The sequence below is a fragment of the Rattus norvegicus genome, chromosome 2 (genome assembly GCF_021556685.1).
Source record: "Rattus norvegicus strain SHRSP/BbbUtx chromosome 2, alternate assembly SHRSP_T2T, whole genome shotgun sequence".
Lineage (NCBI taxonomy): Eukaryota > Metazoa > Chordata > Mammalia > Rodentia > Muridae > Rattus > Rattus norvegicus.
The window spans coordinates 34,486,570-34,610,141 of NC_141535.1; the positions used below are offsets into that span (position 1 = coordinate 34,486,570).

Consider the following 123,572-nt stretch of genomic DNA (forward strand, 5'->3'; position numbering starts at 1 on the left):
TTCAAAAAAAATGGTATTGTTATACAAGGTCTCACCCTGAGCTGTTAAGAGTTAGGAATCCAATATGTGAAGTTGGGAGGCACACAGTTCAATCCGTAACACTAGCTACTCATGGTTCTATTTGGTTTCTGAAGTGTTTGGCCCCCTCTGCTCTGAAGGCTGAGGGCCCCTCTCTCTCCTGAACAACATAACCATATTTGTACATTCACTTGGAAAATCGACAAACTAAACTGGGATGGTATTTCTTTGAGCAATAACATGTACGTGTCACATAAGCATGTGTCTTTCCCAAATAGAACCAAAGCTTTGGAGGTAGCTATGTGACTATCTCACGCCATGCATGCTGCCTGGGATATATATCTTCGATATCTATTAATGATTTAATTTCAGGAAATTTGAGAGTTTAGTTTGGAGAAGTGAGCAGTGACCACGGAGATCATAGAAAATTATCTGCTCTTTATAGCTTTGGATGAAGGCTACCTTCTTTGCTTTTATTTGGAGGAGGAGTGCGTGCTTTACGAGATAGGTTCTTGTGTGTCATCTGTGCTAGCCTCAAACTTACAAGGATCCTTCAGCCTCAGCCTCCCGAGGGCTAGGATTATATCCTGGACTTCCGTGTCAAGGTTTCTGTGATGCCTTTGTTGGAGAGACTGTAAGAGAATATTTTCAAGTGGCCGTCATGAAACACTGGGAGCAAACCAAAGCAAAGGGGGAGAGAGAGCAAGAGGTAAAGCAGATCCCTGGATACTCAAATGAGTTAGTCCAGAAACGGAGTGAGGCTTGGCTGATGGCATTTCGACATCCCCACCTTTGCCACCGCCAGCCCTGTATACATCAGGGAGAGCCTGCTGCTTGAAGGGCTTATCAAGCTGACCCAGCCATCCTGAGTCAGAAACTGCCAACATCTTCCTGGGTGGCTTTGCATCGGCCTCTTCTTGCTTTCCCTTAGTCGTCGGCTGCCAAGCTCAGAGTCTCCAGTTACTTCCGCTCTGACAGTACACAGGTACATGATTAGACATAAAGGACTATTTGTGGGGTGGGTGTGTGTGTGTGTGTGTGTGTGTGTGTGTGTGTGTGTGTGTGTAGGGAAGCATTGCCTTCATAACACTGAAGGAGGGTCTTCGCGTACATTACAGGTTCTAGAACACCCAGTATCATCCCTCTGAGGAGGAATGCATCCAAGCCTTTCAGATGAGAGACTCGAACCAGATGCTATTCAAAACAAGCAAATACCCTCCTTTACACTAGAACAGTCTGAAACTTTCAGCACCAGTACTTCTGTCTACTTCATGTAGATCGATCACTGCTTAGTCCTTACTGCTCCCCGCACAAGTCTCTCCGGTGGCTATGAGACTTTACCACTTGTATGGGACATTCCTAGTCTCCAGTTCCGGTTTCTTTTGTTTCAACTTCATTTCTATCCCTCAGGCCTGGGCCGCACCAGCTGTCTCTTCCTGGTGCCGAGGCTGGGAGACACAGGAGGCTGCTCTAGCTTCGCCCCACCTTTTCCATAGGCGGGGCATTCCATGGCTCTTTTAGCTCAGTGACCCCCGCCATTTTCACACCCTCCCTCACGGATCCTAGGACCCAGGAATGGCTACCTCCTCTGTTGCCATTCTTGAATGCCTACCAAGTATTATGTTAATCTGCTGCTTTCGAACTGCAGCTGCTGCGTCCAGAGAAGGAAGAAAACCCTGGGGCCTCAGATGCTTCTGTGAGTGGGTTGCTCTCCCCTCTCAGAACTCAAGAGTGTGGGGTCAGGCTCACAGCCTTTCTGGAGCAGCTGGGGGTTATTTTCGAAGTAGGGGCATTAAAGAAACAACAAGTGCAGTTGTCCAGGACTTTCCTCCATACGGGACTGTACAGGAGGTCAGAGGTTAAGGAGGAGCTCGGTTAGCTGAGTCGGCTTCCTGGGAAAAGAGCGAGGTTGTCACGAGTCCGGCCCGCAGACTCTCTCAAAGTCCCTTTCTTTTCTCCTTCTCTCTCACCCTCTATGCTAATTCCCAAGAGGCTAATGGGTATGGATCGCCTCACTGTCAATCACAAAGCTGTTCAAAGAATACTTTCCGTTTGATTTTCAAGAATTCATTTGAGGGGCCGGAGAGATGATTTGGTAGTTACGAGTGCTTACTGCTTCCAGAGGACCCGGGTCCAGTTCCCAGAACACACATTGGGTGGGTAGCACTGACAGCTCCTGCTCCAGGAGGATCCAAACCCCTAGCTCACTCGAGCACCTACACTCAAGTGCACATGGTCACATGCATACGAATACATACGTGCACGTAATTAAAAATTACAAAAATAAATCTTAAAGAGAATGTATTTGAGATGATGACCTTCCTCCAATCTTATCTTATGTAGTGGACATAGTTCCGCTCCGTGTTCTAAATGAGGCCTCTAACCTTAATATGCAGCTACCGTTGCTCATTGGTAGATATGATACCTCTTTTGGGTTTCGTTAAGTTTGATCTGATTGGTTGGTTGATTTTTTTTTTTTTTTTTTTTTTTTTTTTTTTTTTTTTTGGTGGCTGTCCCGAAACTCACTTTTTAGACTAGGCTGGTCTCGAACTCACAAACATACACCTGGCTCTGCCTCCAGACTGCTGGGATTAAAATGCACCACCACCATGATCCCATTCTTTTGTATACTTGAATACCGTTGTGTGATCATTGGTATCAATACTATTAGATGGTAATTGCAATCTAAGCTGTATCTTATATTTGCATTGCAAGAAACAGAAAGAACTACAATTTGAAAAACTTAAAAGCTTTTAAGGAAAGGAAATTTTCCTATGAACCAGTACAGGAAAAGCTGCTTTAAAGTACTTTTAATGTTTGTATTCCTTCTTTGAGAATTTCGTCTAATATATTTTGATCATTTTCTTTCTCCTCCCCCAACACCTCCCAGATCCCCCTGGCTCCCTGCTAACCAACTTGATGTTCTTCTCTCTCTTAATTTGAAAAGCTAAAACAAAGCCATCATAGAGGCATAGCAACAAGCAAACATGGACTCCCATTTTGTTGGCCAACCACTCATGAGCGTAGTCGGGCTTGCCTTCAAATGCTCTGATCTATCCAGTGCCTCTCCATTGCAGAAGAGTGATTTTCATTCTTCCAGTGGCTGTTAATTTCAAACAGCTTCTAGGCTGGGGTGTGACTTTGCACTCTCTTCCCTTCCGTTGTGCTGGGATTTTGTCTAGCTTGAACTTAGGTGGGTCTCCTGTGTGCAGTCACAGTCCCATGAGTTCCTGTGTGCTTCAAGTCTCTTGTATCTAGAAAATGCTACCTTAAAATCATACTTGCTGCCAAAGGGCCAGAACCTGGTCCTGGCTTATCATTCTAAGCTACAAGGAAGGTTAGGTAGCAGTAATATGACCTTCCTTCGAGCTCTGTGAACCCATTTCAAGGCATGTTTCTAGAAAAGAAGGCGGAGATGGATAACAGAGGACCCGTCAACACAAAAAAAATTTTTTATGGGAGTAGATTTGGGAAAGCACTGATAGAACAAAGAATGGATGTTCCAGATGTGCAAACTAAAAGCTATTCCAAAAGCACAAAACATTCTTCAGATATAGAAGCAGAGAAAAATTTACACGTGTCACTAGTAAATGATATGTCTTTATATGTTAAGTCAACTGTGCAGAAGAAGGAATGTGTTGGGAAACTTTTAGAGCTGTTTCTGTAAATAGTGTGACTTGCTTTGGAATGCCTCACTCAGGATTGCTGTAATCCTCGGAGCTGTTAATTTGGTCAGTGACCTTGAGCAGATCAACCAGAAACTCAGATGTTGAAACCACTGCAGTCCCTAGAGCACCCGTTGCCAGCACTATGTCATTGCAGTGCTAGGAAATAGAGCCCCATGGGCTACCGAGCCTCTGGATCCCTTTACAGCAAAGTAAGCTACATAGTTGGACACTGAAGTCACAGCAGGCTGCGAGCTTGGTGTGTGTTTAGGAGCACAGAGGCATGGACAGGTGCAGGATGGAGATCTATCCCTAGACATAAGAAATCATCAAATGAAGTAAGAGGCATGGAGAAGAATTCAGGGTGCCCTCATAGGCCATCTGTCTCTTGACGGATTTCTGTGTCCACATAGCAGAAAGCAGAGTCTGCCTTTGGATGTTTGGGTTAACATTTAAAGTGAGATATAACACATTATGAATTTCGTTCTTTTTCGATATGTACAAAATAAATAATCTTGAAGAAAATAGTGCCGTTTGTTTCTCCTGGAGGTACTGAAGTATCACCATGTATAGCTTCTAGTTTGATCAGCGATACATGGACAAGAACGTAGTGTACTAATGGGGGTTTGCAGATATGTTAATGTATAAAAGTTATTATTTCAAAAGTTAATACATTTAAAACATTTTTAAGTTGGGGACTGAGGAGATGACTCGGTGGTTAAGAGGATTTGCTGCTCTTCCAGGGATTCTGGGTTCCCAGCATCCACAGGATGGCTCACAAACTGCTTGTAACTACATTCCAAGGACCCAACTTCCTTCTCTGTCCTCCTTGCACATCAGACATGCACATGGTGCACAGACTTCCATGCAGACAGCACCCAAACAAACAAAATAAAGTAAAATTTAAATTTAAGAATTCTAATTGTATTATCTAAAGCATAAAATGAAATATCAATCAAAAAGACCATTTTGCCAAAATCCCTTTATCTTGAATTATTCATGATCCCCCTTTTCAGTCCTGTCTTCCCTGGTCTGCTTGTTAAAGTAAGTTTTCTGTATTGCACTTTTAAATACTTTAATGTTATTTTTCATGAACAATTCTTAGACAGGGCAACTATTAAGAAGGCCAAATAATCTCAGGCAAAAGATGTAGGAAGATGTTGTATAAACACAGATATCTTCTCCAAGATACAGAATTTGTTTTCACACACAACTTAGAAGCCATTAAACTAGCTATTAAATAAATGTCTAGGAATTGAAGAGCCACTCAGTTTCCTTGTCTAATTTCACATTTTTTATACATTTAGCACTACCGAAGAACAAAATCTACTATAGCAAATGTAAAGGCAACATCTGTAGTTCAATTGGGAGATGTGTAGAAGAAAGCAGGTGGCAGCCTATGCTTACCTAGCTCAAAAGACCCTGACCATGGCACTAGACACCAAGCAAGAATGGTATTGGGGACCATGTACCTGGGGCAGTTCATAAAGAGGTACAAGAAATCATAATTTTGAATTCTGAAAATACAACAATTTGTTTTCCAATAATTGCACTTTGCTTACAAAGTTTTAAGTGGCCCCAAAATCCAATAAAGTAGTTAGTAAAACTGAGCTATTAAAACAAACTGGGAGCTGGAGAGATGGCTCAGCAGTTCAGAGTTCTGATTGCTTTTCCAGAGGTCCTGAGTCCAATTCCCAGCAACCGCATGGTGGCTGACAATTTTCTGTAATGGAATCTGATGCCCTCTTCTGGTGTGTCTGAAGACAGCGACAGTGAAGTCACAGACATACAGTAAATAAACTGAAGGGGAGGAAGAGAAAAACAAAACTATGGGCTGGAGAGATGGCTCAGCTGTGAATGGTTAGGTTTGCAACCAAAAATATAAGAAAAAGAAAACTACAACGGTTTCAATAATACCTTATCAGAAGCCAAAGAACAGAGTTTGTATAATCATATAAGTACATTTTTCTTTCGCTGAATACAATATTTAGTTTTAGGTTAAACAAAATAGTTTTATCAAATTATTCTTAAAGATTCGTACTAATATATTTCATGAAGTTTTTCCTTTATCTTGTTTTTGTTGTTTACAGATTAATAAGTATTTCTCTTGATGACTAAAGCTACCAGGCTGCTTGGTAATATTTGAAGCATGGTGGCTTTCTTCACTGGTCTGTAGTCTTCTGTGATGACCCGCAGTTACACGTATGTAGCCACTGTCAAGCCACCATGATCACATTTATGTATCCGTCATGATTGGAATTGTCGACAACCTGGACATGCTTTCATCAAGCGACCTTGCTTCCTTGTGTCACAAGGCCCAGCCTGCCCACCTTTACTTCAGTTTCTGTCCATTTTACAATTGCACTCAGAGCTGTGTATAGCAGGGGCAGATTCTGTTTCGTGCTGCGTTTCATCAGGCAGACGTGGCTCTCAGCTCAGGACATATTGCATGGTTGTTGTTGAAATGTCAGCCTAATACCTTTAATGTAGGTGGTTTTCTTCTAAAAGCGTTCTCTTCCATGCCTTATTTTTCTCTCTCCTGTTTGAATAATCTCTCATATTTCTGCTTTTCTCTGGGCATGGACTTTGGGAGAAGGACTTTCCAGTTTCCTACCTCGACTTACTGTTTTGGCTTAATCATGTTGGAAAGTGCTTTTGCTCTGAACTATCTTTCTCCATCCAGCAGATAGACCGGTACTGATTTCTCTGGAGTCCTCCCATCATTGTTTGGTGTCTTTCCATGCACCTTGGTGGCCCCATTCGCTTGCATGGTACCGTTTATGGCAACACTTAATGTTAAGGCACATCTTTGTGTTTTCTATACTTTCTCTCAATGTTCATGAACCCCTCTGGTGTTTTCTTTTTCTCACAGTTGACCAAACAATAACCATAGTGTTTATGATGCAACTGAATATGCCCGTGGCATAGTAACAGCCATAGAGGTCCATGGTGTAGCCTCTTATATTTGAAGATGTTCTCAAGTTTTGGGTCTTAGTTTCATGAATGATTTTCTATAGCCCCAAACACTAAAGACTTTTTACCTTTAATCATTCTTCACCTTGGCATACAAAATACTAGGTTCCATTGTGGCATTTTCATATGTCTATGTCATTATACTTTGTTAATGACACCCTCCACCCACAGCGAACTCTCCCAGACCTTTGCCCACTCTGGCTCATTCTGCTCCTACCCCCCATTAATATACTCTGATTCTTATCACATGTTCCTGATTACCCTACTTCCTACTTCCATAATTCCTGTTACAGTTTCATGACACCCACTTCCATACATAATTTTAAATCTAGGCTCTACACATAAGAGAAAGCATACAGTATTTGTCTTCCAGACTCTGGCAAATTTCACTTAATACAACTATCTCCAGTTCCACTCATCTGCCTGCAAATTAGTGATTTCATTTTTCTTCATGGCTGCAAAAAAATCCCATTATGATCAAGCATGGTGGTACTTACCATTCATTCTGCCACTTAGGATGCAAAGGCAGACATATCTCTGGGAGTTCAAACTAGCCTGATCTACATAGTGGGTTCCAGGCCAGGCAGTCCCATACAACAAGACCCTGTTTCAAATTTTTCCTTTATGCATGCATCTGTTGATAGCATCTACTATGGTTCTATTTCCTGCATATGGTGTATGATGTAACTATAAACAAAACCCTGCAAGTGTCTCTGCAATATGCTTACTTAGAGTCCTCAGGTATAACCCAAGCAATGGTTTCCATGGTGACTGCATAAGCTTACACTCACACCCAAGTGAGTCCCTCTTTCTCCACGTCTTCAGCAACATCTCCTGGCATTTGTTTTCTTGACTATAACCTTCTGACTGGGGTAAGAAAGAATCTCAAAGCAATTTTAATTTATATTTTCATAATGGCTAAAGATGCTAAATTTATCAGCCACTTGTGTTTCTTCTTTAGAGGACTGACTATTCAGTTTGTTGGCCTGTTTGTTGATTAGATGACATGGAGGGTTGATACTTAACTTTTGCAGCTCTCAATTTATTCTAGATACTCACCTCCTGTCTGACGTGTAGTTGACAGAGACTTTTCCCATCTAACTTTTTTATAACTTTTGCATTTCTTTGAAATTTATAGATCTATGGCAAGTGCATGCATGTGCTTAAGATTTGTACTGGCTTAAGTAAAATAACAAAGTATTTTTCAACACTGAAAATTGTGAAATTTTTTTCTTTAAAAGGGAAGTAGGCAACACATTTGCAAAACACAGAGTCTCATTTTTAGTGTACATGTTCACACTTTAGTGTCATTTTTTTTACCTGAATTTTCAGTTCCCATTGTCCCCTTTCCAGTTTCTGGAGCTCTTTCGTTGACTCCAACCAACCTGAACCTCATTTAATTCAGCCAGTCTTCCTTCTGGGGATACAAACTCTTACCCAAACGTTACTAAAATATCAGTGTGCTGGTTAGTTTAATTGTCATATTGACACAACCTAGAATCACATGGAAGGATATTTTAGTGAGAATCTCTCTAGATTGGGTTGGGATATTGCCATATCTGTGGGAAATGTAGGGATACCCAGTTTACTATGGGCAGCACCATTCTCTAGTCAGGGGCCTCAGAACAAGTGTAAGAGAAGGGGAAGCTAGCGGGCAACAAAAATGGGATGTGTTTATTCTCTCTCTACTCTTAACTATGGATGTAATAGGGGCTTCCTGCCTTGACTTCCCTGAAAAGATGGACTGTAATTGGGAATCACAAAACAAACTAACAAACACTTTCTCCCTTAAGTTGCTTTTAGTTGGGGTGTCTTATCGTAGTGACAGAAATCAAGCTAGGACAGTAAGTTATGTTTTAAATATGCACTTATACTCAGCATCAGAAAGCAAGGACCAAGATGGAAAAAACCAGTTCTACAAAGCTATTCACTAATAGACTGAGTTGGAATTATTATTGGAGCAATTGAGGTATAAGAATTCCTTTGAAAACTAATAATATGGCCCAAATTTAATATGGCCCAATGAATCTAAATCTCTCAAATTCAATTGAATAACCATTTATGTGTGTATGTGTGAGTGTGCGTGTGTGAGAGTGTGTAAGTGTGTGTGAGGGTGTGTGAGTGTGTAAGTGTGTGAGTGTGTGTGAGCGTGTGAGCGTGTGTGTGTGTGTGTGTGTGTGTGTGTGTGTGTGTCTACTTGCTACCAACTACTTAGTCTCCCTTTACATTCTCTGGATACATCTATCCCTATTATACTATCCTCAAGGGCATTTCCCCTACATGTATATACTTATGCACAGAGTTCTTCAGGAAGTAAGTCATTTATAAATGGAATAAAATGCTCAATAAGAACAAGAAACAAAGCAAACCTCAAGGAATAACTGAGAATAATTATTCTCTGTAGAATGAAATAAAATCCTTTTTAAAGCGACTGGGTTGTGGTTATGAATCTGTTCCTCCCAGCACACAGGTGGCTGATGATCAGCTTTTCTTCTTCCTCATTGTGTTACATCTTTATGGAACTTAGCCTTTTGCTCACCATGGGAATGAAACGCCTGAGCTGTCCCTTCTTCTGGAGAGGAACCTGTAACTTTCACATCATGGGCTGTAGAGCCAACATGAAAAGGCACTGATACCCCCAAGACCTTGTCTGTTGGGAAATTATTACAGTTTGACCCTGGGAAGGAAGGTTCATGTCAGGCCATTTGGGAGAGATGCTTAGTTGACAAAAGGCCAGTGGAATAAATGATGTACAGCCCATGACTTAGCACTGCCTGAGTTTTGTAGTGAGGAAAACAGAATGTTCAACTGTGTACCTTCAAAGACATTCTCAAGACATCATCAAATAAATCTGCAAGTGAACAATGTGTGTTTCCAAAGGCCATGCGAGGAAGGATCAACTGAATGGCCTTCTGGGATGTTAAGACAACCAAGCGCAGGCTGGATTCTTCAAAGGTTACATAGCTCGCTGGACTCAGGACAGGGGCTTCCCTCTCCTTCATAATCTGCCTCAGCTACGTAAGTTCACTTCCTTCTTTGATCTTAAGTTTCTTTCTTTATTTGGTCTTAGGTTACATTTTAAATAAAAATATAAATCCAAGCATAATAGCTTGTGTCTGTAATCCTCACGTTTGGGAGGCTGAAGTAGGAGGATGACTGTGAGGTGAAGGACGATGTGAAGTTAAGTGACTATCCCTGCCAATCTCTGCCACAGAAGTAGAACCCGGTGGCTGTTGTGTTCCGTTGGCATCATGGTTGGGTACGACTCTTAGTTACCTTCCTCAGTTGGAAGCTCGTATGGTGCCTTCTGGTACCATGAAAGCTAGTCCTGAAAACACATATACAAGTAACAAACATACAGACTAAGCAGGCTGTATTTAAGAATACATAGGTACATACATATATGTATAAAATAACACTTCATGAGAAAGGAGGCTATGAATTTGAAAGAGAACAAGGAAGGGTATATGGGAGGGTTTGGCAGGGGAAGGAAATTATTTCTTTGGCTAATTTAGGCTGGGCTCAGCTGAGTACTTTTGACTTTTGTTGGGCTCCCCCAGAACCTGCAGTCAGGAGCAAGTAGTCTGTCTCTGTGATGGCTCCTGTGTTTCTCGTCCACCAAACAGCTGTATGGTTTTGATCACTTGGTAGTTTTGAGAGTAAAAAAGTAAGGGGGGATGTAGAGAGACAGAGAGACAGAAAAACAAAATCAGAGAGAAGAGAGGATGGAGATGGGGAGGAAGGAAGGAAGGAAGGAAGAAAGAGAGAGAGAGAGAGAGAGAGAGAAAGAAAGAAAGAAAGAAAGAAAGAAAGAAAGAAAGAAAGAAAGAAAGAAAGAAAGCCAGCCTTTGAGGCCTAGACTCAGAACTGGCATAGTTGTTTTCTGTCCACAGGATGTCACAAAGGCCCACTCAGATATGTAGGAGAAGAGTTGAGAAGCCCCATGACAAAGGCCATATGTATGAGGAGCAAAGAATTAGTATCTGTGTTAGAAATTGACTACAACTAAGTATTAATTGTGTCATTTATTTCTTTATATTTGGTTTCATGGGACAATAACTTTAAGGTGATTTATAGCAAACCCAAGCACACTGATAACAGAAAAATATGCATAAACTTTTATGACTTGAGGTAAAAGTAACATAAATTTGGCAAATCAGGTTTCATATAATCAAGGTAGTAACAGTAAAATCTTTGTGGAGCTTTGAAAACTTTAAGGCATCAGGCTTAAGCCCAAATCCTGTTAAACAGCATGGTGATACCCAGAAAAGCAAAAGAACTTCTAAAACATCACCAAGACAGCATGTATTGGGTTCAGTAAAGAGGTAGAATCAATAATAGAACCACTTGGGTCCAGTCTTTCCATTGAGCTTTTACTGCTGTAACCACTTCATCTGATGTTCTGATGGTGCAGAGAAATGGGCTCTTGTAGACCATCCTAAGTGAGATACTGGAGTCTGAATTGAGCCTGTGCAGACTTTCTCCTCCAAATGGAGCTGATTATGCTTTTTATATGCAATGTAAGTCAGGGCTAAGTTGGTTTTTCTTTTTTTTTCGGAGCTGGGGACCAAACCCAGGGCCTTGCGCTTGCTAAGCAAGCGCTCTACCACTGAGCTAAATCCCCAACCCTACTAAGTTGGTTTTGATCATTAACATCACCTCCTTCCTTCTGATACTTCATCCTAATATGAATAACTAGCTCACCTTTAGAGAGGCACTGCTTCCTAGATATATTTCTTGATCTCTCCTACATGGATGGCCAATATAGCACAACCTACTCATGGAGTTAATGAATATTATGAATCAGGGTCCTATGTAAAGTTTCCAGGAAGAGTTTCCAAATCTAATTTAATGTGGCTTCCCAGTGCATGGAAGAAACCTTCCAGTCAGTCTTTTATCTTCTTGGCTCTCCAGGTAATTTTAGCACTTATGGATACTAGGAGTATGTTAAAGTGTAGCAGCTCCCTTAGAAATATCGGAGAGATGTCCCTTTGCTAAACCAAACCAGAGGCCTATGGAAATTACATTACCCTCTGTTATGGTGAAAACATAGAAGGCGACAAAGGCAGAAGGCAGGTAATTGAGTCATTCCTCTGTTCTTAGCTACATTCTAGGGACTGGGCATGTGAAAAAAGTTCTGACTTTTATGGAAATGACCCATGATTTTCATCATCCAGATCACCATTTCCATCTCTGCATACACAGGAGAATAACTAATATGCAATTAGGTACACAAAGATACCTTCAGACAATGATATATGGTGGTTTTTTTTTTAACCAGCAGGGGTTGTACTAGAGTGACTGAGGGACATGAGGCATCCACTACTTTAATGGGGAACCACAAGAGACGTCACTGGTAATGGGGACTTACTTGAACTGAGACCTAAATCAACTAGAGGACATAACCGGTACAGGTAGAAGTACAGATGAAGCAAGACCCTGAGGTTAGGCCATGCCGAAGACATACAAGAAACTAGAAAGACTGCGAATGGAATGGCCACCCCGGGGGAAAGAGGGAAAGGATGAAGCGGATGGGAGTTTTTGGGAAAAGATTAAAGAATTGGAAGATTTAAACAAGAGAATAAAATAATCAGTTTTATACAGATAAGCATAATTGTGGGGGACCTTCTTGGAGCACATTTAATAATCTTTTATTTCATCAAGGGAACTCAGTGTTTTCCTGTGTTCTGATGGGGAGATAATGATGATAAGTATGCCCCAATTCCAGCCAGAACGTAGGATGGCAAGACTTCCAAGATACACTGTGGTGATTATTTTTATGACATCAGAGAACACTGATGTTGTTTTGTTTTAGGAACATCTTAAAGAGAGTTATTGATATAAGGAAGACATTTTTAGAAAACCCAAAGATAAGAGCTTGGTGTGGAAGAGGAAAATCTTATGCAAATGCACACACGTCACCCTGAGTTTTGATGGTAGCATTTGAGGATAGCTGTTTGAATGTAACTTCTTTTTTTTTTTTTCTTTTTTCTTTTTTTCGGAGCTGGGGACCGAACCCAGGGCCTTGCGCTTGCTAGGCAAGCGCTCTACCACTGAGCTAAATCCCCAACCCCTTGAATGTAACTTCTATTGGTAACTGGCTCCTTGGTTCAAATACACAGGGGCTGTAAGTACTTTCTGTAATTGAATCCAATCTTGAATATGCTCAGCTCACTCATAGGTGATGGAAACATCTTAAATGAAACATTCTTTAAAATATGCTGGAGAGAAGACAACAGTGCCTAAGTGACAACAGACTCTACTTTGTCATGGAGTAAGTCCAGCCTTGTGTTGCTACACAAGGATCTATCGATAATTATATTTGATGAGACACAGTGGAAAGAGTCCCTGAGGTCTCAGCCTGCTCTGCCTTCCATTATTGATTAAGAAATCGGAGAGTGATCTGTTAGACATTGACTTGTAGACCTATAGAGTATTTATGATGTATTTGTGCTATTTCTGTGTTGCTAAATAAGCTGTCCTGCTGCAAAATGGGTCAGCTATGAAAATATGAATATTCATCAGAAATTATTGTGGTGGAATTTCCAGGGACCAAACCACAGACAGCACTAAGCATTATCCAAATGTGGAGAAACAAGAATATCTGTTGAGAGGAACTCAAAATGGTGGTCCCTTCAGAAGGTAGTTTGACAGTTTCTTTAAACCCAGATGATATAAAGGTTATACTTCTTAATTATTCATAGCCACACAAAAATCTACACAGGAGTATTTATAGCAGCTTTACTTGTAATTGCCAAAACCTGGAAGAACCAGAATGCTCTTTGATAAAAGGTGAAAGGATAAACTGTGCTTCACGCAGACAATGAAGAGTTTTCAGGACTACCTATATAGATGTGTTTCATCACCCGTGGAAATAAGAACCATGGAGTTATCTTAATGCATATTTCTTTTTTTTATTATATTTTTTTAATAACTTGAGTATTTCTTATTTACATTTCCAGTGTTATTCCCTTTCCCGGTTTCCGGGCAAACATCCCCCTAATCCCTCCCCCTCCCCTTCTTTATGAGTGTTCCCCTCCCCATCCTTCCCCCATTGCTGACCTCCCCGCAACAATCACGTTCACTGGGGGTTCAGTCTTAGCAGGCCCAAGGGCTTCCCCTTCCACTGGTGCTCTTACTAGGATATTCTTCGCTTCCTATGAGGTCAGAGTCCAGGGTCAGTCCATGTATAGTCTTTAGGTAGTGGCTTAGTCCCTGGAAGCTCTGGTTGCTTGGCATTGTTGTTCATAAGGGGTCTCGAGCCCCTTCAAGCTCTTCCAGTTCTTTCTCTGATTCCTTCAACGGGGGTCCCATTCTCAGTTCAGTGGTTTGCTGCTGGCATTCGCCTCTGTATTTGCTGTATTCTGGCTGTGTTTCTCAGGAGAGATCTACATCCAGCTCCTGTCGGCCTGCACTTCTTTGCTTCATCCATCTTGTCTAATTGGGTGGCTGTATATGTATGGGCCACATGTGGAGCAGGCTCTGAATGGGTGTTCCTTCAGTCTCTGTTTTAATCTTTGCCTCTCTATTCCCTGCCAAGGGTATTCTTGTTCCCCCTTTTAAAGAAGGAGTGAAGCATTCACATTTTGATCATCCGTCTTGAGTTTCATGTGTTCTATGCATCTAGGGTAATTCAAGCATTTGGGCTAATAGGCACTTATCAATGAGTGCATACCATGTGTGTTTTTCTGTGATTGGGTTACCTCACTCAGGATGATATTTTCCAGTTCCAACCATTTGTCTATGAATTTCATAAAGTCATTGTTTTTGATAGCTGAGTAATATTCCATTGTGTAGATGTGCCACATTTTCTGTATCCATTCCTCTGTTGAAGGGCATCTGGGTTCTTTTCAGCTTCTGGCTATTATAAATAAGGCTGCGATGAACATAGTGGAGCACGTGTCTTTGTTATATGTTGGGGCATCTTTTGGGTATATGCCCAAGAGAGGTATAGCTGGATCCTCAGGTAGTTTAATGTCCAATTTTCTGAGGAACCTCCAGACTGATTTCCAGAATGGTTGTACCAGTCTGCAATCCCACCAACAATGGAGGAGTGTTCCTCTTTTTCCACATCCTCTCCAGCATTTGTTGTCACCTGAGTTTTTGATCTTAGCCATTCTCCCTGGTATGAGGTGAAATCTCAGGGTTGTTTTGATTTGCATTTCCCTTATGACTAAAGATGTTGAACATTTCTTTAGGTGTTTCTCAGCCATTCGGCATTCCTCAGCTGTGAATTCTTTGTTTAGTTCTGAACCCCATTTTTTAATAGGGTTATTTGTCTCCCTGCGGTCTAACTTCTTGAGTTCTTTGTATATTTTGGATATAAGGCCTCTATCTGTTGTAGGATTGGTGAAGATTTTTTCCCAATCTGTTGGTTGCCGTTTTGTCCTAACCACAGTGTCCTTTGCCTTACAGAAACTTTGCAGTTTTATGAGATCCCATTTGTCGATTCTTGATCTTAGAGCATAAGCCATTGGTGTTTTGTTCAGGAAATTTTTTCCAGTGCCCATGTGTTCGAGATGCTGCCCTAGTTTTTCTTCTATTAGTTTGAGTGTATCTGGTTTGATGTGGAGGTCCTTGATCCACTTGGACTTAAGCTTTGTACAGCATGATAAGCATGGATCGATTTGTTAAGGCATATTTCTAAGTGAAATAAGCCAATCTGAAAAGTCTACAAACCGTGTGAGTGAGTCCTGCTCTACGACATTCTGGACACAGCAAAACTATAGAGACGATTTAAAAGATCAATGGTTGTCAGGGGTTGAGAGAGTAAAGGATGCATAGTTAAAATTCGTTGATAATTAGGAAGGAGTTCCCAAATGAGAGGTTAGCGTGAGAGGTTCATGTTTTGAAAACTTTGGTATGAAACAGTGGGGATCTGTGTTTGGATTCTAGCATACATGTAAACAACTGGATATAATCTCATGTATGCCTATAACCTGGGTAGTGTGTGGTGAGAAGACAAGAGGATGCCTAGGGCTTGCTGGCCACCAGCCTTACTGGAAAAAAACACTCCCAGGTTGAGGAGAAACACTGACTCAAGAGAATAAGCCAGAGAGTGATACAGGACATTCAATGTCTTCCTCTGGTCTTCATGTGTGCTTGCAGGCATGTGTATCTACATACACTTGTACCTCCTACAGCACAAAAAAGTTCCAAAATGTCATATAACTAGAGATCTGTGACTAAAAAGAGTTTGTTGGTGGGTGTGGCGAGGTAACAGGGGTGTAGAGACATTGTGAGAAAGAGAAGTCAAAGGAGAAGAGAGAGAGACAGAAACAACATCAAATGCCAGCAGACCATAAGGAACTGATAGTAGCTCAGGTGCAGAAAAAGTTAACCAAAATAGGAATAATTTCTAGTCATTTTGGAAGCTCGTATCTGTGTATCTGTGTGGCGTGTCTGTAGGATTTGTCTGTGCCCCACATGCATCCATAATTGGAAGTTTGGTCCCCAGAAGGTTGATGCTAAGTAGTGGTGGGTCCTTTAAGAGGTGGCACTTGTCACGTGTAACGAAGTAAATAGGGATGCTGCCCTTAAAAGGAGTTAACACCTACTTGGACTCCAGAAGTGAGTCAGTTCCTGTGGGACTGGGTTTTTATAAAAGAACTTGATCTCTGGACCGTTTTGGCTTCCTATATCACCATGGACTCCTCTCTGTTTTGTCTACAGTGGTGACTGAGGCTGCAGTGACACAAGCTAAGATCAGACCCAAATTAAGATGACTGGACAGAGGTGGGTGATCCTGAGCCAGATGGAGGACACTGATATAAGGCAGGACCACATATCCGTCATTCGTGTCTGGCCACATAAAATAAGCCAGTTCTGGGTGTATTTTACAATTCACCTCCATTCTACCGGTAACAGAAAGAGGCTCCCTGAGGCCTTGTTCCTTCAGACATAGGCAGCTACGTGATGACAAATTGACTGTGAATGTTGATAATTGAAATGATACCCAAGTCACAGCCTCCTAAGGAAGTGTAAGAAGTTAAGTTAAAAACATTTGGATTTCCCATAGAGCTATGGGACCGCCTTGTGAAGTCATAAAACAAAGGGTTAATCCCTATAGCATATGATACTTAGATTCTACTATAGTTAACTTGGAGGGCCAAAATGTAAGCCCACTGAAGGTGGCTCTTTAAGCTTTTTCAACCCTCATTTGGTAAGACGAGGAGTTCATATCACAGCCAAGACTAGCAATATCATTTGCAGAGCTCAGTTCAAGATAAACATGTAGCATCCATATTCAGAAGGCAAGAGAAGAGCACTACTTCAGGGATACCTTATTACTTTCAAAATGTAAACAGTATTAATAGTGATGAATGGGGACTAACATTCTTACATTGAGCAAACAGGTCCTTACAGTTTTAGTCAATTGACATAAAGAGCAAGTTATTATCTTTTGATTGCTAGCAAGATATATTTCGCCTCAATTTCTTACAAATTCATTAAGTCACTAAATTTATACTTTTAGCAACTTCATTCTTAAATATATGCAAAATAATATTAGTTATGACACATTCCAGATTGAAAATAATTTTGAGAGAAATCTGCTAATACAGCTATTACTACACTATTAGCTATAAGAGTATTTTACACTCTATGATTGCATTAGGATACATTTTTGATAATTTCAAAATATAACTTCCCATCACATCTAGAACTAAAGATATTTTTCTGAAAGATTTAACTTCTTATTCAAGTCGGCTTTGTGTAAATCTGAGTTCAGTTACATATGCATATTTATACAATGAACTCTTAATATTTCTTTGCTATTCCGCGTAATATTATACAAGCCAGACAAGAAAATCAAAGTGACATCGGAGCATTTGTATGAGTCCAAACACGCATTTATGCATCCTGTTCTCATGGCTCTAGTTATAAGGAAAAGTGAAAGTTAGGATTATGTTCTTCATTAATAATTGGTCATTGAGAACTCCCATGAAAATCCTAGAAGATGCCTGTTTTTCATTCACTGTCACAGTATCTCTGTCATATTTCTAACCCTGTATATATTGGAAACACTACGGAAAATTGCAAAAGTGGAGATTCTGCTGCGTGGCATGGTGCAGCCCAGTGATACAAGCAATCAGGAAGCACAGTTGGAGGACTATAAGCTGGAGGCCAGGCTTGGCTTCCTGAAACCCTGACTCAGAAAACGGACGGCTTCAGATGGAGCTTAGTAATGGCGGCTTATCTGGCATATAGAAGACCATGAGTTTGGCTTTTGGTGCTGGAAAACAAAACTACTACAGATACCAAAAGCTAATGCTTCATCTTGGGTCCCACTACTACTTTGTCTCCTGACAATTTACTACTGCAAAGCCTGAGCCTGAGCTTCTGGCAGTTCCTGCTTCAGAGCTGTAGTGGAGAGTTCCTTTGTGCAGACACCACCAAGCCAGACTCTGGGGACAGAAGGCAAGGTGGCCTCTCACTGCTGGTCTTAGCCTTGCCCCCATATAGAATACCTCCTTTTCCAGGTGGCCACTGCTGCTGTTGTCCGCATGCATCTGAGCCCAGTTTGTCCCCAGCCAAGTCCTCGGGGTAGTGGTTCCCTGCACTCCTCACCATGAGGAAGCTGCTCACATGTGCTAGGTGACAGGCCAGCTGCTAGAGGAGCAGTTTTCTGTGACCAGAACTACTGCTTCTGGGTCACAGTGCTGTGGGCTTCTACAGGTCAGTCAGTCTTTTCTGGTCACATGACTTCTCTAAGAGAATGCTATCAGATTAACAATAGACCTTCGGACCATATGTGGCTCTCCTGAGTGCCAAGCCTTGAGCAAATGCCCTGATAAGTTCAACGTGTCTCAGATGTAGAAAGATGCCCCTTTTTAGAAATAGCCAAATATTTTTATCACAACCATAGTTAGAAGTTTATCAGTATGATGTACCCTGCATCCTAGAATACACACACACACACACACACACACACACACACACACACACACCCCTTCCTAAAATATCACCAATAATTACTTAGGGCATAATCAAAGAAGCTGTCTGATACTTTCTATTCATTTTTTTATTCCTTTTCTTCAAAATTTATTTTCTTATTCACTTTACATCTTGATCACAGCCCCCCTCCCTCCTTTCCTCTAACTCCCTCTCTTACAATTCCCTCTCCCCATTGCGCCCCTTGGGTACCACATTTTTTTAGGCTATACACAATCCCTGCAATCTGTGTCACAACCTGTTAATCAGTTGTGACCCCGCAGTTCAGTGCTTGTCGGTAGCTCAATGACGCCAATGGTCTGCAATTTTACACTTTCAGATTCTGAAATCTTAGTCCATTATCTGACTGGACAATCTTCCTCAAAGGCAGCTGATGAAAAGGAGAGTTGTTAAATAGGAGGGAAGTGTTTTCTGAGGTGCCACAGGGTGTAATGCGTCTCTCTGCCTGGCTGAACATTTTTATCAGTGACTTGAATAAAACCGTGTTCTGTTCCCATTCATCACATCTGAGAGCTCAGCTCCGAGCTGAGTCCTACACGCTAACTGGGGCTGCTTAAAAATCAGGTGAACTGCAGTAAGTGAATTGGTTTGATGAGATCCTAAGCAGTGGCAGAATTCGGCATCCAGAGCTACAGAAATGCCCTAGATGGGGTACATTGGTGACGCAGCCAAGTAAGGCACTGTGCCGGGAGCTGTGAAGTCCGGGTCCTGTGTGTGAATTATGAATACGGTCAAGAAGGAAACAGACTGTGCCTGCGTTTGCTTATTGCTAACACAGACATCGTACAGGGCTGACTGGGACAATGAATGACAAAAGTTTCACTAGACAATTGAGTTAAGAGACTCAGAAAGACAGATCTACAGAGAATCCTCTTTATTTTTTTTTAAGTTTTCCATCTTTTCCCAACTCTACCTTAGAGCCCTTTCTTTCTTTCTTTCATTCTGGTGGTTCATTTTACATAACAACTAAGTCGCTAGTGCCTGGGCACGTGGTTAAACATGTAACCCCCAAGTAAGGGAGAATCCTCTAGCCTGATTTCTTCAGGCTCCCACTTTTCCTGTAGCCTTTCTATGGGAATTCCGCCCATTTACCCTCCGTGTTCACTGAGCCCACTTCTCATAGTCTCCCACTGCCTCTAAGTATGCATAACTACACATCCTATGGTCCTGTCTGTCTACAGGATTTCACTGATGCACAATTATTATAAAGGAGTTTCCACTATAGTTGTTTTATTATATTTTTATATTGCCCTTTCATTTAAAAAGCTATGTAACTTTTGGGGCTGTGTAGAAAATAATGATGGGCAAACAGGAAAGGGAGGGAGGGAGGCGGTATGACGGTATGAAAGAAGGCAAAGGAAAAAAAAGGAAGAAAATAACCAAATTAATAATCCTACCAACTGTAGTTAACTCCCTTAAGAACCTTGGAGTGGTGCCTCCTCAAGCTCTGTCTGTGGGAATGTGTTTGTGTATGTATGTACTATTGTGTAATGAAACTCAATGGATTCATACTTGAAAATAGTTTTTTTTCAGTTATTTTCAACCTTTATCAGTATCAGTGACTCTGTGTAGCCTACATCTTTTATAACTAATATTCTGTAATTTATTATCCAATTTTGTTGATACTTAAATTGTCTTCAGTATTTCGGATGTACCAGTAATTTGATACATAGCCCTTACTTACATCATAGAAATCCCTCATGGATTTTGCCGAACTTGAGAAATACATGTTTTTCTGTGTGTTGTGCCTTCTGCATTTCCTTCTAGAATAAATGTCCTAGTTTACACTTCTGTTATTATGGTGTGGTGATCTGTCTGAGAAATGTTCCCTGTCATCTTAGACATACAAACACTTGGGTTCCCAGTTGGTGGTGGTGTTGGGGGAGGTTTGGGTGGTACGGCCTTTAAGGAGGAAAGGCATCTCTGAGTGCAGGTCAGGGATTTGAGAGGAAAAAGCGTTGTCTGCTTCTAGTTCACTCTCTCTGCTTCATGCTTGCAGGGAAGAATGTGAGTTCTTGGCATGCCTGCCCCATGCAGCCATGCTTCCTGACCAAGCAACATTCTTATTCCCCTGGAAGCCGTAAACACAAACACTTTCTTCTATAGGATGCCGTGGTCCTAATGCCCTGTCCCAACAACAGAAAAGTAACCAATGCATACAGTATGACTGTTTAGCATGTCTTATAAATGTGAAACATCTATAGGAAACGAAAACAAAGAAAAGATAGGACAGGACAAAAATTCCACCGAATTCCATCAACTTCATCTTAAAACTGCTTGCATGGTAATGAACAGAAATATGGATCATCCTTGACCTAAGTGATTTGACTTCCAATTTCACAATGGTGTGAAAGTGACGTCGATTCAGCAGGCACCAAGTCAGAATTGTGAATGTTGACCTTTTCCCTGGCCCATGATATAGGGCATGATAGGCTCTCTCGTGTTGCTAGATGATAGCAAGATTCAGAGTTCCCAGTCAGTCTCCTCTCACTGTCATAAGACAGACAGTACAACCTCTCCTGCGTACTCTGTTCAGTTGATTAGGTGTGGTCAAATGTACTTTTGAATCGCTGTATTTTCCAATGTACGATGAATTTGTAAGACATAACTCTATCATAAATGACTTTAGTTACTTTCCTCATTAATGTCACAAAATGCCTGACAATTTAAGAGAGAAAGGGTTTGTCTTGGCTCATGTTAGGAGGACGTAATCCATTGTGGCAGGCAAGGCTGGGTAGCAGGGGTGCTTGCTGGTTACGGTACATCTACTTGGAGGCAAAGAGATTGAGATAGAGATGAGAGAGAAAGAGAGAGAGAGAGAGAGAGAGAGAGAGAAAGAGAGAGAGAGATGCTTTACTTACACTCTTCCTTTTCATTCAGTCTAGAACCTTAGCCCATGAGAAAGTGCGGCTCAAGTTCAGGGTGTATCTTCTTACCTCAGTTAAATGCCCCTGGAATTACCCTCCTAGGCAAGCCTGGGAGGGTGTTCCCTTGGTGATTCTGAATCCTGTTCCATTAATGATCAAGATAAACCTACACACAAGCCAAAGAACATCATTAAACAAAAGACCTTGCTTTCAAAATTATGAACCCCCCGATGTTTTCAGTATTATTGCATAACAATGTAACTCAAAACGTAGAGATAGAAGAACACATTTATTTTGTTCATAAACCTGCAGTTTGAGCAGGACTTGGTGATGAAAGACTGTCTTTGCTCACTCAGGACACAGGGCAAGCCGAGACAGCAGGAGTTGAATCCCCTTCAGGCTCACGTGCCCTGGGTTAGAGGCTGATGTTGGCCATTAAACAGCTTCAGCTGGAGCTGTCAGATAACAACAGAATGTGACTCCCCTGTGTGCTTGCCAGAGGATCAGACAGTGTCCCGGGCAGTTCTGTCACCTTTAAGATTCAGCCTTACAAGTTCTGCTGTAATCCCAGTCCTACCTGATTCAAAGAAAGGAATACTAAATTCCTCACACTGCTCCTTTTTATGCCAACTCAACACAGATAAGAGTCATTTGGGAATAGAAGACCTCAACTGAGCAAATGCCCCTACAACACTAGCTTGTGGACAAGCTTGTAGGGAATTGTCTCAATTAATGAATGATGTGGGGGGGCCAATCCCATTGTTGGTAATGCTATCCCTTGCGACATGGCCCTGGGATGATAAAAGAAAGCAGACTGAGCAAGCCATGGAGAGCAAGCCAACAAGCAGTTCTCCTCCACGTCCTCCGTATCAGCTCCTGCCTCCAGGTTCTTACCTTGGGTTTCTCCTCTGTTGCCCCCGGATGATGGACAAACCAGAAAATGAAACAGTCTCCTCCCCAAGTTGCTTTTGGTCATGGTGTTTTGTCACAACAGTAAAAATCCTAAAAAATACAATACTACATGAGTCTGTTTTCTGTCGCTGATAACAAAACCAGTATAGATTTGTGCATTTAAAGACAAAGCGTCTATTTTGACTTACAATTCTTATCCAAGGTCGGGTGTTGCATCTGATGATGAACCTCTCATTGGCAGAATTCCAGGCTGACATAGGAAGGTATATGACAAAAGATAGAAAAGAAAAAAAATTATATATATATATATATATATATATATCTTCCTACATATATATATATATATATCTTCCTACAAAGCCAGCAGGTTTAATCATGGGAACTCTACCTTCCTGATACTATCTAATGATAATCATCTCCCAAAGTCCCCTTCTAAACATCATAGTTAAATTAAGTTTCAATTTTCATAATAGCACATGGTGAGGATTAAGTTTCAATGGATGGAACTTTAGCGGACTTGCCTAAACAATAGCCACCGCCCATTTCCAGAGAAGATACGTCAGCACGCTATCTTCAGAGGAACAGGTGAGGCAGATTATTTCTGTGCTTGGCAATACAATCTGCATGTGTTCCACGGAGAAAATGCTCAGCTCCAAGAACAGTGTGAGTCCATTACATATTTTTTTTACATCAAATTCAGTCAAAATTTTCTGTGGAGTGGACAACTGGATATAAAAAAGTGTTTTCCCTAAAGTTACTTCTCCCAAAAAGGAAGAGTAGTTGTGTATGTGAGTCTTTTCCTGCTGGGAAGCATTTTCTTACCATTTGTGTAATACGTGCTCGCCTGAGTCAGATTCACTGGCTGCTTAAGGGCGAGTGAAGAGGTCATCTGAAAAAAAAAAAACTGTGAAAAATGGAGTAGACAGCTTAAAAAGCTGTAGCCATTTATCCTTGGGATGTAACTGTATAATGAGGAATGTTCTAGGCCACTGCAAGTAGGTGGGGGTGCGTCGTACTCCTGTAACCATAGGGAAACAAGTCCTGTACTCAAACAGAATTGAGCAAGGAGCATCGTCCGAAACCTGCGTGATTCAGATGGACTCCAGAAGGACACCCGGAGTGACGTGTAAAGCCAGTTTCAAAGAACATGAATATGTAAGGTGAAGGTGATTATAAATTCAAAGGTTATTTTTATTTATATTATATAGAAGTAGAGATATGCTACAAATTAATGTATACTTATTTGCTTCGTGTTTCAATGTATACCTCAGATATTTTTAAGACTACCAAAAGAATTTCTGAAATAGTCTGATATTTGGTTTAATGTGCTATTTTTTTAGCCTTGTGTTTGATAATTGAATAATGTAAACTATTATTTCATCGGATATTGTCGTCTTTTTATCTCATGTAGCTGAAGTGTCCTTTAGCACTCTAGCACAGATTTGGACAAATGAATGGACTTGCTATATCTTCAGTGTGAAATTGATCTGTGGGGACAGAGGAAAGCGGGAATTAGAGGTGACAGTTTCCTTTGAATTCTTACTTCAGAGGGTTCCTGCAGTATTACACACACACACACACACACACACACACACACACACACACACACACACACACACTGCAGGGAAAGGAAGGATGCAGGAGAGTGTCACACTAACCTTTTGGATATTAACTGCTGTAGAGGGAAAGGGATATAAAACATAAATATTATGAAAACCTCTGGGGTTCAGGTCACACTCTCTTCCAGGTCACTGCTGCCTGGTGGGAATATTCTGAGGAACTCAGTCACACAGGCTAATCCAAGAGACACATGAGCACAACTCGTGAGTTGGTCTGCTTTGAGTGACGTCCTCTCAGAGCAGCGGGCCGATGGTACACTTGCCACGACTGCCATGCTGCTGCTTGAATTTCTTAAATTAGAAAAATCTCATGCCCTAGGCTTTCAGAGCTGCCTTAAGTTGCTGCAGCGCCCCCCCCCCCAGTTGCCTGATCCATTTTGCTAACACAGAGGAAACTGGTGCCAAATGATCACTGGTGAGAAGCTTGAGCCAGGTACACATCGCCTACCTGATAATATTGATCCAGTGCTAAGTATGAAAGACACTAAGTCTGAGATAGTCTCAGCACTCCAGGATTTTTTCATCTTAATCAAAGCACGAGAGACTTGTATACGTTTAGAACATTAAACTTTAATTTCTTTGAAAATCTCATACATGTCTATTATATAGTTTGATTGTATTTATCCCTCTCATTTCCTCCTTCCAACTTTCCCTGAATCCTCTCGAACGTGTCTTAGTTTGGGTTTCTATTGCAATGAAGAAGCAACGACGACAACTCTTATAAAGGAAGACATTTAATTGGGGCTGGCTTATAGTTTCAGAGATTCAGTTCATTATTATTGTGCAGGAAGCATGGTGGCCTGGAACAGACATGGTGCTGGAAAGGTAGCTGAGAGTTCTACATCTGGATGCACAGGCAGCAGATAGAAACTGGAAGCCACTGCCCTTGCTTGAACATCTGAGACCTCCAAGACCACTCCAGTGACACACTTCCTCCCGCAAGGCCACACATACTCCAGCAAGGCCACACAGAGCCACAGCTACTGTGAGTTCACGAATGTATAAGCTGTGCCACATCCAGAAGGCAGCAGTACACGGCGCTTCTGCTGCCCCCAGCTTTCATGCATTTCCCAGACTCTCTACTGTGATGTTTCTCAAGCCACGGTGAGAAGGGATCCCTGTAGGTATCCCACTTAGTGTTTATTCTCAACATTTAACCAGTTACAGGTCTCTGCAATGACCACTGCCTACTGAGAAAAGAAGCTTCTTTGACAAAGGTTGAAAGCAGTGGAAACCTAGGGATATTAAATATTTAGAAGGCAATTGATAAGATCACCGTTTAGCAAAATTCCAGTAGTAGGCTCCCCATAGGATCTGTGATCCAGTCATGAATCTCCATTCAGTATTCATTTCATAGTGACTCTATCTCCGTAGTCTTGTCCCTGTAAATTCAAGCTTTTAGTGTAAATGTTTTATCTGTGTTTGGGGGTGGGGAGAAGGAGGAGGAGGAGGAGGCGAACAAGAAGAACAAGAAGAAGAAGGAGGGAAGAAGGAAGAAAGAAGAAGAAGGAAGAAGCAGCAGAAGAAGAGGAAGAAGAGGAAGCAGCAAGAAGCAGCAGAAGCAGCAGAAGCAGAGGAAGAAGAGGAAGAAGAAGAAGAAAAAGAAGAAGAAGAAGAAGAAGAAGAAGAAGAAGAAGAAGAAGAAGAAGAAGAAGAAGAAGAAGAAGAAGAAGAAGAAGAAGAAGAAGAAGAAGAAGAAGAGAGCTACAACGTGCAATTAGCGTCAGAGAACAGATTTTTCAACTCAGGTCATCAGACTTATGTGGCAAACACTTTTACTGCTGAGCCATCTGCATTCAAACTTTCTAACAATCCTTTATTACCTGGGTATTGGACAGAGTTAGGAAAGTGTGAAATTGAGAGAGGGAAGAATGTTTTTCTGAATGGCAAAAATAGTCATGAGTTCCTATTGTAGTTTGAAGGCAGAGTATGCTCGGAAGGCAGAGTGCTTTAGCATGTACGGTAAGCATTGCCTTATAGCACATACAGTGACACGTTCCCTCTAATTAGGAAAAAATGCCTGGTAAAAGGAAAGTGAATCCCATATAAGGTTATCACTGAGCAAGAGGTCCTTTGTGGGGTGGCCGATGCTGTAGTAACAGTGTAACTACAGGTGCAGGTCCTACAGTATTGACTAGCACCTTATTTATGACCCAGGTGTATGTATATCTATAATATGTGTACGCAAAACCACATGATATAGGTAACTCTATGTGCTGGTTTTCTTTTTTCTATCCTACTCCATGGAGCTGAGGGGCCATACCCATGGCCCTGCACTTGCTAGGCAAAGCTCTCTGTCACTGACTTAAAGCCCCAACCCTGTTTTTTTTTTTAAGATACTAACAATGAAAAAGTGTTCCCTTCGTTCCACATCCTCTCCAGCATGTGCTCTCTCTTTGAGTTTTTTATCTTCGTCAGTCTGATGGGCATAAGATGAAACCTTAGAGTTGGTTTGCATTTCACTGATGGGTAAGAACTTTGAACATTTCTTCAAGTGCTTCTTGGGAACATTTCTGAAAGTGCTTCTTGGGCATTCAAGATTCCTCTGTTGAGAATTCTCTGCTTAGTTTTGTACCTCGTTTTTTAAATTGGGTTATTTCGGTAGTTGACATCTAATTTATTGAGTTCTTTGTTAATTTTGGATACTAGCCCTTGGTCAGATGTAGAGTTGGTGAAGATCCTTTCCCAATCTGTAAGCTGCCAATTTGTCCTCTTGACAGTGTCCTTTGCCTTACAGAAGCTTTGCAGTTTAGCTGTGACTCACTACATTGGGAATACGGAACCTGAGGAGACCACCTCCTGTAGCCAGGCAGGAACTCCAGTGGAGTGATGGAGACACCAACCCATCCACAAAACTTTAAGCCCAAATTTATCCTGTCTACATGAAATGAAGAAATGCAGGGGTGGGGTTGGAGCAGAGACTGAGGGAATGGCCAACCAATCACTGGCCCAACTTGAGACCCATCCCACAGGCAAGCACCAATCCCTAACACTATCAGTTTTAACACTATCAGATCTTGTTTTGCTTTCAGCCAGGAGTATGTTGTCCTCTGAGAGGCTCCACCCAGCAGCTAGCTCGGACAGATGTAGACACCCACAACTAGACAGTGGATGGAGCTTGGGGACTCTCATAGGGGAATAGAAGGAAGGATTGTAGGCTCAGAAGGGGATGGGAACTCCATAGGAAGTCCAAAAAAATCAACTAACATGGACCCTTGGGGCTCTCAGAGACTGAACTGCAACCACAGAACATATACAGCCTGTACCTAGGCCTCCCTGCATATATGTAGCAGATGTGCAGCTTGGTCTTCATATGAGTTCTGAACAACTGGAGTGAAGGCTATCCCAAGAGTTGTTGTCTGTACATAGTATATGTTCTTCTAGCTGGGCTGCCTTATCTGACCTCAATGGGAGAGGAACTACCTAGCCTCACTGAGACTTGAAGTACCAGGGTAGGGGGATAACCTGGGGGACCTCCACCTGCTCAGAGGAGAAGGGGAGGAAGATAGGGGAAGGATTGGGAGGTAACCTAGAGGGGGCAGTGAGTGGGATGTAAAGTGAATAAGTAAAAAAATTAAAATTTTAAAAAGATACTAACTAAATAATACATAGCAAAATGTATATAAGGGTAAAGCCAACAATGCTTTCCAACAATTTTACACTATTTCCCAGAGTAACTATTATTAGCCACTTGAGACCTGTAACTCCTTATATGTATATATATTCATTGACATAAACAAGAGTTTTCAGAAAAGAAGTCCTTGCCTGGCTTTTCTCACTGAGCGCTTTACTGTAAACAGTCAAAGTGTCAAAGTCAAAAGATCTAGAGCCTGTCCTGTGGGCTCTACCTCTGCCTTTTAAATTCTACATAAAGTCTCAGTTTTGGGGAAACAGAGGCAGAAGCCATGAGTTCACGGTGAGCCAGGAACACTGGCACAGGACGGATACAGTCCCAGCTATGCAAGAGGAGTGCATGTCCAGAAGTTCTGGGATACAATGTGCTATGCCAACTGGGTGTCCATACTAAGTTTGGTATCAGTAGGGTAACCCCCCACCAAGATTGAGATCTACGGGGTGACCTAAGGAAAGGTGAACTGGTCCAGCAAAAAAATGAATCAGGTCAAGAATTCAGGTTCATCCTTAGCTACATGGCAAGTTTGAGGCCAGAGTAGATTACCTGAGAACTTGTCTCCAACTAATGAATAAGTAGATGATAGATGATAGATAGATAGATAGATAGATAGATAGATAGATAGATAGATAGATAGATAGATGATAGGTAGACGATACATACATAGATGAGAAAATGAATGGTATGTATATTATTTGAAATTGCTTAGGTCAGTTTTCACTTTTTATGTATTAAATTTAGCAATCTTTTAATACTGTCATATTTTTAAGCATGTCAATGTTTAACAAATACTGTAATAGTTATCTTCAATTGTCAACTTGATACACCTCAGAAAAAGGAGGTTGAAGAATTGACCTGTGGATATGTCTATGGGGCTTTTAAAAAATTCTTTCAATTGCTATAGGAGAACACAGCCCACTACGGCTAGTACCACCCTTAGGCAGGGCCTGGGTAGAGAAGTAGCTGATTGTGAGTTTAGAGCAAGCCAGTGAACAGTGCTTCTTCACAGCCTTTGCCTCACTTTCTGCCTCCAAGTTCTTGTCTCAAGTTCTTGTGTCAGCTTCCCTCAATGATGGGCTGGAATCTATACGATAAAATAAGCTCTTTCCTGCCCAAATTGACTTTGGTCAGTGTTTTAGCATAGCAGCAGAGATGCAGACCGTGGCAGAAATCTTTGTAGCATGAGCCTTCAAGATATATTTCTGAATAAAAGGTATACTTGTTTTAAATTTCACTAGACAACATCTTCCTGCAAATATCTCAGCAGTTCTCTTGCTTTCTCTCTCCCTCCCCCTCCCCCTCCCCCTCCTTTTCCTCTTTCCCCTTCCTCTTCTTTTACTTCCCTCTCCCCCTCCTCTTCCCTTTTGCCTCCCTTTTCTTTTTTTTTCTCCATCTTTATTAACTTGGTTATTTCTTATTTACATTTCGATTGTTATTGTTATTCCCCTTCCTGGTTTCCAGGCCAACATCCCCCTAACTCCTACCCCTCCCCTTCTTTATGGGTGTTCACCTCTCTATCCTCCCCCCATTACTGCCCTCCCCCCAACAATCACATTCACTGGGGGTTCAGTCTTGGCAGGACCAGGGGCTTCCCCTTCCACTGGTGCTCTTACTAGGCTATTCATTGCTACCTATGAGGTTGGAGCCCAGGGTCAGTCCATGTATAGTCTTCGGGTAGTTTGCCTCCCTCTTCTTTTCCCTCTCCCTTTCCCTCTGAAATAGTAGAAACTGTATTCGTTGGCTTTTTATAAGTATGATATAATATGTTGAAGAAACATGTCAAGGGAGGGAGGAATTCGCTCAGGAGTCCGGAGGGGTCAATCAATCATGGTGGAGAAACCATGGCAGAATAGCTCTCTCCATCACAGCCTGGAAACAGTAAGAGTGGTGAAAAGGGGGCAGGCAGGATATAGCCACAAAGGACACACTCCGGATAACCTATATCCTCAACCATCCTCTCTGCCTTGCACAGCTCCTCTACCACCCAATAGCCTGTTCAAGTTTTTGTAAGTATGGATACTCTGCTAATTCCACATGGATTCAATGTATTTAGATCTCCATTTGAGTTTTGAACCTAACAGTGAATTAAGCCTTTCATTATGTCAGATCCTTGATGATCCATTTGTCTTTGAAAAATGCCCTCAAAGACACATCAAATGCTTCCGTAATCTCTTTCATTTTCTTCCATTCAGGGAAGAGGGCGATCGATACTAACAATGACAAGATAGAACCTAGATCCCTTTGCATATTAGGCAAGTGTTCTGCAAATGAGTCATGTCCCCAGAAAAATCACATCATTTTAAAGTAACTTTTTCCCTATCCCCATTTTTAGATGTTTTAAACAATTATTTTTCCATTTCATGGTGATAAAATATGGGTGGCTACTGGGACTTTGAAATGTATGAATGGAGATATGCTATAACTGTAAAAGGTATGTCATTTCAGACTAAGGATGAAGAAAATGTAAAATATCTTGATAACATTTATATCAATTAAGTATTGTTGTTTTGGAAATATTGGGTTGAAGTTTTTGAGTACCAAAATTAGTTTCTCTATTTTCCTTTTTGGAAGCATTCGAGATTTTAAAGTATTTATGACTCATTCGTGCCTACATTGTGTTTGGGTTGAACAGCAGTGTTACGAACATTTAATAGTTTTCATTGGCTGGGCCATCAAATGACCATAACCTAGTGGCTCAAAGAAATATACACTTATTCTTTTGGTTCTAGAGGAGAGAAATCCAAATTTAGAAAGACTGTTTCTTGCAGTGGGTCTAAGAAGGAATTAATTTTCCATGTTTTCCATAATTGAGACATAGCTGCCTATCTTGACGTGCCCCCCCCAACCATAAAGCCATAAGTCACAGTGTTACAAAAATTTTGCTTGGGAAGTCTGATTCACAGGATTCTTGATTCACCATCATATTATTCCTAGCTTAGACAACCATAAATCTTCTATGTCTATGCATTGGCCTATATGAATATGATATAAAAATGGAGCCATGCAATGTGTTATTCTTCATGACTTGTTTCTTTCACTTAGCACACTGCTTTGGATTTGTGTTGTAGCATGCTTCTGGATTCTTCTTCCTTGCCTGAGAATGTTCTACACTGTGTCCCTTCTTATTTGAGAGACCCTGGTGATTGGACCTGCCACAATTCAAGAAAATCTTCCTGGCTTAAGGCTGATGAGCAGCCTTGACTCTACCTGTAATCCATGTGGCCTACAACACTCACAAGTTCCAGGGATTATGATGAAGATGTCTTTGCAAAGAGGAGGTGTATTTCTTTTTCTGCCCATGATACTTCCCAGCAGCTCCAGGGACTACAATTCAGAGCAGAACACAAATACTCCTCTCCCCAGAGACAACACTTCTACTAGTGTCTTTTGTGAGTTTATGAGATATTCTGTCCATGCGCGCGCGCGCGCGCACACACACACACACACACACACACACACACACACACACACACACACACACACTTTTGTTTTTAATGTCCACATAGCATTAATTGGTTTATTTCAACTTTTTCCCAGCTTTCCTAATCTTCAATGTATTTTGGAGATTGTGTTATTGCTTAGGGATACTGTAACAAACGACTGAAGTGGGATGTTTCAAATCTCAGCTAGATATTCATTTACAGGTCTGAAGGACAAAGGCACAAAATCAGGTGTCAAGGACTGGCCTTCTTCTTGGAGTTCAAGGGAAGTGTATACACCAGGCCTCTTCCAGCCTCTGTTGGCTCCAGGCATGCCCTGGCTGTCAGTCCATCACCTCACTCTCAATGTCTGCTTTTGCATGGCCTCAATGAGCCCAGGATGCCTTCTCTCTGCTTCTTACAGTGACATTTGTTATTGAGTTTAACACGTACTCTGATAAGCATGCCTATGTTACGGTTTAAGTGTATGATGCCTTCGAATATAAGCCAGTCTCATCACAGAGACCTTTTAAGGTCACATTCCCAAGTTCCGTATTAGGACAGGGGCCTGTCATTTTGGAGACCTCTATCCAACCACTGAAGAATCATTCCATATCAAGAGGGAATAACCTTACTCTTTGAAAAAACTGTGTAGTATTTTATAGTAAGAATATATTATACTTAAATATCTTACCATTAGGCCATGCAAAAACAGACATCGGGACTAGAATGACATATTTGTCATATTTGTAGCTTTTCTCTGGGACTGCTTGTCAAAATACTCTTCAGCAGATACAAGGTTCTGTGAAATTATAAGCTTTAAAAGGAATGGGGTTGTAGTTCATCCAACATACAGATGAGAATACATAAGGATGCCCAAGGGAAGCTTTCAGTGCGTCTGCTCTTGCAGAGCATGAAATATCTCCAGAAGAGAAGTGCTATGCCTGAACATATCTTGCCTCATCAGGATTCTGCCTGGATTTGAGAAGAAACTCACGGTATCTCTGACCAGACTGTAGGCTGGATCCCTTGTTAACTCTCTCTCGTCATTCTTTACCCTTGTCAGGGGATATGATCTTGCTTAGGTACATAAAGATTGCTGTGGACTTCTTGAAGAAAAACTCACAGGCAAGCAGATATGCTCATATTTAAGGGCAGCCTCTTCTTTCTGGGAAGGACAAATGTCCCCAAACCTGTTTTCTACTGAAGCTTGTGCTTGCCCAGAATGGTAAGTGTCCTGCCTTATCTCCACCCTATCTGTAACTGTGAGGAACACTACTCCATGACAAGCAGCATTTGGCTACATCTCTGTCCACGTGGGGCTTCCCAGGCTGTCTTATGCCCACTTAGTATACAGCTGCACCAATTGACCTACTGAGAATTTTGGAATGGAAGCTTGGCTGATTTCCTCTTCCTTTTCCCTGCAAGACACACACCCCTTTAAGAGAAATCACGTCAGGTAGAGAGGACTATTGTGTTGCTCAGGTGAGGCTTTTTAGATAAAACCTTGAGGTGAAACACAGCCTGCTTACAGTGGCTTCTAGCCCAGAGGCAGTTAGAACAGGTTCTATTACACAAAGGCATAATTCAGGTAGGGCTCCTGAACAAGGGCATATTGTCTCATTGTCACTGTGTCAGGAGACCTGTTAATGGTTTACATGTACCACGTCCTCCAATTTAAAGCTATGTGTTCCATTTGGCAGGCGAAACAAGAGATCTCCTGACCATCTGTGCAGACTGGCCAATTTCAAGGAACTCTTAAAATTTGGATACACAAGTTGCCTCTCTCCTTCCCCCAACTGCTCTGTGCATGGGGCAGCAATTAGACTCTTATGTCCGTCTAAGCCTTCAGGAATCAGAGCTAAGTGAGTAACTAGGGCCTAAGAAGTGGGGTCTCAACAGCTCAGACCTAATGAGAGGGTAGCTCTGTCTCCCACATCCAAGAGCTACTTGCTTAAGTTACTAGTAACATACCACTTTCTGGCTTTTGGAAAGATGGGGTGGACTGTGCTGTGTTCTCTGCAATTTGTCCAATGAGGTACTTGGGTAACACCCCAATGTTGGATTCTACCATCTACTTTTCAGGAGACACTCAGGGATCTTTCCCAGAGCCAGATCCTTCATGGGCATTTTCCCAAGTCATCCTCACAGGAATCTGGCAAGGTTGACTGACATAATTGGCGCAGGAGAAGAAACTAAAAAATAAAGAGATTGAAAAGAATGTCCAAGGTCACTTCCTAACAAGGGGGAGTTCTGGGGTCAGTGCCCATTTGAAGGTGTTGGACGGAGCTGGCATCCTCACACTTGTCCTGGGTGTCCCCATTGTCCTCCTCTTTATTCCAAGGTAATGAGTTAAGGGTGAAAGGTCATGATGGACACAATGTATCCATGAAGCTCTTCTGCTTTGCAGACTCTATTCACAGGGAGCTGGGCCCCTGGTAACGTCCACAAAAGATAGGAATGACCAAGAATCTTCCCTTGCAAACAGACCGCTGATTTTGAGTATGTTTTTTTCTTTCCGTGATGTTCTTTGGGCTTCTATTAAAATACAATAAAAATCAGTTCCAAGATCCTCTTTTTTTATGGAGTTGCAGTCCTGTTCAATCAGAGGTCAGCTGTATCAAAAGCACCTTTTCTAGTCTTTCACAGCAAGAAAGATTATACTTTAAAAGGTTGGCCCATTATTGATGGGAGCAGCCCCCATGCCTTTCCAATAATTAGTCACCTCCTTAGAATGTATCTACTCTTTGTGGCAACAGCTCACACCATTAATGGCCAGTGAAGTGTTTTTCTAATGAGCCCCTTGGTTCAGAACTAGGACATTTATGTGTCCAGAAGAGCCTACCGCGTGTGAACTAAGAAGTGGCCAAGTCCTCCTTTTTAAATACCTCATCAGTCCTTAAGACTCCTAAAGCTCCTAGAATTTTGAAAATACATGCAATTCTGGGTTAAGCCTGCCCAAGTCTTTTATCAGTTAAGAATGAGTTAGTTTGTATGCAACAGAAATCCAACTTTTTAATAGTGAAATGGTAAATTCAAAAGTCATTTCTTTACTCATTCATGGCAAGAAGCCTAGTTATAACCAGTGCAGAATGATGCACTCCCCCCCTCAAACCACCACTCATCCAGCTTCTTACCCAAGCCCCTTTTGTGTGTGGCTTTGCTGCTGCTGTCCATCACAGCTGTATTCTGGGTAAGAAGAGAGGAAGGGGCAAAAGCAACACAGCCCAGTAGCAGCCAAGCTTGTCTGTTTATATCAGGCAGGAATTTCCATTCCTAACCCCCGCCCCCCCGTTTCATCTCCTATTCATTTCTATCTGAGAAAAATGTTTTAAAGGGTCAGCATGTATAACTGGGGATTCTGCTCCCCTAGCCAATATAGGGATTCTGTTTCCAGGCAGAGAGAGGAGAGTGGCTCAGAAGTGGGGAAGCCATACCATCTGAGACAGCATCTCCCGAACAAGAGAAACGTGTTTGGGAAGTTAGCCTACTATGTCATTAATACTGCAACGTAAGTTGGAGTGCAGCAGGCAGATACTGTTTTCTTTCAACTCAAGGCAGCATTGGAGCACTGGACTCTTTGTCAGGAAAAGGAAATAAGTTAGAAATAGAGGACAACAGTGTTCCTCTCCTCACAGATTTGCTTAGGGTGTGGGCCCTCTTCTAGGATGTGGTTAAGCTTCCTCTGGTCTAAGCTTCTAACCTCCACCACCACTAACAATCTGGACAGGACAGCTCTTGGATGTGAAGTTTCCCTGTGTTCTGTAGGTTGCCACAAAGATGCCGATAACCTTGCCTCTCTCCCCTTACAATTGAAATCAAAGCAGCCCCCAGGCATTACCAAGGTTCCCCCAGCTAAAAATCAGTAATTGGATCTCTTCTGCCCCACTGAACACTGCTAATGGAACACATATCTTTTTCTAGTTTTAAAAATGAGGAGGGTAGGAGCCACCTACTTACCAGTTGGAATTTCTAACCAGTGAGCCAGTAACTGGCTCCCAGAAAAGTTTGTGTATTGTATCTGGCCTGGCCTCCTACCAACCCAGCCGCCATGGCATCTGTAATACAGTCCTCGTATTCAAAATCACCATCTCATGGACAGAATTTACAGGAGCAAGAACAAGCTAGCAGCAAAACCACTTGGCAAATAGAAGCACAGGATGAATAGTTTAATTCAAATTTCAGATCGCTGTTTGGAATGGAAGTCCGTAGCAACCCTAAATGGGAGCAGCATGCATGTTTACATGCATGTCAGTGTAGACTATTCCTGGCATTAGATTTTTCTTGCCACACTTCATGGGTGTTCACATAGTCCAGCAAGTGCTTTCTGTGCCTGTCAGCAGGTATCCTGGTGCCCAAAAGCTGTGGTCAGGCATCATCGTATGTAGAGGCTATGCCCTTACCCTGACGTTGAATCTCAGGCAATGGCAAAGGCATCGGGCCCTCAGACTATAGCACTCATGATGCATTTTCAGATCATGATGCAAAGGGGCTCTTTCCTTTTTGCTCCATAGATAACAGTGACAGTGGCTTACTCCTGCAGCTTCTGCTGGTCCTTGTTTTCTATGTCTAGGTGGCATAGGAACCATGAAACCTGGGCAATGAGGTGCCAGAGAAAACCCATGTCAGCACCTGATTCTCAATAGCCTGAGTATCAGCAATCAAAAGGTGGGGCCCTCTTTCTTCTTCTTCATGTGCAGCCATGGAAGTCACTATCCCGTGATGGTTTGGCTGGCTGTGTAGAGAAACTGCTTAATGATCTGCATCCCACAGAACTGACCCAGGAAGTTGTGTTGGATATCAGCATTGTGGAACTTGGAACAAACTAGCTTTAAAGAGGTGTACACCAAGGTTTCCCAAAATTCTCTGAGGAGGATGCCTGGACGTGATCAGTAACTACTTAGCGTTCACTTAGACATTCACTGCCCATGCCGATGAGCCATGCAGTGATAGACATTAGACAAACATTTATTATGTATATACACTGTGCTGACCCATATGTTGAAGATAGGAGCATTTGTTGCTTTTTAAATTCTTAAATCAACTATACATATTTAATCATCCATAATTATGTTCTCAGCATCTGATTCTCCTTGCCAAAGCTCTGAGAGGACAGAGCAATGTTCCTCTTAGTCCCTATTCTGTAACTGGCTCCCAATTGTTCTGTATCTTTTGTGAATGCTCTAGATAGATGGGTTGAGTGAAGGGTAGCAGTGTTTAGTCTACACTTTGAGAACTTCCCAGTTGGTGCAATAACTTCTATGGGGCTGCAGAACAGACTCATGGGAGGATGTGCTTGAGGGCCGAGGATCACTGGCACTGGAAGTTATGCAAAAAGACAAGGAGATATCACTCAACACATGAAGCTTAGGATTGAGGCAATAGCCTGACTATGGAACATACACACACACACACACACACACACACACACACACACACACACACACACATCATGCTTTGATTAGATTCCCTTCTTGAATTCTCTGTTTTACTTACCCAGATTTCCTGCCTGGGTTTAGATTGTTCCCTAAGAGACCTCATGTAAAATGCCACTTGGTCTGGCTGCTTAGAAGCTTACTGAAAGACAGTGGGACAAAGACAGAGCTTCTTTAAAACTAAAACTAAAATATAGCTTACCAAAGCGTGCTGGTGTGGTAGCGATGGAACTGGTGGATCACAGTCCTAAGAAGGCGTTTCACTCGTCCACTTGAGCCCAGCCTGTGCTTCAGTGGTAAAATATGGCTGTGCACTCCCTCTGTCCATGTCATTATACAGGAATCCACATGGCTCTGTACTAAAATGTGAAGAATTATTCCCTTAGTGCTGCTTCTGAGCCCCCGCATCCTCAGTAGCTCATTTCTTGAGTAGGGCTAATCCTTTTTTCTGTGGTTACTGTTACCTATTATTTTCTTATACAATGCTTTGAAAGAAAGAAAAAAGAAAGAAAGAAAAGTAAATTGGTTTCTAGTGGTTACTGAACAGCATTCACACAATTCGTAGGTACAGACTCTAGCAACAACATAAAACACCACTTAAGAATTTCCAACATATTCCTGGTTGCTGCCACTGCAGAGAGCCCTTGGGCAGCACCCCGCGAGCAAACTTGAGCCTCGGGACCACAGGTAAGACCAACTTGTCTGCTGCAAGAGAGCTGCCTGGTGAGATCGGGACACACAGAGGCAGAGTTCATCTAGGACCAGACATGTCCTGTGTTTGCCGGAGGTCCCACGCCCGCGGATCCCGGGCCCGCAGCAGCTCTCTGCTCCCAGACCCTGTGGGAAAGATACCTCACCGCCTGATCAGGTGGGCACTCCTGAGGCTGCAGAGAGGAAGAGACCACCAACACTGCCCACCCCTGCCCACATCCCTGTCCCAAGAGGAAACTGTATAAGGCCTCTGGGCTCCCGTGGGGGAGGGCCCAGGAGCGGCAGGACCCCTGCCTGAGACACCGCCGGAACCTGAGGGAAACAGACCGGATAAACAGTTCTCTGCACCCAAATCCCGTGGGAGGGAGAGCTGAACCTTCAGAGAGGCAGACAAGCCTGGGAAACCAGAAGAGACTGCTCTCTGTACATACATCTCAGACGCCAGAGGAAAACACCAAAGGCCATCTGGAACCCTGGTGCACTGAAGCTCCCGGAAGGGGCAGCACAGGTCTTCCTGGTTGCTGCCGCCACAGAGAGCCCTTGGGCAGCACCCTGCGAGCAAACTTGAGCCTCGGGACCACAGGTAAGACAAACTTGTCTGCTGCAAGAAAGCTGCCTGGTGAACTCAAGACACAGGCCCACAGGAACAGCTGAAGACCTGTAGAGAGGAAAAACTACACGCCCGAAAGCAGAACACTCTGTCCCCATAACTGACTGAAAGAGAGGAAAACAGGTCTACAGCACTCCTGACACACAGGCTTATAGGACAGTCTAGCCACTGTCAGAAATAGCAGAACAAAGTAACACTAGAGATAATCTGATGGCGAGAGGCAAGCGCAGGAACCCAAGCAACAGAAACCAAGACTACATGCCATCATCGGAGCCCAATTCTCCCACCAAAACAAACATGGAATATCCAAACCCACCAGAAAAGCAAGATCTAGTTTCAAAATCATATTTGATCATGATGCTGGAGGACTTCAAGAAAGACATGAACACACTTAGGGAAACACAGGAAAACATTAATAAACAAGTAGAAGCCTACAGAGAGGAATCGCAAAAATCCCTGAAAGAATTCCAGGAAAACACAATCAAACAGTTGAAGGAATTAAAAATGGAAATAGAAGCAATCAAGAAAGAACACATGGAAACAACCCTGGATATAGAAAACCAAAAGAAGAGACAAGGAGCTGTAGATACAAGCCTCACCAACAGAATTCAAGAGATGGAAGAGAGAATCTCAGGAGCAGAAGATTCCATAGAAATCATTGACTCAACTGTCAAAGATAATGTAAAGCGGAAAAAGCTACTGGTCCAAAACATACAGGAAATCCAGGACTCAATGAGAAGATCAAACCTATAGAAGAGAGTGAAGACTCCCAGCTCAAAGGACCAGTAAATATCTTCAACAAAATCATAGAAGAAAACTTCCCTAACCTAAAAAAAGAGATACCCATAGGCATACAAGATGCCTACAGAACTCCAAATAGATTGGACCAGAAAAGAAACACCTCCCGTCACATAATAGTCAAAACACCAAATGCACAAAATAAAGAAAGAATATTAAAAGCAGTAAGGGAAAAAGGTCAAGTAACATATAAAGGCAGACCTATCAGAATCACACCAGACTTCTCGCCAGAAACTATGAAGGCCAGAAGATCCTGGACTGATGTCATACAGACCCTAAGAGAACACAAATGCCAGCCCAGGTTACTGTACCCTGCAAAACTCTCAATTAACATAGATGGAGAAAACAAGATATTCCATGACAAAACCAAATTTACACAATATCTTTCTACAAATCCAGCACTACAAAGGATAATAAATGGTAAAGCCCAACATAAGGAGGCAAGCTATACCCTAGAAGAAGCAAGAAACTAATCGTCTTGGCAACAAAACAAAGAGAATGAAAGCACACAAACATAACCTCACATCCAAATATGAATATAACGGGAAGCAATAACCACTATTCCTTAATATCTCTCAACATCAATGGCCTCAACTCCCCAATAAAAAGAAATAGACTAACAAACTGGATACGCAACGAGGACCCTGCATTCTGCTGCCTACAGGAAACACACCTCAGAGACAAAGACAGACACTACCTCAGAGTGAAAGGCTGGAAAACAATTTTCCAAGCAAATGGTCAGAAGAAGCAAGCTGGAGTAGCCATTCTAATATCAAATAAAATCAATTTTCAACTAAAAGTCATCAAAAAAGATAAGGAAGGACACTACATATTCATCAAAGGAAAAATCCACCAAGATGAACTCTCAATCCTAAATATCTATGCCCCAAATACAAGGGCACCTACATATGTAAAAGAAACCTTACTAAAGCTCAAAACACACATTGGACCTCACACAATAATAGTGGGAGATTTCAACACCCCACTCTCATCAATGGACAGATCATGGAAACAGAAATTAAACAGAGATGTAGACAGACTAAGAGAAGTCATGAGCCAAATGGACCTAACGGATATTTATAGAACATTCTATCCTAAAGCAAAAGGATATACCTTCTTCTCAGCTCCTCATGGTACTTTCTCCAAAATTGACCATATAATTGGTCAAAAAACGGGCCTCAACAGGTACAGAAAGATAGAAATAATCCCATGCGTGCTATCGGACCACCACGGCCTAAAACTGGTCTTCAATAACAATCAAGGAAGAATGTCCACATATACTTGGAAATTGAACAATGCTCTACTCAATGATAACCTGGTCAAGGAGGAAATAAAGAAAGAAATTAAAAACTTTTTAGAATTTAATGAAAATGAAGGTACAACATACTCAAACTTATGGGACACAATGAAAGCTGTGCTAAGAGGAAAACTCATAGCACTGAGTGCCTGCAGAAAGAAACAGGAGAGAGCATATGTCAGCAGCTTGACAGCACACCTAAAAGCTCTAGAACAAAAAGAAGCAAATACACCCAGGAGGAGTAGAAGGCAGGAAATAATCAAACTCAGAGCTGAAATCAACCAAGTAGAAACAAAAAGGACCATAGAAAGAATCAACAGAACCAAAAGTTGGTTCTTTCAGAAAATCAACAAGATAGATAAACCCTTAGCCAGACTAACGAGAGGACACAGAGAGTGCGTCCAAATTAACAAAATCAGAAATGAAAAGGGAGACATAACAACAGATTCAGTGGAAATTCAAAAAATCATCAGATCTTACTACAAAAACCTATATTCAACAAAACTTGAAAATCTTCAGGAAATGGACAATTTCCTAGACAGATACCAGGTACCGAAGTTAAATCAGGAACAGATAAACCAGTTAAACAACCCCATAACTCCTAAGGAAATAGAAGCAGTCATTAAAGGTCTCCCAACCAAAAAGAGCCCAGGTCCAGATGGGTTTAGTGCAGAATTCTATCAAACCTTCATAGAAGACCTCATACCAATATTATCCAAACTATTCCACAAAATTGAAACAGATGGATCACTACCGAATACCTTCTACGAAGCCACAATTACTCTTATACCTAAACCACAGAAAGACACAACAAAGAAAGAGAACTTCAGACCAATTTCCCTTATGAATATCGACGCAAAAATACTCAACAAAATTCTGGCAAACCGAATCCAAGAGCACATCAAAACAATCATCCACCATGATCAAGTAGGCTTCATCCCAGGCATGCAGGGATGGTTTAATATACGGAAAACCATCAACGTGATCCATTATATAAACAAACTGAAAGAACAAAACCACATGATCATTTCATTAGATGCTGAGAATGCATTTGACAAAATTCAACACCCCTTCATGATAAAAGTCCTGGAAAGAATAGGAATTCAAGGCCCATACCTGAACATGGTAAAAGCCATATACAGCAAACCAGTTGCTAACATTAAACTAAATGGAGAGAAACTTGAAGCAATCCCACTAAAATCAGGGACTAGACAAGGCTGCCCACTCTCTCCCTACTTATTCAATATAGTTCTTGAAGTTCTAGCCAGAGCAATCAGACAACAAAAGGATGTCAAGGGGATACAGATCGGAAAAGAAGAAGTCAAAATATCACTATTTGCAGATGATATGATAGTATATTTAAGTGATCCCAAAAGTTCCACCAGAGAACTACTAAAGCTGATAAACAACTTCAGCAAAGTGGCTGGGTATAAAATTAACTCAAATAAATCAGTTGCCTTCCTCTATACAAAAGAGAAACAAGCCGAGAAAGAAATTAGGGAAACGACACCCTTCATAGTAGACCCAAATAATATAAAGTACCTCAGAGTGACTTTAACAAAGCAAGTAAAAGATCTGTACAATAAGAACTTCAAGACACTGAAGAAGGAAATTGAAGAAGACCTCAGAAGATGGAAAGATCTCCCATGCTCATGGATTGGCAGGATTAATATAGTAAAAATGGCCATTTTACCAAAAGCAATCTACAGATTCAATGCAATCCCCATCAAAATACCAATCCAATTCTTCAAAGAGTTAGACAGAACAATTTGCAAATTCATCTGGAATAACAAAAAACCCAGGATAGCTAAAGCTATCCTCAACAATGAAAGGACTTCAGGGGGAATCACTATCCCTGAACTCAAGCAGTATTACAGAGCAATAGTGATAAAAACTGCATGGTATTGGTACAGAGACAGACAGATAGACCAATGGAATAGAATTGAAGACCCAGAAATGAACCCACACACATATGGTCACTTGATTTTTGACAAAGGAGCCAAAACCATCCAATGGAAAAAAGATAGCATTTTCAGCAAATGGTGCTGGTTCAACTGGAGGTCAACATGTAGAAGAATGCAGATCGATCCATGCTTATCACCCTGTACAAAGCTTAAGTCCAAGTGGATCAAGGACCTCCACATCAAAGCAGACACACTCAAACTAATAGAAGAAAAACTAGGGAAGCATCTGGAACACATGGGCACTGGAAAAAATTTCCTGAACAAAACACCAATGGCTTACGCTCTAAGATTAAGAATTGACAAATGGGATCTCATAAAACTGCAAAGCTTCTGTAAGGCAAAGGACACTGTGGTTAGGACAAAACGGCAACCAACAGATTGGGAAAAGATCTTTAGCAATCCTACAACAGATAGAGGCCTTATATCCAAAATATACAAAGAACTCAAGAAGTTAGACCACAGGGAAACAAATAACCCTATTAAAAAATGGGGCTCAGAGCTAAACAAAGAATTCACAGCTGAGGAATGCCAAATGGCCGAGAAACACCTAAAGAAATGTTCAACATCTTTAGTCATAAGGGAAATGCAAATCAAAACAACCCTGAGATTTCACCTCACACCAGTGAGAATGGCTAAGATCAAAAACTCAGGGGACAACAGATGCTGGCGAGGATGTGGAGAAAGAGGAACATGCCTCCATTGTTGGTGGGATTGCAAACTGGTACAACCATTCTGGAAATCAGTCTGGAGGATCCTCAGAAAATTGGACATTGAACTACCTGAGGATCCAGCTATACCTCTCTTGGGCATATACCCAAAAGATGCCCCAAGATATAAAAAAGACACGTGCTCCACTATGTTCATTGCAGCCTTATTTATAATGGCCAGAAGCTGGAAAGAACCCAGATGCCCTTCAACAGAGGAATGGATACAGAAAATGTGGTACATCTACACAATGGAATATTACTCAGCTATCAAAAACAACGACTTTATGAAATTCGTAGGCAAATGGCTGGAACTGGAAAATGTCATCCTGAGTGACCTAACCCAAACACAGAAAGACATACATGGTATGCACTCACTGATAAGTGGCTATTAGCCCAAAAGCTTGAATTACCCTAAATGCCTAGAACAAATGAAACTCAAGACAGATGATCAAAATGTGAATGGTTCACTCCTTCTTTAAAAGGGGAACAAGAATACCCTTGGCAGGGAAGAGAGAGGCAAAGATTAAAACAGAGACTGAAGGAACACCCATTCAGAGTCTGCCCCACATGTGGCCCATGCATATACAGCCATCCAATTAGACAAGATGGATGAAGCAAAGAAGTGCAGACCGACAGGAGCCGGATGTAGATCGCTCCTGAGAGACACAGCCAGAATACAGCAAATACAGAGGCGAATGCCAGCAGCAAACCACTGAACTGAGAATAGGACCCCCGTTGAAGGAATCAGAGAAAGAACTGGAAGAGCTTGAAGGGGCTCGAGACCCCATATGTACAACAATGCCAAGCAACCAGAGCTTCCAGGGACTAAGCCACTACCTAAAGACTATACATGGACTGACCCTGGACTCTGACCCCATAGGTAGCAATGAATATCCTAGTAAGAGCACCAGTGGAAGGGGAAGCCCTGGGTCCTGCTAAGACTGAACCCCCAGTGAACTAGTCTATGGGGGGAGGGCGGCAATGGGGGGAGGGTGGGGAGGGGAACACCGATAAGAAAGGGGAGGGGGGAGGGGGATGTTTGCCCGGAAACTGGGAAAGGGAATAACACTCGAAATATATATAAGAAATACTCAAGTTAATAATAAAAAAAAAAAGAATTTCCAACATATATTTGATGTAAACCAAAATATTTTCAGTTGAGTACTCTTTATTCTAGTTCATTTCCCTTATTATATTAAACATGGAAATGGAACCGGTTTCTTTATGTGGCTCCTCCTTCTTCCCGTGTTTATAATTTTTCAAACTTTAGGACCTAGTAGGCATTGTCCCTGGCAAGGGCACCCTGTACATTGGTCACCTAAGAGATGGAATGAGGGCCTGATACAGGGCAGTGTGAGTGTGTTGGTATCTGTCTCTTGAGGCAGACTCAGGATATTTTGTTTGTGATTGCTGAGGAGACCTTGTACTGCTAGCTCCCTTCCTGGTGGCCACAAAACACACCTGCCAACCCCATTGGTTTCCAAATACTCCTTTCTTAGCTTGATCCTGGGAGAGATATGATCTCCTGAGAATCTGCTAGTCTTTCTAAGGGTATAGTAGCCTGGAATCTGTTAAGGTATTCCGCAGTGATCAATAGCACATAGCAAACATAAATATGTAGAAAGCAATTTGTACCATTTTTCTTCATTAACTTCTTGTCTGTTGTTTCTTACCACCCTCTTACTTGGGGCTCAATGTGCACTTCAATTTCTGGCTTCTTAAGTATAAGTTTAACTATCGATCAACTCTACGAATTAGTGCTGCATGTTTCTACGTGTTGACTTAACTGTATTCACAAAGGTTGATGTGTGTGTTTTTACTTCAAGGGTTGAAAAATATTTTCATTTCCCTTGAGCATTCCTCTTTGAAGTTATTTGAGGTTATTTAGAAGTACACTGCTTAATTTTAAATACTTGTGGGTATTCCAAACTTTCTCTCTGGTCACGGCTTCTGCCATTCTTCTGTCATACTTGGAGAAAGTACTCTGTGCCAGAGTTTCTCATCTTTTAAATGCATTACGTTCACATAATGTCCCAGAATATAGCTTGCCTTGGTGACAGTCCGTGTACACTTGAAAATGATGTGGCTAGATCATGTTCCTCAGATCTTTGTTCTTAACAAGTTTGGCAACTCTTTTGCATCATTTCATGAGAGAGGAGTTCCTCTTCAACACTGCAGGTTAGTTTCTGTTTCTCCTTCAAGCTTCTGAGGCTCTGGCATTCGAAACATTCAAGCCTAACTCTTGTCTGACCATTTCTTCACTGTGGAATATTCCTCTTCATCACCCAAGCAGAGGTTTCAGTGGGTTCCTCTGAGCTCATGGCCTGTCCCCCAGCACTGCGTATCTTTCATGTCGTAACCTAAGAATCTGAGCAAACCCTCGAGCCTCGTTCACAGTGCCCACTCTCCTGGCCACAAGTCCAGGGGTGATTTCCCAAGATTTCTACCAGTCTTCTCTGTGAATGATCCCCGAGTCAGTGGAGGAGTGCATGTGAATTTTTCTTATGCCTGTGATCTTCACAGTTCTATGCTGCCTTGTAGTCCTGTATTTTGTAGATCAGTTATCTTTCTATTTCTATAACTAAATAGCTGAGATAATCCACTCAAACCAAGAAAATTTTATTTTAATGTGTTTTTAATTATTCTTTAATTAATTTCATATTTATTTATTTATTTTCATATTTATTTATTTCACATTTAATTACAACATAATTACATCACTTTTCCTTCTCTTTCCTTTTTCTAGCTACTCCCCATAGCTCCCTAACTTTCTATATGTCCCCCTCACTCAATACCCTCCTCTTCCCTGATTATTGTTACATAAATATATATTTTTAAAATATGTATCTATATAAGCATGTTTACATAAACATATAAATATAACTTTCTGAGTCCACTTTTGTTGCTTGTGTGAATATATGGTTTCAGGATTAACCACTTTGTACTGGACAAACAATTAAGGGAATAAACCCTGGGAGAGGCACACTTTGAAGATATTAGCTGCCTCATTACTTTGAGGACTGTGACAAGGCTATAGATAATGATGGAAATGTTAGACTGTAGCAGGCCCTACCTTGTGGTCAGAAATTTAAGCAAGAAAGAGGAATAGGCTGAATCATAATAATCCTTTCAAAGTTATACTCCCAAAGACAAGAAGACTTCCCACTCAACCCCATGTTATAGCATTTCCACAACTCTCAGTAGTGTTGAGAACCAAGAGTTCTACATATGAGCTTTTAAGGAACTCTTATCCAACAGCCGGCAGTTGAACATCACCAATGTATTTATTATTTATGATTTTAGCAAAATCATTCTCCACTGACATTGACTCTTTCTAGTAAAGACATTTTACCTCTCCTTGTAGCCATAATCTTCCTTAGATATTCCACAATATGGCTGTCCCATGAACTCAATATACTAATGAATTTATAAAAACATGAGAATGTACAATTGTCTGGCTTTTGCTGCTGCTGCTGCTGCTGTTGTTGTTGTAGCTGTTGTTGTTTTGAGAGTGGGACTGAAGAACATTTTAGTCTTATATCCTATATGTTAACTGATATATAGATTAATTTTTATTGGTTATTTCACTCCTTTCTGAAGAGGAATTTGAAATGACAATCTGCAGACCATCAAAATGCAGCCCAGCACGGAATCTATTTCTTTGCTCCTAACTTTGGAGCTAGACACTCTGGACAGAAGATAGAAGAAAAGATACAATAGCCAGTAATACAACTTTCTGCTTAGTTTTCTTCCTTTCTTTCAGAGATCTTGAACGGAATAGAGTCAATCTTTAAATCTCTTGGGCTCCAGGAACAACTGGGTTGAGCTAGGAAAGCCAAACTATTTAGAGGCCAGAGAGAAATTGAGAAAATTCTTACTACATCTAGATGAACGAAGTGAAAACTCTGTCAAAATGTCTTTAAGGGATTCAAAGTGTAGGAGAATGATTACTAGTGTATAGTCACTTTGCCTTCCCTCCTTTGATCCATTCCCATCCCCACCTAGTACACATAGGATCTAAATGTGCTTCCCTGTGGGAAAAGGTCTGATGTCAGGTCAGAGTGGGAGATGAAACACTGCTCCCTTCTGCCACTCACATCTGTTACAGGGTAGCTTCCGGCCATTGTATCACAACACACACCATTGGCTTGCCTTGACCCTGACACCATTTTTATAGGCTTAATAATAATAAATCTATGTCCTGAAATAGTTTTGCAGATTACAGCAATCAATCAAAATTCAGGGAGCCCAAGACCATTAATGTCATCAGCAGTGATGCAAACCCCGGGAATCCATCTACATCAGCCATTACGACGGAAAATACACCGGGAGAGCCTGAAGTTGGGGGGGTGTAGATGGGAGGGTAAATTGCTATTCTATTTTTATCAGCCATCAAGAGATGATTTTCTTGGGGTGGTTTTGTCTCTTCATGGTAGGAACTTGCTAATTCCTGTTGCAAATTATCAACTATGAGGCTTTTGCTCGCTCTGGGGCTGTGCACTTAAATGCCGTCTATTAACAGTCTACAAGCCAAAGCACTAGGGAGGTTTTCCCACAACTCCCCAGTGAGCTATGTCAAGGAATTATTCTCCACCTCCCTTGAAGATGATCCAAACTATCGACACATTGCCTTGTCCAGACAAGTCTAAGGGGACGCTCAGCTGGAAGGACGTATAGCCACATGGAAGCCCCAGGCCTCCCAACCAATGAATGCACCTGATTACCAAAACTCTGAGGAATGGGGACCATGGAGAATGAAAGGATTGTTCATTAGGGCACGAGTTCAGAATTTTCTATAACATCTAAGGCTTATTTTCTCCTGAATATGGCACAGTGAAGCGAAAGCAACTGAGACTTACAAGACAGGAAAAGTGAGTTACTTGCTTGGCTCTTCTGCTAACTAGGTGTATGATGTCAGCCAAGTCATCTAAACTTAGTGGGCATTATTTCTGTCTCTGTTATGGACAATTTTCACTAGTTCAGATATTCTAAGCATTGGCCCAGGTGGTCGTTTGGGTTGGTGTATGTGTATGTGTGTGTATGTGAGTGTGTATACATGTCTGAAAATGTGTCCGTGTGTGTGTGTGTGTGTGTATGTGAGTGTGTATACATGTCTGAAAATGTGTCCGTGTGTGTGTGTGTGTGTGTGTGTATGTGTGTGTGTGTGTGTGTATGTGTGTGTGTGTGTGTGTGTGTGTGTGTGTGTGTAGGGAGTGATTTAACATGAAAAATGTCCATTAAAATTGCATTTTCATTTTCAGGAAGCTCAGAGGCACCATTAATATCAGATTGACTCTTTAAGTAGTAACGATGGCACCCATAGGTAGGCACTCCTGTCCACGGACGTTGTGTTCTCCCAGCCCCTATTCCCCCACATGCTTTCCCCAACTCTAGAATGTATTCATACTAACAGCTAATTGCTGGTGGCACGGGTTTTGGTAACACCTGAATAAGATCTACAGACACAGTTATATCTAACATTAGTCTAACAAAACAAAGCTTATATTTTTAAAGCAATTAAGTAGTGTAGTTTAAGAATAAAAGAAATAGGATCCCAAATAGCCGGGTGTGGTCTTCATCTCACCTTTTTATCCTACTATGTGAGTACCAACATAGGCTGCCATTTACCAACTTCTGGCTTCTCAATTTCCAATCAGAAAATAAGAACTATTTTGTATGCATGGCTTCTTCAGTTTAAACCATTCCCACACATAGCAAAACACCTCATCATAGGCCCAAGGACATGAAAGTTGGATCTTCTCACCAAAGAACAAGGTCTTAAGTCAGCAACAGGACTGTGCTCTACAAAGACCATACTTGTCTCAGACATCTTCTGCTGGTAGCACTTGCTTACTAAAGAATGCTCTGGGATATGTCCTCAGCCTCTGGGTGGCTGCCTCTGCTGGATCATATATTTCTGCTCTTCAGATAAGCTGGTTAGGTGACACCAGATATAATGCTTTTACAGCTCTTTCTCTTCCTAGTTTGGTGCCAAGCATAGTCTAAAACCATCCTTGAGTGGCCAGTACACATATACAATGAGGAGTTGACCTGCCTTTCTAGTACTGACTACAGTGAGACTATCCCTCACAATTAACCAGCCAAATCTAAAGCCAGGGCTCTTAGTTATCTGTGCATCCAAAACTCCACCTGTAAGTGCATGGTTATGGACATATTCTGAAAATCCACATCCATATTTAAAATCATGTGGGGACTATGGGTTTAGTGATAAATGTCCTTGGACTTGGTGAATATTTTACTGTCCTCTGTAGCTAAGCTGTCTTTACCGGGTAAACGCCATTCCCTTCTCCTACCTCAAAGCCTTCCCTTCCTCTGTCTTCCCTGTGGATTTATAGTAGCAAGGTGTGTAGAAATTTCCATCTAAGAAATGCACATAAAAATAAATCATCTGTCTTCCCACTCCTTTACCCCTGTAACTGGTGTCTCAAGAGAGCTTGCAAGCCTTTATGCTTTTTCTGATTGAGGGAAAGATTGATTCCATGGCAAAGAGTGGTGACCTTGACAATGTCAAATAATTTAATATGCCATTAGGCTCCAGGCCTGACTTTTGGGTTCATTCGCAGTCATTGAGGGCTCTGTTTTCTCTGAACAATATGGCTGTTGAGAAGGACTTGGGAGGTGGTCGTTCATGCAGTCACCTGCTAAAGGGGTCTTTCAATTTCACTTTTAATAGGAAAATAAAATCAGTTACTGTATCAGCAAAAGCTTTTCAGAAAAATCAGGTCATTCTATGGTCCATGGCTCTTTTATTATGATTGGAATCATGTCAGTAGATCCACACATAATAAAATGCTGCCTCGTAGGTCTGCAGAAACAGGCAAGAAAATTGGGTTTTCAAAAGTTTCACCCAATGTTACTTTCTTAGGACAACAAACCATGGGAGTTTTAAGAAGCGAACAGCCATGAAGTTGAAGTTCCGTTGATCTTTCTGTGGTGGGGGAAAAAAGACTATGAAAGTGCATAGCCTGCTTTCCCTGGGTGGGGAAACTAGGAGCTGCCACTTGGTCAAACCTCTGTCTCCCTAAATCCCACTGGCCACCAGCCCTTCCCTTGGGTTTGCAATCAGCCACATTTGACTCTGCTTCTGCGCTCTTTCACTTACTGGGTGACCTTGTGCAAATTACTTAATCCTTCTGGATCCTCTATAGGAATTAAATGAGATCATGCTTGGAAGACTGTTCTCACAGTATCTGGCTCAGAGCCAGTGGTCAATAAATGGAGCTGTGATTAGCATCATTATTATTATTGGGCTTCATCTTTGGTGCCTTAATTATCTGTGGGCCCCACCCTATCAGTGTCTTTCTGCCTCCCAGAACAGCCTTCCTTCTGTGCTCAGGTTTCACTGTTGGCCTACTGCCAGCTTCTCCCTTCTAAGCAGTAAGGGAATGGTGTCTTCTATGCTTCTCTGGGATGTAGGGAACTCCCAGGTACTTTTAAATTCCTCGAAATTGAGCTGTAATCTAACAACAGTTGCTCCCTGGGCTGTGGACACTCAAAGTCTGAAGGTATATGGCGGAGCCTAAACTGTCTGAGATCTTTGACCACCCAGGTAAAATTACAGGTCTTCGAGTCCTTTCAGGAGCCCCGAGTCTCTACAAGGAAAATAGTACCACAGTATTTCTTTGTTCCCACCCATAAATGCACTTCCAAGGTGCACATAGGCTTTCTGCAATAGCTACAAGCACCTGTCAACATGCTTTGGACACACAGCTCCCTGTGACCTACTTACATAGTGATCTTCTGGTGGCCAGCTGTGGCTTCCCATAGCCTGATGATGGAAGATACTTTGTGTATCCATAAGTCCTGTTGCATGGAATTTGAGATCCCAACATTAAAAGAAAGCCAAAGATGTCTACATTTACGTTTGGAGTTTTCCAGGAGATCTAGCAAGCCTGAGCAAAGGCAGCTCTTCCTAAACTTGGACTCCTGCTGCTTCTGCATGGCAGCTTAAGCGCTCAAACAACAATCATTTCACTCCCACTCCTCACCAAAATGTTACAAAAACAAAAATCAAAACCAAAAGAAACTTGTAGTAGAAGAGTGGGTTCTTGGGCTCACCCCTTTCTGAGACATCATATTGTCTATATAGCTAGAGATAAATAAGGTGGGAATGAAGTTGCCTGTGAGATCCAGGTCAAGCAGGCAAAGAGCAAAAGCTGCCTTCTTCAATGTCCTTTTCAGAGGCTGCCACCAGCAAGTGTAGCCCAGGGTAAAGGTGGATCTTCCCACCTCAAAAAAAACAGATTGGGGGGGGGGCGGTCTTTCCACTTCAAATGATTTAATTAAGTAAAACAAATACAAGAAACCTCACAGGTGTAGCCAGCCACTTGGGTTCTAGTTAATTCCACATGTAGCCCAGTTGACACCCAAGAATCGCCACCACAGTTTTCAAAAAAACCTCCCACACTTGGAATCTAGGTGAGGTTGCCAGTCATGACTGTAATGTGCATCTCAGGGCAGAGTTACTTCTGACACATAGAAGAAGTTTTCAGTATTCAAAAGTAGTCACAAGAAAATGACAAGCAGCAAGTAAATAGTAATTTCAAGACAAGAGAATTCTGGGTAGATTTGCTGTTCTGAAGGATGATGCAAATGATTGTCAGAATCAAAACTGCCCAGAAAACTCTCTGTGTGAACAGAACAAAGGCATGTCTATTTTTCACTGTCTATCACTGTTTGTGTGCATGCATGTGTGTGTGCGTGTGCAGGTGTGGGTGCGTGTGTGTGTGTGTGTGTGTGTGTGTGTGTGTGTGTGTGCAAGGAGCACAACAGAGATGAGAGGAAAGAGAAAAGATACACGTTCAATTACCATACCTTTAGACAAAGGAGTTCTCACAAGTGACCTATATTGCTTGCTGAGTGCTAGGTGGAAACGGTCTGTCTGTAGAGGCTTTTGCCTTGGCTTTAGTCTTACAGGCTGTGTGTTGTCATCTGCTTTGCTATTGATAGTAGATCACATCTACATTCTTTTCCCAATAATAAATTCTTCAAAGGTGGATTCAGTATTCGCCTATGCTGGCCACTTAGGGCTTAACTCTCAACATAGTTTATCAATTCCACTCCATCTACTCAAAGTGTAACTCACTCATCTGCTTCCTAACACACCATGCTCTAACTCCTAGACAATTGTCTCTGCCTCGTGAACATTGTTCCTTGTTCAAGGTCTCAGTCAACCTACTGTAAATCCAACTTCCCAGTTCGGCATCATGCATTTCAGATGTCTCCACAGTCTCTCTTAGAAACCTGCATCCCTCTAGTGCTGCATAAATCTATGAGAGTCTTAGACACTTTATACATCTCTAAATTCCTTTAAATAATTTTTTAAAGTGCTATGTATTTCCTGTACCCTGGGCAGCCTTCATTCACATCCATGCTGTCTGTTTCCACTGTCATGAACACAGAGTTGTTTATAATTGTTTCATCAGTAGAAACCTTTCACACACCTTGAAGCACTGTTGTGACAGTCACCATTGTCTCTTGTCATTTATGAGAACCATGACTAAGTCAAAGACTTTTGCAAGAAAAAGCATCTACTATAACCCAGAGTCAATTTAGAGATGTGGGAACCAAAAGATATGTTGTGATTCTTGTTTTTAGGAACCTTTATGTTTTGCTCTGGCAAAGATCTATAAATATACTTAGATCAAGGACTGGCCACTAAGTACCCCTTTATCCTAACCTAGATGCAGAAGACACCCAGAAGCCTTACCGTGTGGCCTCTGGTGGTGAAGGTGTTGTTTCTGACAAACACTGGAAGGTGGGCTGTGAGGGAGTTCCAGGAACTGTGTTAAATTTATGATCTGGGCTCTTGTGCTTTAATTATACAACACAACGGACACAACTTTGGCACCTCCACTCCCATGGACATGCCGGGGTGGGGAGGGCACATGTCTGTTGGATTCTCTGTGCCTACAATGTTGGCACATCAAAAGTGTCATGGCTGGACATCAGAGGAGGAACTGGAAATGAGGAAGCTTAGATGTTTTACTCCATGAGACTCTTAATAGTTTGCTACAGTTTCTTTTCTTTTCTTTGACAAATTAATACCCTACTCCATGCAAAACCCCAAAATCTAAACACTTTGTTTCCTCGTATAATTTGATAAAGGGAAACCAATCAAAGCAGCAGCTCCATTTCCCTTGATGGACATTGCCTGCTATTACTCTTTTCCTGTTTTCCTTTTGGAAGTATTTTGTCTTCACATTAAGGTATTTTGCCCACTTCTGTGATTACTTACCTAGGGGGAGCAACTTTAATGTGCAACCCCAAATGCTCTTTTGAAATTTTGGTGAAAATAAGCTTAGGCTTTCTCTTCTCTAAAAACAGAGGGAGAGGGGGGGGGGGGGGAAAGGCAGGGAGGGAGGGGGAGGGAAAGGCAGGGAGGGAGAGAGAGAGGGAGGGAGAGGAGAGGGAGGAGGAGAGGGAAGGGAGAGAGGGGAGGGAGAGGGAAGGGAGAGAGGGAGAGGAGGGGAGGAGGGGAGGAGGGGAGAGAGGAGGAGAGGAGGAGAGGAGGAGAGGAGGAGAGGAGGAGAGGAGGAGAGGAGGAGAGGAGAGAGGAGAGGAGAGATGAGTTCTCTCTAGTTAGGCCTGTCCTCAGAAATCTACCCTGACTGTGTCTTATCAGGCTGCATTTCCTCAGAGTCTTTTGCAATATCACAATCCTAACGACTGCTAGTGTTTTCTTAGCCAATCTGATATACATGCTCTTCTAATTCCAACCGTTCACTAATAAAATGTGTTAGGCTCAGCATTCCCTCCTAGCTAATTCTTGGCCTTTCTAGCCCTCTATATAATTGGCTGTGAGGCTGATTGTCTGGAACCCAGCCCTGGGGTATGAAGCCACAGGCAAGATCTCTCCCTTGAACAGTGATGAGCTTTGCCAGAATGGCCAAGTTTTGCTCCATTCCTGAGGAGAAGAATTGGGAAGCAGTTTGAGTGAGTACCTGGATATGCTGAGGTGACTTGACCTGGAATTTGGGGTGTATCACTGTCTTTCCTCCCATCCCCTCCACTCTCAATCTCCTCTCTCCTCACCCCACCCATCCACATTTCCAGAGCCTAGAGTAATAGTTTTCATCCTTGTGAGAACCGAGGAGTGTTTTAGAGCCAAGAAGGTCTAGTTTTGAACACATCATTTCACCTACGGTTTGGTTTCCTCACCAAATAGGGGTGATAATACTTTCTGGAAAGGACTATGAAGAAGGCATGGGATAGTGACTATTGACGGCTAGACATATTGGCAATATTAAATGAAGAATAGCGTTACATCATTGCATACTGCTCCTCTATTCAAGTTGAAGTTCTCCATGAACAACGGCAGCACATACTTAGAAAGCCATTACTATGTGGGACCTGCTCAGTATATTCTGAGTCCAAACTGCTGGTGTGTAGTGATCTTTCTCTACTTCTTTGCCCAACTCTTCTTGGATATGCCTTTTCTCCGCTATTTTCTCCTGAAAAACAAAATTCTTCCTTCATGTTTAAAAAACATAACAAAACAGAAAGGGGAACTTAACTTTAGGTTAAGCCCATTTGCCCAGTGCTCCCTTTGATCCAGGGTATGCTCTCACCTGCACTGTGGACCAGCATTCTTCAGCCACAGCTGCACTTGACCATCATGCCTCTCATTGCCTCTAGGCTAGGCCGAAGGAACTGACACCTTTGGGAGCAGAAGCAGGAAAAGCCTGGAGAATCACTGGAGAGTCTTGTTTAAATGTAGGTTCTGTTCCTCCCAAGTCACCATCAGAAGTGGTGGCTGCAGAGAGAAGCGATACTGTGAGCAGCAAACCCAGGCTGGTCTGACCCCCTTTGCTAATCATTAGCTTCCTACTGACTCCGTTGTGGACCCTCTCAATGACATTTCCACTCTTGTTAACAGCCTGTGAACTCTAGGTCCCAGGGGAAGGATACATATGACTCTGAAAAGAAAAGATGGCAGCTCCAGTGTCACTGAGCCAAAGATTTTGGTTAGGAAATTTATACAGAACCTAGGGCTAGTCGATCAAGGACAACTATCACCAAATGCTTGGAGACGTCTTAAAATAGGAACATTTCTCATCCTAGCTTTGTCCCTAAGTTATGGACCATTCTTTATGAGGCCCTTAAAAATAGCCCACGAGGGAGTAGTGAATTCTAATTTTGTAGCTGTCACTTTCCTGCAGCAATCGATGCCAAAAGATTGCCCTTTGTGTGACCCCTAAACGGAATTCAGCATTAACCACCTACCTCACTCTCTCTGGAGCTCTGTTCAGTACAGTCTCAGCAATGTTCATGGGGGTCCAATATAGGCATATCTGTTTGCAGACTTCTTGAGTCATTCCAATCCTGTTGTAAGAGACAAAACTAAATCCACCTCCCCACCCCGTCCCAGGAAAATGCTGGAAAAAAAAAAACGTGATGTTCCCCAAAACAACCTCTTCATTTATAATATGAGATGCTAGAGTCAGTTTTCCTCTGAGGGCCTCTACCAAATGCATCTTTGTGTATTTTGAGCAGAGATCAGGCATCAATCATTATATAGAGGCTTCAACAAACACAACTCTGAGGGTTTTCATAATTTCCCAAATGTACACGGCTTGGTTCTCTCTTCTCTCTCAAATCACTCCTTTCCTTAAGGGTGACAGATAGAGCTTGTAGGTACAATAGGAATATACATCACAGTTGGATGAACTAGTGAATCTTAGTGAACACATGATTCTGGCAGAAGAAAGCTTGATTCTAGTCCTGATCATGCCTTAGCTATGTCCAAGAAGGAATAAAATTAGGTTTTTAGTAAGTAAAATTATTTCCTTTTAGCAGTTAGAGTCCCTTCCCAAATAAGCAATAGATGCAATCAGGTAAGGCTAAAATAAAAACAAACATATATCTTAAAAAAATAGATCTGGCTCATCCACCTACTCAATCAATCAACATTTTTAAAAATTCATATTACATGTCAATTCTTCTAACACTTGACCCTTTAGTTTGAGACAGTTTATATTCTTCTTTCTTTCTTTCTTTCTTTCTTTCTTTCTTTCTTTCTTTCTTTCTTTCTTTCTTCTTACTGGAACAGCAGTGATGCAAGGAACATTTCCTGTGGGATGAATCTGGACTGTCCAGTGAACTAAGACTTAGTTGATCTCTTTCAACATTTCCATAGTACCCAGTTAGATTCAGCTCTGCGCATGTCTAATATTATTCAAAGTCAAACTCCCGGAATGAACCTGGTAGAGACGGGAAATACTAGGAAACAAAACTCATATTTATTTTGGAAGCTACAGGCCAATATGTTCCAATTTTCATCGTAGGGAGGCAAATCTGGATAAAATTGTAATACTGGATCTGTGAGTGTTGAAAAGAGGGAACGGGTCTATTGGCCAACCCAGCTCCTGGACTGAATCCTGGACAGGCCTCGAGCTGTTTTCCAGGGTAAGTTTTGTGATAACAGCAGCAGCATCAAGTAATTTTTAAAGACACACAATAGGGACATAGCCATAACCTGATTCTGAAGCCTTGATTATATGAGTGCAGCCTCTCTAAAGTGGATAGAGGGACTTTATATTACTTTTACTTGATAGTGTTGTAGAAATTTTTAATCCCGTCCCAGAGTTTCTACCCTGCCTTTGACCATTTAGTTCCTGGATAAAAGACATACACACCCTTTATATTTACAGTATCCCTTAAACAGGACAAGAACTGGGTAGATATCAGCCTTCTGTGGTATTATAATCTACTCTCCTATGGATAACCCCAAGTTATTACTTACTATGTTTCATCTCGGCTGCTCTTAACTCCAATTGGCCAGTCCGCAGAGCCACATTTTTATGGCTCACCTAACCTATGATGGCTTCTCCTTCCTATTATACCTTCTTCTCCTCATGGCTCTCCTCCAACCCCAAGCCTGGGTAACCTAAACCCCTCCTTTGTCTCTCCTGCCCAGCGATTAGCTGTTGGCATCTTTATTTACCAATCAGAAATAACTTGGGGGAAGTCTCCATGCAGACTCCAGATCTTGGGGACCTGCACTTAGCATTACAATAGACAGCAAGACCAAACCTTAAGAGAATCCAACAGTTCTCTGAGCATTGCCATGTTTTAGCAGCCTTTCCCTATCTTAGTCTTTCCTTCTTCACCCTCCCTCCTTCCATAATCAGCACTAAAATGGACAATATCAATTTTTTGACTCTTAGATTTTGCCATCTGTCTTCGTGAAGAGGAAATTTTATCTGTGAAATTGTCTTGGGTATTAATCCTTCTTAGTACAAGTGAATAATTCAAAGTTGACATAGATCACTGTAACTAAGAAAGACTTGTGGATAGCTACTCCATACTTTAAGCTGTATTTTAGGTTTCATGTCTGCCTTAACAGGGCAAGTTCAGAGTAAATGATAGGCAGAGTCCTGCCTCCAGAATGCCACCCCCAAAATAGATTTTATTTTGTTTCTAGGTTATGAAATCTCAAGCTTTTGAGCTTACAGGTTTTTCATTGTCCCCAAATAGAGACAGGAAAATATTCTAGCACTCTGTGTTGGTAAAAAACATCTTCAGGTCCCTTGTGTGATGTACATTCACCTTAGTATAGAACTCATGCTCTGGCTGAAATGTTGAAAGGGCTATGATGAAATTCTAGGTCATTCCATATATCTAGTTTGAGTTACAGTATGACAAAAATGGAGAGAAAATTCCATGTAAAATATGTAGGAATTGTCTGGGAAAGAGTCAGAGTCAGTCCTTCCCAATCATCATGTCTCGGTATCTCTGAACTCCTACCAATGAGTTCTTTCCTAAGGGCTGGTTACCTAGAAGGGGCTGGGCATGAGCATGCACGTTACCATCTCTGGTCTGTATGCCGGCCTTCTTCACAGAAGCCTTTCTTTTCTCTGTGCAGCTGTAAACCATTCCTTATTCCTTCCAGGTATGGCTCCTTTCCAAACTCTTTCCTCACCTTTGCCGACTCCATCTCTGGCTCATCCAACTGGCTCTGTCCCACCTTCTCTGTGGGTCTCAGACATGGAAGCCAGGAAGGAAATAGCATTTCTATGGACTGGGACGAGCAATGAGAAGTCCCTTCCTCGTGATACTTTGAAGGGGCTGCTGGGGAAGAGTATCGGATGAAAACTTGTATCTTGCTGCTTCTCAATGGAACAAAGGAGAGAGACATGCCTTGTGAAATTCACACCCTTCTCTGAAATGCTCATGAATATTCATACGCACAAACATGCACACGCATGTACTAATAGTGTGAAGGGCACGGGAACAGTTGACCTGTCTAAAAGACAAAAAGGAAAAACCACATGGATCAACCTGCAACCCTCCCAGTTTCAGATCCCTAGCTCTCTTCTGCCACCCCGCAGTGAGGTGAATGCTGGATTCATTTGAATGCGAATCAACCATGCTGTTCTTTTCCTTCTGAGGGTCTATGCCAAAGACCCTGTGACCCATGTGTGAGCCATGAGGTGTGATTGGGATTAGAGGAGCACAGATAAAAGCCAGCCTAGCAGTAAGGTTAACTGCCTCTATGATCATCCCCAAACACCCAGAGAGAGGCAGGTACCTTCCAACAGCTGTACAGGCCATAAATAAAGCTTTTCTGACTTTTATGCCTGTGTGGCCTCAATTATAAATGTCTCATTAGCATCCTTTTTGCATAACCCACGAGAGAGATGAGTTACTTCTCTGACGACTTTGTCCTTTTGTGGATTATACCTAAGTCACATGGAAACAGATTTTGACTTAAAGTTTTGAATGCCCTTTGAATTGAGCAATTTCTTGGAATACTGGGGTAACTTCGAAAGAAAGGGGGGGTGGGTGGAGAGCCTGGTGGTTAGGCAAAGAGCCAAGAAAGAAGGTTCCCAGAGACTGTTGTATCTACACTCCACCCTCCTGGAAATGCTGTCTCTTTGCTGAATGTGTCCATGTGATGAACTATTGTCTTTCCCAAGTCTTAAAAGCTTTCAGACTTTATGTGTCTTACAGTGCTTTAGAGCTGAGATGCACATGGTCTGTTCTTATAATACACAAATTAAAACAGGAATGACTACATAGGGAAGGTAAGGCTGGCTCTTGGACCAGACTCTAGCTCCCATAGTCATAAAGATGCAGACAGGTAGATCTATCACTTTAATTTAAAAATGAAAATCCCTTCAGAAAACTGGCAGTCATTCAGCCCTGACCAAATGGATTTGAAAACATTGTGATTTCTCCTGCTGTCAGCTGGCTCTGGGAGGGTGGCAGGGCTGGCAGGCCCACTCATGGGATGATTTGCAGCAGTCACCAGTGGACCAGCGCTCCTGACTCTGAGAGTGGAAGGATGCGGGGCTGTAACAATGGGTGTTTGCTGATTATCTCGCAGTCTATGCTGCTTACATTACCTTGTTACTTTTCATTAAAAAAAAAACCCACTATTATTTTAATAATGATCTTAAACAGGTGCTTCTATTGCTCTTCTATTGCTGTTGTCACAAATCACTACAAGGTGATTTGCAGCAGCATAAAGATCTTACACTTCTGTGGAAGTCGGTCTCTAGTTTCAATAGGCAAACCTGAAGGCATGAGAAGTATTCTGGTCCTCTCTAGAAGCAGTCAGAAGTATATTTTGTTTCCTTGTCCAGTGACCCTTCCCTCCCCTCATCTTCTGGACCAACAGAGCTTGGTTGATCATTTATCCTGTCACAGGGTGACCTCTTCTCTAGTCCTGTTTCATGACATGGACCTGACCCGCATGGGTAATTCCGGCAATCTCCCCATCTCCATGACAACTGACTCGAACCCTAAGCATCTGCAATATCAGTTCCATTTTACCATGTAATGCCCGACTTAAGTTTCTAGGGGTTACTATGTGGATATGTTTGGGAAAAGAACATTATTCTGTAATCACAGACAAAATCAGGGACCTGAGAGTTTGGGGCCATTCAGCAAATTAGTGGCAGAGCAAAGACTAGCTCTGAGAGTTGAGTCTAATCTGAAAATAAGACATGCAAAGAAAAAAATGAGAGAAAGATAAAACTGAGGGTGCCTTTCTATATGAAGAAAAGAGACATTTATAATAAATGCTTTGTTGGTTATGATTCACTGAGAAAAGAAGGAAATGGGTATTTACAAATGCCCTTAGCTAGTTCTTGTATTCCCCTGTCTGACCTATAAATAGTTTGAATAATTTGTAGTGCACCAAAGTGCATTGGCTGCACTCAGGATGTTGGTCCTTCTGGTGCCATAAAAACACACCAGGGCATGGAATTGACCCCACAACAGACCACACACAGCTATGGAGACCAGTATGAAGGTGTCTGTATGTATACACCAGAGCACTTACCACAATGCAAGCTAAGCAAGTCAGGTGGTTCGATATAGCCCTGGAGCAGAGGGTTTGAGTTAATAAATGTAAGGTACAGAGAGGCACGGTTAATGTCAAATCGACAATTTTTACCAAGCAAACATAAAAAACATAAAATAAAATAATATAAAATGAGCCCCCATGCCTCAGGAATTATCAAATGAATGTTGTGGGACCTGGTGACCCCAACATTTTAAAGCTACTTTAGGTGTATTTTCACTTGGGTTTTAGCATATGCTAAAAGAGGATAAAAAAGAGAAGTATGTAGCCTTCCAGTAGCTCCCCTCTACCAGATACAGTTCCCAGCTCATTCTCCTCAAGCTAAATCAGAAAGTTTTAGGGAGTTGAGATCCTGCCATAGACCACCTCCCTAACATACACACACAATAAAAATATTGAGTTTCAGAATGTCTGAGAGACATCAAGCCATACCACTGATCTCAGCAGATTTGGTGGGACAAAAGTCCTAACGTCCAGTCTGCAAGAGAGGAGAAAGCCACATGAAATATGTGCCGACATCCCCTTAGGAGGCCGCCAGCTGGAATCTAGTGGGAGCTTTCTTGGAAACTCCAGCCCAGTAGCTTTTCCCACAGTGCCCAAATATATGACTGTCTTTGATACATTTTAGGGGCTAAGTATGTGTAAATGAAAATTGCCTGTCTTTAAACATCTTCAAATGTGAAAACTACACTTCATATAGGAAAATCCTGCTCTATCAGACACTTTCAGGAGCTCATCCTGAAGACTGGTAGATATGAATCCCCAGTATAAAACTTCTCACTAACCCTTGGACTATCCCAGACAAGCTCATTCTGTATAGTTTCCAGTCATCAGAAGACATAGCGGACAGAGGCTGAGGACCATGGAAAATATAGGTTGTCCTTTTAAAATTTTCTGTTAAAGATATTTAAGACAAAATGTACAGGATGTAATAGTTTCTCACATAGGATAGGGACTGTGACTCAACAACAAGTATTTTGGAATACGTGGTGGTATTAACAGGGCAGTGCACTAACCCTGGAAGCAGTGTTTTTGGACATGCTTGCTACAAGATTTTCTGTAAACTATGCTGAACATCAAAGCCTGCACCTTCCTCTTGTCTTTACCAGATTATGTTGGAAAATATTTGGTTTCTAAAAGGTTCCAAGCTCTGGACTGTGCTGGAAAGCCTTGTGTGCAAATGAATATATTAGTCTGATTAAACATTTACATTCAGTTCCTTATTTTGTCCCATTTAAAAAAGATGTTTTCTCACGATGAATATTTCAGGAGGCTGGTGCTGGTTGCATAAAGATTGTGCCCCTAAGTTCAGATTCACTTTCCTCCAGGTAAGAGCCTCACTCACCCTGATAGTGGAGCTAACTACACCCACAGGATTCTAGTCTGCTCTTCAAGTCAAAGGGGAACTTCCCTCTTGGCACGCCAAGGGCATGACATGAGCCTTTCAGCCATGAGGACATAGGGATTATCCATGGAGAATCTTCAAAAAGGGTCTCCAAAAGGAACCTAACAGATTTCTCCCAGGAATCAGGGGTCATGCTAAAGTTACCACACTGGCCAAAATGGATTCCAAATGGAGCAAAGTGCCCAGGTATATGGACAGACTTTCCAACATGACCCCAGATTGGCTGGCAGTTCAGTCCAGCAGGTGAGATGCTGTTGTGTGGGTGAGTAAATTGTAAATTGTGTGCCTGGGCCTCATTTTGTGATGTACTTGCTCTAACGAGTTTCTATTCACCTGCTGTGGTATAAGCATATGAGGATGGTGATCTCCTCTCCCCAAGGTGGAAGGATGGGCTCTTAATCTGGTCAGAAGGTAGATGTGAGGAGACTTTCAAAGCTTCATAAGTCTACTCTGCTCTGTTGGCATCAGAAATTATAGACTTCTCTCTTAAAAGGATGGGAGACCAAAATGGAAAGGGGAAAACACTGTCTGAGTCCCATAAAATGACCTCTTACTTCTACTTCTGGGTACATATCCCAGGTAATTGCAAGTGGAGTCTTAAGAACATAGCCGCCTTCCCCTGATCCTAACAGTGTTAGTCATAACAGTCAAGAGGTAGAAGCAATTGGTTTCCATCAATGGGTAAACGAGATGTGAAATACACATTCAGTAGAATATTCAGAGGAAATTTGATCATGGGCTACTAAATAAACGAACTTTGAAAACCTGTTAAGTAGAAAAAAAATCACAAAAAGATAAGTCTTGTATATTCCCACTTGGTGAAGGTTGAAGTGTCAACCTCATAGAAATCATCAGTAGAATAGCAACTGCCAGGCTTAGAGGAGGGAAGAAGGGCAGAATGTTGCTTCATGGGTATAGAGTTTCAGTCTTAGAACATAAAAAGTTCTGAGGGTTGGTTGCACAAGTCTCTGGGTGTGTGTGTGTGTGTGTGTGTGCACGCGCGCGCGCCCCGTGTGCACGGGCACAATGGATAAATACTGCTGTAGAGCCTAAGGGGTCTCAAACTTGCTACCCCAGGCTACATCCATCCTGCTTCTAACTCCCAAGTGCTAAGATTGTAGGCATGCTCCATTTATTGTCATTGAATCATACACTAAAAATGAATAATGGTAAGGTTTTTGCTTTGTGGGTTATTCTAAACTGAAATTTAAACTAACGTTACAAAAATTAAAATTTAAAATGGGAAGCAGAGCAGGAATTGGGAAACATGAACAAAAACAACCCCATCATCTTTTTAAGTTGAGAGAAGTTTGAGAGGTTGAGAAGTGATTGAAGTTTTTCTTGGCCCCTTTCCATGCTAAAGCCTGAGGAAGTGGACTAAGGAACACAGAGAGCCTCGCTCCACACCTATGTGCTTCTCCATCTCTGCTGGGCTCTGTCTAGGAAGCCTGGGAAATGTGGCGTGTGAATGGACAGAGATGGCTACTTCAATCTATCATTCTAAATGTACAGTTTCAACTTCACTTACCTGCCCTTCTCAGGCTCAAGCAGACCCTGCTATATGCATGTATACTGTCCTACACATACTCTTGTCTCCACACTTCTCACACCATTCCATAATTACTTGCTAAGTCTCTGGTTCTCCAGTCTTTGAGTTCAACAGTGGAGTTTTTTGATGTCCAAGATAATGTTCGGCATATGGTTGGCACTCAATCAGTAAATAGCATCTCATAATTTCTTGGTGATTATTTTTATGCGCACGGGCTAAGTATGGCTTATGGACTAATTGACATTCTGTTTGGCTCCAGTGCTATGTCTGTGCTCAGATGTCTTTGAGCACTACCTTCAACTTCTGAGACTTGCCTCATTTCAACAGTCCCTTGTCCTTTCCCTAAATATGTATGTGTGCTTTCTTCTTGATTTGTTTGGGCTCTACATGTCCTTATTAGTTATTTGTGGGTATCTTACACCTTGCTCATCTTCTGAACTTCTCAAATATGGTCTCCAACATACTCTCTGGATCGTCTCAAAGCATCCCACACTGACACCATGTCCATAAGCTATTGCTGTCCAAGGTGTGGCAGCATGTCGAAGTGTAGGTTGACACTCTACCCTTGTGCTCTGCCAGAACCTCAGTCACCTGCTATATTTTCTCCATGAACCAACTCATCCCTCCAAATTCCTTAAGTGGTAGTTATTTGTTAAATGTTATACTTTGAAAAATGGTGCTATTCCTAATGATACTAATGGTCAAGAACCCTTTGCTTACAAAGGATTCACTGACTTGTGGATAAAAACCGCACCAAGCTATTACAGGACAGCATTGAACATAGCGGGATGTAAACAAGTGCACCATAGAGATTGTGCCCAGTAGGAGAGGAGTGGGACAGTTTTCTAAGAGAGAATAGACTTGGAAAAATGCCGTCAGAAAAGCAAAACTAGAAATACTCTCCAATTACCTTAGACTGAAAGCCTCATTGTGACCCTGTTGCTTCATATTTGATCAATCTTGCTCCCACCAAAATTTGGTCTTGACTTCTAACAAATATTTTCCCATAATATTTCAGTTATGACCTTCTTGTTTAGCACATTATTTCCCTCCAGTGACTGACTGCCAGACTTGGGGCTTTGTGTGACAACTACCATCCCTGGGATGAACACGTATAGGAAGAGGGATTTTGAAGATTCTAACAACTTGTTGGGAATCAACAGAAGATTTTTTTAGTCCATTAGTGATGGCTATTGTGGCTATAAGAGGATGGAGCTGTGGTCCTGATGCTGAATTTTTGCTATTCCAGACCAATATAAATGCTTCAGTCTTAGGGGTTATTTGTTTCATCCCTTTCTCATTTGATGTATCCTACCCACTGAGCCAATGCAGACAGTGTAGCAAGCGGACCTCTGAGTGGAGCTCCATTTTGCAGCTTACAGTGGGAACCTGTACTTCCTTCCATCTCCAGGCTCATTCCTGTTTAGGAGCTGAGATGAAGCTGGGAAGTCTATCAGCCACTCCAGTCCCTGCAGAGGTGGGGCCTGGTGTTTATCTTAGCAACCCAGAAACTTGCCATCTGCTCGGCTCCAAGTAAGCCTTGGGTGTCAGCTGGGTTCCCAGGTTACATCACTTCTTATCTCTTGCCTGCTTCTTCTCCCCACTTGCTCACATACACAATGGCCCATGGATGGTCTGAGCCACTGCCTTGGGTCACCTGTCTGTGCCTACATTTGTGCTTTGAACAGAATTTTCTTATTCCTACTCCCAGGGATGTAAGGCTGACCAGGTACCTGACTTCTGCTTCAGAATGGTTCTGTCCTTGATGAACAGATTGCCCAGAAGGGCCCTGAAGATCATGGTATTCCTCTATTAGTGGTCCAGACACCAAAATAACTTCTTTCCTAGTGTTAGAATGTTCTAGTCTCTGCATGAAACAGTCACATTGTCTGGATTCATATGTGTAGAACCATTTATCTCAGCCTAGAGAAGCCAACCAGTTCCCTACCCCCTTCCCCATTCTGATTCTTTCCCACAATGACTCACGATGTCCTGTGCTTGAGCTGGGTAATGCCCAGAGACCGTTTGTGGAACAATTGCTAGATGTCAGAACCCTGGAGCAAGCGCTTTAATGAGCTACCCTTCCTTATTCTCCCAGGGTCTGTGGAAGCATGCAACATCATCATGCTCACGTTACAATGGAGGAAATCCAGGCTAAACTATTTTGCTTTCAAGTAACCTACATACTACAAGATGTGCGAATTCAAACTAATGTTTGCTGAGTCTAGTCTATTACTCTCCAGGAGGTTGCCATCAATACTCTAGAGATTGCAAAGTTACAAAGCATGGTAAAAAGCTGAGCATGGTTCTATTTGGGAACTGGGGATTTTTCTTATTTGGGGCTTTTGTTTGTTTGTTTTTGCGAATTATTTTAATGAGCCCCAAGGCTTATTAGTAATTATATAAAATTGGAGCATCTGACAACATGGCTTCGATGCCTTTCAGGAGCGAAATCAGATGAGCTTAGAGATATCTGCCCTTCCTGTGGGTGTGAACACCCCCGGCTGCCCGTTGCCCATTGGTTGCATCAGGTCTCAGATGTTACCATTGATCAGAACCATGTGGAGGGGGCTGGGCTCTGGCCAGAGTATTGGATTCAGTAGGTCTGAGGATGGCCCAAGGGCCTGCCTCATTGCAGTTCCAGGGTCACTTGCTATTTCTTATAATATTAATGCTGTCACCACTGTGACATTCGACTCATCTGTCCGCAGTGTCGACGGCGGGTGTGACTATGTTATAGCAATGCCAAGGAATTCTTGGCCCTTCCATGTTTGCTGAAATGAACCTAAAAGTTAACTTGGATTGGTTATCATTCTCTCTTCCTCTTCCAATGTAACAGATTTATTCCGTTTTGAGAGGGAAGAAGAAAACAGAAAAGGGCACCAAAGTAGAAATGCTCCAGTTGTTTCTTCCCCTGAGCTGGAGAGACCAACAGAAAGAAGGCCTTTCTAACACATGATAGGTAAAACCTTCTGGTAACAGCGATCCTGTAGTAGATTTCCAGTCATGGAACTGGGCTGAGGATGTAGCTGAGTGGTAGATTGTTTACCTAGAGCCCCATAATTTACCTTGCAACTACCTTGCGATTCTGTTCTGTGGGGAACATCTGCTACAGAATCTTAACAAGCAGTCTTCTCTGGTTATGGAAAAGTCAACCTATTTCAGTAGAAACCTACTTATCCGGTTATTCAGGAAACAATGCACCAGGACAAAAAAAAAAGTGTGCACCAAGTCTCTGCTCCACCCAGAGTGCCTTGCTATAATCCTTAAGGCCCATCTCAAATGCCCTGTATTTGAAATGCCCTTCAGGACTAACCAAGGTAGAAATAATTCTTTCCTTTCTCAGAACTTACCTTATGGTTCCTTCCACAGCAATCGTCTCATATGCCTTGGGAATAAAAATGGCCATGCTTCTCCCACATCTTCTATAAGAGATTGTTAGCATAAGGTGAGACCTATATAATTTGACAGTCTACATGGTGCCCACTAAACTACTATGCTTTTACAACAGACTTGGTGCTGGGTGAATGGCAGGGGTGGAGAGCGAAGTCATAGAAAAGGCCAAGAGCAGAGAAAACATTTAGAGGCTTGAGATAACTTGAATCCTCCATGGCTATTTTGTGCCCAGGTGCTTCTGAAAAAGGTTGTATAAAATAATGATCCGCCATGAGAAAGCTTGCAAGAAACATGAACAGGACAAGGGACTGAGAGCCACTTAAAACATGAGAGCTAAGCTACATGGTGATAATTACAAGAGAAGTAAATACAAGTTTAAAAGGGGCCGCACATAATCAGAGTGGGGTTGCATAAATGGATAGAAGAGCTGAGAGCAGAGTAACTGGTCACATGATAGACGACTGCGTCAGGTGTTTGACTAGGGTTGATGTTCCAGAGTTTCCCTTCCAAGGTCAGAAAGATTTTCTCCCTTCCTCTTCTGTGTGTCGTTTCAATTGTTTGAAATGTGCTGATATCTCCATAAACCAACATGTAGTCATGTTTAGGCACTATCATAGATTTACTTGATAGGATCCTTCATTCGGCCATTGTGAGGTACATCAGCTCTTCAGCAGGAGTGTGAATGTGTTCTTAGAATCCTTCTATGTCATTACTTATCTTTTAATCCACTCTTCCTGTGTTTTACTATCAGAGTTGAGTCTATTTCAACTTTTAGATCTACCAGATTCCTGTGTGTGTGTGTGTGTGTGTGTATGTGTGTGTACATATATATATATATATATATATATATATATATATATATATATGGCATTAGCTCATATGAAATTATGTTTTATCAGTAATGTTTTTTCCTATAAAGTATACTGAATTTGATGTGACTGACTATTTATTTGGTTTCTATTGGATATTTTGCTTTTCATTCATTTCTTTCAATCTTTTTTCTGTCCTTATGAATAAAGTGTGTCTTTTGTGAACAGAATTAATTACATCCTAGCTATATTCATTGTCAGTTAATTGGGGTATCGAGTCATATAACTTAATGTGATTATTAATATAATTTTATTAAAAATTTCCCCATGCTGCCCTAAAAATATCTGTCTGTGTATCTATGTATCTGCCTCTCCCTGCCCATATTTCTGTTTTTCTATTTGTCTTGTTTAATCTGTATCTTCTTGTACTTTTAGAATTATTTTGAGTTTTCTACTTTGTTCTTTCTTATCGTCTAGCTCCTTGTTATTTTAGTCTTTCTGCTGTTTTTTCATTTTGAAATCGTTACACTAGGGATTACAAGAAAGCTTCTTGAACTATTTAAGAATAACAGCAATTAGCACCTTTACCGCTTCCTGGACAATATAAAGACTTTCCAACACAAGGTCCCTGTTTATCTCATTTATTTTTGGTATTAATTTTTTCATTAATATTAAATATACCACTTAGATCGCCCAAGACTCTAGGATCGTTTGGTTTTTGTCCACATTCACTTCGATTGATTTATGTATTGCTATTGCCTTTCAGAGTTATCTGCATCCTTCTCGTATTACCATCTGTCGCCTGGAATTGGTTTCCCTGCCTGGAGAAATCCCTTTCATACATCTTTTGGTGTGTATGTATGTACTAGTGATCAAGTTTCTTGGTTGTTTTCCTAAAGATCTTAATATCATCATAACTTTTAAAAAGTTGTTTCTTTTAATATATTAAAAATGTATCATTAAGACTCTATCTTATGTTATTTCTACACCAAGAAGATTATTTTAACTTTTTTTTTTTTGAAGATAAGGCATCATGTGCCTTTTCCTTTTTGCTGTTTCAAAGCTTCTGCTTGTATGTCTGTGTGGCAGTTTCTCTTTCCTGGGTTCCTTCCCACCTTTCACTTGTAGTTTTATTACAATGTATTTGCCAGTGATTTCCTTTTTCTAAAAAGATTTGTGGGTTTGTGTGTGTGTGTGTGTGTGTGTGTATGTGTGTGCGCATGTACATGTATGTGTCATGTGTGTGCCCATGCCTTAGAGGCTAGAAGAGCACATAGATCCCGCTGGATCTGGACACAGACAGTTGTGAGCCTTAGGACATGGGTCCTGGGCACAAACTCCCGTCCTCTGGAAGGGCAGAGAGCTTCCTGAATGGTCGCTCCATTTCTCCAGCCTTTCTACAGTCTTTGGTTTGGGGTGATTGACTTTTTAATTTTATGATTTGATCTCTTTCAAGAACATTGGAGAATTGCTAGCAAATATTTTCTCAGATATTTCTTTTGCCCCGTTTTATTATTTCTTTCAATTTCTTGATTACACCTCCATTATATCTTTTTATGGTGCTCTTCTCTGTGTATCTCCTTTGCTTTTTGTTTTGTTTTGTTTTCATTCTTACTATTCTAAAATCCTTCTGCATATCAACTGATAGGTTTTTCTACTGTGTTTTCTTCTGGCTCACCGGCATTGCCTTCTGCTGTGTCTTCTTCTGTGATGGAACTCGTGTTAAATCTTCATTTTGATTATCATCTTTTGGAATTGGATAACTTTATAGGTTTGAGTTCCCCAGCAACACTCTCCATCCTTTCACCCATGATTTTAAATGTTTTTAAATGCATATTTTAGCAACTGTGCTTGATAATTTCAAGAGCTGAGTCATGCTGAATCATGATTCAGTTCATATCTACTCTCTGTTTTTCCTGTAAGCCTTTTTCTCCCTTTTTGTAACTTATCCAATGTGTTTTTCCTGGTAGGTCTATTTTATAGCATTATGGAAATTATAAATGAAAGTTTGGATGATATAGATCACATTAGAACTCTCCATGGAGAATTCTTTCTCCTCCAATAGCCAGAGAGAGTCTGTGTGACTCATGGGTTTAACCCACTAAGGATCTCTACTGATTGAGACCATTCCTGATGGTGGCCCCAATCAACAGTGCTCACTTCAGGCTTGGTGGTTTAGGTGTTCCCAATCAGCCAACCATTGTGTGGGAGAGGGAGCAAAGAAGACTTTCACCTCTCTGGGTCTTTATGTGAGATCTCTTGGTTACTCTGAAGTGCAATTTTTTTTTCTCTTTCTATTCTGGAGATACTGATGTAATCATTATACCATGGCATTTGCTCTTCAACAAAACACCCGAAGAGGAAAGGTTAAAAGGTGCGGGGAGGCTTGTCAGTGCTCCTACCCTTGCTTTCCTTCTTCAATGACTGTGGTCTTTGGAGGTCAAGCCGCCTTGTTCACTCTGATTCCTCTGACATTCTGTACTTTGCCTCCCTAAGTTTGATATACTTATTATACACTGTAGCGGCCAGAGTAATCTCATGCATAGTGTTTTACTATAGCTAGATATAACATTTTTCTACTTTAAAATATTTCAATATCATTTAATGAGGATTTAAGAAATTAAGAAAAAATAGAACTTGTTCTTATACAAGGCAAATATAACAAAATATCTCAAGCTTGTGACCCCTTTGGGAAAGGACCCTTTCACAGGGGTCACCTAAGACCATTAGAAAACACAGTCATAACTGTAGCAAAATTACAATTATGAAGTAGCAACTAAAATAATCTTATGGTTGGGGTCACCACGACACAAGAAACTGTTTTTACGGGTCTCAGCCTTAGGAAGGTTGAGAACTGCTGGTAAATGTAAAAGTTGGCCTGGGGTAGTAGTGAGAAAACGATGACTTTTAAATGTGATTTCCGTCAAACACCATTGACACTATTGGCCCACGGGCACTCAAAGTGATCTTCTTACCTTGAATGGAGCAAAAGCCCAGCTGAGGCCTTTTCTGATAATAAGATTCTGTAGTGCTGTTGCTTTGTAGAGTTTTGATCTGTTCCATCTAACCCTATAAAATGTGTCAAATCCCAGCTCCCTTGAGGTGGACGCTTGGCAGTAGATAACAAAAGCAGGGGATAAGCGCAGGGTTATTTGTTTATTTTACCAAAAGACACCCTAGCAAAACTCAACAAGAGTTTCATTTATACCTCAAATGGTTGGCATTAGGGCCATTGATTTTCAACTAACTATTTGTATATCCTTATGATATTTTAAATTCTCTGGCTATATATTTCCTGATAAATAGTCACTGAAGGAAAACATTAAAACTCCCCTTTCCAGAGTGACTGAACTATTAAAGTATTACCCACGGGATTGAATGATGTGCCAACATGGAGAACCATTGTTCTAAAAGAGTATTTAAAACAATAACTTGTTAAATAGATGTCATTCCTGTTAGAAACCTGCCCAGCATTTGAACTGCTGAGCCAGTAAGAGGGAAGGCTCTTTTGAGGGAAGACTTCCTTATTGGGTTAGGGAAAAAAATGCCATTCCAGCTTTGTTTCCCTTTGATTGCTGTGGCCTTTTCTCCTAGGCTTCACGGAAAACATTGAGACAAGGAAGAGTCCTACCTCACCGCTTTAAAAAGCAGTGGAATTTGGGAGTGGTCTTGGCAGCTCCTTGGTAGGAGTAGGAGGGGATTGGATGAACACGAGACGAGCAGAGGGAGTTTGTGTGGGTGGTGTAGCAGGCCACAAGGAACAGGTGGGGCTGGGGAAAGAAGTTGGCCAGTGTAAATTTTCCTGGGGTAGGAGTGGCCAAGAAACGTTAGGACACAAATGTCTAATATTAAATTTTGTGTTGTTTTCTGTGCTGGAATGAGAACCATATGCAGTACATTAGAACTGTTAGCTTAAGTACCGCCAACATGCTACAAATAAAACAACAGTTCTGATGTTAACTCTACTCTCTCTACCAATTGATTAGTGAAAACCCAGGCAAGCTGTGGCCTGAAAAGGGTCTCAGCCCCAGCCTGGCCTGCTTCCGGTTCTTTCCTCCTTGTCTTTGTGTAACCCTCTTCTGCCCTCTCCCATTTGTATTCTTTATAGCCAAGTGCAAGGTCCCTACTCAAAGATTGTTTTTAATGTCAGTTATAGAGAATGCCAATGTTCTGTCAACGTCCAAACTCTACGACATGTAGTATTGTGATGTATGTTTATTCAATCTCACTTGTGTTTATGCTTTTCCCCAAAAGATGGATTATATCCTGGAATTCTGGGAGACAGTTTCCCACTTCTGACCATTCCCCACAAAACTCTCCTTTAGGAATTAATGGCTGCAGTAGAGCAGAATCAAGTCCTACCATTGCTGTAATCTTTGGTGCAAATCCTGTGATCACATTTTAATCCAAAGTAATTCTTTAATTAGCTACTACAACCTAGACTCCTTTCCTTTCCTGTCTGGCCCTTTCTATTCCTGGCTATGTTTATTCCATCATCACTACAGATGTGGTTGCTGGTGAGCTTTCACATGTCTGTTGTTTGAAAGCTTTCAGCTGCTGCCAGGATCCCAGAAAGGATGCTGGGAAGTGTCAGGGATGAAAAGGAAGAACATGCAGAAAAGAAAAGACGCTACCTCTTTTTCTTTTTTTCTGTTTTCCTTTCTCATAAATCAACATTATCACACACCATCACCGCCATAGCCTTGTTCGAAAACAGATTGCTTTGTTCAACCTACTACTGATCCTTGGGTGAAAGACGATGTTTAATACATTGATTACATCATCTCACTGTCCAAACCCACCTGATTCTGTGCTTTCGGATTCCTCTTTTGGTCGTTTTGATTTTACTCTTAGCTGGATTCTGCTTTATTTCTTTCTAGCGATTTTATCATCAGCGTCCTGATTACAGTTCAGCACACTGTCCCGATTTTTCAGCTCTCTCTCTCTCTCTCTCTCTCTCTCTCTCTCTCTCTCTCTCTCTCTCTCTCTCTCTCTCTAAATATAGTTCATTTACATCCCCAGGCCCCCAAACTATAAACTGGAGTAAATATTCTGTAACTAGTAGTGCTCTCCAGAAAAATCAATTGTTATATACAGGGCAGTTTCCCCTGAGAGCCTCATTTGAATGAGATCTGAATATTATTTTTCACAGGGTGAAATGGTAGCAGCCTCAATAACACTAGCACATTGCTTTGGCAGGAGGAGTCTCTATCCGACACTTTTGACCTGTTATTCCTGGGAGATTTTTTCAACAGTAGAAGCTGTCACTATGAGGCAAGAGGAGAGTTTGTAAACCATTCTGGTTTGGAGGGAGAGGGAAGGGGAGGGGTATGTATCACCCAGAGCAGTGGCTCTCAACCTGTGGGTCACGACCTTTTACAGGGGTCACCTAAGACCACGGGAAAACACCAGATATTTACATTATGATTATTATAGTAGCAAAATTACAGTTACGAAGTAGCAACTAAAATAATCTTATGGTTAGGGGTCACTGCAACATGAGGAACTGTATTAAAGGGTCACAGCATTGGGAAGGCTGAGAACTACGCTCTAGAGGGAGGAGCAGAGGCATCAAATTCACTTTCTAACTTTTAAGTGTAAGTTTTAGACTTAGTGTTGCCTTTGTGCTAAGAATACATCAAAAATGCTGCTAACGTGGGATCGAGGAATTTGTTCTATATTATTGATAAACATTATTCCTCTAACAATAGGTGACCATCTACTCACTCTACAGAAAACACTGAGTAAGGAACTGGGACCAGAACCAGCTACACCACCTCCATGACTGAGTGCAAAGTAAGAATTCAGGTCTCTTTTATAAATAAATTAAGAATATCAAGCCAGGGACGGTAGAGCATTAAAGAAAGTTATTCCATATACAGGGCATCACAGGCTCCATGCCAGTCTAAATTTTGTTTGTAAAGCCCCTGGCCTTGAGAGGTAGAGTAAGAGCTAGATATGTCCCTGGCTTAGTTATAGACTCTTCTAGGATCCATTTATGCAAAGTCATTATGAGGCCCCATGACTGGAATTATAATTAAATAAATCTAAATGCTGGTAGACCTTTTCTGAGTTATGTAATCTTTCTATCTGTTTAAATTCTTCAGACAAAACAAAAGCTACAGGTACAAAACTGCCCCCTATCTTACAAGTCAAAGTAGAGTGTTTTACTTTTGGCGATTCTCGACACACACAGTGGATTCCACCAGAAAGTCTTGCTTGCGAGCCTCCAGGGCATCTTTATCTCTTTTCCTCAATTACCTGGCCTAGGAAAGCTAGGTGGTCTCTAGAACTCAGATCGGGCCAGATCTATTAGGCTTCCAGTTGAAGCATGTTTGCGGCTTGATCCCTTAGGTTTATTGAGGGCAAAGAACCTCCCTCATTGTATACCAGCACTACCCAAACCATTGTGGGACAAGACACATAAACTTAAAGGGTCTCTCCCTTCTCCACTTGGGCTTTAGTTCTCAGATGGGGCTGGTACTCTGGGCTTTCTGGTTCTGCGGTTCCCAGATTTACACAGAGCTGTTCTATTGGATTCCCTGCTTCTCCAGTTCAGAGATGCTTATTGTGGGGCTTCGAAGCCTCCATGATTCTGTTGTAAACCTACTCACTTAATGGAGTCCCCCATCTTATGGCAAATTGGTCTGTTTCCCTGGGCATCCTTAATTGATACAATTGGTGACACCTTACAGAATGGTAGATGAGTGACCCGGTTGGCACTCTGTAGTAGTGTTTAGCCCAGAATTTACTCAAGGGAAAGCAGTTATTGGTAAGTGAAAGATGTGAGACTCTCTGAAGGTCACTGGAGCTGGCTTCAAAAGACACCAAAGCTCTATGTGTCACATGCTTACTCTGAACCCCGCTGTGCCACTCTCCATGCCTGACGGTACTCTTTACAAATATTCCAAATATTCCCATCATACCCATTTTCATGAGGAACATCGAGAGTCTGTAAGATGAAGCCACCAGCCAGGATGTAAAGCAGGTGTTTAGGCCTCTAATTCCTGGGCGCCTCCCCTCCACACTCTGCTTTCATTGGAGTTGAATCAAAGTTGGCAGGGTCTATGCTTTCAAACTGTGATGAAGCCTTAGTTTAGATCCCAGCAGAACCCATTCTGCTTCGTTTCTCCAATGCAGAACATATTCCAGTTTCTCTGTCTTTCAGCATCAGAGGAGATAAGGCCCTGATGGCAAAGCCTGCTGAAGGATTACTAAAGGGCCTTCCCTCAGAGCTGGAGAGATGACATGGATAGTCATGGCAGAGGCTGTGAGGAGGAATTGCTTAGATGCCCTCCAGGCAGTGTAGGCTGTGCTAGTGACACAGATGGCAGGCCAGAGGTAAACTGTTCTGAATACAACTTTGAGGAACTCATCCCAACCCTTGGAAGTTGTAAACCTAAAATGAATTTAGTTCAATTCAGCATAGCTAGGGTTGGGTTTTTGGTTGGTTGGTTGGTTGGTTTAATAGATTTTATTACTTTTTTGTTCTAGAAAAGACCCAAGCAGGTCTTGACCTTATGATACTATTTCCTCTAGCTCCCAAGTACTAGAATTGTTTGCATATATCGCCATACTTGATAACCGCTTGTTTCATAGCCTTATATATGGCTAATTACAAAAGAGATGGTACAGAGGATATCAAGATCTTATTCGTTCTTAAAATCCCTGACAGCCTTGTCCTGAGCAGAACAGGCAGTGGCTCTTTGAGCTGTTTCATCATCTGGCTCACCTGACATCCTCCCGTGGACAACCATTATGTGAACGATGGACAGCCGAGATGCCTTTTTGGAACAGTGAGTATTTTGGTAATTCCTCTATGGTGATTATATTGAGATCAGCGATCAGAAGCCACAGGAACTTGGAATGGCAAAGCGAAGCCCTAAACTACAGCAGGAAATAACACATACCTACTCCATGCCTCACAGCTGGTGCTGTGGGCATTTCCACTCCATTCAGTCCTCCCATTTTTCTTAATTCCTAGACTTCACCTGAGCTTTCTTTCTTTGCTGCAGGCCCCAATGAAAGCAGATAAATTCTACACTGGCCTGCATTTCCTCCCACGCACCGTATCCCTTCCATACGGACCACTGCACATACTGAAGGCTGCTTAATGGAGGACACAGCAAAGCTCCTCTGTATGACAAAGGCATGCTGGTGATAATAACATGATCTGTACTCGTGCATTCATTAAGTAAAACTTATTCTTATACCCAGATTTACCAATAAGGAAGCCCATGAAAATAAAGGTTTAAAAGATCTGCCAGAATTGTGCTGTAAATGGTGATGTTAGATTCCCAGTCTGAGCTCCCATAGGAGTTCCCTCTGTCTCTGTGCCCTGACGATGCTGTGATCTTAAAACCATGTTCTCATCCTTGTTATCTTATCAATTATTTTTATAACCCCATGGTGGATGAATTATTAATCCCATTGTACAGATAAGAACAGTGAGTTTCAGAGGTTGAAAGCTCAGACTTTTTTTTTTTATTTTTTGTAAGGTACATTTTAATGAATGTTCTGCCACAGAACATCTTGAGGAGAAATGGGAAAAGGTTGGCTCATGAATATGGAAGAAGCAATGCGAGAAACCAGTTCAGAGGAATGACTCCTCCTTCCTCACCTCCACCCCCAGCAGCAAGGGGAAATAAAACTTAATCATCTGTTGGGAAGTGCTGTTTTCAACTGAAGTGAGAAAGGCTAGACCCCTGGGAGCAGAGAAGTCTCTCCTGGATTTTACAGAATTAATGAAGAGGTATTTAAATGGGAGGAAATGGGAGGGGGAGAGAGAAAGAGGCCCTCATTCCTGCGACCTTCTGCACTGTGCCTTGCCTCACAGGAAAACCACATACACATTCTTTTAATTGAATTGAATCCAGCTCTTTGGTACGCACTTTCCTCTTGAGCGAACGAATGCTAATTCAGGAGTAAAAACAGCCTGATTTCTAACACATCCGGGCTTCTTCAAGACTTAAGGTCCTTCCAGCTCCTGTAATTACCCTCATATTATTGCTACATACCAATCTAGTGTCCGATTGAAAAATGTAACAAATGATTACCAGAAACCCACGTGTCAACCTCAAGAATGAGTCTGCAATGAGAGACTATAGTCTCTGAGTTGAGGGATATAATTTTACCACCTGGTGTTGTCGGTTCTTTATCAATTGAAAATCAATCAACTTCAACCAGTGCCTTAGAACCTATTGCCTTAACCTTTAGATGACAAAAGGGACCCTTTCTCTCCCTGGCAGCTGCAGGTCTAGTCCAGCTTTGCCTTTTCTGTACAAGAAACCAAACTCAAACTGCTTCCTGATGGGAGAAAATAGTTCTGCAGCCTCTGGCAAATGATTGGAAATTGTTTTCCAGTGTCTAACAATGGTCACAGGAAGCGAATTCAACTGGAGGGGTCAGGTTCTCGTCATCTCTGCAGACTTTGCTGGTCTTTTCTTCTTGCTCATGATTTATCCCCCCCTCCCCGTGTTTACAAGGTTATGTAGACCACCATCTCCTCCTCCCAGGGAGAGGATATCTCAAATAGAAACCAGATTCAACAAAGACTTCAGCTGATAGGCACCAAAATCTCCACTACCCCAACCCCTAATGCACTAGACACATCATGATCCTGGTCAATCTGCTCAAGTTGAAGTGGGGCTCTCCCTGTACTAGCTTACTCTACTGCTTTTGGGATAGTCAGTTCTTCTACGTGTCTGTTCCTATTGAAGATGACCACAGTAGGCTCCCATGTCAGTTAGTGAAAGCCAAAGGATCAGGATCAGGAGATAAGCATGAAGAAAGATTAGTCATCACTGTAGCTGGTAAGGTAGACAGCACTGGTATTATTTGCAACTCAACACCTTCCCAGAACAAAGGGAACATGGGAAATTTTTGTTAAGGGAACCTATATGTATTCACAGGGAAACACTTTAGGATGGACACATTGACACACACTGAGCATGCAGAGTTTAACGAATACATTCCTAAACACGATCAGTCTAAGTGGAATAAAAGGTGACAGCAGACACAATATTTGACAGGATCGCCTAAAAGTTAGGGAGCACGTGTTCAAAATGTTAAAATGACGCACATGCCCCTGGATGTGCTTAGCTTGACCCCACCACCACCCAGAATGCCTTTAGCTGAAATGAAAGGAAAGACACTGAAGGTGGGTCAATATAGAAGTGTGCACCTAAAGATGGATGCCTCACTTTGTGGGTCACGATATGTTTATTCTTTTCAGCTAAATTCTCCTAGGTATTCTCCAATGAACAGAATGCTTTACCATTTTTTTTTTCAGAATGACTCTTCATCGTATTCACGTGCTTTGTGTCGTTTCAATAGGAACTTGGAGGAAAAGGAACAGCTAATGTGCAGGCTCAAATCTCCAATGTCGAGCGGAAGTCTTGACGTCCGCTTCAAAAACAATTACTAATACAATTTATAGCCCTGTTTATGGTGTAAAAGTAAGAAGCCCATGAACATGGTCAGCACTGTAGGAAGTGAACAGTTTATTAAACTGTTGGCTGTGCTCTAATCCTGGCTTCAGAACGATTAACTAACAAATCCATCATCTAGAGGAAAGCTGGCTTGGCAGAGATTAATTCTTAAACTATTCTTATTAGGTGCATTGTTTGGCTTGAATTTGAGAAAACTGCAAGAATTGTTGAAGGGCATTGTATGCGTGTATATTTTTAAGTTAAAATAGAAATAAATTGTAGTACATGGCCGTAGAAGCAGCCTTTCCTTTTGACCTTCTGGTCATTTAAATAGTTGAAAAGCACAGAACTTTCAACAAGGATTTCTCAGAGCCCTTCATCTGGGCTGAAAGGGTAAATAGGTGAGTGGTGAAAGGTAGCAGAAACCCCATGGTAACTTAAGTGCAGCGATGCAACTTCTTATAAGGCTACTGGGGACGCGTAGAATTCACAAAGACAAATGACAATATTGGAGACCAGTGATAATCTACTCATCTGCCAAACGCAGAAAGCTTTGCATAAGGAGCCTCTACTTCACGAAATTAAATTAAAGGTCAGAGGTCGGGGGAGGGCTCGCGTATCATTTTGGTGCCTTTAAGTGACTTAATTTTCACAGAAAGACTTCAGGCTTGCATTGCTCTTGGTCCTGAGATGTAGCAATGATTCAGGAGACGATCTCCTCCTGTCTGTCTTAGCTCTCAGAGTATAAAGCAAACCCTCATATAAAACCTTATCAGAGGCTGCAATGTGATTTGGAATTGCAAAGGGGGATAGAACGAGGGGCTGAGTGGATATGTCGGTTGGTAACGCACTGTCTGGTGAGTTTGAGGACCTGGATTCGACCCCTAGCATCGATGGAACAGATGAGCTGGTATGCATCTGTCATACCAATGGTGAGGAAGGAGAGACAGGCAGATCTCTGGAACTTGGTGGGTAGCCAACCTAGGCAAGTCAGTGAGCCACAGGACCCAGACAGGTACCCAGGCAGAACAAGGTAGCCCCTGTCTCAAAAACATCTGGGAACATGTGTGGGAAGATAGAGAGAGAGACAGAGAGAGAGAGAGAGAGAGAGAGAGAGAGAGAGAGAGAGAGAGAGAGAGAGAGATTAGAATGAGGTAGAGAGGGGTTGGAAGAAAGGAAATAGAACAGAGCGACTTCAGAAAGGTTGTGTGAGACACTGTGTTGGGAATACCTGGGAGAGCACAGCAGTACAGGAAAGTTTATCTACCAAAACTTCCTATGCCTATAATTTATCATAGTCATTCCCATGAGATCTAAAATCCCCCAGTTTCTGACTATATCCCCAGAGTTCTCTACCTAGGTACCAGAGCCATAGCCTGCACAGGAGCACATAGGTTCTGTCTTGGTTAGGGTTACTACTGCTGTAATAAAACACCATGACCAAAGAAATGTGGGGAGGAAAGGGTTTCTTTGCTGCACACATCCAGGTTGTAGTCCATCACTGAAGGAAGGCAGGATAAGAATTCAAACAGGACAGGAACCTGGAGGCAGAAGCTGATACAGAGGCCATGAAGAGTGCTGTTTATTGGCTTGCTCCCAGGAACGCTAGGTCATAGGTGGCACCACCCACAGTGGACTAGGCCCTTTCCATAAATCACCAATTAAGAAAAGGCACTGTAGGCTTGCTTACGCATAGCTCCATTTTGTGGAAGCATCTTAAAATCCACATGCCCTCCTCTCAGGGAACTGTAGCTTGTGTCAGGCTGACAGAAAACTAGGGAAAATGGGTACAATGATATCTTTGCTGGGTTCTCTGACTTTGGGAACAGCAATGGTAGCAGCAAACCAGATCTTTCATTTTGGGAACTGTGTAGCTGTTGCTGAACTCTTGTTGCTCTATAAACAAAGAATGTCATAGATTGGTGACAGCACAGAAACTGAGTCCAGTTCACCATCCTTATCTGGGATGATGCTTCTTCCAGAAACTTCTCCTAAAGAGAAGGAAAGACTTCTTCTTTTAATCCTCACATATCTGCTTTTGCCCTGCTCAGTACCCTAATCTATCTCTGAACCAACGTATGCATCCAGGAAGTAGGAGTATTAAATTTATACCCTAATTATCTATGCATTCTCAAGGCCTTTTGGGGTAGCCGTAGATCTCAGAGTGACGACTGGAGCAGTGTTAAAGAAGAAAGAAATATTATGTGGTAAATTTTTGGTTTGGTTTGGGTTTTTGAGACAGGATTCAGGACACAGTCTTGGTTGTCCTGAAACTGGTTCTGTAGACCAAGCTGGCCTCAAACTCAGAGATACAGATGTTCTTTCACACCCAACATATAAACTATGGTCTGGAACCACTTATAGATTTAATTTAATTGTTAGATATCTGGCCATACTTGGTGAGACCAAATCTTTCCTTTTAAGCATACTTACTCAATTCAATCAGTGGCTCCTCCTAGATCAATCCAATTGCAGCCCAAATGTGCACACCCATAGAATGCTCGGTGGAAGATTGCTCCCACAAAGAAGCCATGTGGATGGGAAGAGGGTGATTATAAACTAAAAGAATACAACATACCTGAAAGGGCCATTTTTATAAATTTTAAGGTTCAATAAATTTAACCACGCCTTGACTTGGACACTGCCTTAACATGTCTGACTCTGTTTAACCTTCCCTGGTACTGACCCCATGTGATCAGAGCTGTTGGCTTGCAGCTTAGAAATGATGGTTTGCTATTACAGCTTCGATTTTCATTTTATGGATAATGACATAACACCCACCTATACCTGAAGGTATTTACTTCATACTTGGGTTGTGCCTGCCTCACTATTTCTTGAAACATGATAAAAGCTACTCTTAGCCTGGGCGGTCAATATATTATGAAAATCTAAACATGATACCTTAGAAATGCAGTCTAAGGGTTGGGGATTTAGCTCAGTGGTAGAGCGCTTGCCTAGCAAGCACAAGGCCCTGGGTTTGGTTCCTAGCTCCGGGAAAAAAAAAAAAGAAAGAAAGGAAAAGAAAGAAATACAGTCTATTTGCTTTCAAGGCCAGGATAAGAGGTGAGTTAATTAGCATCGATGTTGACCACATTCTGAACTCTATCATTTCCATGTTGAATGTGCTACCATAAAAAAGACAGCAGTTTTGGCTGCCCTATAAAGGTGCTAAGTAGAAGTCACAAAAGTACTGAGGACAAATCTAAGAACAGTGTCCTCTCATCTGCTTAGCTGACAGTATTGTAGTCTGTTTGTTCCACTGGACCAGAGTACCACAGACTGGGAACTGTGTAAAGAATTTTGTTTATCTGGAAATAGAAAGTTCAAGGACCTTCTTGTTTTTATGATTTCATGATATAAAGCAGGAGGGTCAAGATGGCAAGAGGTAGGGTCAGGGAAGAAGCACGCCACACTTCTCTCTTTATAAGGCTCCCCCTTCCACGATGAGATTAATCCACTCACTAGGACTGTTTCCATGATTTAATCACAGCTTAGAGTTTCTAACCCCCCCAGGGCTGCTGTCTAGGCAATCCAGGGTCCAACCCGAGAACTTTGGAGGATTAATTTAGACAAGGACAGGTAAATATACTGCACCTCTAGCCACGCAACAGAATAGTATTTGGCAATAAAAAGAAGTGAGCTGTAAAGCCATATAAAACGGAAGAAATATAATTGCATTTTGCTAACTATAAGACACTTAGCTGAAAATATCACATGCTTACACCCCCATCTTTACCATTCTAGAAACGTCCACAGTTCGTAGGGATTGTTTTGGAAGAGAGAAATGAATGAACAGAATACAACAATGTTTGAGATGGAATTATTCAGTTTCCTGTGATGATGGAGACACGAGATTATGTGTCTGCCAGGACCTACAGATCCATACAACACAAAAGGCAGACCCTAATGTAAATGTGAACATTAATGACCAGATTTTCTATACTGACACATCAATTATGGCAAGCACATCACATACTAATATAAGGGGTGAATAATAAGAAATGTCATATGGGGATTTTCTATTTTCTGCTTTAAATTTGTTCTTTAAGGATTAAATTTTCAGAAATTGAAGCCTACTACAAGGAAGGAAGAAAGACAGAAGGAGAAAAAGAAAGAAAAAAGAGAAAAAGGAAGGAAGGAAGGAAGGAAGGAAGGAAGGAAGGAAGGAAGGAAGGGCAGACAGGAGGATGGACGACTGGGGCAGCCTTTCTCTGACAGTCATTATTCTCTGTCATATTTGTTTTTGTCTCAGGCCCAAAACCAGGTACCAAAATCTCCCCTGAAACCATGATCCAAAATAAGTATATGAGTCTTTTCTCTTTTAATTTGCCCCCCCCCCCCAGGTATTTTATCACAGTCAGGAAGACATTGACCAACAGCTGTATTCCCTGTTCTCTCATGTTTTCCCGTCTCCCATGGGCTGTGAGACTTGGCTTCTGACAGTACACCCTGCAGGACCTCGATTCCCACTGCTGCTGTTAGATTGGTGGCAGAGAGGACTTGTGGTACAAAGCCAATTAGATTCTGGGTTTTCATCTCTCGATTATAGGTGAACTCAATTCTCATAAACAAAAATCTGGTCTAATGGTAGCCAAGAAGTCCATCTTTCATTATGATAAAGGAGGAGTCTATTCAGACATTTTTTTTAACCAGTCCAGCCACTTATAGAAGAATTTTTCTCATCTTCGTCTTTTCATAGATGTCAAAGGGATGAAACTGAACATTTATCCCCAACCCTGCCACCCCACCACCACCCACCACACACACCCTATACTACTACTCAAATTTAAGCTGGAACTAGAGGTTAGAAGTCAAAGTTCACCTTTTTTCAGTATCAATATCTGCCCAGCCTTGGGTCACTGCTGCTGGCAATGGGCAGACCACTAAGATGAGCAGCACACAAAACCAATGGATTTACTATTTCCCTGTCCTTCAAAAGACTGAGGCGTCTGCCTAGCACATAGTGTCTCCTCTCAGTCTTCCAGCAAGACAGGGAGCCAAAATTTGGAACTCTTCACTCATCCGAAAAATGGCAAGGTCTCCTTTTCACTGTTCCCTCAAGAGAACTTGAAAGCATCAGTAGTCAGCTCTGTGCCCTCCCCCACACAATGCCAGCTGAGCTTCTAGGCGTGAACGAGAAGGCGTCTCATAAACAGAATGTGGATTGGGAAGACAATTGAGAAAATGGGAGTAATGGCCTACAAATGAGAGACAATTGAAATGGGAAAGGGAATGAAATCTGCACTTTTTAGAAAGGAGACGCAACCATCCGTGGCTACATCCCTTTCTGGCTCCCACGCTACATCCCTCTACCCCCCTCCCCCTTTCTCGCACCCTCCTTCATGTTTTCTGATCAGAGTTGGTTCCGCTTTAAACCCCTATGTGGCTTCTGTAAGTGCGTCATTTAAATAAAGACGTGGCTTCTAGGCATCTGTAATGATTCCATAAGCGAGTCTGAACTTGATCCTGCGTGTTCTTGCAGAGAGCCTGCGGGGTGTCCAGGGCACCTGGAAGGAAGCCGGACGTATAATGTCGTGTGAGGCAAGTGGCATGGCGTTAAATGATTTGTCTGATGCCAAAATATTTTGAATGTGCAAGGGGAAGAGTTGCTGTAGGAGTGCCTTTTTTTCCCTTTGCCCCAGGAGAGTCAGGGCATAGTGTCAGCACTCTGGTTACTCCAGATTGGGGAGCTTAGATCGCTCCTTCAGGAACTGTTTGATTAGGTTTTCACAAATCTAGGTGGTAGCTTAGCTTGGTGATTACTTGGCTTCACAGATCATAAGCATCCCGGGTCTTGTTGAAGTGTAAAGTCGAGCTCAGTAGGTCACGTGAGACGGAGGATCCTGTATTTCTAATAGATAACTTCCACTCTATGTTTGCTCCACACTTTGAATCATAAGAGTGCGTTTTGTGCTTGCCTCTAGCACAAAAAGAGAATCGAAAGGCACGAACCCCAATAAGAACCAAACAAAATGAAACTCTCATGGATACACCCTCTGTGACGCTCAGGAGTGAGGCCTTCTTGCCAGCCTTCAGTCCAAGTACCTGCTGGTGAGGATCTTAGCAATACCACTAAGAACAGGATCAGGTAGAAGGTGTGAGCCCTCCCCTTTCTAACGCCATGGGTTAGTGTCACTGAGATAATTTGACAGGCCCAAGGTATACCAACGCTGGGAAGAGCAGACTAAGCTCAAGCCACATGACAGGAAACCCTGACACCAAGCGCGACCTGCTGAAAATAGAGGTGTGCTGATGTAAATCAGTGGCCACTGCCTTCATAGGGGAGGAGGAACCAACTGGAACCTGCTCTGGTGACTCATCTGTCGCCACAGTTGCCAAGAGCTCTCTCCAGGAAGTGCCTGGTACAGAAAATAAAAGACAAAAAGCAAAAACTCCCTATAAGATTTTTTTTTTTTGCAAAGAAAAATTTCAGGAAAAATTCAGGAAAAAGACCTAGCTGAGACCTGTTGACCAAGGCGAAGTGACACAAAGAATTGTGCTGCCCTCCTTGAACAAGAAATCCAGCCCTGGTTGTCATAGTTCCTTAGTCATCCCAGTGCAGTACTAGAATTAAAGATTTCCAATAGCCAGCTAAAGACCCCTCCCTATGATTCCCTATTTATCCAAGTAAGTGAGAACTGACACTCTGAAATCTATACACTCCAGACACATCAGCCAGCCCTGTGTGCTGCGGTAAGGCACGTGTTCTCTGTTGGAAGCAAAGTCCTTAAAAAATTTCTCAGTTGAAAGCCCCTGTCTGCCTCTCTCTCTCTCTCTCTCTCTCTCTCTCTCTCTCTCTCTCTCTCTCTCTCTCTCTCTCTCCCTCCTTCCCTCCCTCCCTCCCTCTCTCTCCCTCCTTCTCTGTATGTGTGTATTTGTGTGTGTGTGTGTGTGTGTGTGTGTGTGCGCGTGAGTCCGAGCATGTGCCTGTCTGCCTGCCTGCCTGCCTGCCTGCCTGCCTGCCTGTCTGTCTGTTTATCTGTCTGTCTTTGTCTCCCAGGATTCCTTCTCTCTGTCCTCTCTCTTGCTCTCCCATCTGTGACTGTTCATTCTAGCTCACACAGTTATGTCTTCCAAGGTTCAACTGCAGAATGTTGCAAGGTTTGACTGTAGAAACATCAACAAGAGTACAACAGCTACAAGAGTAGTTGAATAAGGACTTTTTTTCGTGTTGTTTAAAATATTCGCTCTATAGGAAAAGTTATTTCCAAATACCAAGAATCTTGGATAAAACTTAGCAGAAACATTTCTTTGGGAAGTTGAAGGGTGTAGCATATGAGAAAATTATCAGTGTTGACTGGCACCAGTCTTGGAACCTTTCCTATGGGCGTGACATTGTGTTAGGAGTTAATAAGAAAAAAAAAACCACTATGCCTCAAATCTTAATCATCTGTTGTGGAATAAGACCTGTGCCTTTGGCATATTAGATAATGGACTTTTCCATAATAGCAACTGTATGGATGGAGTTTCCGTCAATCACTTGAAGGCTCTTTAACTGTCTATGGAACTACACCAACAGCAAGCATAGTAACAGAATAGAAGGCATGCTAATATAGTATATGTATAGGGTTGTCCTAGAAAAGAGAAGTGAAGACCTCTGAGTCCAGTGAGATCTGGAACTCAAATACCATCTTAATAGGGGAGAAAGCAAGAAGGATGCAGACAAACTAGAAATGAATAAATGATCTTAAATGGACCACAAGACAAGTGAGTGATGTTATAGTCTGCCCATGCATGGTATTAACCTCCAGAGCCGTCGCTTATTCTCTGAGTTCATCTTCTGATGAGATTCCCAGGATGGGTTTATGTCCATTCTACTCCATTCAGATCTGTCTCGTCCAAGTAGATAAGGGGAGTTCTTCTCTTTATTGGCCTTGCTTCCCATGACCTTTGTGCAAGTCTCCACCAGACACTCAAAACAAGCAAGCCAATGAATGCCATACACAAACCCCACACACCCCTCATCATCGAGTGCTTTGTTTTTAAGATTTATTTTCATTTTCGGGGGGGGGGGAGACTGGGTATGTACATGTAATAATAGGTGTCCTCAGAGACCAAATGCATTGAGTCTCCCTGGAGCTGGGGTTACTGGCACTTGTGGATTGCTCAAAGTGGAGGCTGGGAAGGTAAGTCTGTGCTCTGGGAGAGCAGGAAATGCATACATGCCTTGAGTCATCTCTCTAGCCCTTTGGGACTTCATTTAGCCATCCTCATTTGTCAGGTTTAACAGTAAATAATGAGATTCTTGGTGTGCCTGGGGTGAACCATACAAGGATCATGATATCCTTTGCCTCGAATCACTTGCCAGTCACAATTTTGTCAAAATCTATGTCCTCCTAAGACAATTTAATAAAGATCACTCTGTCTTGCTCACCAATTATCTACCCATAAGTAATCTGAATTTTAGACCATGTCTTCTCTTTCTTTGTGTTTCCATGAAGTCAGTCTTAGGGCAAAGCTTTAGACTACCATTCATCATGCAAATAAGAATAATACAGAAACATTAAAGGAAAGCTTGAAAAACTACTTTGTGTCAGGAAATGTCACCAGGATTCTCCTGGAGGAGAATTACGCTTCTATAACATGGATTATACACTGCTCATAAGACCTTAGTTGCAGGGTCTAGTCCCTGGGTGGTGGATGAGGCTCCCAGAGGAATGCTCAGACAGACAGGTCAGTTTAATTGAGTGTCATTCCCTTTGTAATCACATTTATCACTGGACCTTAAGAGGATCAAAGATAAGGGATTGGCCTCTGTCTCCTTCTGCAGACTGAAATCAGGTCTACATATTTTAAAGGTGCCCAAGGTGGATATAACTGGTTTATCTCCCAAACTGTCACTTGAGGCAAGAGTGTTTGGAAAGATCACATGACGGGTGGTGAGAACATTTCTGGGGGGATGCCTGAATCTGAGTCATGCCCAGTATGGTCACATTGTAACAAGGAATCAAGAAAAATATTTCTAGGTGACCCTGGGACAGTTCTGTGTGGAGTATAAGGTTTTGAGTCCATCTTCGAGTCATGGTAGTTGGCTTGGGACACTTCAGGAATGTTCTGGTTAAAGGTGTAAATGTAACACCTCCTTTTCCACCTCACCTCTCCATCTTCTAATAGCAACATTTAGTACATGCTCTATTTGTCAGCCACTGTATTGAGTCTTTCACATGAACCAGATAATGTTCTTAATAACTCTAATAACTAATGGAGATAATGAGGTCAGAGAAGTTAAGTAATTCATTTGGATATAGAATGAATGTGGCTGAGTAGGGATATATGCCCACCCAGCCCTGTCCCAGCAACCAGTCATCCTCTTCCCAAGACACCATGTTCTCTCTCTTATTTAAACCCACAGGTCTACATTTGAGGTGACTCAGTGATACTTCTTACCCAGAGACAGTCAGACCCTCACCAACACTGTTTCTGTCTTGTGTCCAGCTGGTGTCCTTGCCTTATTGAACATTTGTTTAAAGAACTATAATAAGGGCTTAACAGGAAGTCTGGTGGGATGGGGTGAGGCGGGGAGTTTATTAATGGAGTCAAATGTGCCCCTTTCTGCTGCAAAATCTGCCCTTTGCTCTGCACTCTCCCCTGACCTCTGTGGAGGATAGGTAGCCTTGTGTCAGAGCTGAATAGGACAAGGGTCAGTGGAAACACAAGCTTAGACTACTTTGTGGATATGTTGATTATGGCAGGATCTGATAATGTCATTCTGTATGTGACATTGATCTCTTTATTCATATCCTTTGGGGGTTGGGAGGACAGAGCAGAAATAAAGACAGCATTTCATACAAGAATAATTAAGGCGCAAAATTTGGAGGACAGGCCCGGGAGTAGTTACTTTTTCTATAGTCATCAGTTAGTTTACACACAGATTAATGTAGCTATAGCATTTTATTTAGCATCTTGTTCCTATCAGATTCAGGGCTCTGAACAGAGCTTGAATTTGATATCCTGGCTTCTCGTCTTCTTTCTGTTATCCTCTTGAGCAAGATACTTAACATCTTTGCCTCAGTTTCTCAAGATTCATTTGTGCGGAATGGTATGTGCTTAAAAGAGAGAGATGTGAGGATTAGAAACACTGCATGTGGAGGAGGTGTTTAATGTATGGTGGCTGGTGTAAAAACTCTGGAACTCGTTTCCAAGACTAGTGAGTCTCTGAAGATGAACTGAATTATGTGGAAGGCCTAGACTTCCGGCCTCTATGAGTCCAGGATGGATATGTAAGATGCACATAGGTCTACGCTTATTCCCGTGCTGTGAGCACACAAATGACAAGGGAACAGTAATTCTGCATCTGTTGCCCCACTCGATCCTTATAACATTCCCAAGGCATAAAACAGACATTCTTTTCTTCACTCAAAAATCATAGTGTCAAAGATTTTCAAATTCAGATGGTTTTCTTTTATAATTTACAGACAACTCAGCCTTCTGAAACTCAACTCAGAGCTCAAATCACCCAACTGCATTAGAATTTTCCACTCATTTTTGTATTGCCCTATGAGGATACATATTGAGGGTATAAAGATACAGGATGGTAGCACAGCACCCCACTTGCCCACCTTGAACAAGGCTCTAGGTTCAATCCCCAGCATAAGAAAAGAAAACGAAAGTACATATTCAACTTTTAGAACCAAATCTGGTCTTTCACTATATTTAGATGCATAGGAACTATGTATCAGAGAAAGAAAGATGAGTTTATTTAAATGATAAAGAAAATCAGCAAATTGAGTGGGACCTTTGGAGAAGGATACTTTAGTATATAGCAAATCTAGTGAGCAAAGATATCATGAAAATGCCCAGATTCTGCTAGTTAGTAGCTGGACAACTGGACAAGTTAACCTCACCAGATGATGTTGCTTCGGTTCCTGGGTTTAGAATTAAGAATAACAGTATAAACCTCATAATGTTACTGTGGGAACTAAGCCAGATAACAGAGGCATACCAGTTACAGATTTTTAAATGTTCCATAGATGGCAGCCTCCTTTACTTCATTCAGTAACTTGACAAATGAGCCGTCCACAGGTCTGGTAACTAATGCCTGGGTGTCCGGAAGCCATGAACCAGAAGCTGTGGGTACTTAGCATGGGTAGCAGTGTGTGTCGGCAGCTCCCCACTGCAGCTATACCAAAGCAAAGCTGTTCCTAGAAGGGATGCTGAGAACCTTCTGGCCTCTGTAAGGAGGCTGAGTCCCTCTGTAAGGGGTTACCAGCAAGGGTGCTGATGTGATTCAAATGTTGGAGTGGCTTATCTGCTCCACATGACTTGGATGCCGATAACTGGTAGATGTGCAGCCACTGGAGTTCAAGCTTAATGCGAACACATGCTCTCCTAAGAACAAGACTGGGGCCATTAGCTCCCAGCAGGATGCCTATGAGTCTCTGCAAAATGATCACAGTGTTTCACTTACTATGCTGCTCAGAGCTGGGATGAATTCAGAGGCCCATTACCAACCATGGAAGCCTCATTCTTTGGGCCCAATTTGAAGTCTACCTGCATGTTGGGACCAACTCAGGAAGAAGGGATCCATTTCCAAAGAGGAAAGCTTTTCCTGATAGTGTTTCTTCTTGGCAGATAAGGTGACTGAAGAGATTAAAAACCCTCAGCTTCCTCTGTATGTGTGCAAGCTTCTGAGTTACCTGTGAAAGAACACTGTCTCCTAACCATCTCCTGCGACTACACTATAGGGCACACCCAGGGTCAACTCATTAGCAAAATTACCTTTCTCAAGTCCAGGCTGTGTCTGCGCTGTTCAGTGTAGGCTCATTAACTAAGTCTGCGGCTTTGGCCCTGAATTCTTGGCTTACAGACTTCCAGTTCTTGCAATGCCCCACCCAACTTGTCCTGCTGAGAAAATACCCAGTTGTTTGTTTCTGCTTGGCTTTGGGTTACTGCGTTCTAATTTAATATCTATATTTAAAGTCATAAGGGCACTTAGATAATAGACTACCTTGATCCTGGGAAGGACACAGTAGACCAAGGGAACACCAAGGTTTCTAGAAGTTCTTTGCTCTTGGCACAGGAGCCATGGCATCTGATGTTCTTGTCTATCTATTGGCCCTTTCATGCCCAGAGGACAGCCTGGAAGCATCTATAACTCTTTATTCTTCCTAAGGGGCTCGGTCCTGTCAGCATCCTTTGCTTTTCCTAGGTTGTGTGAAGCTCACCATTTGTCTCTTCCTTTTGCTATGACCAATTAAATTCAATAGCTGAGAACAATACTCATTCAACCATTCTACAGTTTTAGAGATGAGGGGTATCCTGGGCTAATTTACAGGAGCCACTGTAGAATTTTCACTTAATTTTTTCCAACTTCATACTTTTGCTCTCATCCACAGCTCCCTATCTTCTCAGTCAGCAAGCCCAGACAGAATGAGTCCATTTCTTGTTGCCATGTCTCTGATTCTTCTTTTCTTTACCACTTACAAAAAAACCATGAAGAGTAGGTGGGTTTCACTGAAAAGCTTACTTCAGCTCAAAATCTGACCTTCATGTCACCTCTCACATTACTTCATTATGCATGTAGCCTGTGATGTGTACAGTCCTGCCGTAATAGTCAACCATCTAATAAGCCTTTAGGGAGCCATTACTTTGTATCTTACAGACATTATCACTTTTCCATGAGGAAGAGCTTGCGTTGCTGAAACAGGCTTGGTCACATGCTCTGCAGAGACAGCCTCGCCCATTGGACTGTCTCCTAGTCATTTACAAATGCTCAGGATCAGCCTCCCTTGGCAGCCTTTCCAGGTATGTAGTCTGAGTTGGCTTCTGGAGATCCCACTGTCCTTTCCCTTTTAGATGACAGACGCTGTGTGTTCTTAGCAATCACCCATTCAGTTAATTCTACCTTTGATAGAAATTTTACTCTGAGAAAAGCAGCTGAACAGTTGGTTCTGGAGCTTTAAATTTCTGATTGCTCAGCATGTTCTGGGCAGAATACCAGTCGTAGATGTGGCCTTGTGGTTATTGGTATCTCTGGAGTGTATAAGTTGAGCTCCTTTGACAGCCACAGTGATGGTATAGAACCTAGGACCAGAAAATAAAACATGTGTGTCTCTCTTTGGCCACAGTGCTAACCTAATGGTGGCATATAATCTCAGTCAAGTTGCCAGGGTCAGTGATGCTGATCAAACATTCTAGCTCTTGCCTACATTCCTTGTCAAGTTGCAGTCTGGAAGGGTCCTGTGGTTAATTCTGGCCAGTACAACATAAGGTGGGTGGGACAAGGGTGGCGAAGAATGCCTATTTAAGTACAAATGCCTTATTGGTCAGTTCTGAACTAAAGCAGTAAAAAGACTCCAAGCTAGTTGAAGACAATGGTCTGTTCTAGATGATGTGACCACCAAATGGTAGCACATTCACCATTCAAGGCCTCAGACACAATGGTATCTATTGGTCATGTACTGTATGCAAGAATTACACTAGAGTGTGGAGACTTGGGGCTGAGATGAATGGCTAACAGTATTAACTAACGATTCTAACATATTATCCCCCAAAGGAAGTATTTTTGAGACTTTCCACAGATATCTGGGAAATCTCTCCCTCCCCCACCCATCTCTCTCTGTGTGTGTACTGCATATGGTAATGACATTTCAAGCTTAGAATTTCATTTTTCATTTGTCAACTTGCCACCAAGAGGACAGTTCCCATGCAAACATGAAGTCTTTCAGAAGGGGAAACATGAAATAAAGATGAAGAATTCTTCTGGCCACATTGAACTTTTTGGCTCTATCAAGGTAAAACAGCTGCTGGACCCTTCCTTTCTCTTAATGTTGGAAAAAAACTCCTGCTTTGTGGGATCTAATTTGAGGGATGTTCTGCCTTCTGGAGTAGTAAACCCCCTCACAATCAGGATTCTCCCTTCTGAATGACTCATATGGCATTCTAGAAATATCCTTTTTCTTCTCAGAAGCCCTTTCTCATAGATAATAAGCTCCTATATGTCAGAGCTCTCAGTGCAATTTGTTGCCCTTAGAGATGATAAGTCCTCCATATTCTACAGGCAATTTCCCTATTGAATATATTTTCATTTCCCTTACTCATTCCCTCAGAAGTTTATTAAAAGCCAGGGACTCTGAAATGTTCTTTTGTTGTAACCACCAACTTACTAAAAGGCAAAAATTCACCAGTGATCACAAATTAAACAATGACAGTGAATACTGATCAATATCATGACTTAAAGAAATAAATAATATAGAGAAAATGGCATTGCCTCCATCATACTATAGCACTCTTTCTAGGCACTTAATGCCTTCTTGCCTTCCCCTAAACACCACTTTTGGCCTCTAGGAAGGGGGATTTTTTGTGGGTTTCCCCCTGAAGACATGATGACTGTGTACACATTCACCCACAGCCTCTCATTTGCTCCTAGTGGGAGGCAGAGAAGGGTTCCCATAGGAGTCTGTTTCTTGGAAAGAGGTTAGTATCTGTGGCCATGGAATTATCCCAACATACAGGTTCACTGATGGTCAAACCACTAACACTAACCTCATTTCCATGCTGTAACCAGTGGTGCTACATTCTGACCAGCACCCATGGATAGCTGAACCACATTTAGATCTGGCCTGAGCTGACCCATCAGTCTGTGCAAATGCTTACACATGTTTTCTCAGAGATCCTGAACTGACCAAACATAACCTCCAAACTTAGCAAAGTTGGTCATTGGTCTGTAGGGGGATGCTTCAGAATTTTTTCAATTTTCATCACAACTGTGAGTTGGTGGACAAAACTGAGTTTCTACCCAAGTGTTCTTATGGGAACTTGGGAATTCAACAAGCCCTGTAGGAAAGACTTCAGTAAATGCAGAATATCTTAATTGACATGGACTTCCCTGGGTGAATGTGTATTTGTGGCTGAAAGTCTTTTCTCAATTTTCTTATTTAATAGACCAAAGCTGAAATATGTTCTGAAAGGATTAGCTGTTCATGTAAAGTATTACTAACTAAAGGTTTGTTTACAGATTGTCTAATAAGATGCTATTGAGGAAGAATTTCTTTAAGTAATTTTTCTCCCTCTGCCCCTCCTCCTCTTTCTCGTTTATGGGGAAGTGATGGAGAGAGAGACTCTATGTAGTCTATGATGGCCTTGAATTTAACACTCTTGACCCAGACTCTTAATAGCTGGGATTATAGTATGTACCATCATACTGGATTAAGACCTTTGTCATTATTCTTGATGAGTATAATGTAACACACTTATTAGTTAGCAAAACATGATAAGCCATGTGAACATCTACATAGAGAATTCTAGAATTTCACATGGAGGCATTAACTAGCCTACATATTCAATTATTTCCTGTAGTGCTGGCCACTTGAGAGTCTAACCTGAATACCACTGTGTCTCTGACCTATGTCATACCACCTTTGGCTATGCCAAGTTCAGTTGCAGGCCAGGAGAGCATCACTTAGAACTGATGTTGTCTTATAACAGCTGCTGGGTACTTTGCATATTTCCACATCTGCCCATGAACTGCTTAATTTTCCTTTTCTGTCTAACTTCTCTCTTCCTCCCCCCTCAGTGGCCTGCAACCACCTCTCAAATAATAGCTTTTACTTTCAAGTTCTAGCCTCCAGCTGAAGTACCATTTATTCTGTTGTGGGGAAAACGTGAGGTTGATGTGCCTTGTAAGACACCAGTTATGTGATCCTGGGCACAGTTCTTAAGTATCTTTCCCCCACAACATTTTTATGTGTACAACAGAGAGAATGACATTACCTACATTCTAGTGGTATTATAGCAGCCACAGTGTACGAGTTTCTCCTTATGACAAGGTAGAATCTGTCACCCTATACATTAGATCTTTGTGGGGAAAATGGCCAAGCTTCTCAGACCAAGCACAGTTAGGTTAGGGATGAGACAAATAAGACATCCAGTTATTGTTTCCAGGGAGTTCACAAATCAACTGCTAAGCTATTTCTCTGGGTCTGCTTTGCTTTGGGTTATGACGCCATTTAAAATCAACAATTCTCCTCTTAAACCTTGTTTCAAAAAACAGGAGCCAGACAGATTATTTTAATAATTTCTGTAATGAATGGTAGGTGATTGTTACAGAAATGCTAATAAAAATGATACCTAATACAATGCTGTCTATATTTCCCACTCTTTCTTGACAACCTGGGTTTATTACCCAGTATACTGCTAATGGCAGTCACCCCCCTTTGATGAACAGCCCAACACCCAAGTGTGAGTATGTAAAGTAAGTTTCAAGGAAGTGATTAAAAACAATGGAAGCCACAGTGGGTGTTTTCTGTGGCTAGTGGGTGGCTGACTGCAATGAGGAGTGCAGGAGAAGGATACTATTAAAATTTCAGGCTTCTTCTATCCCTTCCTCATCTTGTTCCTACCCTGGTATACACCTATTCATCATTCCCTTTGGAAGACACCTAGGCAAGGTATGGATGGTGCGACCAAAGTGCAACACCAACAATCACGATAGAGCAAGAGAACTGAGATCCCTCCTCGGGCCTCTTAAAGTCTACTAATGTATGCTAAAGTGCTCCTAATGTATACTGTGATCTGAAAAGCTCTGCCTAAAGCAGGGAGATCTCTTCCTTGCTGGTCCCTATTCATAGGTGCAGGAGTCCACAAATTCCCCATGCTCCTCTCAGGAGTGGCTGAAGGCGGAAATTGAGAGCCGCCCCTCCTCCACTGCTTTTCCCTGGGGGCAAGTTAAGAAAGGAAACAAGGGGCAATGGGACAGGCAAGAAAGGAAAGACAAAACAAGTAGACACTAGGCTCTTGCAGGTGAGAAGGGCTCAATAGGCCTAGAACATCTATTTTGTTGTTGTTGTTGTTCCTGATTACTTTTTATGGTCAACTTGACACAACCTGGAGTCACTTGGATAGAAGGAAGTTCAACTAATGAATTGCCTCCTCAATCAGATTGGTTTGTGGCCCTGTCTGTGAGAGGACATCTTGTTTGAAGACTGATATGGGAGGGCCCCACCCACTATGTTACTAAATCAGAAAATGCATTACAGACAGATCTTAAGGGAGACAATTGAGGTTCCCTCCTTTCAGATAACTCTAGCTTGTGTCAAGTCGACATAAAACTATCTGGCACAATTGACACCTTGTCAGTGTGACCCTCAAAAAGGGTTGTTTAGCCACAACCCTTCCCATCTTTTTTATCTCTAAGATCACACATTAATAAACAGCACAATATAAAATAGTTTACAAACTTACAAGTTCCAGTCTTTACAAATTCAAACGTTCTAAAATTCAGTCTCTTTACAAATCCAAAGTTTCTTTTTTTTTTTCTTTTCTTTTTTTTTTTCGGAGCTGGGGACCGAACCCAGGGCCTTGCGCTTGCTAGGCAAGTGCTCTATCACTGAGCTAAATCCCCAACCCCCCAAAGTTTCTTTTGAAACCTTAAATCTCTTTTAAAATTCAGTGTCTCAGCTGTGGGCCACTGTAAAATTTAAGTTAAGTTAAACATCTCCTTCCACAAGAGAGAAATACAGTCAAAATCAGATCAAAGCAATGTCCAGTGTCTGGGATTCACTCAATATCTTCTGGGCTCCTCTAAGGGGTTTAGGTCACTTCTCCAGTTCTGACCTTTGCAGCATATACAGCTTCTTCTAAGCTGTGCCTGATGCCATAGTTGCTGCTGTTCTTGTTGGTCATCCCATGGTATTAGCATTTACAAAATGCCAGGGTCTTCCACTGCAGTTGGTTTGCACTTTCACCAGTAGCCTTTTTCTGAGCTTGTTTTATGATGGCAAACCTCAGCTTCTCTGCATGACCCCAAAGATAGAAAATCCTTCCCCAATCCTCTCCAAAAACAATATGATCAGGTCTGTTACAGTAATACCCCACAATCCTAGTACCAAAATTTATATTTATCAGGGTTCTCACAACACGTGTGTGTGTGTGTGTGTGTGTGTGTGTGTGTGTGTGTGTGATTTATTAGGATAACTTACAGTCCAACTAATTCAGCAATGGTTGGCTATGAACAGAAAGTGCAAGAATTCAGAAGTTCTTAAGACTGGGTATCTTATGTGGTCTTCATTAGACCCTAGAATCCTAAAAACATAGGCTCTGATATCAGTGAAGGAATAGATGTGTTAGCAAGGTAAGGACAAGCAGGCAAAGGACAAAAGCTTCCTTCCTCCATGTCCTATATAGGTTTCCAGGAGGTGTAGCTGAGATTAAAATTGTGTGTCTTCCCACCTTAAGATCTGGATTAGAAGTGAATCTTCCTACTTCAAATTAAGCAAGCAAACAAACAAGCAAGCAAGCAAGCAAACAAACAAACAGAACCTATCCTTGAGGTGCCTTCCACTTTTGAATTTTAGTTAATTCCATATGTAATCAAGTTGACAACTAAGACAAACCATCACATGCATGATGTCCATTGACACTCTTTTCAAAAGGTTTACATTTCCTAAACACAAACACTGCGCCTATTAAACTGGAGCATCCTGTCCCCCTCATCCCCTGGCCTCCGATAACTCCATTTTATTCATCTTAGCTCATTTATTTTTAATTGCTCTATTACATTCCTTCCATAACTACCTTGCATATGATCTATTTCTCTGTTGGGCTAAAGAAGTGAATTTATTTTCTATTAGTGTCATAACTAATAACAATAACTTTAGTAGCTTAGATAACATATTATTCTATAGTTTTACAGTTCCAAATTCTGGCCCAGTTATCTCTAGGCTGATGTCAAGATATTAATGGTTACATATTCTTTTAAAGCTCTGGGAAAGAATTCCATCTCTGGTCATTTTTATTTTTAACTAGAAAAAATTTCCTTTATTGAAAATAGACTTTTTTATCACAAAATATATCCTGGTTTTCCCTCCCAGTTCCTTCCTAGTTCCCTTCCATCGTGGATCCACTCCCTTTTTGTCTCTCATTAGAAAACAGGCATGTAAAAGATATAATATAATATATAATGAATGTAATACAAAATATAAAGCAGAAACTAACATGTCAGAATTGAACAACAAAAAAGGAAAGGAAGAAAGAAGAAAGAAAGAAAGGAAGAAAGAAGGAAAAGAGCCCAAGAGAAGGCACAAGACACAGAAGACACAGAGACCCACTAGTTCTCACACTCAGGAATCCCATAAAAAACACTAAACTGAAAGCCATAATATTATTCAGAAGACCTGATGCAAGCCTGTGCAGGCCCTGTGCATGCTGCCTGTCTCTGTGAGTTCATATGAGCATTGATCATGTTGATTTATTGACTCTTGTTTTCTTGGTGCCCTCCATCCCGTCTTGCTCTTCCACTATTTCTGCTTCCTCTTCTCCAGAGTTCCCTAAACCCTGAGAGAAGGGATTTGATGGAGACATCCTGTTTAGGGCTGAATATTATGAGGATTTCACTCTCTGAATAATGTCTGCTTATGGGTCTTGTATTGTTCCCATCTGCTGCAGGAGGAAGCTTCTCGGAGCAAGGCTTCATTCAATGAGTATAGCAGAATATCATCAGAAGTCTTTTTATTGCCATATTTTTGTTGTTGATTTAAAACAGTTGTATTTGATTTTACCCTATCCTTGAGCTATCTGATCTTAGGTTCCTGATCTGCTAAGAAGTGCTGGGTATGGATTCCATCTTGTGAAGTGGCCTTAAGTTAAGTTAGATATGGGTTGGTTACTCCCACAAGCTTTGTGCCAAAATTGTTCTAACATATTTGCAGCCAGGACACCATTGTAAATCAAATGGTCTGTGGCTGGCTTGGTGCTCACATTTCCCTTTTGGCAGCATACAGAATACCTTCCTGTACTTTCTCACCATCTTGTGGAATTTGCTCCAAAATTGACCACATACTTGAACACAAAACAAATCTCAACAGATACAAGAAAATTGAAATACCTCTACATCTTATTAAACCACCATGGATTAAAGCTGGACATCAAAAACAACAGAAAGCTTACAAATTTCTGGAAATTGAGCAACTTACCACTGAATTAAAAATTGGTAAAGATAGAAATTAAAGACTTTCTAGAGCTGAATAAAAAAATACACAGCACACCCAAACTTATAAAACACAATGAAGGTGTCTCTAATGGACACTGAGTGCCTAAGTGCCTACATTGGAAAGACCTCATACTAGTAACTTCACAGCACACCAAAACCCACCAGAACCAAAAGAAAAAATCCTGGCCAAAAAAAATAATCAAATTCAGGGCTGAAAGCAATACAATAGAAACAAGAAAACAATATGAAGAATCAATTTAATGAAATTTTTCTTTGAGAAAAAAATCAATAAAATTAACAAACTCTTAGCTAAATTAACTAAAAAGAGGTGGAAGAATATGCAAATTAACAACATTATAATTAAAAAGGGGGTATAACAAGCAACACAGAGGACATCTAGAAAAGTCTTTACTCAACCATATTAGAAAATCTTTTAAAAAGTTGATAATTTTCAGCTGGGTAATGGTGTCACATACCTTGGAGGCAGAGGCATGTAGATCTCGGTGAGTTTGAGGCAAGCCTAGTCTCTAGTGGAAGCTCCAAGGCAGCCAAAGCTAAACACAGAAACCTTGACTCAAAAATCAAAAAACAAGAAAGGAAGAAAAAAGATAATTTTCTCAATATATACCACTTATCAAAGTCAAATCAAGACTAAACAATTTAAAAAGACCTATAATCCTTAATGAAATGGAAGCAGTAATTTAAAATTTCCCGACAAAAGTCCATGCCAGATGGTTTTAAGCTCAGAATTCTATCATATTTTTAAAGAACAGTTAATGCCAATATTCCTCAAATTATTCCACAAAATAGAAACAGAAGGAACATTGTGGAATTCATTTTATGGGGCCACAGTTACCCCAATACCCAAACCACTTAAAGACCCAACAAAAAGAATTACAGACTAATTTTACTCATGAACATACATATAAAATTTTTCAATAAAATATTTATAAACCAAAATCAAGATCACATGAAAAAGATCATTGACTGTGTTCAAATAGGCTTCATCTTAGAGATTGAGAGAAGATTCAACATATGGAAATCAATAATTAAATCCGTCATATAACCAACCTGAAAAAAACCCACGTGATCATATAATTAGATGCAGAAAAGGCCTTTGACAAAATCTAACATGCCTTCATGAGAAAAATCTTGGAGAGATTACAACTACAAGGGACATAATGTCAACATAATAAAGGCAGTTTGCAGCAAGCCCAGAGCCAACATCAAATAAATGAAAAGAAACTCAAATCAATTCTAATAGTCCATTAAAGTGAAACAAGATAAGGTTGTCTACTCTTTCTGTACCTATTGAATATAGTATTTAAAGTCTTGGCTAGAGCAATAAGACAACTGAAGGAGATCAAGGGGATATAAACTGGAAAAGAAGAAGTCAAAGTATCTTTATTTGAAGATGATATGATAGTATACATAAGTAATTATAAAAATTCCCCTGGGGAACTCCAGTGATAAACATTTTCAGCAAAGTAGATGATTATTCTTTTCCAATGTGTATTTCTGAATTCTTCATGAAATATTAGGCCTCTATAGGTGTATAGATTTATATCCGGGTCTTCAATTTGATTTCATTGATCAAATTGTGGATTCAAAATTGACTCACAAAAGTCAGTTTTCTTATATACAAATGGCTAACAGATTGAGAAAGAAATCAGGGAAACAAGACTTTTAACAATAGCCTCAAATAATATAACATATCTTAGGGTAACTCTGACCCAGGAAATTAAAGACTTCTATAATAAAAACCTTAAAATATTGGAGAGAGAAATTAAAGAAGATCTCAGAAAATGGAAAGACCTCCCATGCTCATGGATTGACAGGATTGACATAGTAAAAATGGCCATCACACCAAAAGCAATCTACAGATTCAATGTAATCCCCATCACAATCCCCAACATAATTCCTCACAGATCTTGAAAGGACAATTTTCAGCTTCAGATGGAAACACACACACATACACACACACACACACACACACACACACACACACACACACACACACACACACACACACCAGGATAGCTAAACCAGTCCTGAATAATAAAAGAACTACTAAAGGTGCCATCATTCCTGATTTCAAGTTATACTACAGAGCTATAGTAATGAAAACAGCATGGTATTATCACAAAAAACAGAGATACTGATCAATGAAATCAAATTGAAGACCCAGATATAAATCCACACATGTATAGACACCCAATTTTTCACAAAGAATCTAGAAATACACATTGGAAAAGAAACACTATCTTCAACAAATGGTGCTAGTCAAACTGGGTAGGTTCATGTAGAAGAATCCAAATAGGTCCATAATTATCACCTTGCACAAAACTCAACTCTAAATAGATCAAAGACTTTCAAATTAAAACCAGTTAGACTAAACTTGATAGAAAAGAAAGTGGGGAATAGCCTTGAACTCACTGGCACAAGAAATGACTTTCTAAACAGAACACTTAGCCCAGACAGTAAGACTGTAGGATCTCATGAAATTGAAAAGCTTCTTCATGGCGCAGGCAATGATCATTTGGACAGAGCCTACAGAATGGCAAAAATTGTTACCAACTACACATCTAATAAAGGAAGGACCATCATACAAAATATATAAAGAACTCAAAAACCTAGGTATCAAGAAAACAAATAACCCAATTAAAAATGTGATAGAGGTATAAACAAAGAATTCTCAATGGAGGAAACTCAAATTACTAAGAAACACTTAAAGAAATGTTCATTGGTCTTAGCAATCAGGGAAATGCAAATCAAAACTACTTTGAGGTTTTGTCGTACACCCATCTGAATAGCTACAATTAATAAAAGGAATGATAGTTAATGCTTGTGAGGTTGTTAGAGCACTAATCCATTGCTGGTGGGAGCACTAACTTGTACCGTCACTCTGGAAATGAGTGTGGTGGCACCAAAGGAAAATGGGAATTAATCTGCCTGAAGATTCAGCTAGACTACTCTTAGGAATACACAAGAATGCTTCCTCCCACAGAGACACTTGCTCAACCACACTCATTGCTGCTCTATTTATAATAGGCAGAAATTGGAAACAACCTAGATGTCCCTCAACAGAAGAATGGATAAAGACAGTGTGGTACGTTCACACAATGGAATAACACTTAGTCATTTAAAAAAAAATGAGATCGTGAAATTTGCATGTAAGTGGATAGAACTTAAAAAAAAAAATCAACCCGAGTGAGGTAATCCAGACCCAGAAAGACAAATATTGTTTTATAAGTGGATATTTGCTGTTGAGTCATTGATAATCAAACTACAGTCCACAGACGTACAGAGGTTATGTATAGTGTAAGGAACTAGGAGGACAGATAGATCTTGTTGGGAAAGGGCAATAGAATAGAGAGTGTAGATGGATGGGGATGGGTTGGAATAGGATGGTCAAGTGGGGATGGGGAGGAGAGATGGAAATGAGGGAAGCTGTGTAGGGAAAGACAGAGACAGCTAAAATTAAGAGCCATTTGAGAGGTAGTATAGAAACCTGATATGGTAGAAGCTCCCTAACATATATAAACATTTAAAGTTATTCTGAATGAAATCACCAAATAACGAGGGAGACAGAGCTGCAAGTGCCTACCTATCTCTTGTCACTAAATGAAATTCCTAGTATTAGGATTCGTTACCTCTAATTGAGTTGTTGGTCAAAAGGGTCCCATGAGAATCCCCAAACACCCAAGTCCGTTGCCAAAGCTGTAGGTTGCTCTCCACAAACTGACAGCAAGGGGTCATTGCTGAAGACAACACTGACACAACTCACTGAACATGAAGTCAAGCTGGGGGTCTACTTAATCTTCACCTCTCTTCTGGTCCTTTCTACCAGGCACAGGCAGTTCACATCCCTCGGCCTCCCACCTCCATGGTCAAAGGCAAGAGTTTGGTACCCTGCTGACTCTGCTCCCATTGTTATGTCTTCTCTCTACCTCTCTTGCTTTGTTTCTCTTGTTTATTTTTGGCCATCAGTATGATTACAGTGGGCATTCTCAGTTCATCTTCTATCTGTAAATATATTTCTCCTCCGCTATTTGGTAATTTACAAGATAGGGACTAGGGTGTGAGCATCTTCAGAGGGGCCGTCATTTTCTCAATTGGTACTAGAACAATTCAACAGTTGAAACATACCTTTCTCTTCATGCTCACGTCTGTGAGTTCTCTGGGCAGCATATCGGCAGCAGAACTCTCAGTCCTTTCATTGATTTTGAAGGTCTTTTTGGAGTCATCTCTGTTCTTTATTTTTGGAACAGCCACTAGCAAGATGGATTCCAGAGAGCTCAGGCTGACTCCTACCACAAGTGAGTAGAAGCAGTGACTCTGCCTTTCAGGTCAGGTTCTGGGTTCACTCCCTTCCATGGTTATACTCTGGAAGTTTTATGGTCCTGGTAACTGAGAGGTAGACTAGAAGGTTCCACCACAGACCAGGGAGGAATTTAAAGCAACACTCTCTAAATCACGTGCTAAAAGAAGAGCTGCCTCTGTTCTGGGGGAAGGCTGGCTAGGGGTGAGGAGATGGTCCTGTAGTTAAGGCCCTGACATGTATGACAAGTATTCACTTGGGTACTTTCCCCTTTAGAGTCGATTCTTGTAATTTCCTTACAACCCAAAGTGCATTGTTTGACAATTGTGAGAGGGTGGAAATATCCATCTTTTTGATAAAAATGTTCATTTTGAAGTAAAAAAAATTAACAAGTTAAGTTCTACAAAAAGTGAAATTATTAGTTTAACAATAATTCAAGGGTCAAAAAAATGCTAAGGTTGATTTGCCTGTATGTCCCTGGGGCAAAGTGATCTCCTACTTTATTTGCCTATGATTGGGTTTTGCATGATTATAGCAATTTGATTGTTTGCAATTAATGAGATTTGTTTAAAATAATATTCTTTACAGGTTCCATAGATGTGCTAAGATAGATTTAGCTGCTCATTGAGGGTAAAATTGGGCTAGGAAATATAAAACTCAGAATAAAGGAAATTCCTTTTATAGATTTGAGTGGGAGAGCTCTCAGGCTTAGAGGGGAGTTTAGCAGTTTAGTGAAAGAACTGGGTAAGATGTAAGATGGTCACAAGCTAATCCTATTGTCCCACCCTGCTTTGGGCTTAACAACTTAGGAGGACACTAAATCGGATAGAAGGGGTGCTTGATCCTCTCTATAGCATCTGTCTTCTAACAGAGGTCTTTCTCAGCATGCCTCAGTTTGTTCCGTAATTACAGTATCTGGTTCAAATGGCATAACCAAAGGGAAATAAAACCATTCCCAAGCAATAGCCGGAAGAAGTACCAGCTTTCTGACATCCCTACTTGTAAGAGCCCATCAATGGAATCATGTAACTTTAAATGAGTTTTCTTCTCTTACAAATGTCCAAAGATGGGTCAGCAAGGTGACTCAGTGGGTTAAGGCACTTGACACCAAGCCTGAGGACCTAGCTTTGATCTTCAGGACCTATATGGTAGAAGCAGAGACTCTTCTACTCCCATAAATTGTCCTTTGATCACACACACACACACACACACACACACACACACACACACACATCGGTAAATGTAACAAAAGTAAATAATGATCAAGCAAATGATTTGCTCTCAATACTTTTCTTGGCTTCGTGAGCATAGGACAATTGGTAATTCATGAGCATAGGACAATAGGCATTGGAACTGGGGGTAACAATGTTTGGGGATGAAATGCCCTCTGTTCATTTTATACTGTCAAGATGAGTTTCTTCTTATTCCTGCCGCAGATTGTTCTTGGTATCATTTAATGTGACTAGGTTTTATCACAAACATATCATTGCGTGTGGGAGGGGACTAAAGGAGCACACATAGTGTAATATGTCCTGGGTTCTGCAGGGCCACAGGAATGGCCTTGACTAGGGCATAGTTTTCTTCTGGGGCCAGGATAAAAGTAGAATGGTGTTCTGAGTTATGGTATTGTAAGGAAGGTGTTTTGAGAACAGAGTGTGAGAACTATTGCTTTTAGGAGGGCGGGTCATCCCAGTGTGTCACTGACAACTTCATCCTGTCAACTATCTTCTTTCTCCTACTCAGGAAAGTATCATGGTATCACTTCATAAATGTGACCTTAGTGATTATCATAATATATTTCCCCAAATCTGCAAAGGGCCAAAATACTTCAAAGGGACCTTTGGCTATTGATGTAACATCATTAAATTCTGCGAGAAACATGAAGACATGATACTGGCACTTCAGACTATTTTGGGCAAAAGAATGTAAATAGACAATGTTTCAAACAGAAACATCCCCAACCTTCAGATATCAAAATAACAACTTTCAACGGGCGGTATATCTGGGGGTTCTGGCCACAAAGAAACTCCCATGGAATCACAAAGCATCATGCTGGAATACAGCCTTAAAATAATAGTTTCAACTATTTTTAGAATTCTTTCCCTCCAAAGGAGGTGAAAGCAATGAAGATGTTTGTTCATTTTCTCCAGTCTTCTTCTCTTAGAAAGGGAGGTAAAGGAGACTTGGCAGAAGAAGGATGGGAGAGTAGTCACTGCATGACCTATTCTGTCTTGCCTGACTGTTGTGTGCCGGACATGGCATAGCCGGTAAGCACGCAGACACTGCATCAACATCCCCAGCACTTCCTAGCCTCAGGTGACTAATCTTTCTCTGTGCCACTCCGCTAATATTATCCTGGGCTAATCACAGGACTTACTTCATAGGTTTCTTGTGAGGATTGCCCATCTAAAGTACTTTATTTTTTTTTTTATTAACTTGAGTATTTCTTATATACATTTCGAGTGTTATTCCCTTTCCCAGTTTCCGGGCAAACATCCCCCTCCCCCCTCCCCTTTCTTATCGGTGTTCCCCTCCCCACCCTCTCCCCATTGTCCCCCTCCCCCCAACAGTCTAGTTCACTGGGGGTTCAGTCTTAGCAGGACCCAGGGCTTCCCCTTCCACTGGTGCTCTTACTAGGATATTCATTGCTATCTATGAGGTCAGAGTCCATGTCAGTCCATGTATAGTCTTTAGGTAGTGGCTTAGTCCCTGGAAGCTCTGGTTGCTTGGCATTGTTGTACATATGGGGTCTCGAGCCCCTTCAAGCTCTTCCAGTTCTTTCTCTGATTCCTTCAACGGGGGTCCTATTCTCAGTTCAGTGGTTTGCTGCTGGTATTCGCCTCTGTATTTGCTGTATTCTGGCTGTGTCTCTCAGGAGCAATCTACATCCGGCTCCTGTCGGTCTGCACTAAAGTACTTTATATACCCTAGTTCCTCAATATCCCTTTGGGGGTCTATTGATTCTAGGAGCCTCTTGATAACACAAGCCACAGATATCCAAGTTCTTCATAAAAATATCATCATAATTGTGTTTAACATCTCATTCCTTCTGTACCTTTCACTCCTCTCCAGATCACTAAACTCATACAACGTGTTATAAGTCAGATGTTGTCATGGTGTGTTATTTACAGAAAAAAAGTATCTGTTCATGTTCAGTATAGACACATTTCTTTTCTTAAACACGTTCAATCTGTGGGTGCCTGAATTTTCCAGTATGATGGACCCGGTGAAAAAGGCACAGAATAGGCATTCACACGCCATAGTTACAAACCAAGTCTTTAGATAAAAGTATAATTGCCAGCATAAACAGCACACAATCCAGAGGAAATGGTTTCCACAGCAAACGAAGGATGGAAAGATTTCAGGCTTCCAGTGGAGGAATCCTCAAGGAGGAAGTGGGGCATGACCACAGAAATGGAGGTGGTTGCAGAGATCCACCTTAGCATAGCTTACACTTCAGCCAAAAATACCTTTCTTCTTCCTTCCTTGTTATCTTTCTTTCTCTCTTTCTTTCTCTCTTTCTTTCTTTCTTTCTTCCTTTCTTTCTTTTTTCCTTTCTTTTCTTTCTTCCTTCCTTCCTTCCTTTCTTTTTTTCTTTCCCTTTCATTATTCCTATTTACAAACTCATATTTTTATATAAGTGGTACTGTTGGAGTCTTCATTGGACAGGGAGAGGATGATCGAACCATCTATGTACTATAAATATCGGGTTTTGCCTTTCAGCAGGGGTCAAGTATCTGGAGTGTGATCAGGGGAAAGGAGCTCAAAAGAAAGTCTTCTGTGGATTCAGTCTAACATGAGAAGCCTACTTAAAGAATGCTAACTGATCCCAAGGAGTTTTCTGGTACTCATGGTAGGACAAAGGACCCAAGGCATAGCCTAGAGTGCTAGAAAGGTCTTAATAAAAACAATGTTGGAAATGGTGGGATTGCAAGTTGGTACAACCCCTGTGGAAATCAGTCTGGCTCTTCTTCAGAAAATTGGATATAGTACTACCTGAGGACCCAGCTATAAAACTCCTGGGCATATACCCTAAAGATGCTCCAACATATAACAAGGACACATGCTCCACTATGTTCATAGCAGCCTTATTTGTAATAGCCAGAAGCTGGAAACAACTCAGATGTTCTTCAACAGAGGAAGGGATACAGAAAATGTGGTACATTTACACAATGGAGTACTACTCAGCTATGAAAAACAATGACTTCATGAAATTCTTAGGCAAATGGATGGAACTAGAAAATATTATCCCCAGTGAGGTAACCCTATCACAAAAGAACACACATGGTATACATTGAATACATGGTATGTATTCACTGATCAGTGGATATTAGCCCCAAAGCTTGGGATATCCAAGATACAATTCACAGACCACATGAAGCTAAAGAAGAAGGAAGACCAAAGGGTGGATGTTTCAGTCCTTCTTAGAATGGAGAACAAATACTCATGGGAGGAAATACAGGAACAAAGTGTAGAGACTGAAGGAAAGGCCATCCAGAGACTGCCGCACCTGGGGATGCATCCCCTATGCAGCCACCAAACCCAGTCACTATTGTTGATGCCAAGAAGTCACTTGCTGACAGGAGTCAGATATGGATGTCTCCTGAGAGGCTCTGCTAGAGCCTTACTGATACAGATGAGGATACTTGTAGCTATCCATTGGACTGAACAAGAGGACCCCAATGGAGGAATTAGAGAAAGGACTGAAGGAGCTGAAGAGGTTTGTAACCCCGTAAGAAGAACAGCAATATCAACCAACCAGACATCACCACCCTAGAGCTCCCAGGGACTAAACCACCAACCAAAGAGAACACATGGAGGGACCCATCTATGGCTCCAGCCATATATGACATTGTCTGGCATCAGTAGGAGGAGAAGCCCAAGCCCTTGGTCCTGTGATGGCTTCTTTTCCCAGTGTAGGGGAATGCCAAGGTGTTGAGGTGGGAATGGGTGGGTGGGAGTGGGAACATCCTCATAGAAGCAGGGGGAGGGGGTGGGAGAGGGGGTAAACAGGATAACATTTGAAATGTAAACACATAAAATATCCAATTAAAACAAAAAAAAAAACAAAAATCAATGTTGGGGCTGGGGAGAAGGCTCAGTTGGGAAAGCACTTGTGATGAAAGCATAAAACCTGAGTGTGGATACCCAGTACCCAAGTAAAGAGCTGGCTGTGACACTGTGATCCTAATGCTGGAGAGACTAAGGCAGGTGGGAAGCCCAGGACTTGCTGGCTTGCCAGTCTAACTGAATTGGCGAGCTTAAAGAGACCTGTCTTTGAGAATAAGGTATAGAACAATAAGGGAAGCTATGTATGTATAGCTTCTACATACATAGACATATATGTATACATGCATCCCCACGCATGTGCACACACATATACAAATATGAACATACATATACCCTTCATACTCACTGATATATTGTGTTAAAAAAGAACAACCTCACAGAGACCATTAATCCTCCTCACAAAGCAGCATTTGACACCTAATTTGCTAAAGATCTTTAGAAGAAATCTGTGAAAGTACCTCTTCAATAGGCTTAAGGTTCTTGCAACCTACAAGAGGACTATTTGGACAGGGGGTGGAGGGACACTTATCTGGAAGACGCTGAGTATGTCGCCTCTTTTTGTTCAGTAAACATCAAGTGAGTAATGCAGATAAAGTAAGCCGCTGAAGGTCAGAAGGGATTCCTTGGGCCACAGTGGTGATATTAAAGAAAGCTGACTTGATGCTTTGTTTTATTTTAAATCAAGATGGTTCTATTTTTGGAGAGGAAAAACACCCGGCAGTTGGTTAAAATGGAGAACAAACAAAAAAAAAATAAAATTTGACACTGTTGTTCGTATTTCTTGCTTGCGTGCAAAATTCCACGAGCCCCAGATGTGAATGAGAAGAGATAGTCTTAACAATAACAACGAACATGTGTCAAACACTTAGATACTGCGGTACTACTCTACGTCAGCTCTCTTCATTAGTGAAATAAAGATATTGTTACTATCTTTGGTTTGCAGATGGGCAAGAAGAGGAAGAGAAAGATTATCTTACTCCCTCAGAGGATTAATCTTCTTGTAAGCATAATCATGATTCTGTGACTAGGTTCTGACCCACTATGATGATGGTCATTGTAAAGATGATTGATGGTGATGGTGGTGACAGTGGTTGTGATAGTGATGATGATGATGATGATGATGATGATGATGATATGATGATGATGATGAAGTCGATGACAATGACATCACTGTTTCCACTACTGTGTAGGGACAGACAACCTTTATCCTTGGGAGGTTTTACTCATTAGTCTCCTTTAGCTGAAGTTGAGCTGGAACTCAGAGGCATTTTTGTATTGGGAGGGTTGAGCCATATCTGTCCCAGTTTCAAGCCTGTGTGCTGCTTGGGTATACTCAAACTGTCACCACATTAGCATCTGCAGCATTGGTTCAGGCCATTGGGCCACAACTTCACCCAGGAGTCCCTCCATGGTGGTCAGGAAGCCAAGCAGTCAAAAGTACTGGAAATTTCAAGTCTGCTTGGGTCTATGCCTGTTTTGAGCCCGTGGTCACTGTTAAAGAGTTCTCAGTCCTCCATAGTTGAACCATGGCCAGAGCAGGTTACCAGATCTGAGAAGATTTTCTAGCTTTCTACCCATGAGTTCCCTTCTTCATACGGTTGTGGTTGTCATGGCACCCACCTTATGCAGTCAGTCATGGTTTCCAGAAATCCTCAAGCCTCCATGGGGATATTAGGAACTGGAGTCAAGCCTCAACTTAGAAATGACAAACAGTGATATCTAAGAACAAGTTATGACATGAATACAGAACAAGGCTGACGCATAGTATTTCATGAGTATACCATGATGCCACTGAATCATAAGCAAGCTTCTTCATCAATTAGAAGACAGAACAAAGAGGACAAATGGCAGCATGGTAAGGAGAGGTCTGTAGCCTTGCTCTGAGTTACATAAACTTGTCCGGTGTGTTGATCAGTTATGTCTGAGGAACACTTGGCCTGAACACTTTTAAAGCTCCAAATTCTGTGAAGCTATGAGTCTAGAAACCCTGGAAGTCCTTTTGTCTCCCCACGTCTTCCAGATCTTCCTCTCCTTCTTTCTCTTTTTCCTCTCCTTCCTCCTTCTCCTCTTTCAACTTCTTTCCCAGTTCCTCTGTTTAAATAAACCCAGATAATCGCTGGGTGCTTGATTTCCTTCCTCCCACAGACTGAGGAAAAGCATCCCACCGGGATCCAAGTGGGCTTCCAGCCAGACAATAGCCAGCCTAAGCATTGAGACCAGAAAATGACCTCAATATCAGACCTTTCAGATACCAATTAAGCAGAGAGGTAATGATGAACTTGCTTATGGAACACTAATATTTATCTTCTTGAAATGCAAATGAGTATGATTCCAAAACTGTGGAGGCCTGGTAAAGAAATGCAAGGTGCTTAGTACCTGCAGAATAATGGCAAAGCTAAAAACTCAAAACTCCCTCCTTTAATAACAATGATCATTAAGAAGCATCCACCAGGCCTTCCATGAAAGAGAAAGCTAAACAAAACCCTGGCATAGCACACATGCAGAGAAGCAATAAGAAGAGACAGGGACCTAGGAGTCTGGGAAGGATGAGATGGGGTATGATTGACAGCTATATAAAACTGACTGAGTTTCCTTGGATCCACCCCCACCCATCCTGTCTGGTCAGGAGATTATAACTTCCCATCTCCCTTTTTCAGGAAGCTATTGGAGGATGTACTGACCAAAATAGGAGATAAACTATGGAAGAGGAAGACAGTTGTTGTTGGTTTTTTTTTTAAGGAAACAGGAGCTCACACAGGAAGAAGGTGAAGGGAAATCCCAGGATGATGACGCAGGGAAGTCCCCAAAGAACAGCTGTGCAGCAAGCATGAAGAACAAGCGGCCCGGTGTGGAGCCACTCGGGATTCCAGAAAAAAAATGTACTGAAACTCAACAGTTGCCGGTGAGTTTGAAAATGAGAAAGGGTTAACAGTGATTACATATAGCCATTGAAAGGTGTTATATAGATTTCTAACTTGATCAAATAAAACACTAATAATGATTAACTCCATGAAAAACAAAAAAATTAACTTATGTAAAATACTGAATGTAAACAGCACATATACCCTGCCTGAAAATCAAGTTGTCATCAGAGAAACACTAAATACGTATTTGACCCAAATCAGGATGAAAATATTGAAATAATATGAGAGTCAAAATGTTCATCTACCATAAGAAATACTGGATTATATCAAAACTACAAATGAAGAGATATAAATATTAGAAAATTCTTTAGAACTATATAGTAAATACACAAAGACGCACATTCAAGAACTGAAAGTGAATGACTCTGAGGACTGGCACAGTGAGTTGTGTGTGTGTGTGTGTGTGTGTGTGTGTGTGTGTGTGTGTGTGTGTGTATGTACACGTACATACTTGGAAGTGGTTAGTTTTATTTTTCCAGAGTCTAAACTCCAATGTTTTATTATAAACTTTCTTGATGCCCAATGTCATGTTGTTAAGCGTGTTGATTGTAAATAAAACTAAACAAAGAGCTCAAATTTGAAAGCCATGCTGAAGATGCTCTGGGAGCTTGGGGAGTTTCTTCTGGTCTGCATAATGTCAGCAGGAGAGTGACAATGGCAGGGCTCAGCTCATGAGTGTGCCCAGGTAAGCGAGCATATCTTTGTAAACCTTTAGTTATAAGCCTGGCACATAGGAGACACCCCCAGAATCTTGGGTGTTAGTATTTCACTTTTATAATTATGTCTCTGTATGACTTTGGTAATAAAAAAAGAGAAAGCAGGGAGAGCAAACAGAGCTTCGTAACCAGGGCACATGGTAGAGAGGTGCCCTAGCATGAAACTCGGATGCTGCATCCTGGCTTACTGTGATCACCAAAGGTCATCGACACTTGTGAGGATATCAAGAGGGAATGAAGAATGCTGTGTGTGTGCGTTTAAGGGAGGGCGGACTGAAGTGTCCCATTAATGTCCTTATTAAAAACCAGATATGTTGCACCAGTATTTTTTTTAGAAGCAATTCTCCCACTGGGTCTCTGACAGAGAGTGGATCCTCTTTCTAGCCCTATGTGTGGAAAAAGGACAGAGGGATCCTTTTCTCACAGCTCAGGACTTAATGTGGTCTTCTTCCTGTCTTTGGGCAAGGGGCCAGGAGGATGAGGATGGTGGGGTTTCCTGCGGCTCTCCCCCAGCTCACCTAGAGATGAATGTGACCATTCCAGACAGAAGGCAGGCTGCGACCACTCGAGTTATCCTTGATGCTGCTAAATCAAAAGAGCTAATTGGTACCATTTCCAGCTGTAACTCTAGGTGTAATTGGCTAAAAAATCAGCCCAGTTAATACCACTGGAACCTGATTTTGTTCCTCCTGGAAAGGATTGCCTACAAGGCTCCTATTAGGAGCAGATAGCCTCTGCTGACTCACTCAGCATGGACACTTTCCAGGGCTGCACCCCATGGTCCTCCCAGGACCCACTGAACCCCAGCTAACTGGAGCCCGCTGGAGCCCAGTTTCTCTGACTTTTGGGAAAAGTTTACTGATGTCCCTGAAATGTCACCACATCCAGAAATACTGACAACTGGGGTGTAGTTGTATCCTCTCCATCTTGGAACCTTCAAGTCTTTCTCCCGTTCTGCCCCCTTGCAGTCATTGAGCCTGGCTCACCATTTTTTGCCTTCTTACCTCTGATCTAAATGAATATAGTCTAAATGCTTACATCACTTCCAAGTTCTGATTGAATTTGAAACCCCCCTGTGGCAGAATGAAGAGGAGGGATCAGTAAGGAAGCAATTAGGTCCTGAGGAATGGGCAGGGATTTGTAAAAGAAGCTTGCGGAAGCTCATTTTCCAGATCTAGCCCACGAAGACTGATAGCAGGCACTGTGTAGGAGGGAGAGACGATTTTTTAAACACCAGACCTGCCTGTGCTTTGATCTTGGCCTTGTAGCTTCCAGAATTCTGAGTACAACTTTGATGTTTTCCTTGTTGCTCATTCTGTGGTGTTTGGTTCCAAATGGACTAACGCAAGCAAGTGGGTGATTCCATAGGTCTTCTCTAAGTGAGCAAGAGGTCGGGAATCTCTAAACTTAGCCAGTGTTTGGAAAGCTTAGAGGAATATCTGGTTTTGGACAGGAGAACCAACTTGTCAAGCTCAGAGATGAAGTAAAATTTTGCAGCATGGGGTCTGTGGAGAGAGAGTATGGCGTCTAGTGCAGCTTAAGTCCTGGGAATGGTGGCAAAGGCTTGACTCTTCATCCTGTGACCTCCGTGGGTCACTTGAGTCACTTGTGTTTGGTCTTTGGGTTTCTTTGTTTTTCAGCAATAATGATGATGCTGTGGGAGGGTGAGGTGTGGTTGTAGAGCTCTTGAGAGAACAGAAATGAGGGTCTACTACTTTGATGTTGTTTGGGAGAGAGAGAGAGAGAGAGAGAGAGAGAGAGAGAGAGAGAGAGAGAGAGAGAGAGAGAGAAATAGAGACAGATGTGGTGGGGAGAGGGGGGTGGTTGATGGGCTCCAAAGTCATTAGAAATGAGCTGTTGCCCACTGGTTCAGCCTGGAAACTGGAACCCAAGGCAGAGGGAAGGTAAGAATTAAACATTGTCAGTCAAATATTTCAGCCATGAAGGCCAGAAATAGGAACAGAGCTGTGAACATTGTTACATGTCCAAGGCAACACTCTGTTTCCTCACTTTATGAGAACAGGAAGCAGCCTGCTGCTCACAACTGTATGTACTTCCTGTTTCTGCCGCAGCAAGTGGAAACATCACAAATCTGTCATCTGGTGCTACAGGCTAAGAGCAGGTTGTTAGTTGAGCTGCACTCCCTTCCCCAGGAGGCTGGGGGTGGGGTGGCTTTGCTTTTTCCATCTCCTAGAGACCTTGCATCTTGCTTTGTACAGCACTTTGCATGACTAGGGCTTCTGCTTTTGTGACCGTGATCTCCCTACCTCATTTCTACAAGGACTCACTCTTGTCCCTGTATTGTCAGCCTTCCCAAGTAAGCACATACACCATGATATACAGGGATATACCCATACCACAGCCTACGACTCACAGGTCTACGAACAAACTGTATCACTAGCATCAGAACTCTACAGTTTGCGGGGCTTCATTGAAAGATAACCCAGACACCAGTAATCTGGGGTTTTAGTGGCTTTTTTGTTGTTGTTTTTTTTGTTGTTGTTGTTGTTGTTTTCTTTTTAATGTTCTTGAAACCTCTTATGCATGAAATTTTTCCTTTAATCCTCAAACTACCTCCCTACTCTTTAGCCCTTTTCTACTTTGACATAGTTTGTCTACCTTTCTTAAAGTTCTCCCTCACTTTTATATTCTTGGATTGACACATTCACTGACGTTCATGATCATTAGGAGAATGCGCAAAAAAAATAGCTATTTTTCTAGGTAGGTGTGAATGCTCATAGGAAAACCATGGCAACAGCAATGAGCGAACGGAACTAAATTTAAGTTGAAAGGATAGCTAGCCATTGTTCAAAGGCCCTGGCAATGGCTTTTATAAAAGAAAGGGAGGGAGGGAGGGATGGAGGGAGGGAGAGAGAGAGAGAGAGAAACTAATGCTAAGATATAAACCTACTTCTAACTATCTCTCCAAAGAAGCCTACACACATTGCTGCCACTTGGAGTGATGTCAAGCACAAAGCATGAGCAAGTTGTGGGAGCTTGATAGATCGGACCAAGCTCAGACCGCCTGGACTTCCTGAATCAAATCGTGAACATCAGCAAGATCTTGGATGCCTTGTGTGCACATTCAAGATTGCCCAGGATGAGCCCTGTGCATGGGACAGTATTCGAATCTCCTTAGTAACAGATTGCCTGTCCCCACCTGAGTTTCTGATTTCAAAGTTTTCCGGCGATTCCAGGCTTTTGTCTAGCACGTTCCCTGGGAACTGTGTTTGGAGGACCACTGGTGTAGAGCAGTTGGAAATAGAGGGATCTTTAAGAAAGTATAAGAGTCTTTCAGGGCAAGTCCTTCCTCCATTTTGGTTTCTTCACCCATCATCTGGGTCACATACATGGGACAGTCTAGCAACCCTAAAATAATTACTTGCAGCCAAACAGGGAGATTGTCTTTAGATGACCCAAAGCACCATTATTGCAATCCCCCCTCTAGAATAGGTCAGAGACCCTTGTTCTGTGGAAAGTTTTCTTGGGAACAAAAGCGAAAGCCCTGTTTCTGATGCTGGAGAGAGTGGGGATGAATCCACTCATATCACAGCCTCTAGGGGGCTTTTTTCCTCCTTCACCCTTCTTCCTTTCTTCTCCCTGAAAGAGTCCTGAATGAGTTACAATGGCTTCCACTTAACTAACCTGTTGTCTCCAGGCAATTTATTTTAATAATTTATGGATCCACAAAGCTCCCTGGGACAACAGGGACAGTTTTATTAACTTCATTTTGTGCATGGCTAACTTACCTGCCCCAAATTACTTGGCAAGAACACCTGGTCAGTATCCACAGATGCATTTGTCCATTCAGCCTTGGACACCTCAGCTGTTCTCCTGAGCAGAAGAGTTACTGAGGTAGGTGAAAAGGGACGAGCTAGGATGTGACTCACAGTGGACAAGAAGGCATAGGAGGGATCGGAGTCTTCCCTGCAAAGCCTTTTGCTTTGCTTTGCATTCTTTCTCCTTCTCTTTCTCCTCTTCCAACTTCTTTTCCAACTCTTTTTTTAAAATAAATAATGATGATCATTAGATGCTTGAAAGCTTGATGACTAATCATCCAAAAACTGAAGGGGAGCATCTCACCACCAGGATCCAAGTGGCCTTGCAGTCTAAGCATTGAGATTTCAAGCACGACATCGTTAGCCTAGCAGTCTCTGCAGACTGTAGTTATGAGATGGCCAAAAGACGTTGTGTGGGGAAAATCCCAGGGCCCTTGGTGTCATAAGGACCTGAGGGCTTGGAAAAGAGTTCCGGTAATAGATCAACAAGTGAGTAGACCATGATTCCGCTGACCATTCAATGAGTATGTACTTTTTTTTATCCCCTTATCCTCACTGAGCAGGTGTATAGTTTCTTTGCCAGGGCAGTGGGAAGGTTAAAGGCTTCTCTGCTGTATGAGAGTTAAGTGTACACATTATCTACTTATTTTCTTTTTTCTGTCTTGTTGGCTTTGTCTACCTGCTGGCTGTTTCACTCCCACCACCCTCTGCGAGTGCCCCTTTTCTCTCCTTAGCCTAATCTTTCAATACATGGCCAATATGGCATGTGATACTGTTGAATGTTCTATTGCCAAGTGATGGGAAGCCATAGACCTCTTCCTTCCTGGTGAATGCTGACTGCTCACCATATGTATCTTCTTTGTAGTTTTATCTTTGGCTCACATTTATTAGGTATTTCTGTGTGTCTGGCTCTGTGCTGATGTCCAAACATAGATTCTCCCCCCCCCCAATTTATTCTTATATCGCAGGTAACATCACCATTTCATAGAAGAGAAAATGGGCACAGAGAAGTTAAGTAAGAGTTGGCTAAAAATGTATCAAGAATTTCCTATAAAATGTATCATGTCCCCGATTTCTATAGCTGACTCTTACTAAAGGAACCTGCAGGGTTGGGAGTGGGGTTTCAAACCCTGACACAGTTAGTAAAGGAGGAGCTGTAAGGCAATCAGAAGAGAGCACTTCCTGAGTTATCTTTTTGTAAGATGGCAGGCTTCAGGTGTGGCCATGTGATATGTAAAGAGAGAACCTGAGGAAGAGTATCATACTCCCCGTACTTCAGAATCTTTGCTTCTTCTTGAAAACCGTGAACATTTAAAAAGGGATGAGTAATACAATATCTGAAGAAAACAAGTATTACTTCCCTCACCCAAACCAGGAAGTATGTCTCCTGCCTTTGGCCTGACCCTGGTAATACGGTGAATATCTTTGATCCCAGTGAGCATTTAAAACTGGTGTTAACATAGCTGCAAATCAACCTAGTATTTATAAATGCAGTGGTCCATTAATGTGGGCAGGGATTGAAATGAGAACTGAGGTCCCTTTCCTTATACCCTACTACTATAGTGGAGGACCACAGTAGAAGATATCCCAAACTAGAAAACAGATGGCCAGAGAACGTGACTAGTCTTTACTAGTGTGGACAATGTGACTGTGACCATGAGATTGTCTGTGAGCTTCTGAGTTCTTCTGTGAAAGTAGATGTATACCTGTTCTCATTTGATCCCTGAATCAATTGAGATGATATATGGAATAGAGACTTAAAATTGGTGGCCTTAATTAACTGGAGATATCACCTGTTACATGGTTTCAAAAGGGCTACAATTGGAGAAAATTGAAGGGTTCAAGTTCAAAAACACTTGGGAAGGAGCCCTCACTCGAAAGCTTGGGGACCTGAGGCTCTGCTTCTAAGATGGTAGGCAAGTTGACGCTGGGTTTCAGCTGGAGGCTTTGGTCCATCACCATGCGGATCTCTCCAGAGGACTGTTTAAGTGATCTTATGACTTGCAGCCGGCTGCCCTCCCAGCAAGCCTTCCCTGAGAAACATAAATCATTTCTGCACTGTAAGGAGCATGGATAGCAGAAGTCAAGGATCATTAGGGACCTCCAAGAGGCCATTCTGTAAGTGGTGACTGCGCATGTCATCAGATTTATTGTTCCAGCTGATGCTATTGCTGTAAGTTGGAACTACTGCTGGCTTCCATGATGACTTTGGCTAAATTTCAGACTATCCCTCAGTCCAGCAATTCTTTCTGTGTTCTGAACTTATGACTCCAAAATGTGTGTTCCAAAGGCCATTTAGACAAGTAGGGGTGGGTTGGGAACAGTACAGATGACAGCCAAGACCAGACCAGGAAATGTTGTGGATATTTGAAGGCAGCATGCGTAAGGATTGGTAAAAGACTCAGGCGAGCTTGCAGACCTCAAGCCAACAGTGTCATGCTCGAACTTTATTGTTTCTACTGTAAGAGGAAGTAACAGGGTCTACTTAAGCCCGTGGTTTCGCATTCCACCCTAACTGATCTTCTGTCCATCTTGCTAGCAAAATATCAAATGTAAGCTTCACTTCCTGTGCCTCTTCCTGTTGGGTTTCTGTACTGGGGTCAGCCATCCCTTACAGAAATGGTTGGAAAAGCTGTGATGCTCAGCCAACTGACTCCCACAGGAAGTGTAATGTCTCACAGGAATGAAATACGACCAAATCTGAATGTTGTTCATGTCAGTCAAGATGGTATCAATATCAGCCAACCAATCAGTCGATCAGAATGGTGTCAGAAATGAGCCCTGCTTGCCATCTACAGTGATAATTTCATACTTAATGTATGAGATACTACAGGGCTTTTTATAGCGCCAACGAGGTACCCATAACATTGGGAAATCACTGTGGCCTCTCTTATTCTCACCATTGAGTGTCCATTTGGGGATAGAGCCTTTGACTAAGAGTCTTCAAGATGTTCTAATGATGGAATAACACGTAGTCATCAGCCACTCTGAAGGTAACTTCTTTCTCCTTAACTACCTCTAACTATAGTTTGTTTTAGTTTTCTAACTGAAAGAACTGTCTTCCCTGGTTACGTTATCTGTCTTCTGTAGTCCTGGCAACTACATGCTATAAAGTCATCTCTTGGTGGGCTGGGTTGAGAAGTTCCCCCTTTCCAAAGAAGAGAGATGTGTGCCAGGAGGGCTCATTGACAGCTGCTCCTCCTGCGCCCTTCCTTCAATGGGAACATGGTGGCTTGGGTGGAGCAGTCATCTTGTGGGCATGAGGCAACCAAAGAGGTGGCTAAAAATCCCACATGGAAGCAATGAAAGAGTGTTGAGAAGGTAATGCAGTTCGAAGGGACTTTGAGAGCTGGAAAGACGAGAATGGGCCAGAGAGAAGGCGTCAGAGGGACTACTTAGCAGATGGGCATGTAAGGGAGAGAAGGTAATAGCACAGTGTACAAACTGTCCTGAGTTTGCATCTCTAAAGGCAAGGCTTTTGTAGTTCCTCACTCCCTCATGAAGGGCAGCTCGGTGTCCTGCAGCAGAGCAGGGCTTTGGAGTCAGACAGTGACAGCGTGAGCTTGAGTTCTACGTAGGTCCATCAGAGACTGTGACTCTGAGTCCTTGTTCCCTTGTATGAGCTCTTCAGGACTCAACATCTACATTTGCAAGTTGGCACTAAATATTCAACAATATAGTACACACACAGCACCATGTTTGGTACATAATAAGTGTTCAGTAATGTGCGTGTGGGTGATTACCACCATTTTGTTGTTCATCTTTACATGTCGTCATAAGATGTGTGCTTAACCAGAGGATCAGTTGTTCCGTCTCTCAAATGGAACCATCTCCTCTCATAGAATGTCACAGCAGCATCCTGAGGAGATTGTTTTCTTTGAAGCAAATTGGTCTAGTGTGTAAATAACACAGCCTGGTTTTTTAAGCCTTTTACGTGGATTTGTTTTTTTAAGTAAAAATCACCATGGAGGTTTTCTCCCAGAAGAGATGAAAGAATTCTATGAGACCAGAAGGTTAAAACTTTAAACAATGACTTTTAGATATAGTGGTAGCTTCAACATTGTCCCTGTCTGGAACAAACTTCTTAGGTTTTGGCAAGTTCCAAATAAGACTGTGGAAGTTTTAAGGACATGATACTATGTCTTTTGTTAAGCCCTTTGAGTGTTGCGTTCTCACACAGAAATGAGGAGAAGTTGAGGTAGGACTGAGTTACGGTGTCAGGAGGAAACGTGGGGGCTCCTGTCTTAATAATCACCATCCAGTGCTTAGTTATGGATGCAGCCGCCACACTCCTGAGTATGAAAAACTTCACAGCTGCCCATAGCATCGTGCTCCTGTCTTTGCCTAATTCTATTCAACAACAACAACATGTAGCCTCTTAAAGGTTTTACATAGAAAGCTACATTTCATGAATATATCTTTGAAGGAAAATAGATATACACATACTTGTTTAGCAAAATGGAAACGGGTAGTTTTTGTTTCAAGCCAATCAGAGCTGAGAACTAGCTCAGTCAGTAAAGTGCTTGTCATACAAGCATAAAAATATTTCAGCGCTTAAAATATTAAATAACGTAAAGAACTTAAAATACTCAGTAACGTTAACTTTTCCTTAAAACATGTTGCCCCAAAACCTACATAAAGCCAAGCATGCTAGAGTGTGCTTGTAACTACGGACTTGGAACAAATGGATCTTTGGGGTTCCCTGGCCAGCCAGACCAGCCTAATTAGTGACTCCAGGACATATAAGTTATATGACTTCTGAAGAATGTACACATACATTTACACATATGTCTACCCTATGCATCTGTCCATATACAAAAAGCTAATCAAATTATGAATACATAATTATGATTCTACTAAATACCAATAAATAGGATATGGGTAATGGGCTCTTTATATATGTTATTATTATTTTGTAATTATGTCTTTATTTCCGTTTATGGATATGTATGTGCAAATGAGTAGCCTTGTGAATGCTAAACGCACATTCTACCACTGAGCCGCTCTCATTCCAAGACCCAGGCTTTGTACTTTATTCTAATGGTGGCCCTTGTATATGTTAGTTTGGACCTTCCTCACCTCCATATTGGTTCATTGGCATTTCTTTGCCTGTTCTGCTCTGTTCCGGAACTTTGACTGTGCATGCCCTAAGTCTCTCCAATCTATACCTCAGGTCTTCCACTTATCTACTTATCTGGGTGCTCTTTCTGTCTCTGTCTTTCTTTTCTTTCTTTAAGAATGGAACAGGGTTCAGTGTGGTATTTTCATACATGAACACAGCATGTACCGATCAAAGACCACTTCCCTTTTTCTGTCCTCCTCTCCCCTTCTATGCTCTAGCGGTTGCTTTTTGGCTTCCACGGAAGACAGAACATGCACTGCTTGCCTTTCTCTGACTTGCTTCTCCCATTTAAGATTAAACGACCAATTCTATCAATTTGGCTTAAATGATAGGATTTTGTTGCTTATGGATAGATAATACTATTATGTATATATAGAATATTTATTTGATCCACTCATCTGTTGATAGATGCCGGGTTGAGTCCATGTCTTAGTGATTGTGAATATGCTACAATAAGCACAAGTATTCTTGTGTGTGTGTGTGTGTGTTTATGTGTGTGTACAGAAATATATATTATAATATATCTTAGAAATATACATATACAAATATACAGAATGGCTTGCGGATTGCCTGGATCAGAGAGTACTTGGGGGTAGCGTGGAGTCACTGAGATAAAAGTAACTCGCAGTGCCATGTGGCCCTACCGTACTGGAGCTACAGCGGGTTAAAAGGGTTCACTAATTTTTTAAGTATTTACCACAATAGGTGGTGAACCAATGTGTTAGGCAAGAATCCACTAAAAATGGAAGCTTTTCAGCCTGAGAAAGTTTTATTTTCTAAGTAAGAGGGGACTGTGCAAGTAGACAATTGTCTCTTCACCCTGCCTCAGTTCGGGAAGCCATGTTAGGCTTCCTATATGTTCAGATATTGATCGTCCTCAGATTTCTAATGGGGTTGAAACTAGTTATAGTCTCACAGCCTACCCAGGCTTTGAGAAGACATATTTAATTAGATAGTTATCAGATAATATACAAGCTAGCCAGGATATAACATGGACTTTAAGCCTTTCTCAGGCTGGAATAGATAATTAAATGTTCTGTTTAACTGATATACTGTTGGACTGGGTGTTAGGTGTATTTTGTGCTTTATAAATTACAAAATGATAGTAGTTTGTGCTCAGCTTACATTTAAGAGAAAAGTTGTTGTTGTTTTTTTTTTTTTAAATTGGACAGAAAGGGTGGAGTGTAGGCTGATGTCATTATGCAAGTGAGGGCTGGCACAATATGGTCAAGGCCATGATTGGACAGTAAAAAAAATAAGACAGGGACAAAGCTTTTGTAAGGCATGAGAGAAGGGGAAGGAAAAGGGGGAGAATCAAGATGGCCACAAAGAAGGATGACTCAGACCCAGGTGATCTTAAATGGCCCTAGGTAGTTATGCATATTTCTTAAGGGATGGATTTCTATAGGTCAATTTAACTTATCTAGATGGGCAGTTTATATCCTTATCAATTGGTTGTGAGTTTATTGTGTGGATGTATTGTGGATTGAGAATTTAACATATAAATCTGATTGTTGGGGTGCAGTTTATTGAGTCTTGATTTCACTGGGTAGCTGAAACCAGAGAGCTGCCAGGAGAGATACTAACCAGAGATAAATTATGATTAGTTCCATATGGCCCCACGGGCGCCAGACCTAACTCTAGAGACTAGTGCGGCGTGCGGCACAAGAACGCAAGACTGGGTTAAAAGCTTTAGGCATTTTAAAAATATTTGCCGCAACCGGATAGAGGGATCATTTGAAAATCTATTTTTAGTTTGATTAAATTGCATTTTAAATGAGCATGTAAAGTAACGGGTACAGTTATAACACTTTTTCATGTTTGGCATTGTAATTTGTTAATACTTATTCCTCATTACCCTACTCCCTTCTCTAAGTAGTCCCTTAACTCACATCTTTTATATACATTTAAATATATGTACATATATATTACAGTCTAGAGTTTAAAATACAAGGAATTTGAGGCTGGCTTATTTTGCTTAACATGATAACCTCCAGTTCATCCATTTCCTGGCCAACGATACAATCCCCTTCTTTTGCATGGCTGAGTAAAACTTCTTTATGTACAAATACAACGCCACCTTTATCCATTCATCTGTTGATAGACATCTTGGTTGATTCAAAGCTTCAGCAACTGTGAACAGTGCCACCACAAATATGGATGGGAAGGTGTCTCTAGTGTACGCGTACTTAAGGCCTTGAGGAGAATACCCACAAGCCCACAAGTGGTATAGAGCTAGTGCATATGATAGTTCAGCTTTCAATTTATTAAGCTCCTCCATACTGATCTCCATAGAGGCTGCACCCATTATATTCCCACCAGCACTGTGTAAGGATTCAGTTCCCTTGTATCTTGGCCAGCATTTGTTGTCATTTGCTATCTTGATGATAACCATTCTGCTGGGGTAAGCCAAAATCTCGGGGTTGGTTTGATTTGCATTTCCCTGATGGCTGAGGATGTTGAAAATTTTCCATATATTTAATAGGCCATTTATGCCTCATTTAAGACCAGTCTATCTAATTCATTTGTTTATTGATTGGATAATTTGAGTGTGTTTAATTTTTATTTATATATAAAGCCTTTGTTAGACGTACAGATGGCCAAGATTTCCACGTGCTCTGTATCTTACCTCTTCATTCTTATTTCCTTTACTGTTTAGAAGGCTTTTAATTTGATGCTATTTGTTGATTCTTACTGTGCGTTCCTGGGCTATCAGAGACCTTTTCAAAAAGTCCTTGCTCTATCTGGAAATATTTTCCTCTATCAATTTCAAAGGTTCATGTTTTACATTAAGACCACGATCCATTTTTAACTGGTTTTTGTACAGGATGAGAAGGAATCTTGTCTTAACTTCCCATGTTTTCCCAGTTCCATTTATTGAAGGAGCTATTGTTTCTTCAATGGCAAAAGTCAAGTGGTTCTCTCCACATGGCTTTGTTTGTGTCTTTTATTCCATTCCATTGGTTACAAGATTACATGACTATTTTCATGCCGGTGCCATGCTGGTTTTGTTACTATAGGTCTGCAATATAATTTGAGATTCAGTGTTGTAGTTAACCCCAGCATTGCTCTTTCCATCCAAGATGTCTTAGCTATTTGGGACCTTTTGCATTCCCAGCAGAATTTTGAGGGAGTCTGTCTAGTTCTGTGCAGGATGTCATTGAAACTTCTATGGAAATTTACTCAATCTATAGATTGGTTTCAATTCTATGGCCATTTTACTGTGTTGGTTCTTCTGATTCATGGGAGTGGGGTCTGGAGGGTGTCTTTTCACCTCCTAACGGTACCAATTTCTTTTTTCAGCGTTTTAAAAGTCTTCAATGTAGAAGTCTTCTTCCACCTTTCAGTGAGGTTTATTCCTGGGTATTTTATTGGTAGGTAGTGGCATTTTTGGGGGGTGGGACTTCCATGTGGTCCTCTTTAGTGGCTGTGTTAATTTACATTCCCACCAAAACTATAGACTCCCCCCCTTGCATCCTTACCAGCAGTGTGTGTGTGTGTGTGTGTGTGTGTGTGTGTGTGTGTGTTTGCACATGCACCAGAGCTTCTCATATATGAGGCAAATACTCTGTCACTCCTCTCTACCCTCAGCCCCTTCTTTTTGGATGATAGCTCTTCTAACTGCAGGAAAATGGGATCCTCAGCCCCTTCTTTTTGGATGATAGCTCTTCTAACTGCAGGAAAATGGGATTTCATCATGGTTTCAATTTGCATTTCTCTTATGACTAAAGACGCTGAGCATTTTTTCATATACTTCTGGGTGGCAACTTCTTGTTGTTGTTGTTCCTTTGAGTAGTTTGAGTTTCTTAAAAATTATGGCTATTCACCCTCTACAAGAGGAGTAGCTGGTAAATATTCTCTACAGACTTTGTAGGGTGTCTCTTGGTATTAATTTTCTTTTCATTTGCCGTTATAGAGACGTTTTAGTTTGATACAAATCTTTCCTGTCAGTTGTTGCTTCGTTTCTGTGCTCCCGGGGCTCTACCCGGAAGATTACTGTACTTTTTCTTTAACTAGTTTCAGTTTCAGCCCTTCTCTTTGGGTCTTTGATCTCTCTTGAGTTAATTCCTCTACTGAGTGACAGATGGGGAATCAGGTTTCAGTCCTCTGCATGTAGATACTGAGTTTTCTTAGCATCATTTATTAAAGAGGCTGCCTTTTCTGCAACATATGTTTTTGATGCCTTTGTTGAAAACCAATTGTCTGTAGAAGTG

At 41.7% G+C, this 123,572-nt stretch overlaps 1 long non-coding RNA gene across 10 annotated transcripts; it reads left to right on the top strand.

Moving 5' to 3' along the window:
• Nucleotides 1-754: 754 nt before the first annotated feature.
• Nucleotides 755-77,791, top strand: LOC102556051 (uncharacterized). 10 transcript variants are annotated; one of them, XR_015673828.1, is made up of 8 exons: nucleotides 65,704-65,826; nucleotides 66,237-66,312; nucleotides 67,836-67,919; nucleotides 72,269-72,343; nucleotides 72,781-72,865; nucleotides 74,745-74,865; nucleotides 75,568-75,821; nucleotides 77,361-77,791. It is a non-coding gene; the product is annotated as an uncharacterized LOC102556051 (long non-coding RNA). The 10 variants fall into 10 exon arrangements; XR_015673823.1 differs by lacking the exons at nucleotides 65,704-65,826; nucleotides 75,568-75,821; nucleotides 77,361-77,791 and adding exons at nucleotides 755-1,003; nucleotides 75,085-75,338; XR_015673822.1 differs by lacking the exons at nucleotides 65,704-65,826; nucleotides 75,568-75,821; nucleotides 77,361-77,791 and adding exons at nucleotides 53,437-53,534; nucleotides 75,085-75,338.
• The last annotated feature ends 45,781 nt before the right edge of the window (nucleotides 77,792-123,572 follow it).